Source organism: Eschrichtius robustus, chromosome 13, assembly GCF_028021215.1.
Source record: "Eschrichtius robustus isolate mEscRob2 chromosome 13, mEscRob2.pri, whole genome shotgun sequence".
Lineage (NCBI taxonomy): Eukaryota > Metazoa > Chordata > Mammalia > Artiodactyla > Eschrichtiidae > Eschrichtius > Eschrichtius robustus.
Genome location: NC_090836.1, coordinates 99,590,273 through 99,709,719, shown reverse-complemented (window position 1 = coordinate 99,709,719; position 119,447 = coordinate 99,590,273). Strand labels below are relative to the sequence as shown.

General features: G+C 53.3%; 5 protein-coding genes across 5 annotated transcripts; 3 read left to right on the top strand and 2 right to left on the bottom strand.

The window, feature by feature from the left end:
• Positions 1–10,582: 10,582 nt before the first annotated feature.
• Positions 10,583–10,789, bottom strand: SMIM45 (small integral membrane protein 45). The gene has a single exon (XM_068561259.1). It carries the CDS (start codon positions 10,787–10,789, stop codon positions 10,583–10,585), a length of 207 nt encoding a protein of 68 aa, XP_068417360.1.
• An 8,502-nt stretch (positions 10,790–19,291) lies between these two features.
• On the top strand, positions 19,292–32,502 carry CENPM (centromere protein M). Its single transcript, XM_068560565.1, has 6 exons — positions 19,292–19,403; positions 19,918–19,997; positions 22,851–22,943; positions 25,549–25,628; positions 26,798–26,889; positions 31,718–32,502. Exons 1-6 carry the CDS (start codon positions 19,347–19,349, stop codon positions 31,856–31,858), a joined length of 543 nt encoding a protein of 180 aa, XP_068416666.1. The 5' UTR covers positions 19,292–19,346; the 3' UTR covers positions 31,859–32,502.
• An 8,166-nt stretch (positions 32,503–40,668) lies between these two features.
• Positions 40,669–42,157, top strand: TNFRSF13C (TNF receptor superfamily member 13C). The gene is made up of 3 exons (XM_068559591.1): positions 40,669–40,819; positions 41,093–41,416; positions 41,976–42,157. The coding sequence occupies exons 1-3, from the start codon at positions 40,669–40,671 to the stop codon at positions 42,155–42,157; spliced, it is 657 nt and encodes a 218-aa protein (XP_068415692.1).
• An 8,926-nt stretch (positions 42,158–51,083) lies between these two features.
• Positions 51,084–56,058, top strand: SHISA8 (shisa family member 8). Its single transcript, XM_068561922.1, has 4 exons — positions 51,084–51,607; positions 54,240–54,373; positions 55,150–55,296; positions 55,664–56,058. The coding sequence occupies exons 1-4, from the start codon at positions 51,084–51,086 to the stop codon at positions 56,056–56,058; spliced, it is 1,200 nt and encodes a 399-aa protein (XP_068418023.1).
• Positions 56,059–58,785: 2,727 nt separating this feature from the next.
• Positions 58,786–118,921, bottom strand: SREBF2 (sterol regulatory element binding transcription factor 2). The gene is made up of 19 exons (XM_068561790.1): positions 118,753–118,921; positions 95,714–96,145; positions 94,506–94,687; positions 93,341–93,487; positions 91,675–91,896; positions 90,552–90,666; positions 90,162–90,343; positions 83,533–83,725; positions 82,745–82,926; positions 80,278–80,554; positions 77,524–77,693; positions 71,506–71,674; positions 69,873–69,990; positions 68,921–69,030; positions 67,630–67,762; positions 64,996–65,164; positions 62,679–62,864; positions 61,085–61,196; positions 58,786–60,593 (listed from the first exon to the last, which is right to left on the bottom strand). Exons 1-19 carry the CDS (start codon positions 118,838–118,840, stop codon positions 60,373–60,375), a joined length of 3,408 nt encoding a protein of 1,135 aa, XP_068417891.1. The 5' UTR covers positions 118,841–118,921; the 3' UTR covers positions 58,786–60,372.
• Positions 118,922–119,447: the final 526 nt, after the last annotated feature.

The following is a 119,447-nucleotide window of genomic DNA, read 5'->3' as shown; positions in this document are numbered from 1 at the left end:
GAAGGCTGAATAGCACAGAGGAAGCAGCAGCAGGATTGCCAGGACATGGGGAGTCAGGGAGGGGGTGTCAAGGACTCTGGCTGGTGGTCTGCATGGATGAGCCATTCCCTGAGGGGGGCTCCACAGCCCAGGCAACCAGCTGGTGAACACTCTGGGCTCCATATAGCCCACTCTCTAGAACAAAGTTGTTTCTGTTGCTTTCAGCACAGCAGGTGGGGACATGATACTGCTGAGGGGGGCTGGCAGCAGGTGCTTATGGGGGGAGTGTGATTTTATGGCTAGGGCCCTAAAGTTTGGAACAGGGACGGGGAAGGCAGGACACTGGAGGGGTCTTCATCATCTTTCACGGTGGCGCCCCAGCCCCTTATCCCCATCCAGTCACATATTTGTACCCAAGGCTGTCCCTGCCTTATCACCTCCCCACTTGGCTTATCCCTGCAGCCCTGCTTTGGGGCCCTTAGTCACAACCACACATACCTGGGTGCATGCATGTTTACCCTGCACTTAACCACAAACATCTACCCTCAGTGTGTACACACACACACACACACACACACACACACACACAGAGCTGGCCAGAGGACAGAATTTCTGAGATCTATTTGTTCTAACATCCCCAGATCCCTTCCCCTCACTGAGCATCCACCCCCCATCCATCACTTGGTACTATCCTCCCCCCACCCACAAATACTCACCTACCTTGATCAGAGAACAAGAAAGATCTAGTGTTCTTCAGTCTGGGAAGCTAACTCTAGGGCAGGGCCCTCACCTCCTCCGCGCCCAGATTCGGGCTGTGATGACCAGCTCAGGGATCTCATCCCTCTGGTCCCCTCAGTCTCCAGGCTGTAGTCCCCAGGCCTAGGGCCCAGCCTTCTCCTGACCTGTACCACCAGCTACATCCACAGCTGGGCTGGGCTGTGGGGCAGGGAGGGGCTGGCTTCTCAGCAGTGGGCGTCAGTGAATGGCTGCTCTGAGCCTCTGGAATCCCAAAGGGCCATGGGAGGCTCCTAACGGCCAGGCTGGGCTGCCCTGGACTCAAGGACACGTGGGGTGTGGTGCCCTGCTGCCTGCCCTCCCCAAATCTGCTCTGTCTCCCACAGACTCTGACCCTGGAGAGATGTCTGCGATAAGAATAGGGAGACTCCAAATATGGCCACGCTCCAGTGGTCCCAGAGCCGACCTCACTTCTGCTTTCCCTCTGCATTGCCCCACACCCTGTTTAGTTCTGTGACCCTCAGACCACCTTGGCCACCCATCTGAGGTCTTTCCTGGAGCAAGCTGGAGTTCCTGGAGACTAAAGCAGGGGCTTTCTGCTTCAACATCTATCGCCTGAGCCCGTGCTCCCTCCAGCTGGACCCTGTACTAAGGCCCTGAGCCTGTGAAGATGACCCTCCCCTGGGCCTGAGGAGACCCAGGAGGCCTCCCAGCCTGGCTCTGGCATTGCGGGCTGTCAGCAGACCCTGGCCCTTGGGCTGGGCTGGGTTCCCTCTTCTGCCTCTATCATAGGAATAGTAATAATAATGAAGGTGATAATAATAGCTACCGTTTACTGAACACTTACTATGTGCCAGGCACTATGTCAGGGCTGGGAAGGAGCCCGCTTCTGCTCAGGAAGATGGGAACGTAAATAGATCCTTACAGTAACTATAATACAGCAGTGACGGTGGGCATCCTCCGAGCACTCACCCTGAGCCAGGAACTAGGCTAAGCATTCTCCTGGCATCTCCTTTCATCTTCGCCTCGTCACAGGGACCAAGCAACTGAATTCTTAATTTTATTTAAATTTAATCTGTGGCTATGATATTGGACAGCACAGTTCTGAAGGGCCTGGATTTTATTCATCTCTGGGTCCCAGGGCCTGGTAAGAATTACCCTCATAAGTTTCTGTAGAATGAATGAATAAAAGGAAAAAATGATTGAATGAATGGTGAATATGTGGACCTAGGAACTTCCCCTTTCTTATTCATTCTCTCCCCTTCAAGCTTTAGGTTCTCCAACTTGGCTGTGCTCTGGTTACCAGGACAACCTGCTGGAAGTCCTAGTGGGTGGGGGAGGGGATCTGTCTGGAGTTCTTCCCCTTCTCTCCTTGCTTTGAGGCCTGAGGACCAGCCTGATTCTAGGAAGAAAAGAGGTGGCTGGGGGAGGGGATAGCACAGCTCTCCCTGGACAGATTGAGTTGAGGGAGCCTTTACTGCCCACCCCCACTGGATTGCATTATCTTTGAGATGCAGAAACCCTGAGCTGAAGTCAGGGGTCCTTACTCGCTGGCTTCTCTCCTCTCTTTGGCCAGTGACTCATTGTGCAACTTCTATTAGATCTCTTGCCCCTCTGGGCCTCAGTTGCCTTTTTAAATAGGGACCAGATGCCTTCATGTGGCCTCTTGAAGGTCTAGAATTCCTCCATCTTGCTCCCTGCCAGGCTGTTAGGGCCTTGAGAGCAAGGAATGGGTCTTGTTCATCTCAGTATTCCTGCTGCCCACCTGCCTGTCTCTCTCCTCCAGTGTTGGGGGCCTGGACGAAACTGTCTGCCTGTTAATTACGGGCTTGGGTTCAGCTGCCCTCTAGTGGCCCAAAGTGGCAATGACCTCCTTGTGTCCGTACACAAGTTTTTTTCCCACCAAAGGAAAGATTGACAGGCTTGAAAGTGGCCTCAAAGGACAGACCTCCACCCAAGCAAAAAATCATTGTGGTGGCCTCCCAGACAAGTGGCACAAGCTCTAGAGTCTCAAACCTGGGTTTGTTACAGCTGTGCGATTTTGAATAAGTCACTTAATCTCTGTGAGCTCCAGTTTCTTCATCTGTGAAGTGGGAATTATATCAGTCAAGATGGGTTAAATTATGTTGCAGTAACAGACAATTCCAAAATCCCAGTGACTTATAATAACAACTATTTATTTCTGATTCATGCCTCATGTCCACTGTGGTCTGGGTCCACTGAGGCTCTGTTCCATGTCTCCTTCACTCTGGAACCCCGGCTGATGGAGCAGCCGCCTTCTGGAGCCGTGTTGGTCATTGTGGCAGAGGAAGGAGAGAGTGGTGAATCATATGGTAGCTATTAAATGCTTTGGCCTGGACTTTTCTCATCACAACTCATTGGCAAGAACTAGTTGCAGGAAGGTTAACCCTACCATGTGCAAGAGCTGAAGAGCCAGACATATTTGGCAAGCAGCACTGCCGGCCCACTCCCACGGCTGTAAGGATGCAGTGAGAAGTGCCAGTGCACTATCCCTCAAGCGATGAATTCAATCAACCTTAGCCATTGAAATTACTGCCTTGTAATTCTGATTTCCCCTTTTATTTACCCTCGTGATTTTCTGTGACTTCCACATCAATTCCAACTGTTTACAGCTGCAGATACAGAGAGGGAAATGGACTTGCCAAGTTTCACACAATGAACGCGTAGCTGGACACCCACATCTCCAGGCTCCAAATTCTGAGCTCCCTGCCCCCCCACCTGATGGGGTGGAGGAGAAGGGGCTTTGCCCTCCCAGGGTTCTCTGTAAGGGTGTTGACTGACAGTGTGACGGTCTTTTGAGGGGGCCAGGAGCCGCTGCCCTCCTCCCAGAGCTGGTCTCTCAAGCCTTCCCAAGCCCTGCCCGCTCAGCCAGAGTGGAGAGCCGAGGGGGTAGAACAATGAGAAGCCTGTGCCGCCCTCCGGGGCCAGAGTCTGAACATTGCAGCCATTCCTATGCAGGGACCCTACACATTCCCGCCTCCTGTTTCCCTGTCCTGGGCCCAGCCTGGACATACCCACCATATCCTGACAGCAACCGGATGGTGGGAAAGGAAAGCTCCCCGGACTCTTCAAAACCTCCCAAAGCATTTTAAAAACCTGCACAAAACCTGACACCCAGAAAGCCTCCTAGCCTCTCTAAAATCTTTGTCTCTAAGCAGATGGGTGGCCCCTGGCAAGACAAAGAGACAGGCCCCACTCATCCGACAAGCGTGCTTTCAGGGAGGCCCTGCCCAGTGCCATGGAGGCTGCAGGCTGAGATAAGAAGATGCCGTCACTCCTCTCCACAGACATGTGAAAAAAAATCACAGCACAAGACTAGGGCTGTAATGGGGAAAGCTGCCGGTGGGGTCAGGGAAGCCTTCCTGGAGGACGTGGCAATTAGCAGGTCATCAGGTTCTCTCCCTGGACCTACGCCTTACTTGAAACACAACTTTCTGGTTGTTCATGCTCCTCTCCCACCACTTACTCGCCAGTATTCTGTGCTGCAACCACACGACACCACTCACAATTCTCAGAAAGGTCTGGGTCCTCCCTAGCCTCCACGGCTTTGCACTTGCTGGCTCCTCTTCCCTTTACAGGGAAAACTCTTATTCAGCCTTCAAAATCCAGATCAGTAGTCATATCCTCCTTGACAAACCCCTTCCCTGAGATTCAGTTCTATTTTCAGTTTCTCACACATACTTCTCTCTCTACGACAGTTGTAATTTGTTTACATATCCATCTGCCCCCCCAGTTTGTGAGTTCCTTTGATTCAGGGACTATACTGTCATTGTCTTTGCATTCTTGGTGCCAGACCTAGTGCCTGGGGTAGAGCAGGTATGTGACATGCCTCTGCAGGGTTCCGGAGAATAGCTGTATTATGCATGGGATGTATATAGTGCTTTCCTGCCAACTACCTCCTTTGACATTTACCCTAACCCAGCGAGGCAGGCAGGGCTGGAGTGATATAAAAACAACCAGCTCTCTACAAGGATCTGACATGAGCTGAGTGCAATGCCAGGCACTAACAGAGGACACTTATCTGGGCTTTAAGCATCTGTGATTCGCAGTGCCTGGCACACAGAAATGCTTGGTGAACTCAGTTGTGTGTCAGAGCAAGAAACTCGCCCCCAAAAATGCAAGGTATTGTTATTTTTTTAAATATTTATTTATGTATTTATTTATTTGGCTGCGCCGGGTCTTAGCTGGCATGCAGGATCTTCGTGGCCGTGTGCGAGATCTTCCTTATGGCGCGAGGGATCCTTTTTTTTTTTAGTTGTGGCATGTGGGATCTTTAGTTGCGGCATGCGAACTCTTAGTTGCAGCATGTGGGATCTTTTAGTTGTTGCCTGTGGGATCTAGTTCCCTGACCAGTGATCGAACCCAGGCCCCCTGCACTGGGAGTGTGGAGTCTTAGCCACTGGACCACCAGGGAAGTCCCAAAAAATGCAATTTTTAAAATTATTTATTTATTTATTTATGGCTGCGTTGGGTCTTCGTTGCTGTGCGCGTGCTTTCTCTAGTTGCGGAGAGCCGGGGCTACTCTTCGTTGTGGTGCGCGGGCTTCTCATTGTAGTGGCTCCTCTTGTGGAGCACAGGCTCTAGGTGCACGGGCTTCAGTAGTTGTGGCGTGAGGGCTCAGTAGTTGTGGCTTGTGGGCTCTAGAGCGCAGGCTCAGTAGTTGTGGCACACGGGCTTAGTTGCTCCGTGGCATGTGGGATCTTCCCGGACCAGGGCTCGAACCCGTGTCCCCTGCATTGGCAGGCGGATTCTTAACCACTGTGCCACCAGGGAAATCCCCCAAATATGCAATTTAAATGGACAGTTTTATAGGATTTACTATTGCCAGGCCCTGACCTCAAGTTGCTCCCAGTATAGTCCTCTGGCATGCCCTGGCAGACGAAAAATCTGGTTCCATGGGCACTGGCCTGTTTCTGTAGGCTCTGCCATCTGGGTCAACCCTGCCCCTTATAAAAAATGCTGAGGGCACAGTATACTGTGTTGCTCTTAACCCTGAGACATTTATTTTTAGTATTTGGAACCAGAAAACTTGTCTTTCATTAACAGTCAATTTCTCCTTCTATCACCTAACAGGAATAAAATGACCTCTTTGTGTTTCCCCTTTCCCTCTGGCTGCCAGGAAGCTCAGAGACAAGTAATAGTATTACAGTAGGAGTCAGAGTCAGAATATTTCCTTTCCACCCCCATGTATGTGGCTCCTTCAGCTAAAACCTTCTTGGGTCCTTTATGGGAGGAGCATGTATAAGTAAACATTTATGTAATAAGTCCTGTGGAGAGCACAGGGAAAGGATCCAGGTTTAAGAGCAGAAGACTTGGGCGAATCCCTTACCATCTCTGAGCCTCAGGCTCCTCCTTGGCAGCCCGGGGTAGGAGACCCTGCTGCAGCTTTTGGACAGAGCCAGCTTTCCTGCGATGAAGACTGGCCACTGCCCAGGCCTCAGGTAGGGTCACAGTCAACATTCTCCCTGCTGAGGCTGTGAAGCTTGTAACCTTGAACACCTTCACACTTTAGACCCAATATGGCCAGAATTTTTATTTTTAAAGAGGAGTCAGAAAAAAGATTTTTACATGAAATCTCCTGACTTATAAATGTTGCCAATTAATTTGCATTTTTTCAGGAATCCCCTGGCAGTCCAGTGGTTTGGGCTCAGTGCTTTCACTCCCAGGACCCGGGTTCGATCCCTGGTCAGGGAGCTAAGATCCTGCCAGCTGCATGGTGTGGGAAAAAAAAAAAAATTGCATTTTTTCAAAGCACTGTGTTGGACAAACCAAACTTGGCTGCTGGCCAGATCTAGTCTGAGGCCTTCCCTGGCTCATCCAGTTAAGCTGAATACATCTCCAATAGGGACTGTCTGGTGTGTTCAAGCTAGGGGTGGGGGAGCAGTTTTCATCATTTCTTCTGAACCCTGCCTTCCTTCCATAATATCCCAAGAGACCTGACAGTAGGACTCAGAGTCAGGTTCTGAGATGACCTGTGCTCAGGTCATGTTGACTGGTCCAGATGGGCCCTGACCCAAGCTGGACCACACACAGGACCCTGCCCCAGCCTTGGGTGATGAGTTTAAAATGGGCGCCTGACCTAGGATGAGCCATGAATCCCACCCCTGAGATATTTGTGCTTGCAGGCAGAGAGAGGCACAGGGTAACTCTTTCTCCACTGGCTGGAGCTGTAAGACATAAAATGCCAGCAGTTGGCTGCTACATTTTCCATGATGGGGGGAATCGGGGTTGGCTAGTGAAGTGGGTATACAGAAGCAGGAATAAAAAATGGTTTGAGGGGCCTTCCCTGGCGGTCCAGTGGTTAAGATTCCATGCTTCCACTGCAGGGGGCACGTGTTCGATCCCTGGTCAGGGAACTAGGATCTCACAGGACACTTGGTGTGGCCAAAAAAAAAAAGAAAAAAGGTATGAGAAAGAATTCTAAGGGGGTCTGAGTGGCTGGTTCTAGTTGTCCTGAGTCCCTGCTACTTTCCTGTCCTACAGGACCGGAACACGCCAGAGTCTTTGTGATAACTTCCCCTTCTTACCCAAGCTAGCGGAGGCGGGGCTTCTGTCCTTCACAGTCATCAGTCCTAACTCATGCACATGGTCCTGATTGGGCCCTTTCCAGTTTCCTGATGAACAAGAGCAGCACCAGGCTCCTCGTCCTGGCCTCCCAGCTCCCTCCCCCATGCCTGACACCTCTACTCACCTGGATTAGCACTGAAGGAACTCGTGAAATCCAGAGCCTCAAAATGAAAGAAGTTCACCCCCTCAGGGAATGGAGCTCAGAATACATTGGGGCTGGCACTGCCAGAGAAACTGAGGCAGTGTGGGACTGGCTGCCCAGTGGGTGGTGCTGGTTACCCCCATTCTTGTGTGGGGTGATCTGTAAGGCACTGGAAGGGCCCTACCCTCCAATAGGTCCTTACAGAACCCACTCACCTGCTCACCTACCTCCGCCACGCCCTGCCTGCCCTGGAAGTCCATACTCAGAGCACCGATTCACACGCTCACCAAATTCTGAGGGTTCCTATCCACCCTCCCCATCCCAGACTCCCAGTCCCAAACCCAGGTGCTAGTAACCCCCGGGTCACCCCGGGTGGGTCACTTCTCTCCATGCTTGTTTCCTCTTCCGTAAAGCAGTGTCCTCAGTCCCTCTTGGTATTTGCCCAGCATCCCTTCCCATCCTTTAGGTAACAGCTGTAACCTACCCCCACCCTCTCAGACCATGTGATCAGTAGAGCCAACTCCACCCCTGGCTCCCGGGGTGGGTGCCAGAGCTGCCTGGCAATCAAGGCACCCCCAACCCCTAAGCTCGTAAGCCTTGGGGGCTGACTGGAGCCCACCCCCTGAGGTTTTGCAGGAACAAGATGTGTGCTCTCTCCTGAAATCAAGGCACAAGGGCTGCGTGAGCCTGGGACTGCCAGGGCACCTTTGTACCACGTGGAGAAAATCCACCTGAAGGAAGCCCACAGGGCTTAAGAAGATGGAGAGAGAGAAGGATGGAGAGCTGGAGTGACCCAGGGACATCCTTGAGCCCCAGGGTCCAGCTGAGCCTGAGTCCAGAACCAAACCCTATTATTGCAGCTGTTTTCAGTTTGGTCTCTTGTGCCTGCAAGAGTCCTGGGCGGTAGTGTGGTGGGGAAGCTGCCTGGTGGGGGCGGGGGGAATCTCTGTGAGCTGCAAAATGCTCTGCTGGGTCAGAGGTCAGGGCTGTGAGACTCAGAAACAACAGGGCTGGGCCTAGGGTGAGGCAAGAGAGGTGCCGAGAATTGAATGAGGTGGCCCTCTTGCCTCGCTCTAACCTGGCTCTGCAACACAGCCCCCTGCAATTCCTGGGTTTGCCCCAGGGAGGAAGGGCAGCCTCACCCCTCGAGATGAGAGAAGGCAGCTTTTGCTCTCGCTGACTCCTAAGATGAGGCGTGTGCAAGAGCGAGCCCGGGTCTGGGGTCAGGAGGTCTGGTTCAAATCTCAGCCTGTTGCCCTATTGCCTTGGCAAGTCCTTATGAAAATGGAATGGCAGCTGCCTCCATGTGTTCTCTGCCTTTCAAGGAGGGGGACTTTTTTCTTTTTTTTTTTTTTAATATCTTTATTGGAGTAGAGTTACTTTACAATGTTGTGTTAGTTTCTGCTGTACAACAAAGTGAATCAGCTATATGTAAGGAGTGGGACTTTTTAAATGGACACACAGCCACCCAGCTCTTCCCAGCCTCCCTTGCAGCTAGGAGTAGCCACGTGACTATGTATTGACCGGTGAGGTGTAAAGGGAAGTAAGAGGTCCAGCCAGCAGGAGTGTCCCTCAAAGGGGCAAGTGGCCCCTTCCACCCTCCCTCCACCCTGCTCCTCGGGATCCCGAAGAGCCCCCTCGGATGACACCAACTAGGACAACAGCCCTGCAGCCAGAGAGGAGCAACTCAGGTCCCCGAACACTGCATGGAACTGTCCACCAGATCAGCTCTGGACAACCTCCCTACGAACTGTACCGTGAGAAAGAAAAACGTTCTATTTGGTTTAAGGCCCTGCTGTTTTGCATCTCCGTGCCTGAATTTATATCCTAACTGGTTCTCTACCCCGGGGATTCCAGTTAGTTAGTGGGGAGGGCACAAGTGCTACTGGTTTCTAGTGGGTAGAACCCAGAGATGCTCATCACCCTACCACACACAGGGCAGCCCCCTTACAAAGAATGATCTGGTCCCAAAAGTCAATAGCGCCACTGCTGAGAAACTGCTCTTTCCTCTTGGAGATTCAGTGTTCCCATCCCCCAAACGGGGGGATATTGAACTATCATGTTTTTTATGAGGACCCAGTGAGATCATAGACATGATCCTACTTTTAGGAAAGGAGACAGTCCTGCAAAGATAGTCATGGAGTCTTTATTATTGAGATAAATTAAGACGGACGCCCCAAAGGAGGGGAGCGAGCAGGTTGCCAATCTATGTCCAAAAAGGAGGCAGTGGTGCCCCACAGAGAAGGAGGGCTCCAGGGTGGTCTTGGGGCCCCTGGTGCAGTGCAGGACCAGAAGGGGAGGGCGGGGGCTCCTGCCAGCGGCCTCAGCCTTGGGAAAAGGAAGGGATAGGGAAGTCCAGCCGAGGGAGGGGGGGTGGGAACTTCTGGTGGTCCCCACACTGCCCACAAAGCTCACCCCATCCCCACCACCGCCCATCCTGCCTGGGGGCCCCCCCCTCCCTCTCACACAAACATGCTTCTCCTTCCCTCCGCACTCCTGCCCACTCCCCTCAAATGTTCTCTCTATCACACACACACACACCTCCTTCCTCTATGGTCTTGCCCCTTGCACACCCCACCACACACACTCATCCATGCCAAGCCCAGGTCCAGAGTGGTAGGGCTGGGCTGGACTAAGTTGACATCCCTCCAAAGGGGGCCCTTTCCTTGGGTCAGCTTTGAAGCCTGGCCCATGAAGCTGTAGGGTCGATACCACTGGCTGGAGTGGGGAGCTGAGCATCACCGAGGATCTGGTAGGGAAGTGGGAGATCTGGAGGCTCAGGACAGGCAGGGGCAGCCATGCCTGACGCCGGGTGGAGGGGCAGGAGTGCTGGGCAGCACAAAGGCACTGGGGGGCCGTGGGGCGTCCCCGGAGCTGGGGAGGGCAGGTGTGGGGTGAGCTGGCTTGACCTGGAGAGCAAGCCCTGGGCCATCAGCAGCGACATCTCAAGGCACCCAGGTGCCCCATCTCCCCACAGCCAGGGTCCTCCCAGAGCCCCTCCTCCTGGGAGGAGCCGGGCTGCGAGGGAGAGCCTGGAGGACCAGGGGTTCTCCTCCCTCTGCCCCGGGGTCTCCAGGCCGGGCGGGACGGGAGAGGGCACCCGGTACCCACCCCCCACCTCCAATAGAGCCGGTCAACTCAGACCTCGGGGCCCCCGAAGGCCAGGTTGTCGCGAACCATCAGTGTCTTGCGGAGGTCACGGTCCACCAGGGGGCGCTGCATGCGCCACTTGTGCGCCTCCTGCAAACCGGGCTCGAAGTAGTAGATGCAGGCGCCGAAGCCCACCAGGATGAGCACAGAGATGAACAGGTAAACAGGCACGAACCAGTCCAGGAAGTGCGGCATCGCGGCGGCCTTGGCTGCTGAGACGCGGTCGGTGAGAACCAGCAGAGAGGCTGCTTATCCCACCCACCCTCCCAGAGGGGGACCCGCAGGCTTCACAGAGCCAGGAGGTCAGAGCTTCACCTTAGGGATGGGAAGACGGAGACCCTGGAGAGTGGAGGGCAGTGACTCAGCAGCCCCGGCCCCCTGACCAAGCACACAGCTGCCCCCACCACAGGGGCCCACCCAGCTCCTACTCACCCTTCTACAAGGAAGCTTATAGCTGAGGGCTGGCCCTGGCTCAGTCCCTCAACAGTATGTGTGCCCTCAGGCAAGTTGCTTCACCTCTCTGGGCCTCAGCATTGTCCCCTGCAGAAGGGGACACTAACAGAGCCTTGTGGGGATTCAGTGAGGTGACTGACCCCTCAGGGCACTCAGTAAAGGACAGCTTGGGCCATGCCTCCTCTGAGTTGCCCCTCCCGGCTCTGACTGTGCATTTGCAGAGGCTGCCACTTGCTAGGCCCCTCACAGATGAGTGGGTCCCCAGCCACCCGTGCATGCTGGCTAGGTGTGGCTTGGTGAAAGCATGGTGAACAACCGCCCATCCCTAGGGGACCTGGTTGATATCAACAAGCTCTGCACAGGCTCCCGAATTCAGGCCCATGCCCCATTTTATAATTATAAGAGTATGGACACAGGTGCCAGCCCCAAAAGACTTGGACATTGGTTTCCACATCCGTAAAATGGGAGTGAAAACAGTATCTAGGTCATAGGGCTGTTGTGACTGTTAAAAGAGTTAATTTACGTAAAATGCTCAGAACCAGTGCCTGGCGCTTACCAAGTGCTACATAGTAGTTTGTTCTTATTCTCTGGGCCTCAGTTTCCTTATCTGGAAAATGGGCATAGAAGTAGGACCCACTTCTTAGGGTCTCTGTGAATGTTTAACAAGACAATGCCTAAGGAGCATTTAGCAACATGCTGCTTGGTGCAGAATCGGCACTCAGTGAATATCAGCTATTGTTATTTCCAGTGCACCAGAGGTGGGGAAAGCAGGAAAGTGGAAGCTAGCAGGTTTAAGGTGCTTCACAAGTTTTACATACACCCAGCCTCTTTAGAATGGCCCGAAGATGCCCACATCTGCTCTCTGCCAACCTTGCCAGCCTCATCTCCCACACTACGTGCCATCACAGGGAACCACTTGTCAATCACCTATGTGCATCTGCATGTTATACAGTCTACATCTTTGCATATGCTTTCATTTTCCTTGGAATGTCCTTTGTATTCATGTTCATGTAGCAAACTGCTGTACATACTTCAAAAGCCACACCACAGGTTATCTCCTCCAGAAATGGAATAAATCAGGGCCCATTTAACCCACCCTCAACCCCTTCCTGAGGTGTGAGAAAGGGGTAAGGTGAGGAGCCCCACTTCTGCCTGTCAGGCAGGGAGACCACAGTCAGAATGCAGTCACAGACCTTACAAAAGGCCTATGAGGTAGGTGTTACTGTCCACATTTTACAGATGAAGAAACTGAGGCCCAGAGAGGTTCACTAACTTGCCCTGAGTTACCCAATTGAGAAGTGACAGAGCTGGACTCCAACCCCCCAGCGATGTCCTGAGGTTTGATGGGGAAAATACCTGAACAGAATGAAATGAGCAAAGGCCCACCTTGTCTTCTAGGGAGGGAAGAAAGGGGATGGATGGAATGACCTCCAGGGCAGGCTGAAGAGAAGCTCCAGCTTTTCAGACCTCTGTCTCCAAGCTCCAGCTCCTCTTGTCCCTCTACTGCCAGGTGGGTCTACGAGGTGGGCTGTGACCCCAGGGGAGGGAGAGATGCTGCCTCCCAGTCCTGCGTCCACCCAGAGCCCCTCCCCTGCCCTCCAGGGTCCCCACTGGCTGTTCTGAAACACAGTGTCTCAAGGTGCCCTATTCTCCTCATGGAGAAATAAAATGAAGAGTGTGCTAATGGCCCAAAGTCAGGGTTACAACAGTGTCCTCCTAACCATCTGCCCTTCTGTAGAGCCAAAGAGAGGGTTCAGAATTGCTTGGTGTGGCCTGCGTTTAGGGGGAGGTGGAGAAGGGGACCTACAAGCAGAAAGGCTGCTCCAAACTAGCCTGACTGAGGCCAAGTGATTCGTGCCCCCTCCCCTGGCCCCACCCAGGACCCCAGCCTCCTTTGAGCTTACACATGAGAATGGGGGACTTGGGCAGAGCAGAAGCCATTTCAGCTGCAATGCTGTGGGCCTGTGGAGCAGTGTTCAGGGTCTCCCAACCTCTCCAGCCCTGTGAACAAAATCCCAGGCATTCTGGGGCAACTGAGGACCCCAGACCTTCTCCTGGCTTCTCAGAGGACTGGCTTAGCTGAAGCAAAACATTCACTGGCCTTCTGTGTGACCTTGGGCCCCTCCTCACCCTCTCTGAACTTCCAGGTTTCCCTGCACAGTGACGGGGTGGGGGCGGGGGCTATCAGATGATCTATAAGGAATTTTCTAGCCCCCATTCCAGCTAAAGTCCCATCCAGGACAGTGTGAGGGTTGCAGAGCCCCTCTCCCTGCCTCCCAAGCACCACTCAATCCCCCACCCCGCCCCCCGTGCCCGCAGACCCACCTCAAGCCCTGCAGATGCCTGTTCCGGGGGCTCCGGGCTGAGCGCACAGCCTCGGCCTAAGCAGCTCAGTGTCGGCCCGTGGACTCAGTCGCAGCTGCTGTCCCCAGAGATGCTGCCATCTGCAGCCGCCCCGGGCGCTGGAAGCAGAGAAAGGGCGAGGCCAACGCCCCCTACGGGAGACAGAGTTTCTCAGGCCCAGGGGCTCTGACTGGGCCAGGAGGGGGCAGTCCTGGGCTAGCTCCGGCAGCCTGTACCTCTCCCTGCCCATTGGAGACCCTTCTCTCTGCCCCCCACCCTCAGGATAGCGGGAGGTGGGACCTGCCTTAGCCAATCAGCAGTCTGGCAGAGCAAGGGCTTTATCCTCTGTTGCCCTGGCAACCAGCCTTCTCTTCAGGATCCCTTGCACTGTGCACATGGTACAGAGATGACAGGCAGAGCAGGGTTGGATAAATTCGGGACAGATGGAAGCCACCCAGCAGGCTGCTGGACCCCACGGCTACTAGACCTAGAGAGGAAGTGGCCCCTACCAAGATAACTAGGAGGATTTGGAGACTTGTCATTTGAGGGTAGGGAGAGATTGGGGTCCCTGGCACGTGGGTAGGACACAGAAGCAGTGACCAGTAGAGCCAATGAGGGTCATGTGTTATAGAGGGAAGAACCAAGACTGAGATTCTGGACACACTGGTCCACTGTAGCATTTACCATATGCCAGACACTGCTTTCAGTACTTTACATATTTATGTTAACTCATTTATTGGTCACCCAAGGTCACATGGCAAGAGTCTCAGTGCCAGGGTCGGAGCCCTAGCCTGGGCTGCAGGCCCGCTCGCAGGGGCTGCCCTCCTGGTTCTGCCTCACCAGCCCCAGAGGCCCCCTGGCTGGGATACGGCCTGAGAGAGTCGTGGCTCCCAGCCATGGAGCCCTCCCCTCCAGGCCAGGACTGGGCCCTGCATCACTTCATCTGGTCCTCCAGCTGGTTAGTTGTTGAAGCCCACTTTGGGGTTGAGGCAGCTTCGGCTCAGAGACGTGAAGCTGCTTACCCTCTTCTTCTTCAAGGTCACTCAGCTTCTCAGTGACAAAGCCAAGGCATGTGCAGGGGTGGGCTGGAGGTGAGGGTCCACCTCCCAAGCCTGGGTCCTCCCTCCTATGCTATAGACAGAGTGTTTGCAAAGTTTCAGAGGCCCAGTGAGCATTCCATAAACAGCAGTGGTTATCGTCTCAGGAGGAGAGAGCAGCCCCAGAGGCCCACGGGGTGGGGAAGAGTCTTCGAGGAACCATCTCCCTGGGGAGTCCATTCCCAGAAACTGAGGATGGGCAGGTGGCAAAGGCTATGGGTAAAATGGCTTTGGGTCTCTGGGTCCCCCACCCCACAGACACCCTGCCATCTGTGGGACCATCTGGGAGTCCTGCGAGTGTCCTCTCCAGCATATGTGGGCCAAGGGGAGTGAGTCTGAGTTTCCAGAGAGATTTTTATTAAGATCTAAGGTACATACAGTAAAATACAAACTTTAAGTGATGAACGTTTACCTGTGTATACACCTTTGCAGCTGCCACCCAGACCATGTCTAGAATATTTTCATCATCCCAGACAGTTCCCTCCTGCCCCTTGCCAGTCAATACCGCCTTCCCAAAAGCACCCACTGATCTGATTTCTGTCGCCATAGATTAGTTTTTCCTGTATTTGTATTTCACATAAATGGAATCTTATGGTATGTGCTCCTTTGTGTCTGACTCCTGTTGCTCAGCACAATGCTTTTCTCTGCACTGACGATGTTGCCTTACCAATGTACCACAGCTTATCTGTTCACCACTGAAGGACATCTGGGGCATTTCCAGTATTGAACTATGATGAGCAAAGCTGGCAAAGTGCCGTTGAACGGTTTGGAGTGGGAGGGCAGAGAGGAGGTGGGGGAGGATGAAAGGGGCACAGAGAAACTTTTGGAGGTAATGGATACGTTCATTATAAATTGATTGTGGTGGTGGCTTCCTGGGTGTATATTTATATCAAAACTTACCAAATTGTACACCTTAAATATGTGTAGCTTATTATGTGTCAATTACACCTTAATAAATCTGTTTTTAAAAGTGATAAACAGGGGACTTCCCTGGTGGGGCAGTGGTTAAGAATCTGCCTGTCAGTGCAGGGGACACGGGTTCGATCCCTGGTCCTGGGAGATCCCACATGCCGCGGAGCAACTGAGCCCGTGCTCCACAACTACTGAGCCTACGCTCTAGAGCCCGCGAGCCACAACTACTGGGCCCGCGTGCCACAACTACTGAAGCCCGCGCGCCTAGAGCCCGTGCTCTGCAACAAGAGAAGCCACTGCAGTGAGAAGCCCGCGCAGCGCAATGAAGAACAGCCACCGCTCGCTGCAACTAGAGAAAGCCTGTGCGCAGCAACAAAGACCCAACGCAGCCAAAAATAAATAAATAAATTTATTTTAAAAATTGATCAGCGGCCCGTAGATATTGTTTTAGCCACGTGATTCTTTATTCACACAAAAGTTTATGGGAAGCTCAATATGTAATAGAGATGAAGCCAGAGCTGCTTCTGTTAAATGGTGGGGTGGGGTTTCTGGGCCCTACACACTCAGCTTCTCCCCTGCCCCTCACGGTGCCCCTGAGGCATCTCCCCAGGGTTTCACAGAAGTCAGTTTGAAAAACACTGGCCCAGAGGGTCTCTGATGGCCCTGCAAGTTCTGGGTGTTGATGATACAAGAACCTCCAGGTCTGGGTCTGGGCTTCCTGCCAATCTCTACACTTCACCACAGTATGGGTCTTACACACAACTATTTTCTATTGCACTACCTATGGGACAAGCACCAACTCACCTGACCCCTCAGCCAATAGTCACCTCCCCAGCAAAGTATAGCGGGGGCCCCCCAGGGAGCCTTAATGCACCTTCATCTGGGCTCCAGCTGCTTCCCACACTGGCTCTCACCCACTGTGCTGCCTTTGGTTGTTGTTATCTGCCCGTCCACCACCGAAACCTCTGTGCCTGGGTCACAGTGTCCAGCGCCAGGCCTGGCCCAAGGCAGGCACTCAGCACAGGCTGATTGAATGGGTCTCAGCTCAGCCCCTCCTGGAACGTGCTGAGCAGGGTCCAATGTCTTTCCTTGACTCTCTAAGGGCCTCAGTCACCTGGCCCTCGATCACCTCTCTAGCTTCACCTCCTCCACTCCTCACGCCACCTGCTTCAGCCACTGGCCTCCTTGCTGCTCCTCAGAAGTGTCAGGAATGCTCCCCACTTGGGGTCTTATCACTTGCTGCTCCTTCTGCCTGAATCCTCTTCTTCACTATATTTATTTATTTATTTAGCATTTTAATTTTTTTCCATTTTATTATTTTTTAACATCTTTATTGGAGTATATTTGCTTTACAATGTTGTGTTAGTTTCTGCTGTATAACAAAGTGAACCAGCTATATGTATACATATATCCCCATAACCCCACCCTCTTGCGTCTCCCTCCCACCCTCCCTTCTTCACTATATTTAATTGGCTCCTCTCTCACCGCATGCAGACATCTGCCCAAACATCACCTTCTTTTTTTTTTTTAAAGGAATTCCTTTATTTTTATTATTTATTTATTTATTTATTTATTTATTTTTGGCTGTGTTGGGTCTTCGTTTCTGTGCTAGGGCTTTCTCTAGTTGCGGCAAGCGGGGGCCACTCTTCATCGCGGTGCGCGGGCCTCTCACTATCGCGGCCTCTCTTGTTGCGGAGCACAAGCTCCAGACGCGCAGGCTCAGTAGCTGTGGCTCACGGGCCTAGTTGCTCCGCGGCACGTGGGATCTTCCCAGACCAGGGCTCGAACCCGTGTCCCCTGCATTGGCAGGCAGATTCTCAACCACTGCGCCACCAGGGAAGCCCCAAACATCACCTTCTTAGCGAGGCCTCCCCTGACCTAAAGTAGCTCCTCCTACCCATCACGTTCTATCCCCTAGCCCACCTTACTTTATTTTCCTAGTACTTACTACTACCTGACTGTCAGGGAGTCCCCTCCATGCCCCGTGCCATGGGGAATCAAAGCACCATCTGTGCTGGGGCAGGGGCTCCCTGAAGCCATGTACTTCCCGCTCTTTCTAAGCAAGGTATAACTAGTTTGGTTCACAGTGAGAAGGATTTAGGTCAGACAGGATGCATGCCTCTTTTCTTCCAGATGTCACAGTAATGAACACACTGTGAGATCACGGTCCTACTCCCCCATCACACTGAGTTGGTCAGTAATGTCTGATTCATCTGTGTTCCCAGGGTGGGGCATTGGGTCTGCCCTAGGAAATGAATGAATGAATCACTGCTGAGAGTAAACAAATGGATGTAAATCAATTAATTCATTCAACAAATATTTATCGAGCAACTACTATGTACCAGACACTTTTTAAAGTGCTGGACATACAAACTGACAAAATCTTTGCCCTCATGTATCTTATGCTCTAGTTGGAGAGACAGACAATGAGCAGATAATTATATAACTGATGGGAGAAGCAATCTGCTGTGGGCTCTGAGTCCCTGCAGGTTCTTGCTGGGCATATGCCAAGAAAGCAGGGCTCTGAAAGCTCTTTACCCAGGCCATTTCTAAGGGTTTGTTTTTGCAGCAAGCAACCTTGAGGGTTGGAAAAAGAACAGGAAAAACAAGCAACCGGAAAAAGAACGGGTATGCCTACCACTCACTATAAAAGTGGTGAATTTCTAACCTCTGTGTTCCTCTCCTATAATGCCATCCACGAGGTGTACAGGCAAACATGATGGGTGGGTCCTTTTCAGGGCTTGCGGGACATGGGGAAAATGACACAAACAAAGGTAAAGCCACAGCTACTGCTTTTACCTTGAGTAATAATGTCCTTTGTCCCTTACCCAGGAGTTTCATGTCTTCTGCAGCATCCATGAAAAGGTAACAGACTATTACTAAACAGTAATAAACAGTAACAGTTTATTAGTTTGTAAAATCTCAGGTGCTGCCCAGTTCTAGTCAATATGTGAAGTGCTATTGAGAAAATTGAGCAGAAAAGGGGAGAGAGGGATTATGGGAGGGCTTGCTATTTTAGATAGGGTCGTTAAGAAAGCTCCCTCTGATGAGGTGACATTGCAGCAGAAACATGAATAAAGTGAGGAAACAAGCCATGTGACTATTTGGGAGGAGAGCATTTCAACCAGAGGGAACCACAGGGCCAGGGGTCCTAGAGCCGTTGTTAGAGGGAGAAGGGCAGAAGATGAGGCCAGAGAGACTGTCAGGGGCCAGAACCCACAGAGCCTCAAAGGCCCTGTAAGGCATTTGCAATGTACCTGAGTGAGAGGAGAACTATCGGTGGGTTTTGGCCAGGGAAGTGGCCTGCTCTAATTTCTCTTTTTAAAGGATGACTCCGATTGCTGTGTGGAGAATAGCCAGTAGCCCTGGAGACCAGGGTGGAAGCAGGGAGCCAGTGAGAAGGTTCTTACAGTAGACCTGGTGAGAGATGAGAGTGGCTTCTCCTGGTGGTGGGGTGGAGGTGGTGAGAAATGGTCGGCTTCTTGCATTTTAAGAATAGAACCCACAGGCTTGCTTACGGATTGATTGTGAGGTGCGGGGAAGGGGAGCCAAGAATGACCCAAGATTTTGTTCTGAGCAGCTGCAAGGACGGAGTCAACAGATGGAGAAGATGTGTGAGGGACAGGTTTGGAAGGAATCAAGAGCACCTTGAATGAGCACGAATGAATGAAAATGAATAACTGAATCACTGAATATCTTCTTTCTCCCAGTCGTGAAATAAAAGTCTTGTCCCGCAGGCAGCAGCACCCTATGTGCCTAGAGCCAGCGGTGGAACCTCCCCTCGGAAAAAGCAGTAGTGGTTCCTTTAAGAAGGCCCTGCCCCGCCCCCCACGAAGTCCCGCCCAGGCACTGTCACGTGACCCGCGATTACGCACACGGGGTGGACCACAGGGCGGTTTGAAAGCCCGGCGCGCACCGTACGAGCGGCGGTTCGTCCTGTCCCTGGGATGTCGGTGTTGCGGCCGCTGGACAAACTGCCTGGCCTGAACACGGCCACCATCTTGGTAGGCGTCAGCAGCCCAGATTCTCCCGCCCGCCTTTCCTCCCAGGCTGTGCTTCAGCCGCCAGGTCCCCTGCGCTCTCTGAGGTGCTGGCGTGGGCTATTCTGGCTGGGGTGTGGTGGGCCGGAGAGCCACACTCTGAACCAGTCGGAGTAGCTGCCCTTCTGAGGCTGAGGGACGTCCCCACCAATAAGTGCGCAGTTTCTGATTGGTGGGGCGGCTGGGCGGGGCGACCGCGCGCGGGGCGCGGTGCCGGGTGTCCAAAACTCGGTTTTCCCGCGTAGAGGGGTCGGACCTCCGGGAGAGACAAGGCCTTTCCAGGAAGGGTCCGGGGAGGTAGTGAGTGCTTTCCGGACAGGACCGGAGAGGGTGCAAACCTCGGGCCCTCTGCCGGAGTCCTCTCGGTAAAAGGGTGCCTCGCGCGCTGGAGCCGGAATCTTGGGTTCGCGGCCGTCCGGGCCCTCCAACGGGACTGCTGTGTCCAGGTGTCAGTCTGTCGCCTTCTCTCTCTGGGCAGCTGGTGGGCACGGAGGATGCTCTTCTGCAGCAGCTGGCCGATGCTATGCTCAAGGAGGATTGCACATCGGAGCTGAAGGTGTAAGTAGCCTTATGCTGGGGTGTCCGATCGCTGGCCTGGGCGCAGGGGAGAGCGGGGTTGGCGGTAGGGGGGCCGCCAGAGAGGCGGGCACAGGTGGAGCCGCTTGACCAACCCCTCGGAGTCTCCGTCTTAACGCGTGATCTGTCCCCGTCCAAAGGCATCCTCCATCACTGTCACACAGTTTTTCTATTTTCCTCTAGCACTTGTCACTATAAGAAGTTTCCATGTTTCTTTACTTGTTTGCAGTCTGCCACCCCTAGGGACACCAAGGTCAGCCCCTTGAGGGCAGGGACTTTGACTTTTGCTCACTGGTGAATCCCCAGTGCCTTGAGCAGTACTTGGCACAGAGTACATGCTCAGATACCCCCCAAACTTGGAGAAAAAGTAACTAAAGTATATTTTGTTTTCCTTTTTCTAACTGAGAGGGAGTAGAAACAGCTGCTGGCAGGAGTCAAGTGACTGAATACATGTGGGTGTCATTCTCCCTGGTAGAAAGATTATGTTGTCTTATTCTACCTAGTATGGGGCATTTCCAATTCCCACAGAGGAAATACCCTCTAGATTTGGATCATTCTCCTTCAACATAATCTTTCCCTCAAAATAAAGATTGTTCATATGTCCATCTGTGCTCTACCTATCTTGCCAGGCTCTTTGGCTATAGAACACCAAACACAATAACCAATAATCTCAAACCCATAGCTCAGAAATAGGAAAGGATAAAAAAAAAAAATTAATTTGGGACTTCCCTGATGGTCCAGTGGTTGGGACTTTGCGCTTCCGCTGCAGGGGGCACGGGTTTGATCCCTGGTCCAGGAACTAAGATCCCTAATGCCATGGGGCAAGGCCAAAAAAAAAAAGTCAAAAAAATTAATTAGCATCAGAGTAAATGGAAAATGTGGACAAAATTGCCTGCATTAAACGAGATGGAAACCACTGGCAAAAAAGAGAGAGTCACATGACTTGCAAAAAATCTGATGAAGAACCCACTCTGGGAAAAGGGGAAGAAAGCTCCTTTTTGAGTGCTTTGTGCCATTGAGAAATTTAATAGGAACATGAATTTTTAAAAGAAGCGTTCAAAGACCAAATAATAACAGAATGAGAGGAAAAGGGAGGTTGCAGAGCTAAGGACAAAAAAGGTGAAAAATAATACCATATGAGATCTAATAAATACATAGAAACAGCAAGGATCAGAGTAGATGTGGTTAAAGACTTAATTATTTACAAAGAAGAAAGATTTGAAAAATTACAGCAAAAGTGTTTGAAGTGTAATAGAAGAAGACTTCCCTGGAATGAGTGAAGAGTTGAATTTGTCCGTTAAAAAGGGTACATATATCTTGTTCCAGGAAAAATGGACAATTATTTACTTCTGAAGTAAATAATTCTTCAGACTTTTAGGCAGGAGAAGCAAATCACCCATATGGTCATCTGTTCATTTGTTGTCAGGTATTTTCGGCTCTCTGCATTTGGAGTATTTGGCAGGAACCAGCTTTGACCCTTTGTGGTTATGTGGAGCCATGTGACTAGTTCTGGCCAATGAGTTGTGAGCAAAAATGATTGTCTATTGCTGAAGCATTTAATTGCCAGTGAGAGGCCTTCCTCAGTACCCTTTGTCTCTCTCATGTTCTAGAGTGGCAACTTCATTAGCTGAGGTCCGAAGTTATGGTTAGAGCAAAATATAAACGTATATAATAATACCATTAATAATAGCAATATAAATGTACATTTGTAAGTTTTGTCCAAATGGTAAGGTAGATTTTAAGAATGCTAATTTTCTCACTTTTCTTAATAATAGAGAATCAATCCCATATAGGTAAAATTAAAACTGTTAAAAATGATACCAACTTACTCATTTTTTCCATAATCTTTTTTTAATTGGGTTCTTTGAGGAAATAATTTCTTGTGATTAAAAAATAATTTATCCAAAGTTCATCTTTTTTTTCAGTTCTACTTTAGTTATTTTGCTTCCACTAAATTCAGGTAAAATTAATACTATTATCCTATTTTTATTTATTTTTATTTTTTATTTTTTGGCCGCACCATGCCCCTTGCGGGTTCTCAGTTCCCAGACCAGGGATTGAACCTGGGCCACGGCAGTGAAAGCGCTACATCCTAACCACTGGACTGCCAGGGAACTATTTTTCGATTACATCTACTGTATTCTAGTGTCTGAATGTGTATACATTGTGTACATGGAGAGATGTTTAGAAAAATGTTTTAATGTTAATAGTTATTTCTAGGTAACTGAACTTTTAGGAGTATGTGCTTCTTTTTTAACTTTTGTGTTTTGTATACTTTTTGGTATTCTTAAATTATAAGCTGAGGGGTGGGGGGCAGATGAGTAATAGTCATATGTGGAAATGGGCAGAAGTAGAGGATTCAAAAAAACCCTTCAGGTGGGTATTTGACATTCTGAGACTAAGTCCAGGCAAGAATGATGAGGGTGACTTGCCCAAGGTCACATAGCTGATAATTGGCAGACTTGGGATTTGGGGCCACTTCTGTCTTACTCCAAAGAGCTTCAATCTTAACCCCTAAACTTCACAGTCCAACACCCTCCCCCCCTTCTGAGCCTGGTCTCCCTCCTAGCATGCAGTGTAGATGGCTAGCCTCATGCCATCTTGTATCCAGAACTCCCTGTTGCCAAGGCAGTTACTAAACTTTCTGGCAGGGAGAGTAGAGCAGGAGTCATCTGGATAGGACCAGCTCTGCCCTGCGCCTGTGCTCACCTGAAAAGTCTTGCTGCAGGTGAACAGGAGAGGAGCTCTTGACAGCCTCTTCCCTGTGACGGGTGGCATGTGAACAGTCATTGTGATGTGGGTACGTATTTAGTCCTGCAATTTCTTGTTTTTCAGCCACTTGGCAAAGTCCCTCCCTCTGCCCTCCAATGTGAATCGGCCCCGAATTGACTTGATTGTGTTCGTGGTCAACCTTCACAGCAAACACAGGTGAGAGCCGGAGGATGGGGGCTGCTGGGCTCAGGTAGACCTGGCTCAGGGATGTGCTGGGACAGTGGCCTCACTTGTGATGGGAAGGAGAGGAGACAGGGAGAGGCTGCCTGGGGTTAACTTAGACCGTGAGGAGGGGGGAGCCAGTGGCCAATGCACGATGTTTAAAAGACACTGATAAATGCCAGCAGTGTCATCTGTCATTTGGCTCTCTGAAGCCTACTGTGTATCCCTGACAGCAGGCACAGACATGAATGAAACAGATCCCTGTCCTCAAGGTCCATTAGGGGAGGAGGCTAGACTTTTGAACAGACAGTTAACAGTACCTGCAATGGGTACTGTAAAAAGAAGGAAGCATGGGGCTGTGAGAGCCCAAACAAGACCTCTGACTCTCAGGACTTAGGTCAGGCTAGACTTCCTGGTGGAGGTGACATTTAAATAGACACCTGAGAGATGACGAGAAATTAGCCAGGGAAAGATGAAAGTAAGCAGAATGTTCCAGGTGAAGGGTTAATGTAAAGGGCAGGAGGAGCATAGTGTGTTCGGAGGACTGTCAAGGCCTGTGCGGCGTCAGAGCCCAGTCTAGCGTGGGGCCGTGGCAGTGGCAGCACGGGTGGTGTTGATGCTGGTGGCCTGATCCGGTCTCCCTGTGGTGCTGGCAACCCTGGGGACAGGACTGCAGCCAGCCTATAGGGAGTACCGAAGAAAGGTCTGCCCTCTCCCTCCTGGGGGACAGCTGGCTAAGAGCAGAACACAGGGTCCAGCACAGAAACCAAGGCAGACACCTGGGCCTGTGGTAGGGATCAAGGGAAGGCTGTGGTGGAAACACCTGGGAATCCAGTGGCATAGAGACACCAGATACACGTAGCATCAGGACCAAGTCCAGACCGCACTTCCTGACCAGTTGGAACCAGTCAGCGGTGACTTAGGCCCAGGTGGGGCTGAGAAAGGGCTGAGATCTGCCATGGTTGCCAGAGGGCCCTGGCTCAGCAGATCAGTTGCTCTTTGGGTGAGGTCTCTCTGTTCACCAGAAGGGACACTGGCCCAAGTCTTTGGAGAGATCCTGCTTCACAGCCACACTTAGGGGCAGGGCCACTGTTGCTGTTGGCCTCAGGCTGTGTTCATTCAGGCTGAAGCCTGACCTTTGAGATGGCTTTTTGGCCAGGAAACAGCAGGTTCCTTCATCACTCCCTGGACACAAGTGAATGAAAGCCTCAACCCAGAAGGTCAGGGTGCCCTTGCTTAGAGGAAAAGAGTGTTTTCATATGATTGATATGACTTAAAATCGCTGTAATCTTATTGGAAAGCAATTCAGCAATACTTATCTACACTTAAAAAAGACACATACTGTGACCCAGCCATTCCACTTCTAGCATCTGTCCTACAGAAATGTTTGCTTGGGTGTGTAAGGACCTGTGGGAAAGAAAATTCACGCAGCATCTTTCGTAACAGTGAACAACTGGAGACCGTTTAAATGTCCATCACAGGGAGAGTAGTTTGTGGTACTGTGTGGTCATTCCAAAGAATGTAACAGAGCTGTTGAACCCAGTTAGACCCAACTGGATGCTTGTACGTATCACTGTCTGTATTTGCATATGAAAAATATTCCAGAAGAATTACACCCCCAGCTGTCAGCAACAGTTATCTCTGGGGAGTTGAAACTGAAGGTGGTGCTGGAGACGGGAACTTTTACTTTTTACTTATACACCCGTGTTTACTGTTTGATTGTATTACGAACTTGAGTCACTTTGTAATTAAAAGTAGTTTGGGAAATTCCCTGGCAGTCCAGTGGTTAGGACTCCTCGCTCTCACTGCCGAGGGCCCAGGTTCATCCCTGGTCGGGGAGCTAAGATCCCACAAGCCACGTGGAGTAGCCAAAAAAAATAAAGAAAGAAGGAACTATACCATATGACCCAGCAATCCCACTACTGGGCATATACCCTGAGAAAACCATAACTCAAAAAGAGACATGCACCCCAATGTTCATTGCAGCACTACTTACAATAGCCAGGTCATGGAAGCAACCTAAATGCCCATCGACAGATGAATGGATAAAGAAGATGTGGTACACATATACAATGGAATATTACTCAGCCATAAAAGGGGACGAAACTGGGTCATTTGTGGAGACGTGGATGAATCTAGAGACTGTCATACAGAGTGAAGTAAGTCAGAAAGAGAAAAACAAACATTGTATATTAACGCATATATGTGGAATCTAGAAAAATGGTACAGATGAACCGGTTTGCAGGGCAGAAATAGAGACACAGATGTAGAGAACAGACGTATGGACACCAAGGGGAGAAAGTGGCGGGGGTGGGGGAGCGGTGGTGGTGGGATGAACTGGGAGATTGGGATTGACATACATACACTAATATGTATAAAATGGATGACTAATAAGAACCTGCTGTATAAAAAAATAAAATAAAATTCAAAAAAAAGAAAAAGTAGTTTAAAGATATGAAAGGACAGAGTATTCCTCTAGGGCTGTTTCCTGTCACCCTCCTCTCGTTCTCTGGCCTCTGGGATCAGAGGCCAGGCAGCTTCTGCTTTCTCTGTTGTGAGGTTTGTCCTCTGCTTTGTTCTCTCGCACTGGCCACTGCAGCCTCCGGAATGTTGAGGAGTCCCTGCACCATGTGGACGCCACCTTCTTCCTGGGGAAGGTGAGCTTCCTCGCCACAGGCGGTAAGTGCATCCCTCCCCCGCCGCTCACGCCCTCCCCCGCCAACCCAGGGCAGGCTGCGGCTGGGCCTGTGGTGGACTCCTTGCAAAGGCAGCCTGGGTGATGGAAAAAACACGCGTTTTGGAATCTGATGTTGTCAGTCTTTATAAAGCAAATCTGAGCTGATCAGTCTGCCAAGTTAATTCCGCTGAGATAATGGCTTAGAGGTGCCTAGTGGCTCTCTGTGGCTTTCAGAGTAAAATCCAAACTCCTGTAAAGGCACAAAGTATTTTGCAGTTTGGCCCCTGCCTTCCTGTCTTATCTCCTATTACTCTTCCCTTCTTTGGCTCGGCTTATACTTCTCTGAGACTTGGTAATATTAACAGTGGAAATACTAATAGCTACCCTATATCGAGCACTCACAATAGACCAGACACTGCCCTAAGTGCTTTGTTTCTATATTACTTAATCTTCACGACAGGTACTACTGAAGTAGGTACTATTTTCTCTGTTTTGCAGCGGAGGAAACTGTGGTCACGAGGTTAGGTAACTTGCCCAAGGCCCCGCAGCTGAACGGTTGTAGAGCAGAGATTCACACCTAGAGAGTCATATTCCAGAGCCCATGCCTTTAATGATTATACCATGTGGCTTCTCTCAAATACTTTTTCCTCTTCTTTATCTCGCTAACCCCTATTTTCTGCCTCCTGGGGGACCTGACCAGCCCTGCAGTCTGGGCCCTCAGGGTATCCATCCCACACATGCCTCTGTCAGAGACTCCTAACCCTTCTACCTACACTGGTGGTGTGTCTGCCCCGCCAGCTGCACTGCGAGCTCCTCGCAGGAAGGGCCTGGCACGGATTATTCTCAGCAAGCATTGGTGGATAAGTGAACACCAGGTCACTTCTGTGTATTCATTCATTGAATCTCTGCGGTAACTCAGCAGGGTAGGGGTTGTTACTATCATTTCACAGATGAGGAAATTCATGTTTTTGTTGAGCACTCTATCCAAGCCCCTTCAGCCTATTTTCTGATTTGATGATCTTGACTGCCCTGAAAAGAAGGTAGAACAGGACTGTCACCCCACTGACTAGTAAGAAACTGAGGCCCAGAGAGGGGAAATGAACTACTTGGCCCAGTGCTTCCTAGATGACAGCCGTGAAGGTAGAGATTACAGGCCGTGGCTTCTTTGCAGCTGGGCGGGAGAGCCACTGCAGCATTCACCGGAACACCGTCGTGAGGCTGGCCCGCACCTACCGGAGCCCCCTGCTCTTCTGTGACCTGGAGGTGAGGACCCCGAGCACGCGGGTTGAGGGACGGAGCAGTCAGCACACAGTGGGCGTGGCAGGGATGCTTCTTGGAGGCGCGTTGCGTCCCCTAGTGAAGGGGATCCTGATGTGGAGACGAGATCCTCGTTTGAACCCTGGCTCTCCTGCTCGCTGCCCTGGCGTGGGTCACCGTAAGCCTTGGGTTCACACATATAGAATAGGCTGCCACTCCACGTACGCCTTGAGTTCTGCTCGTGCACCAGGCGCCATCACCTCTTGCTTTTGCGTCGTTCTCTCTGCTCGTAACCAAGTCTCGTGCGTGTACCTGTGGGTCCCTGTTAATCTATCACTTCCCTGCTGGGGTTAAGTGCTCTGAGGCCAGGCATCTTGTCTGCCTCATGAACCAGCAGTAAAGGTGCCCAATGTCCCCCTTACATCCCTGGATTGCAGACCTTGTCTGGTCCCAGCCTGGGGCAGGGGGTCTAGCAGGCAGCAGAAGGGGAGGCTGGGTAGGTGGGTAGGTGGTTGGATGGATACATATGATATTGGTTCTGCCCCGACTTGCTTCTGTTGGTGTTTCTCACGAGGTGACTGCTCATTGTGGGGTTAGCACAGCAGATTTCTATTTTGCTGTTGAATTTTGCTCTTCAGCCTCTCTTCGTGCAGTACGGAACCTGATGACTTTTTGCTAAAGGGTCCTCAGCAGGAGTCGACGCTGCTGCCTCTGGGCTCCCAGGGCCTGGGCTGCCCCACCCGCACACCAGACCTGCTCAGCTGGTTTTGAGATGCGTTTTAAAGATTTGTGTTTCTGCTCTGTTCTGGGTCTTGCACCTGTTCCCAAAAGCAACGTGATGTCGTAAGAGGGAACTGAGTCAGTATGTGGTCCCTCATCACCAAGGGTTCTTACTCTGGGGTCTGTGGGCCCGTCTAGTCAGAAGGGAGGAGAATTCAGGGGATTTGCGGACCTGGACGAGAAAAAAAATTACTTCTTGTTTTCACTAACCTCTAAGAGAAATTTATCTTTGTGAATGTAGGCAAGAGATGTCAGTAGCATTAGCAGAACCTGTGACTGTTAGCAGTGGAAGCGGCGGACATTGCCATGTCCCATGGGCACTGGGGCAGATCTCATTACTACTCCGACACTGCAGAAGTCATTAGACCTGCCCTAGATCTCATTCAGTGCATCGGTTAAGATGTACAGATTTGTGTTTCACATTTGATGAGTATTTTAAGAACCCCGACTCGACCGACGCTCTGATCTCACAGGTAGGACCTGAGGCCCAGGGCACCCCTGAGGGGCCTGTCCCTGCAGGCTTTCCTCACAACAGGAGAGGCGAGACGTGCTCACAGTCACACAGCTAGTAAGTCAGCGGAAGAGCCAGGTTGGTGTGCAGCTGTCTCTTTCCTGTCTTAGCGGGCTGACTGTGTGGCTTTGAACAAGTCGACCCACCCCCAACACACACACACACACACACACACACACACACACACACACACGGGCTGACTGTGTGGCTTTGAACAAGTCGACCCACCCCCCAACACACACACACACACACACACACACACCCCACCCCCCCCACCCCCCCACCCCCCCCCACCCCCCCCCCCACCCCCCCCACCCCCCCCCCCACCCCCCCCCCCCGCCTTCTCTTGGCTCTGAAGGGGAATCGCCATCTTTGCTCCACAGTTGAGGTGCGCGTGGTGGTGCAGTTCTGTGTGTGGTCAGGAGGTGGCAGGCTGTACCAGGTCCTGGGTGGTCCTCTAGCCTGAGAACTTCTCTCAGAAAAGGTCTGTGGCCGACTTTCTATTTCCAGCAGCAGCCCTGCTGAGAACCTAGACCTGGCATTCTCTCCCACAAAGCACCCAGTGTTTGCACGGTCAGCACTCCTCGTACCGCTGTTGTCCTGTTCGGGGCACACTCCTCCGCTTAATCGACTTGGAGCCTCACCATATTCTGAGGGCTTTGCGTGGCAGGAATTATGAGCCCCGTTTTACGTATGAGGAAACACCCAGGGAGGTGTGGGATTCGCCCAGTGAAATTATTTCCCAGCTCCGCTGATCGGGTCCTGTGCTGGTCCCTGAGAACACAAATGCCTCAGACGTTGGCCCTGCCTCTCAGAATCAAGCAAAATAGACCGACATGTAACATACGCAGCAGCAGAAGGATTTGCAGAGCTTTGGAAGCCTGGCAGTGGAATTCAGTCATTCCTTCCTGTAGGTGACGGGGCAGTCATGATAGGGTCAGAACTGGGATTTGGGGGCCACGTCTCTGGAGTATGATGTGTGGATGGGAGGAGGCCTGGCCAGAGGCAGGAGGGCTCGGGACGAGGCCGCTGCGGGAAGCAGACTGTGGAGTCCGAGTGAGAGCTGCAGCAGTTTGGAGGGATAGTTCAGAGGCAGAGGCCGCAGACCTCAGAGGATTTATTCAACAAGTATTTCTGGACTTCCCTGGTGGTGCAGTGGTTAAGACTCCACCTGCCAATGCAGGGGACACGGGTTCGAGACCTGGTCCAGGAAGATCCCACATGCCGCGGAGCAACTAAGCCCGTGTGCCACAACTACTGAGCCTGCGCTCTAGAGCCCGCGAGCCACAAGTACTGAAGCCCTCATGCCACAACTACTGAAGCCCGCGAGCCACAACTACTGAAGCCCACGTGCCTAGAGCCCATGCTTTGCAACAAGAGAAGCCACCGCAATGAGAAGCCTGCACACCGCAACGAAGCGTAGCCCCCGCTCGCCACAACTAGAGAAAGCCCACGCGCATCAACGAAGACCCAATGCAGCCAAAATAAATTAATTAATTAAAAAAAAATAAAACAAGTATTTCTTACATAATCTACAGTGCGCCGAGCACTGTTCTAGGCACTAGGGAAGCAGCATAGAGCAGAACAGTTTTAAAACTCCCAGTTCTGTTCTAGTGGAGGAAACAAAGTGAGGAAGTAGAATGTATGGCATGTTAGAGAATGGAGGTGTGACCTGTCAGGTGGTGGTAAAGTGGCAAGATTTACATAGGGGTTGAAGGGGCTCACTAAAAAAAATGACCTTTAGGTAAAGACTTGAAGGAAGGTGCTGTGGAGCCTCCTGGTGGAAAGGCCCACTAGGTTGGAGAAACAGCAAGTGCAAAGGCCCTGAGTTTGGAACTTGCCTGCTGTGTTCAAGGTCCACAGGGAGGCATGGGTGGCTGGAGCAGAGCTGTGGGAGATGAGTCAGAGTGACCGTGGGGCTTTGTGGGTCGTAGGACAGGTGGTGGCTTTCACTCTGAGTTAGACTGGAGCAATGGAAAGTGTGGGGGACACAGCCTGACTCGGGTTTTAAGTGGGTCCCTGCAGCGGTTGGGAGGAGAGTGGACTGAAGGGAGACAGGGGCAGAAAGAAGGAGATGGGCCTGGGGACTGTGTCTGGAAGAGTTAAGCGTGGCCTGGGCGCAGTGGTGTCTGGGGAAGAGGGAGATGAGATGGTCTGTGATGCTGGGTGTTTCCAGGGCCGGGCCGACAGATGTGCTGATGGCCTGGATGTGAGACAGGAGAGGAAGAAGAGTCAAGGTCGACTCTGGAGTTTTCAGTCTGAGCAACTGGAAGGACGGGGTTGCCTGTGGCTGAGATGGGGGCGACTGCCGTTTGGGGGGGCTCCCAGGAACTCCGTCTCGGACACACTAAGACAGGAGTCTGTTAGAGGAGTCTACCCAGAAGCCAAGCGGGCAGCGGCACACGTGTGTCTAACACTCAGGGGAAAGGTCTGGAGATGCAGTTTGGGCATACTCAGCAATTAGATGGTTTGAAGGTCATGGAGCTGGATGAGGTCACCTGGGGACCGAGTGTGGGGGAAAGAGATGCAAAGGCCAAGCCCTGGGACCCCCAGCAGTTAGATGTCACACAGAGGAGGGAGCGGCCTGCGAGGTGAGAGGAGAAGCTGCGGAGGGTGGGGTCCCGGGAGCCAGGTGGAAAAGGCCTGTCAAGGAGAGGGAGCAGCTGCGTGAGATTCTGCTGAGAGGAGACTCAGTGCGAGTGAGGCCAGTGTGATGAGGACTGAGACGTCGCCTCTGGACTTAAAACCCAGGATGTCATGGGTGGCAAATGGTGGAGAAAGAGCAGGAGGGCGTGGGGCTGCCTGGTCACCAGCTTGGGTGACTGGGTGGATGGTGGCGCCCTTTCCCCAGTTAGAGAGGGGACAGGGGAAGGGGGAGGTGCTTCTGAGGGCACCTGTTGGTCAGGGGAGAACATCTGAGCATCACTGTTGATTCTTCAGCATTTATAATGAGCACCTCATCTGCCCGCACCATCTGGTGCCAGGCCCTAGGACAGTCTTGTCGCCCCGCCTAATCCCACAGCTCCTCTGGGCCCACCAGCCCTTCAGAGGCCCTGATACAGGAACCGTCTGTTGATGGTGCCTCCCTGTCCTCGGAAAGGGCCGCTCTCTACCCACCCCTCCCTTCTCTCCCTGTGAGCGTCTCTCTCAGACAGATCCCAGGGAAGGAAGCCTTTGGGGCCTACTCTACCCCAGCGTTGGTTGGGACTAGCCCTGGTTCAGATCCCAGCTCTGCAGTCACTGACTGTGTGCCTCTGGACAGTTGACCTAACCTCGCCCACCCAGCTTGCTGAGCCTTCATTTCTTCTGGAGCAGGGGTCATCGTCTCTGGTATCCCTGGAGGGTGTTTAAAGGATTCGGTAAGCTGAGGTGGTTGGAAACGGCTCGGCGAGGTGTGGCGCGGACAAGGGCGTGGCCATGCTGGGCAGCGGTGCCCTGAGCTGTCCCCACATCCCAGCGCCCCGCTCCCCTGGGCAGCCCGCGGAGCTGCTCCACGTGGGGGCAGCAGGCCCCTCACCGCTGTTCTCTGCTCTTCCTCTGCAGATAGGAGACTTTCGAGCCACCATGGCGCAGCGCCTGGTCCGCATGCTGCAGATCTGCGCCGGCCACGTGCCCAGCGTCTCGGCCCTGAACCTGCTGTCCCTGCTGCAGAGCTCTGAGAACCCCTCCCTGGAGGACCTGTGAGGGCCACCAGCCCCCGGGCTGCCCCTCCCCATGGCTTGGTGCCCGGCTCAGTAAACAGTCACTGTTGCTGGCGCTTGACAGGCCGGGGTCAGCGGGCAGTTCCCTCAGGGCCCAAAGTCCTCGAGCTCCAGCGGGGCGTGCCGGGGGCAGAGGGTGGGGAGGGAGCCCAGCTGGTGGGACTCCAGCCCCCCTCCCCCTCCCACGCTCACTCCAGCAGAGCCCCAGGTCTTCATCCATCTGACGTGTTCTCTCTCCACTTAAGACTTCAACTGAACAAAGGGTCCGTGGCTAAAAAAAGTTTGAAAATCACTGGTCTCGTCCACCACTCTGATTCTGCAGATGAGCAAACTGACTCAGAACAATTAGGAGTCGGGTAGGGGGAGCTTGGACTCTATGAGCCCAGTCTGACTCCGCATCCTGGCCTTGCCATGCTTATAGGACCTGGTTGTTGCCTCTTGGGGCCTCAGTTTTCCGAGGTGTGAAATGGAGATTGTTCTACTTACCCTGTTGCATTGTGAGGATTGTATGAAATGGTGGAGGTGAAGTGCCTGAGGTTGTATTACTCTTGCGCTTGTTTGAGTGCTTGATGTATTTCATAATAAACGTGTTAATGCTTACACAGTGCCAGGTAAGCACTCAATGAACAGTCATTTGAACTATTATTTGAAATCACACAGAGCTAAGTTCAAAAACTGGTGCACATCCAGGAATTACACTGTGAAGTCTTAAGGTTGTGAGAATTCAGTGAGAGAATCTGACCGAGGGCTGGTTTCTGGGTTGGCAGCAAGAGATTGTGCAATGACCATTGCTTTCCTTCTCCTTTGGGTCTCATTAGAATTTGTGGAAGTGCTGGGATTAGAATCCAGAAACCCTGCCAGCAAGGTCTGGGCTCCTGCTGCTCCGCTATGGCCGGCTGGGCACGCATGTGAGAGCTTGGGGGTGAAGAGGAGGTCTGGTGGGAGAGGCCTCAGGAAGAGAGCCAGGTCCCGGCTACCCTGGAGCGTGACAGCGCCCTCCCAACCCCACCCAGCTTGTGCCCCGGCCTGTCCTCCGTCCTCAGGCCTCGGGACCGACCGGCCCTGCTTGATGCCTTGGACGGTGCCAGCACTGCAGGGCCTCTGCTTTGACGTCACCATGGCAGCCGCAGCTCATGCTCTCCACTGAAGGATGGGCCAACCTGAAACTCGGCACAGGCGTCATAAGGGTAGGGCCCGCCTTTCTCCCCTCCTTGGGTTCCTTCCAGACCTGGCCCAGCGCCCCACCCCTCGTGTGTGCTGTGCTCGGTAAGGTTTGCAGATGCCTGGCTGGCTTCCACGGAGCCCCCTCAGCCCGCCGAGAGCCTCAGCTGCCAGCTGTGGAGATTCCGGTTCAGGCCCCAGACGTCACCCACCCGACCTTCTCAGAGCTTCACACTTTACAGAGCCCTTCTCACACAGTCGCTCCTGCCACCCTCCCCACAGACCTGTGAGGTTGACAGTGTTTCCCCATTTCAGTTAATGAAACTGAGATTTGTCATCAGAGGCTTATCCACAGTCGCACAGCTAATCGGGGGCAGAGACAACCTCTGGCCCCAATTCTCTGCTTTTTCTCTCTGGTTGTTCTCTTAGGCACCTAATCGTTGAACAAAGGTTTGGGTATCTCTGCTGGGCAGGCCCTGAGCTGAGAACACAGAAATGGTGGACACACAGGCCTTGAGCCAGAGAAAGCAGCCGTTTGGAAGGGCAGTCTCCCATTAGCACAGGGGGAGGCTTCACGGAGGGGAGGGCGGAGAGCAGGCTAGGGGCCCCGGCCCACCGCAGGAGGAGGGTGGTGCAAGCCTCGGGCTCCAGCAGGCCTGGGGCACAAGGATCGCCCAAGGACTCCCAGCATTTGGGAAGGGAAGCCAGCTTCTGTGCTGAAGTTGGGGTGGGTCTGGCTTGAAGGAAGAGGCTGGCAGTCAAGGTGGGCGGTGAATCTGCGGGGAAGGGCAGGATCAGCAGAGGTCCAGGAGGCCGGCCTTCCGAGAGGGCCCCCCCCCCCCCCCCCCCCCCCCCGCCCCGGGGCTCCTAGGAAACCGCATTGTCTTCAGCCCCTCAGGAGCCTGGGCCACAAAGGGCGGGGCTTTGCAGGGCTCCGTGGAGGGGTGGGGGAAGGGGAGGCCTTTGGGGGATGGAGCATGGTGTCTAAGCAGGAGAGTGCAGCGGTGTGGGCACAGCCTGCCTGCCTCTTCTGGGCTTGTCATTTTGCCTGGAGACAGGTGGGGTCCTCCCCATACACCCGCCCCCACCCCCAGCCAGCATGAGGCACTCTCTCTCTCTCTCTGGTCCCTGTGCCACGTTTTCTTCGCCACCTGGTGCCATTTAACAAGAGAAATGGCGTCACGTTCTCCAGCCGAGGATCTGGGAGCCTTCCAAGTGCTGGGGGAGCTCGATGCTGTCACTGCTGTCAGCTCCAGCGAGCTTGGCGGGGGCCCTGGGACCCAGAGGCCGCCTCTGCCTCACAGCAGAGCTGACCAACCCCCAAACGGCGGCCACCCTCGGGCCCACTGCCCCCAGCCGGGCAGTAGGGGCCAGCAACATTGTCCAGGAGACAGTTTGACGGAGGGAAGTGACGGAAGACCAGTCTTTACGCCCCCGTGGTGCCCGGAATTGGCGCTTGGCGCTGTGGAGGGAGACAGGAGAGGCTGCACTTGGCTTCTTACTGATCTCCCCATCTCAGGCAGGTCACTTATCCGCGATGTGCCTCAGTTTCCTCATCTGTAGAATGGGGTCTGGCTAATTGATGCCTTTCTTCCAGCCGGTTGTGAGGACTGAGACTGAGAAGCTGTTATTTTAAACATAAAACTCCAAGCAAATGGAAGACTTCTGGGGCTGGCCATGGTCACAGGGTGGTCACGTTTGAGGCAGTTATTGAGGGTGGGCACGGACCCCTGGGCAGCAGGTCCGAGTGGGTGGGCAGCCCAAGGCTCCCGGAAGGGACGCCCTTCTGCTGGGGCTGGGAGCTGCCCGGTCCAGGCTCTCTGAGAGCACAGAGGAGGGGGTGGGGCGTTCGGGCCCCCGCCGTGTGGATGAGGCGTCCAGGCTGTCAGAGGGGCTGGGCTAGTTCAGGGTCACAGGTTCTTTTGTGTCCTCAGGCCACCTGGTTGTGGGCAGCCCTGGAGCCCAGGCCCAAGGAGCTCACATTCTCCGTAGGAGGCGTCCCAGACCCAAGCATTCAGGCCCAGGTCTGCCCAGGAGGCAGGACCTCCCTGCGGGGAGGGGGCTCCGCACTATGGCACCTGTGTCTCCACCCCTCAGCGAGCAGAGGCAGGGGCAGCCTGGCCACAGAGGGGAAGTGATGCAGTGGGAAAGGACCTGGCCTTTGAGTCCCATTGACTTGGGGTCTGCGGCCAACCTGCAGTGTGACCTGGGGTGGCTTACTTCCCATCCCTGAGCCCCACGGCCTGCTGAGGTTCTCGTGAGCTCAGAGAAGCTGAAGTGCCTGACACCGCAGCTGCCGCGTGCACACCCTACACGCGCCCCGAGGGTTGGGTGGTTGGGTGGTCTGGTGCAGGGGTTCTTGAGGTCAAGGCCCCCTCACACCCGGTGCCAGGCCAGCACAAAGGGACCCTTTCCAGAAGGTGCCTGCTGACTTAAACCGCGCCGCCTCCCCCCCCCACCGCCTGCCATCTGTCAGTCTCCCCTGGGGCTGAGCAGAGAATCATTGTGAAAGGACTTCTCACAGACACTTGGAGAGGCTGAGGGAGACAGTGTGGTGGGCTCTGCACATCCCAAATCTGTGAGTCCTGCTCGAGTGTGACCCTATGGACGGGGGGTCCCTGAGGACCAGCTCTGGGAGGGAGAGGGGGTGAGCAATGCCCAGGGCCCCTGACCTGGGCAGGAGGCAGCCTTCCCTGGGGGGTTCTGGGAGCTAGCATTTGGTGGAGGCTTGGTCTGACTGCATAACAGCCCTGCCAGGCCAGGCTCAGCGGGGGTGCCCAGTACTTGGTCCTCTTCTGTGCCGGACCTGACCCCACCCCCCCCAGTGTCATCGACCCCCAGATGTTGTATCATGGGAGCAGTGGTGGGAGAGCTCAGGGGCCGAGGGGCTGCCGGACTCATCCCTTTTCCTTCTGAGCTTGCTCTGTTCTTTGCAAAGTAAGAATCACGATTCCACCTACCCCCACAGGATTGAGGCAAGGGATTCAGGTGACACGTGGGGCACAGGGCCAAGCAGGCGGTAAGCGTGCACGCCGCCACCTTCCTGGTGCTGTGCCAGCCCCTGGGCCTTGCCTGCTCCTCCCCAGACATCTTCCGGGGTCACTCGCACCTCTGTCCCCCCGTTCCGAGGTCTCACGGGGCCTTTCCCAAGTCTCTGGCCCTCCCTGTCACCCTTCGGTCCTGAAGCTTTCTCCCCAGCGCTTCTCACCTCCTCACCTACTATATGGTTTTACTGTTGGCGTTTTGTCTCTGTGGTTCCCTGCTGTCTCCCCAGAACCTAGAACAGTGCCTGACTCGTCGCAGTTCTCAGTAAGTACCTGGTGTCTGCACCGGAGTCGGCCTGTGTGTTCACACAGGGCCAAAAGCCCCCAGGAGGCCCCGAACCAGCGGCCAACTTGTCCCTCCTGTGTGGTGCCCTGAATGACGCCTGGGGAGGGATGACCGCTGGGGAAGTTCCCTGCTCCTCCCCCTCCCCACCCTAGCCTCACCGCCTCTGTCCACCTTACACACCTGCAGGCCTGGCCCCAGGAGGTGGGGACTCTTCCCTGTGGCCGTGAGGCTAAAGGGCCGGGTCTCCTTTCTGACCTCACATGGAGGGCCCACGTCCCCCAGCCTAGGGCCAGGCTGAGAGAACTGCTGGGGCTGCTCTGGCCAGGAACCCCTGGGCTGCACGTGTGTGTGTGTGACTGTGCAGGAGGAGTGGGGGCTTGAGGCTAGGCAGAGAGGGCCTGGAAGAGCCTGGGCAAGGATTTTCTAACTGCCTCATGGACAGGCATGACCTGCCCTTGTATAACTTGGGTTCAGGGGAGAGGGGCTCCGGGGGCTCTCTGGCCTCACCAGGACTTTGTACTGATCTCCCTGCCTCTCCCACCCTCTCCCAGGGTCCAGAGGCCCAACATCGCATCCTTCTCACTCCCCGGTGAGGGACACTTTCTAGCAGTGTGCTGTATGTCAGAGCTAATACATGAGAAAGGCAAAGAGAATCACTACTCTGGGGGCTCCAGCCGCTGTGACAAAATAAGATGGAGCGAGAGGGACTTCCCTGACGGTCCAGTGGTTAGGGCTCTGCGTTCTCACCGCCAAGGGCCCTGGTTCATCCAAAAACAAAAAACAAAAGATGGAGCAAGAGAGCCAGCACAGCCCTCAGGACGGGCCCAGGGATGGGAAAGGCCAACGGAACAATCCATACCTCGTGGCCCCTCTATGAAACACAAAGCCTGTTTTTCCTCTATGCACGTACACGAGAATTTAAAGGCATAAAAATAAGACTGGGATGAAAGACTCCAAAGAGAAAACAGACTCCCTCTGGGGGCGGCAGGGAAATGCCCCTTCTTACTCATAGACTTCTGTATTGTTTGAGGGTTTTTTCATGAGACTGTGTTCAGATATTACTCACAAAATGACAAATAAAACTAATTTTTAAGTACAGAATACATGCATCCCGGGTCTCAGAGCACTTTCACATCCAGATCTGGGGGGCTGGGTCTCTCAGCCCCTGGGGACTGCCCCCACCATGACACTGAGCTTGTCCAACAGGCAGAGTTTCCTCACTTCCCCAGTCCTGTCCTTGAGGCACGAAAGGCATAGGCCACACTTCGTAGTCGGCTGGACACAGACCCCGTCCAGGCCACCTCGAACGTGCTGGGTCATCCCTTTGCCCCTCAGATCCCCTATTTCCCCACCTGAAAAACGTACATGATGATAGCACCTGTGTCAGAACCATGGGGACGGTGTTTTGGGGGGCATTTTAGGGATACAGATCAAGGGAGACTCCCTTTTCCCTGACAGACTCAAATTAATCGTCTTTTTAAAAAAACTCATCAATGAATGAAAATTTGAGAACACTGATAGATTCAGTTTGAAGGGTTTTTCAGCAACAAAGTCCCTCATTTTCTGCTTCAACATGCATTGAGGTGATGATACCAAATTATTTAAAGTAAAAACTATCGAAAGAACAAGGGAACTTTGCTTGAACCACATTGATTTTAGAAACTTTAATTCTTCTCTCTTGCTCACATCTCATAGTTAAAAAGTGACGTAGAAGACGAATTTTAAAAATTAATTGACTTAAGAGCTATGTGAGAAAAAAAAAAAAGAATACATTGAGGAATAACTTTTTACCACGTTGGTCTGATGGTGAAATTTCTCTTCTTAACTCCTAAATCGTCCAAGCAGAGATTCAAGGCCTCCCGCTTCCCTGTTTAGGAGGCGCAAGTGAAAAGGTTTTTTCCGGGGTCAGGTGCCCGCAGACTCCATTGACATGTGTCCTGTTGCCTGCTCTGTCCTCAGCGCCTGGCTGTTCAGGCACATGGGAGGAACCCAGGAAACCTTTGTGTCAAAACTTTGTCTCCGCTTCTCCCTCAAGGTGGCCTGCGCCAGGGTCCACGACCAGCAGCGCCACAACTCTCCCCCAGAGTCAGAGCAGCCACGGTGAGATGAGACAGAGGCCGGGGCAGCCCCTGCAGTGATGGCTCAAGTAAATGACCCCAGACCTGGCTCCACCCTCACCCAGGGATAGGTTCCCCCTCCAGGCTCCCGAGACCCATCCCCCTCCACCGGGGCTAAAAGAGATGCCTGATGCGAGTAAGGGCCCTGCAGTCCCTAGGGTAACAGGTAATAACAGCATCCGTAGCAATGGCGATGGGGCGGGGATTGGGGCACAGTCTTCCAGCCTCGCCGCCGCCCCTCTGCCCCATAGGAGGGCCTTCCCTGCCCTGACTCCTCTCCAGCTCCGGGCTCCCCACCCCCTCACCACACACCCACTCTCACACCCACACCCACCGCCCCAGACCCACTTCTCCTTTGCAGTTGCCCCACCGCCTACACCTTCCTGCCACGGAGTTGCTGGCCCGTGGGTAGGGGACGGAGAGGCAGTGGGCCAGGGCTTCTCAAGGCCGTCCAACTCAGGGTTCTGTGTGAGTCCTAGGGTCCCCGGAGCCAGAAACCTGGGGGCCAGCCTTGCTCCCCTCACTCCATGGCATCCCTCTTTCCTCCTAAACAGCTGCTGGCTCGTTCCCTGGCCCTGGGCTATGGTGCCAGCCTCCATGGTGCCAGCTCTGCTCACTTTGTCCAGTCTCCAACTCCACAGCAGCCGGGGAGAGGGTCCCTTCTAAGGCACAGCTCGGAGAATCTCTCCCCCACTCAGACACCTCCTGGGGCTCCTCACTGCCCCAGGCCTGTGGCTTGAGGCCTGGCCCTGCCCATCTGCAGCCTCCCCCGAGGCAGTGGCCATGCCTGTTCCCAGAGCAAGCTTCCCCTTGCCCCTCTCTGTGCTTCTGCCCTCGCCCATCCCCTCTCTCTGCCTGGAAGGTTTCCCTCCCCCTTGAACCGCTAAAGATCTACTCCCACCACTAAGCCCCCTCCCTGCCCCCGGGACAGTTACTCTTTCCTCTGTGCACCTCCAGCCCTGAGTGCTTAGGGGTCTGGTATGGCCCACCATGAGGCTCTAAGTCTGTGCTCCGTTCTGAGGCTCTCTGCCAGCCCCTGCCCCCAGGGAGGGGGCAGCATATATCCAGGAAGGTCGAGGGGGCTTGTGTGTCTGAGACTCAGTCTGAGAGACACAGGTGAGAGACAGGTGGGTCTGCCCCGAACACCAGGGAGTAGAGACAGACAGGAGGGGCCTCGGTGAGACACAGAGGCGAGCAAGCCTGGACACACACAGCCCTGAGAAAAAGGAGTCGGGTGGGTGAGCTGCCTCCTGCCTGCTGGGCGTTGGTCTGTTCGTCGGTCTGTTCGTCTGTCTCTTCATTTGTTGATCTGAGTGTCCCGCCTGCTTAGGATCTGGAGACCGAGCTGTCCCTGGACCTACCCCGTCTGTGCCCTCTATTCCAGCCAGTGGTTCCTCGCTAACCATAGTCAGGCAAATCTGACTATGACACGCCTTGCTTAAAGCCCTTCATGGCTCCCCAGTGCCTTTCCAGCCGGAGTCCCAGCTTCTCTCAGTCAAGGGCCTCTGGTCCCAGTACTCCCTGGCCTTCATATTTAGGCCCTTGCTCACACTGGGCACTCCCCTAGACCTCACTCCACCTAGCAAACACCTTCTCCTCATCTCCTCCACAAAGCTTTCCTGTCCCCTCCGTGGTGATCATCTTCGTTGATGCCGCTGCCGCGAGGCATTGTCTCCCCCATCACCACCTCCAGTGTGGGAGTCGTCTGGGGCCTGGTAGAGTGTGGCCACTCAGGATGGGTTTGATGAACTGAGCAGCTCTGCCTGAGAAGGACAGGAGGGCTCCCCGGAGAAGGCAGGTGGGGGGGAGATGATGGCTGGTGAGCATGGTCTAGGACTCTGGGCTGGCCTTGGGGAGCAGGACAGAGGAGGCCACCCAGAGGTCTGTGTCCCGATTAAGGGGCCCATCCTCTGCTCCCCAAGAGCAGGCCCTGGTTTGAGCCCCAGCCTCATCTCAGTGCCCAGCAGAGGGCCCGCCCAGTGGTTGTCTGGGGGTGATGGTTGAATGGAGAAACCACAGATAGAAGGTCTGGGGTGCCGGGGCCCTGGCTAAGAGTGGTCCCACCTGGTCTCACCCCAGCAGGCAGGAGGGCGGGTTGGGGCGGGGTGGGTGGTGGCCCCGCCCGGTTTCCTCCCCACAGGGCAGCAGAGGCCAGACTCAGTCCCAGCGAGGTAGGCAGACAGGCATGGGCTTTGGCAGCATGAGGCGAGGGGCGAGGGACCTGAGGGGCAGAGGCAGGCCGGCCGCCCCGCAGTGCCTGCAGACCCAGTGCTTCGACCCGCTGGTTCGCAAATGTGTGGCCTGCAGTCTCCTCCGGACGACAGAGCCTAGACCGGGTAAGAGTTGAGCCGCGCTGATGGATGGCACGCAGGGCGGCCCTGAAAGGGGAGGGAGGGTTCTGCCAGGAGGCCCCCCGCCCTACCAGAGTCGCAGGCATGACGCCCACCTGTCCCAGGACGTCGGGGGCCATCGCGATAACGGGCGAGGAGGGGGGCCTGTGGGCTGGGGCCTGGATGGGGACCAGCCATCGCCGCGTGGCCCTCACGGCCCCCTCTCTCCCCCTCCCCCTGCCCTGCCCCGCCCGGCTGTCCCTCCCCTCCGCGGCCCAGCCTCGCCTCCCTCCGACCCTCCCCCTCCCCGCTCCTCTCTCCCCTCTGCCCCGTGCTCTGCCTGCCCGTCCCCTCCAGCAGGCGGCCCGAGCAGCCTGGCGCCCGGGACGGCGCTGCAGCCGCAGGAGTCGGTGGGCCCGGGGTCCACCGCCGAGGCCGAGGCCGCGCTGCCGCTCCCGGCGCTGCTCTTCGGCGCCCCCGCGCTGCTGGGCCTGGGGCTGGCCCTGGTCCTGCTGGGCCTGGTGAGCGGGAGGCGCCGACGGCGACGGCCCGGCGCGGCGGCTGCCCCAGAGGCCCTGGAGGCCCCGGACGGAGACCAGGATGGTAAGTTCCGCGTCTAGGGGAGCCGAGAGGGCTGGGGGCCGTCGGAGGGGACACATGGCCCTTGAGGGGCAGGGGCAGGGGCAGGGGCAGAGTAAAGGCGTGGGGGAGGTCTGAAGCGGAGGCAGGGCTCTAGGGGGTGATGCAGACAGAGGGGGCGAAGAGTGCGCTCTGAGGGTCTCAGGCTGAGCAGGGAGAAATAGTCCTGCCCCAGACCCCGGTCCAGGCAAGGGACACAGCTCTGGCATCCCAGACTTGTTTGAGGAAGAGACACAAGCCTGGGGAGCCCGGTGGAGGGAGGGGGGTCTGTCCTGCCCTCTCTCTGGACAGCCAGACTGGTTCCCACCCCTCCTCTCCCTCTCCCATTTTGCCAGCGCTCTCAGCATTTCCTGTCCTGAGGGCCGATCATGTGCCACCCCTCGCCAATCCCGCCAGTGGGGCTCCATCAACTGACTTCTCTCTCATAAGTCAGAGGGCTGTTCCTCCAGGGAGGCTTCTGGAACAGGGATGGGGGAAGGCTGTGACCCAATCCTGACCCTGCATTTCCCTCCCACCTCCCCAGAGCCCCTGGACAGTGACAGCATCCTCTCCCCGGGAACCCTGGATGCCACAGCTCCCATCTGGCTTCCGCCCAGTGAAGACCCAGCTACCACCCCACCTGCCCACAGCGTCCCTGTGCCAGCCACAGAGCTGGGTTCCACTGAGCTGGTGACCACTAAGACGGCCGGCCCGGAGCAACCGTAGCGACAGAGGGGGCAGGAGGTGGTCCCTGCCCTCCCTGTGGGCCATCAGCCAGGGGCTTGGAGATTGAATTCGGTTCTTCCCACCCGTCCCTCTTGTGGGAGCCATGCTGCTCCCCGGCTAACCCTGCAGAACCACAGGCACCGCAGACCACAGGGTTCAGACTGCATGGCATCGTATGGCATGTTAGCATTTGGCTTAAAATCATACCATCTATGGCAGCCCTCAAAGGTCGTGGCTGAGCTCTGTGCTTTCGAGTGGTTGGGGTACTCTGAGTAGGAGGGTTTTTTTAGCATGGGGAAGCCACCATAAACCCGAATGAATCTAGGAAAATGATCGAGTGGGAGGATGCTTAATTTGTAGCTGGGTGTTGTATTTCTTTAATACTTGCTCTCAGAGCTGTCCTGCTTTTAAACTGATACAAATGGCAGCAATGGGTAACCAACTGACCTGTTTTCTTTGGGATTTAGTACAAGATGATTTTAAGAAATAGCCTGAATTGTGCTGATTCTCTGGTATCTGTATCCTAGGGTCACCCCTGAGCTTGGCCCAATCTGCTAGGACCTATGATGCCATTTTCACCCTGGTGGCAGCTTCCAGAGCCCCAGGCTGTAGCCCTCCCTTCCCTTGGGAGGAAGCCCTCTCTTCCCTTGGGAGGAAGTCTACAGCCTCTGGAGCTGGACTGCAGATTCACACTGAAGGCACACTGACAGGCATCTCCATCAGAGACCACCTGGAATCCCAGCTGCCTCCAGGGCACACTGGGCTATACACAGGGCAGGGCCCAGGACCTGCAAGAGGCTCCTTTGTTAGGAGGCCAGGGCAGGCCTCTGGCCTTGAACCAGCTGGACCTGATGTCCCTTGAGCGTCCTTCTCTTTGTGGCCTGTCCTCCCCAAGTGCTTGGGTCACTTGGCCACTCTGTGCCAGCCCCCTGTGGTCACCCACCATCCCAGTGGAGCTGTTCCTCTGACAGTGGTGCCCCTTGCTCTGGGGCCTGGAGCTGAGACCATCTCTTCCAGTTCTGGATCATCCTGTGCATTCAGTCAGCCGCTGACTCTCCTGCCGACCCTCCTACACAGCGACACAGGCTTAGAACCTCCTGACCGGGACTCCGCCCTGGACAGTGTCCTTGGAATTTGTCACAGCTCAGCACCCTGGGAAGGGGCAATGGACTGGGAGTCAGCAGATGGGATTCTGAGTACCATTTTGTCCCACTTGTAGGTTCTTGACCATGTTCTTTTTTTTTTTTTTTTTTCTTTGCCATGCTGCCCAGCTTATGAGATCTTAGTTCCCTGACCAGGGATTGAACCCAGGCCTTCGGCAGTGAGAGCTAGGAGTCCTAACCACTGGACTGCCAGGGAATTCCCATCTTGAGCATGTTCTGTTCCATGCATCAGTTGCTTTCTGCCCATCTCTCCCTGACCTGCCCATCAGAGCTGCCCAGCAGGCACCTGCCTTTCCTGCCCACCCCTTTCCCAGCTCAGAAGATAGTCAGCGGCCAGCAGTATTTGGAGCCCCAGAACCTGGACTACCACATCTAAGTCTCTTCCTCTCCCTCCCAAACCCATCTAAGATGCCCCCTCCCTGCCCCCCGGGCACCAGGTGGCTGAGGTGAGGTCAGTGTGCGGGCATAGGCAGGAGGGTGGGGAGCAGGCCCAGAATGGGCCCAGCTTTCCACTTCCCTCCATCTCAGGGCTGGGGGAGTCTGAGCTGTTCTCGGCCATCCCTATCTCTCACCCTACCTTTTCTACCACAGCCAGGGCGTGGGCCCTGGAGGCGAAACAGTGGGTGAACACCCCTGGGTTCCAGACACACAAACCTCTGGCAACACCGTGTCCCCGCTGAACCCCGAGTCCAGTCTCAGTTTCCTTTTCTGAAAAATGGTGGTGGGGGGTTGGACGCAAAGTTGTCCTCGTGGCCTGTGGCCCTCCGAGGAGGACTGGGAAGGCCACGTAGAGGGTCCTCACTCCCCCACCTCCATTTTACAGGTAAGGAAACTGAGTCTCTTTCCCAGAAGGAGAGTTATTGCTTTAAAAAGGCCTTGACCTTTTTTAAGACCCCTGTTGGTCAAATTGCTTTCCTGAAAATCTGGACCAGTTCACATCCATGAGCAGGGGTGATACGGTGCATTTTGCAGATAGGGAAGAAGAGGCCCAGAGAGGTGAAGGGATCTAGCCCGAGATACGATAAGCAGCGGTGGAGCTGGGCTACACCCGGGCACCTGCCTGTCCAGAAAGTCCCTGGCCCAGGTGCTCTCCTGGAGAGCAGCAGACTCCAGGCGTTGATTCCAGGCTTTACTCCTTGTTTTTATCACTACTCAAAGATTTCCCTCCCCAACTGGTCTCTTTCTGCAGTAAGAGGGATCCACGATAGACTGGGAGAGCTGCTTGTTGGGATGGGAACTGAGGGAAGTAGCCCCCCTCCCCCTAGCCTGTTTCTGGACAGTTTTTCCTGATGGAGGGTCAGGTGTCCCCGAGGTCCCCAGGGCCCCACGGGGGTGGGGGCGGGGTTGGCTGAAGTCTCAGTTCCTCCTGGGGCTTCCTGCAGGCACTTCTCACTTCCTGCCCTGGCAGCCCTAGCTCCCGGCTCAGGTTGGGGGTGGGGAGGCCCAGCTGGTGAGGCCAGGGAGGAAGGACCTGACCCCTAACCTCCCTCTGTCTCGGCAAGGATGGCCCCACATCGCCCTTGCCTTTAGAAGCTGTGGCATCTCTTTGGGCCTGTCTCCCATATTCAGAACGGAGCCTGAGGACCAACCAGTTGTCCAAGATTAAAGAGGTCATGTGGAAAGTCTGGTCTCCACCTCAGAAGTGCCTCTACTTCCTTCCTTCCCTGGAATGCAGATACCTTTCTGCCCAGGGCCCCCAACCCTTAGAAATTCCCTCTGGGAAGTGAGTTTCCCAGAGCTGGCCTGAGGCTCTGGTCTCAGGAGTTACTACTCCCATCGCTCATCTATTTACTGCACCGTTGATCACACCAGATCCCAGCACGCCTGCTTTGTGCCAGGACCATTCTGGTCAGTGCCAGGAGGTCAGCCTCTGACCCTGCCATTAGGTCCTATTCCAGTGGGAGAGACAGAGCGGGACACAGTGACAGGGCAGGGCAGAGCCAGGGAATGCCCCAAGCAGGGGGATGACTAATTTTTTTTTTTTTCTAAATTTATTTATTTATTTATTTATTTTTGGCTGCATTGGGTCCTCGTTGCTGCGCACAGGCTTTCTCTAGTTGTGGCGAGCGGGGACTACTCTTCCTTGCGGTGTGCAGGCTTCTCATTGCGGTGGCTTCTCTTGTTGTGGAGCACAGGCCCTAGGCATGCGAGCTTCAGCAGTTGTGGCTCACGGGCTCTAGAGCGCAGGCTCAGTAGTTGTGGCGCAGGGGCTTAGTTGCTCTGCGGCATGTGGGATTTTCCTGGACCAGGGCTCGAACCCGTGTCCCCTGCAGGGAGATTCTTAACCACTGCACCACCAGGGAAGTCCCGGGGAGGGGGCGTGACTAATTTAGCATTTAGAGTGCTTTTGAGAGTAGGAGGTATGCCCTGAGTTCTGTGGAGTTTTCCTGCTGGAACAGAGCAGAGAAAGGGCATTCTTGGCCCAAGGAACTGTGTGCAAAGGTGCAGAGAAGAGAGGGCAGGAGGAGGGGCTGGAGACTTGGGCACTGTGGCCCCTGAGTGCCAGGTGAGGCTGTCAGAAACTTCCCTGTGGCCATTCCTGCCCCATGGCACACAGGGGCACCCACCTCAGGGAACCCGGTGCTCCTCCAGCCCCATCATTTGGTCTCACCCTTTCTGTCACCTGTGAGAGGCCACCAGACCCCTCTGGCCCTTCTCTGGGCACAGGGTGGGAGCTCATTCCCATTTGCTCTATTGTTGGTGGCTCAGGCCAAATTCTCCCTCACCCAGAACGGAAATCTGACCTCTCTCCAATCTGAGCCAGCTCCCCAGCTGCCTGATCCTGACCTGGGGGTGGGGAAGGGGGGTTGGGGGGTAGGAACCACTGCCCAAGGTCACATGGAGAGTCGAGGAGAAGCCAGGAGGACACCCACGCCTGTGTTCCAGCCCATGCTCTTTCCGGGGACTCTGCAGGGGTCCTGGGGCCCAGCGGGCCTCTGAGCATCTCCTCACTCCCCTGAGCTGCAGAGAATCTGAGGACCAGCCCCGGGCGTCCTGCATGGATCTAGGGCAGTGCCAGCAACTCCAGGGCAGGTGAAAGTCTATCTCGACGGCTCCTGCGGTCAGCGAGACCGGTGGCACTTTGACCGCCAGCCTTCAGGCACCGGAAGGCGGGGCTGTGGGACGGAGAGGGTGGGGCCTGGGCTAGAGGCGCGGCGAGGGCGGGGTCAAGAGAGAGGTGGGGCTGAGGAACCCCGAGCCTCCAGGTAGCAGGAAAGGGGCGGGGTCAGGAGCATGTAGAAGGGGTGGGTTCAAGACCCACCCGCAGGGAAAAAGGGAGGCCACGGATGAGCGGAGCCTCTCTAAACTCCGGACCACCGCGCTCACGCGGGGTCCCCATCCTCAAGCGAGGCCCAAGGACCGCGGTCCGAGCCAGGAGGGGTCCAAATGCAGGGCATGGCCCCGACTCTGGGGAGAGGTGGCGTCCCCCACTCCGTCCCCCGCCCTCCGGCTCCGGGCTCGGATCTGACCTCGGAGGTGTGTCCCAGGAATGGGCAGGCTGGTGGGTCAGGGCGCACCTGTCCCGGGTGGAGGCGCTCTATGGCCTCCGCCGAGCACCGTCCGCTCTGGGCCTGTTCCCGCGCTATGGTCTGGGTGGGCAGCTCCGGATTTGCACCTTCATTGGGTGATGCGGAATTAAGAAGGGAAGCTGAGATCCAGTTCCCAGCACCACCCCCCCCCCCCAACCCGCGCTCCCTCGCGACCTCAGGAGCCCGGGGGTCCCCTCCCTCCCACAGGCAGCTAGAGCCTGAGTCACGAGCTGCCTCTCATGGAGACAAAGGAGCCTCGGGCCCTCCCCTCCAGACCCCCCTCCCGGTACTGGCTTCGCATCTGCACTAGCAGGGAGTACATAGTCCCCTAGAATCTCTGCTTCTTGCGTAACCCTCCACCATGGACAAAACAGAAGCAAGATGGGCTTGGGAATGAGGCCTTTGAGGCTTGTGGATGGCACCCACAGTGGCAATCACAATCTTCTCAGCACCGCTGTGGCGGGGGCTCCCAAAAGGCTGCTTGTTCCTGGATGTTTTTCATCCAGAGACCCATTGGCTTCTCCCAGCAGCCCTTCCAAAGAGGAGCTAGCAGCCCATCTTGCAGATGAGAAAACTGTGGCCTAGAAAGGTCGACTGGTCTTACTAGAGCAGGAATTCCAACCCACATTAGTCTGGTTCCAAAATTAAGAATAAATAGGAGCTCTCAGTGTGAGGGGCTGGAAAGGCCTTCCAGGAAGAAACAACCTATTGGAAGGCCCGGGGGCTTATGGAGGAGTTGTCATGTCAGGCGTTAGTCAGGCACTGGGTGTGCTGCCAGGGGATAGGAACACTTGCCTGGCCTCTGGGCTGGGGTCCTCCAGCTGCTCTCTCTGTACTAAACTGGCCAGAAGGTAGGTTTGGGGCTCACAGTGCAGGTTCCAGGCCATACCCCAGCCCTTCCAGGCTGTGTGCCAGTCACAGCAAGTCATTTCTTCTCCCTGGGTCTTGGGTTTCTCTCTAGGAGGGCTGGGCAGACTGGTGACCTACCACCTAAAATCAGGACACTGAGGCCCAGGACAGTTTTCCTTAATGTCCACAACCTCTCCTCTCAGGACCCTGAGCCCTGCCCAGCCAGAGCTGGACACCAGGCGAGGACTCAACAGTGAGGGAAGAACACATATGCAGAGGCATATTCACACTGACACACACATGTACACACGTGTCCACGTGCGGGGAAGGCTCTCATAGCCATGCCAGCACCAGACATGCACACTGTCACTCACATTCGTGAGCACACTCAGACACCCGCACACTCCAGCTGCCAGCTTTTGGAGCTGGGGGGGGTGGGGCGGGTTCCCTTCATGAACAGAGACACGGCTCCTCTGCCCGCCACATGGGGCTCGCTGCAGATGCCAGGGGTTATTTTAAGCCTGGATCAATGGATGATTTTTGGTGACACAGGCTTGGGGATGGCAGGCAGTGGAGATGAGGGGCTGGTGCTCTGGTGCCTTGCTTTGGAGAGAGACCCCAGGGTCCAGGGAGGGCAGCCTGGGCAAAGGGATCCCCCCTTAGCTGGGCTGCTCCCTCTCTAGATCCCCTTGCCCAGCACATGGCTGGGCACCTGGGGGACAGTGTCAGCTGAATGAATGGCCAGACCCCAGGGCTCAGCCAGTTAGCTGTGATCTGTCTTTGCATTTGCCCTCTCCTGCTTCCCCCACTGCAAGGCTATGTGTTCACATGGAGAGGGCATGGAGTGCCTGGCAGAGACCTGGTAGATGTGGGCATCTGTTGTTCCTGGCTGACCACTGAACAAGGCTGAGATGGGGAGGATGGATGTGGGGAGGAGTTGGGAGGTTGGACATCAATCCCTTGGGGGCACAGTGGAGGGGGCAGCTGAAAGCCAGCTCCTTCATTGGATAAATGGATATATACATATATATATATATATATCCTGACTGCAGTCAACTTGGGGTGGAAGCTGAGCAGAGCACCCAATGATGCCAGGACAGTGGGGGCAAGAGAGGGGCCCAGGGAGGAAAGCATTGGAAGACTTGTTCTGGGCCCACTAGGGTGATCCTACATGGGAAGAAGCCACAGTCCCAGGGGGCAGCAACGAGCCTCTTTAAACCTAGTGCCCAGCAATAGGGTGGGAAAGCGGGGGAGAAGCAGTCACCTTCCAAGACCCAGTAACACAGAGGACTGCTTGGCAGCGTGTGACGGGGGCACTGATACAAACTGGATAGTTTGTGCCATGGTTTCCATGTCTAGGAATACCAGCTAAGGAAGCAGAAAAGGATGCCCCAGAAAATATAGTTTATAATATATAAATAAACAGAATAATAATCTGAAAGTTTGACAGCAAAAAGTAAACTAAAAACCAGTTACAAAACAGTATGTAAAGCATCAGTTGTCCCTGGTGATGGGATTAAGGCAATTTCATTTTATCCCTTTGCTCATCTAGTTTCTTTTTTCTCTAAAATTGTAATAAAGTCTTTTAATGGGGTAGGGTCTTCTGGGCTGCGCGTGTCTGTGGGTGAAGGAGGGAGGAGCAGGCTGTCTTTGGCCAGGGCACAAGGAATCACCCTGATGGGGGAGGGCATTATAGGGAGGTCACCCGCCTTCCCGTTTTAGCCCTGAAATTAGCCTGTCAGGCCCTCATCTCATCAACAAGAAAACTTGATCCTCCTTTAAATGTAAATCCTTCTCCCTCTTCCTCCCTCCACCTCCTCCATTTTTATAAGCTGATCCCAGTTGCTGAGTGAAGAGAGGATGCAAGGGGGAGCAGGAAGGACCCTAGGAGCCCAAATTCTTTATCTGAAACTGGAGACTAGAGGCACTTCACTTCATTCATTCAGCAAATATGGCAGAGGCCTGCGCTGTGTGGGAACACCGGGGAACCGGTCCATGCAGCCCTTGCCCTCCTGATGCTCCCATCTAGACAGAGGGAGGCCCCGTATTGATCCCTGCCCCCCAGAACGGGCAGTTTTTGATGTTAAAATGAGAAACAGGCAGAGAAAAGCAAAGCAGCCGGGCTCGGGTCATATTCTCCAATTAAAACCAACTTCAAAAACTCAACCGAGTAGTGTGCTCCGAGTAGGTTCCATACCTGCCCTTCACCCTCTGCCCCCGGGCTTGAGAAAGGACCTGAGCATCCTGTGGGGACCAGGGCAAAGGGTCTGCCCATGGCTCTGCCCCCAGGCGACGCCCTGCTGTCCTCATCCAAGGCACGGGGCTAAACCAATCTCCTCCCTTTCACACCTGGGGTGGCGGAGAGATCCCAGGAGGGCGCCGACCAGGCCAGGTCCATCGCCCACAGGCGTGGGGTCACCCCAGGACCCCAGCCCGGCGTCAGAGAAGTTCTGGGACCAGGGTGTGCATCCCGGGGTTAAAGCTCCTCCCTAGGTGGTGCGGAGGGGACCCATAGTTGGCCCTCTGCTGAGGCTCTGCTGGGAGTTTCCTTCCCATTTAACATTCCCTGCCTCAAGTCACACCTCTGTCTCGATCGGAACTGATGGAGGGGACGGGAAGGAAGGTGGGTGGGCAGCAACGACTCCCTGGGGCTGCTGGGTCCCTTCAGTCCCCGCACCTGTGAACCGAAGCGCTCCCGCGGCGGGCGTAATGTCCGAAGTAACAATTCTGAGAGCCTTGAGCTGAACCCTCTGGAGCGCCAGTTCCGAGGAATGTTCGGGGGAGGCCTTCGGGGAGGGTCCCTGGTGGGGCGCCCAGGCTGTGCGGGCCCTGCCGCGCCCCCTCCCTCCCGTCGCCTCGGCCGCGCTCCTCCCCCGGCTCTGCCTCCCTCCCGCCTGCCCCCCTTCCCCCCGCTCTCTCCCTCCCCCGCCCGCCCGAGGCCGCGCGGAGCCGGAGCCGGAGCCGCAGCCAGAGCGCGGGCAGCGCGTAGCGGGCGGCGGGAAGGCAGCCGTGTCCGGCGGCCCGCCGCCCCCACTAGGCCCCAGACCCGCACACCCGCCGGGCCGGGGAGAGGCCGGGACCGAGCGCAGGCGAGGACCCGCCGCCCTGCCCGGGAGGAGTCCCAGGGCGCGGACTAGCTGGCTCGGGTCCGAGGTGAGCCTCGGCGCAGGACGCGCCCACCGGAGGCGCGGCCCCGCGAGCCCACCCGGGTCTGGGGTCCTCTCAGGAGGCTGACGACCGAGGAGGTGTCCGCCGGGAGCCAGCGCCAGGGCGGCGGGGCGGGCTTGATCCCTGCGGGCGCGGACGAGCGGGCCCGAGGCGCGGCGGGAGGGAGCCGCGGCGCGCCGCCATGCGCCGGGTGCTGTAGCCGAAGGCGCGGGCCCGATGGAGCGGGCCTGGGCGCGGGGGCTGCGCGGAGGCCGCGGCCCGCCGGCGCTCGGGCTCGCGCTCGGGCTGGCTCTGCTGCTGGCGCGGCCGCCGTCGGGCGGCGCGGGGGGCCCCGAGGCGCAGGAGCCGGCGGCGCCCGGCACGGCGGCCCCGGCCGGGGGCGACCGCTGCCGCGGCTACTACGACGTGATGGGGCAGTGGGACCCGCCCTTCAACTGCAGCTCGGGCGCCTACAACTTCTGCTGCGGCACGTGCGGCTACCGCTTCTGCTGCCACGACGGGCCGCGGCGCCTTGACCAGAGCCGCTGCTCCAACTACGACACGCCAGCCTGGGTTCAGACTGGCCGGCCTCCCGCGCGTGCCCGCGACGCCACGGTGCCCCGGGACCCGGGCCGCGAACGCAGCCACACGGCCGTCTACGCGGTGTGCGGCGTCGCCGCCCTGTTCGTGCTGGCCGGCATCGGGGCGCGCCTGGGCCTGGAGAGGGCGCACAGCCCGCGCGCGCGGCGCACCGTGACCAGGTGAGCGCGCGCCGGCCGGGGCCGGGCCCCGGGATCCCCTCCCAGCCCAGGGACAGGTGGCCTGCCAGGTGGGCGCCCCCTCGCGATCCTTCATCCTTCCCGCCCCTCTCCGAAACTCTGGTCCTCTCAGCAGCCCCCTCCTCCAGGTTTTCCCTCCCTGCTCTGTCTCCAGGTCTCTTTCTCCCCTCAGCCCCCCTTCACGGAGGGAGACAGCTGATACCGCTCTGTCTCCCCTTGACCTTCCGGCGGGGGCTGGGTGCTGGGCCGCCTTCCCCCGCGGCTCCCGCCTTCTCCGGAGTGGGCGGGGAAGGCAGGTCGCTCGACCGAGGGCACAAGATCCGCGCCTAGGGGAGGGGACCCGAGCCCCACTAGCGCAGGGTGGAGGCGTGGGTCCCCAGGCAAGGGACATTTTCTATAGCTCTCTTGGCTCTCTCCCCTCCTGCTTCTCTCCCCACTTTTCCCTCCCTCCTCCCCTCCCACCCCCCATAGTTGTGACTCAGGCCTGACCTGATTTCCCTAGGGTTTTTAGAAGGCCTCCCCACTCACCCCACTCAGCGCCCCCAGGCAGGGTCAGGGTATCCCCCTGTGTAGAAGCGGACCTGAAGTGTGTATGTGGCGGGGAACAGATTCGTTTTTGGTGAGGCCTGGACAGGTGTTGGCTGAGTTCTGAGTTTCATGTGAAGTGGGGGCCACAGGACCCAGGTTCTCTTCCTCAGCTGGGATAGGAGCTCTGGGATTCTGTGTCCTGACCCTGGAAGCCTCACCCACGCCCCCCCTGCCCCCGACACACTCACATGCCCCCAGCCACCCCCCTGTCCTGGGCCCTGCACCCTCCTCACTTCCTCACCCAGGTCCCTACTCCCTTGGATGTGTGGGCCGCTGACATGGTGTACAACAGGCTGGTATTTAGAAGTGACAGTGGAGAGAGGCCCCCATGCCTGGGTGGGCTAGGTGTGGATGCTTCTCCACTCCTAGACCTCAAGGGCAAGAGGGCTCTTCCTTGGCACTCCATGGCATCCCTCTTCCCCCGACCACTTAGTCCACCAGCTCCAAGACAGCTGTAGGGCAGAGCTGGGCCTGGAACCCTGGCCTCAGCTACTGTGCTGCATCCGTGATGTGCAATGTGGTGGCTCTCAGCCTGGGTCCTGGATGCTTCAGAAGCAGGGCCTGGGCTTCCTGAGCTTGGAGCCTCATGCTGGGTGAGGGGGAGAGGACAGGGCCTGTCCTTGACCAGAGTGGGGCAGCAGGAACTGAGGGCCATGATGGTATAGAGGGGGTGGCTGGGGCAGCCTAGTGACACATTCACTGGAACCCACTTCATCCTCAGGGGACCCGGAAACAGGTCTAGTAATGCTTCAGGAAGAGCTGGACCACCCCTGATGTGCTGTGTGGCCTGGGCCAGTGCCTTCCTCTCTCTGGGCTTTAGGGTCCTGTGTGCCCTGACTCCTGCTTCTTATCTGGGGAGACCTGGATCCTAACTTGAGTTCGTGTGTGGATATGCTCTGAAGCCCTGCCCTCCCCTCAAGTCTCACCCTTAATTCTGCCGTGTTGAGGTTGATGGTCAGGGAAGGCTTCTCAGAGGACTTGGTGAGGAGTCGGAGTCTGTCTTTGGAGAAAGTTTTTACAAAGGTTCAGAGGCATGAAAACTGCTCAGGTGTCTGGGAGGGCTGGTTGGTGACTGCTTGCTCAGAGATGAGACCACAGGGGTGGGCAGCTGAGGAGTGGGCAGGGCATGAAGGTCAACTCAGGCAGGCACTAGGAGACTTTCAGACCCCGCCACATTGCAGCCAAACTGTGCCCACCCCAGGTGTCCCACCTCCAGTGTGCTTCTTCATGAATCAGTCATTTGAGGCCCCAGCTCCAGGAGGGAGAGACCAAGCTAGGAGAAAATCATGGGTTCCGGGCTCTGAAGGCAGCTGGGCTGAAGGCTGGGTCTGGCTGTCTGTGGGGAAGGCTCAGTCGGATTCCGTCACAGCTGGGTGGGGGCTGGGTGTCCTGGTAGCCAGGGAGGCGGCTGCCCAAGGTCACACAGCCTTTGGTGCGGGGCTGCCACTGCAGGATCTCCTGGCTCCTCCTTCCCCTCATTTGTCTGTTCTCCGTGCTTGTGTTGGCAGCTCTGTCCCAGAACGCAGCAGAAGCCCCTGCTGCAGGAGGGGCGTTAGGTAAGCAGGTAGAAAAGGCTTCCTGGTAGAGGAAGGTTTCTGGTGGGGTTTGAAGAATGAGTAGGAGTTTTCCCGGAGGAGATGGAGGATAGTAAAGTCCAAGGGCCTGATACACTCACAGAGCTTGCGTTGGGAGAGGAGGCTCAACATGGAGGGTCTTGGGGAGTGGACTCCAGAAAGGGAGGAGGGGAGCCTTTGGAAAATAAGGTGGCCCTGGTTACACGTGACCCCATTGGTTTCCTGACCTACTCTGAGAATTGGCCACGTGGAGGCTACAGGTCGTGCCTGGGAGGGGAAACTGGATGTATGAGGTCAATCACAAGAGAGAAGGGAGGCCAGAGGGGTTGAAAGAGCTGCCCAGGGCCACACAGTGAGAAGCGATGGCTGGGGCTGGCCTTTGATAGACCAGACCTGGCTGATGGGGAAGCAGGAGGCGTGGAGGGCTGGTTGTCACCACTCTTTCCCCACAGGACACTGACAGAACTTCTGAAGCAGGCTGACCCCCAGGAGCCACTGCCTCCACCTCTGGACCCACCTCTGGGTAGCTGTGTCCAGGTGCAGATGGGCGATGGCCTCCCCCAGGGCTCCCTCCACAACAGCACAGGCGAGTAGACTAGCGGGAGGGCGTTTGTTGATCTGCAGCACAGAGCCGCCCTTGTCTGAGCAGGGCCTGGGAGCAGGGGAAGGGGTGTGCTGAGGCTGTGAGCTGTTTCCCAAATGGAAGTGAGCCGCCTGCCTCTGCAGGTGTGTGAGTGGGTGGTGGGCAAGCTAGTCAGCTCCTCTTGGTGGCCAGGGTCCCTCGACGGGTCCTGCAATGTCCAGCCTCAGGGACTCTGTGAGGAAGGTTCTAGATTCGGGGATCCCCAGCTCAGGCTCTGGGGTCTGCCTGGTTCTAGGCTCTGGCTCAGTGCCCTGGGGTCTGACTGGCCCGCGTCTGTGGCCTTCTGTGGGCCTCTTCCTTCAGGCTGGTGCCTCCCTCTTGGACTCCTGCTGGCGAGGCAGGCTTGACAGCACCTCCCCTCCCCCCAGTATGGGTTCCAATCCTCAAACATTCTCTTCATCTCTGGGAGAAGCAGGTCCTGGGCCTCAGTGCCAGGCTCAAATGGAACGTGCTGGCAAGTCTTTTGTTAGATGAGCACCCGCTCAGGGCTGGCTGCTGTTATTCACGTTATTCTGAGCCAGGCCCTGTCCCAGGCACTGGAGAGTCTGTCTTCAAGAGTCAGGTTCTGCTCTCAGTCTCGAAGGCGTTAAGTTCATAAGTCACCTCACAAGCTCTCATTGAATCGTAGCTGGGGAGTGGGCTGCGAAGAGGTGGTAGCGCAGGGGCAGGGTGTCCTCTGGTCAGCGGGCCGAGTCTCATCTCCTCCCTCCCCCATCCAGACAAGAAACGCCCCATCAACGTGCCCCTGGCTTCGGCGACAGCGGGCCCCCCGCGCGCCCCGCGGCTACAGGGCGGCGGCAGCCTGACGAGGCAGCCGGACTACGCCAAGTACGCCACACTCAAGGCAGCCGCGCTCAAGGCCGCAGGTGAGTGGCCAGGTTTGTGCCCGGAGCGCCGGGCCCACCGCACCCGGGGTGTCCAAGCTCCTAGATTGTAGGGCTCGGGGTCCCAGTTCGAGTTCTAAAGTTCCCAGCTTCCGCATCGCGCCTACGCCAATCAGCTGCCACGCCTCGGCCGTACCCCACCCCGGATCAGGCCGCCTGTCTGGGACCCCGTCGCCGAATCCGGAGACCCGGGCGTAGGAAGCCCGCGTCTCCAGCGGCCTGTCCCCGCCCTATCCCTCCCTGGTTGGGCTGGGACCCAGGCCCCAGCGGACTGTCCCAGCCTGGAGGCGCTGAGGCCCCGCCCCCGGGCCTGACCACGCCCCCGACCCACGCCCATCTGTCCCCGCAGAGGCCTCCCCGCGGGACTTCTACCAGCGTTTTCCCGCGACTGAAGCTGCCCCGCCGACCCTCCCGGCGCGAGCCCGGAGGCCCCCCGAGGACTTGCCTGCACTGCTCGACGCCTGCCCCTGGGCCCCGCCGGGCTACGCGCCCCCCGCCGGCCCCACCCCATCGGGCCACTACAAGGCCTGGACGGCCGGCCGCCCGGCCCAGCCCGCCCCCCGCGGCCACCTGGCGTCTCATGCCTCCTCAGCGCCCCGGAGGCCCGGCGACGCACCCCGGCGCCAGTTCAGCGTGGAGAAGCTGCCCGAGGCCTTCAGCCCGCAGCCCCCTGGCCTTTATGGCCGCGCCAGCCGCGGACCCCGGCACCTGAGCACCAACAGCAAAGCCGAGGTCACCGTGTGAAAAAGGGGCCGCTGGTTCTGAGGCATTACATCGCCAGGAGCCCTCTTCTGCCTGGGGGACTCGCCATGGGCTTGATCGGGGGCCCAGGCTACCGGAAGGAGGGGTGCTGGCCGTGAAGGCCAGCCCTTCTGCCTGCCCACTGGAGTGGGAGCCTCGGAGCCTGCAGGGCCAAGAGGCCCACTTGGGTAAAGCCAGTGGTTCTGTCCTGGGGGTCTTAGGGCCCGGGTTCCTTGTGTAAATAAACCCTTTTCTGTGACTCCCATCCCTGAGAATAAAGGAGCCCCAGCTCGGCTCTGATGGCGGAGGCACTGGTCATTGACTGGACAGACGGCAGTGCCGGCAGAGGGCACAGCATGTGCAAGAGCAGAGGACTGCTCCTGAAAGCTGGTGGGCAAGGGTTCTGGGAGCCAGGGAGAAGTAGCTGGAGAGGGTGGTCAGGGCTGAATGCCAGGCTTAATGTCCACACCAGTAGGAGCCACGGGAGAGGGCGCAGTTAGGCCCCAGCCATCTTGAGGCTGGGCACAGGGGAGAGGGCTGGTGGGCTCCTGAGGGTCCATGCCCCTTAATGGAGGTGGGCCCCCTCCAGCCGGTCACCTGCTCTACGGCTTGAGTTGCCTGAGCCTGGCTGATCCTCATTGACATTTTCTGGCCCTGGGCCGGCCCCTGGGCTGTTGGCCACTTGGTCAGCCTGGCCCAGGGCCACCCCCCCTGATGGCTGTGGGCTATGGGCTGGGTAGACAGCTGGTACTCAGGATGGGGGAGCCTCCTCCCGGTGGCTGCTCTGGGGGAAAACGGGGATGGGGATGCTGGACCCAGAGCCTTGGCAGTGCCCCCACCAGGGTGCTCGCCCCACTCATGCTTGGCACTGCCAGCTCTCCCCCTTCCTGCCAGGCAGGCTCCCAGCACCTGGCCATGGCCCAGGGCATTGCCAACAGCCTGCGTGCATCAAGTTCGTCTGTGCCAGGCACTGGGGGGAGATTGAGGGCTGGGTTGTGTGTGTGACCCCGTTGTGTGACCTCAACAGTTTCCCTCGTGTGTATCCTAGGCACGGTATACTGTTTTAATAACAATGGCCACCATTTGCTGCTATTTCTTCCATTTAATCCTCACAAAAGCCCCACGGTGTGTGGCTTTACAGAAGAGGAAACTGAGGTCCTGAGACCTAAGTAACTTGCCAAGGTCACCCAACTGACTCCAGTTTAGGACTCTTCCGTATTCTGCAACCACTGTGAATCTGGTGGTGGGATGGCAGCAGCAGGCGGTGTGGGGGAGGAGGGAAGGTTGTGTGTTGGCAGAGGGGCCCTTGCTCCCAGGGTACAGGCAGTCTCAGGCTTTCCTCCTGCTGGCTGGGCTGCCCTGAGGCCCCCAAACCCACCAGCTCTTCACCTGTAGGAGGGTCCACCTTGCTGTTTCTTTACGTCCGTTGAGGAAAACAAGGCCCAGAAGCCCGAGGGCAGAACAGAGCCCAAAGCCCATGGTCATGCCTGCAGTGAGGACCCCCATGGCTTACAGGGAAGACAGCCCTTACACCCTCAACCCAGGATGGGGGGGGGGGGTTGCCCCCGGGACTATCCTGCAGCCGTACAGATACGGCTGGGGGAGGGGGGTGGGTGCTGAGTCATGGATCCTGCAGAGACTCACAAAAGGACTGGGTTCCTGGGCACGTATCAGCCACCCGTGGCCACCCACCCTGGTGACATAGGCCCTGGCTAGGCTATGCTGGGAGGTGGGCACGACCTCTTGGCTCATTCTCAGTCCCAAGGGCCCTGCATCTACATCCCAGGGGGCCAGGCCTCCACTGAAAACGCTGCTGTAATAACTGTAGACAAGGACCAGCTACAGCTGCCAGCCCCACCCCGGGCTGCTCTGGCCCGTGGAACGGTGTGGCCTGCTGTGACCGCCCTTCAGAGAACGGAGTGGCTTCCAGAGCTGAAGGGACTTGGCCCATTTCTCAGCCGGGCCAGGTCATGGACCACGCACTTCAGCCCCCAGGCTTATCCCGATGTGGCACTGCTGACCCCGCCTCCCCACAGGGCCCAGCACTCCCCCATCCCAGCGCTCCTTGTGGTCTGGCCCCTCACCAGCCTCACTATGCCCTCACCATAAACTGGCACTTCACGTGTGCTGTGTCGCTCAAACTGGCCAACAGCCTAGGGGGACCTGGTCAAACGCAGGGACTGTCATCCCCATTCTGCACACACTGAAGTGGAAGCTGAGGTGATGCGCGCCCTCCCCCCCACACCCCGCGCAAGGGGACCCAGCTGACAAGTACAGGAGCTGGACTTGGATGTGACTTCCAGGCCACATCCTCAGAAGCTCACTGCCTCCCGGGAGAGGGGGAAACCAAGGTGCGGCCCACCCAATAGGGGAGAGGTTCCTCTCTGAGGAGTGAACACAGAAGGGCTTAGCAACCCAAATCCCAAAGCACTCTGCTGTCCCCTAAACAGCCAGCTCTGTGTCCTGCATACAGTGACCTCTGACCCCAGCAATACCACCAATACCCCTTTTATCCCAGGTCTGTCCCAGCCCTGGAGTGTGAGCCAGGCAGCCGGCATTGGGAGGAAGGGGCCAGGTGCCTGGGCAGGCAAGGAAGGTCCGTCAGATTGAAGCCCCCCGGGCCTCTCGGCGGAGAGGGAGTGGCTATCCTCAGTCTCTGACCCACTGGAGGCCAAGCCATGCAGTCACCACAGCGGTCATGCCACAGACCCTCACACGCCTCACGCTGGGTGGTACCAATCTGTGTTTATTCAATAACCTACATCCAGGACACAGTGAATGATTCCACATCAAGGAAGCCATAGGTGTATCCCCCTGTTCAGTGAAAAACCACCCCCTCCCACCCCTAAACAAGAATGAGAAAAGGCACAGTATATACACATGACACAAAGGCTAGCTCACCCAGTGGGCAGGGGCCATAAATTACAGTGTGGGGGGAGGCAGGTGGGCAGGAGAGAAAAAGTGGGTGAGGTCCAAGCTGACTGTTCCAGCCTGCACTTGGCATCAGAGGAGCCCCTCCCTGCTGTGTGTACCCCCATCGGTGCTGGGGTCCCGGCGCAATTTCTGCCCCAACCAGCCTGAGCGGGTGAGAAGCACAGGGAGGGAGGGAGGGCAGCCCCTCTCAGCCTCCCAGCAGGCCCCGGGGTACCAGGCAGCCCTCGGGTCCCAGGAGAAATGGCGTCCGGGTAGGCACCAAGCCAAGGGATCCAGAAAAGTGGGATCACTTTTCCTTCCAGGGCCCCCCCCTCAAGGAAAGGGGCTTCATTCCTAGTGCCCACCCTGAAAAGGGGCTTGTCACTGGGGAGGGGTTGGGGTCTGGTCCCTGCCACCCTGGCTTATTTTCAGGTCAAGAATTAGGGATACAAACAGACTATGGAGGTAGGAGTTGGGATGAGAGGGAGGGAGCTGAGAACCCACACTGAAGGCCCCTGGTCCCCAGTCCTTAATGGGTGGCTTCATCTTTCCCAACCCCCTGGGACGAACCCAAGGTTGGGCTGGCATCCCAGGGGGCGGGGGAGTGGGAAGGAACAGGACACTTAAATAAGATACCGTTTATTTTTTAAAAAAATTAAAAAATTATGCCGACATTATTTCACCCATCCCCAGGTCTGCCCCCTACCTCCCGCCCACCTCCCAAGGGCTGGGCTCCCTCCTTCCCTGGCTGTCCTGTGTAGTGAAGAGAAAACAATGCACTGGCTTTGTCAGGCACAGGGGAGAGGACGCAGACCCAGGGAGAGAAAGAAAAATGCCACAGCAACTTAGCCCTGCATCACGGCAACCCCAAGCACACCGATATAAAAACATTCGTATAAAAAGGGGGGGGGGGGCGTGCTGGGCACAGTGCCAAGGGTGAAGCGCTCTGGTGCCCAGAGACCTAAGTCCCCCAGAGGGAAAGCCTGATAAAAAACAAGGAAGCAGGAAATGGCGGGGAGAGATGTTCACAGGAGAGAGTGTCTTGGGAGGGCGGGAGGTGGGGCCGGGCAGCTTCGGAGCTCCCCCTGCCGCTTCCAAGTCAGGGTGCCCCCAATTCCTGCCCGCCCTGACTTTCCTCTCTCAGGCCCACTGGGGCCTGGACTGTGGGCATCTATCCACAGTAGCTTAAAGGGGCTCTGCCCAAGGGGCCCACTAGTCTGAGGTGGTCCAAAAGCCTTGGCAGGTGACAGCTCAGAAGCCACGGCTCATCCCACAGCTCCCAGAGGGAGGAGGGAGAGACTGGGAGGCAGAGGAGGAGGGGGAGGAACACAGACAAGAGGGAGGAGGGAGAGAGAGACTGAGAGACAGAGGGAAGTGGTGGCCGAGGTGGGCAGAGCCCGGGGGTCAGGAGGCGGCGATGGCAGTGCCGCCCCCCAGCTTGACAATCATCTGCTGGCAGTCGCTGCATGAGCGCCGGTCACCCACCTTCTCCAGGGTGCGGGCGGCCTCGGCCAGCAGCACCGCCCGCTGGCCCGGGGAGGAGAGGAAGGAGAGGGGCAGGTGGCGGCAGGCCAGCAGGATGGCGGTGGCCCGCTCTCGCTGGCCGGGCCAGGCGTCCGCCTCTCCTGTGGGAACGATGAGACACGCACTCGCTGAGATGAGAGCCCGCCAGGACGCAGGCGCTGTTCCCAGGGCTCGTGTGAGCTGGTTTATTTAATCCTCACGCCCCCCCAAGTGAGGGAGGTTCCAGTGCTCTGCTTAGTTCACAGAGAAGATGAGCTGAACCCGGCCGGTGCCACAGGCTATTACTCCGAGGCGGGGCTGAGGTGTGGCCCATCAGCGGGCTCCCGCAGTGGGGCGACCCCGCAGCCGTCCCCTCCTCACTCGGGGCTGGACCCGTGACAACGCGACCAAGGCCGTCCCAGCCCCACAGCACCTCATGGACCCTCCCCCGGCACCCACCAAATCAAGCCTTGGGTTTCCTTGGTTCTCCCGCGGCCTCTGAGAACCCTGCAGATGCCGAGGGCAGGGCAGGGCTGGGCTCCTCCCCCCGTTTCCCCGCCCCTCCCCAGGCAGGGCCGGCCCAGGCCTTGGCGCCGGGTGCTGGTGGGCTCACCGTGCTTGGCGTTCTGAGTGTTGCGCCGTCGCAGGCTGTGCTCCAGCAGCTGGTGGGTACGGGTGGGGCTGGCCCCCGCCATCAGACGCACGGTGGCTTCATGCAGGAACACCTGGGAGGTGCAGGGGGACACAAGCCGGGGGTCCTCACCTGTCTGTGCCCCAGTAGGTCTCTCTCCCTGCAGCATCTCGTCTGCCACCCGACGACACCCCTTCTCCTCTCCACAACACCCTGCCCAGCTCACCCCTTGAAAGCAACCTCTCTCGTCCTCACTCAGACCCCCGACACAAGCCAGGCAGAAAAGGGGAACACAGCACAGGCCACCTGGTGGGGCAGGAGCAAGACAGCGGCGAGCTAAGAGGCCAAGGGCTGCCTCCTCTACGGCTGACCCGGAGCGCCAACGTGCCCTCTGGGGTTGGAGGACAAGTAGCCTGGGGGGACCCTCACTTCGCGAAAACAGGACAGAGGTGAGGCAGGGACAGGAGGGGGCAGGGGGTGGCTGCGCTGGCACCAAGGAGGTTCAGGGTCCTGCTGCCTCCTGTTTCTTCAGAAAGGAACAGAGTCCAGAGGTTTCCAGGTGAAAGTCTGCAGCTCTTCTGTAAATACGAGTCACTGGGGATGGGGGGGCCAGGCCTAGGTCTCTAATTTCTTAACATCTCAAGGTTCTTTTACACCTTAACATCTCAGTGTGTGAGGAGCGCTGCCCTGGAAGGCACCGGGGGAGGTGGTGAAGGGCTTCGGCAGGTGGCAGTCTTTTCTAAGGAGGCCTTTGATGGGGGCCACAGTGCCTGGGGCACACTTCCTCTTCTCCACGGCGAGGGGAGTGGCTCTCACATGACTGTACTCCATCTGCCGTGTCTGTCCTGGCTCGCTGCACACAGGGGCCACAGCGTAACCCTGCGAGGGCCCCATAGCACCCTAGGGTGGGGGCAGCCTCACCCTGAGCCCTTCTTTTTCGCACCCTTCCCTCCCCACACTTCTGGCCTTCTCGCTTGAATTTCTGGAAAATAATTCAGGCGGCGAGAACATGCTGAGTGTATTACCCTAATTAGCAATAAAAATAAACCACACAGTGAAATGATTTGCATCCAGTAAGCCCAGTTACACACCTGCCCTCAGAGCTTATCTCAGACCGTGTAGCCATCGCCAAGGGGATGTTACGTGGGGCATTAGGCAGCAGAACCAAAGCCCCCAGTGGCTCAGAAAAAGAATGAAAGGCATGTCTAGGGGCATTCTGCTGCTCTGACACCAATTATGAAAGCCAGAGTAGAGCTTCCTCGTGGCCTTCCCGCCCCTCTCCGCTCAGGCTGGGAGCCCCTTCTTGCTCCCACTGCCCCCAGAGCCCCCCATTCCCGAGTTTAACTGGTGAGGCGCAATCTGTGTTGTCCTCTGTCTGCAGCCGTGTGGCCTGCTCACCACCACGCTCCAGGGCTGGGCACACAGCAAGTACTCCACCAACATGAGCCGAACAAGGGGATACATGGCACCCAGCCCAGTGCCTGACAGCTCAGCTGACCTCAGGAGGCTGACTCCACGACCCCAGGCCAGTGCTGTGCTGGGTTCTGCCCTCCCCCGGCAGCAGGCCGGGCCTCACCTTGCGGTAGGCCGGGCGGAAGCTATGTGCCAGCCTGCGCAGGCTGCCCAGGTCCCGCTGGAAGCCAGCCAGCTCAGCGCCCGACGCGTGGTAGGTCTCACCCAGGGCCTGGCTGGCTCCTGCTTGTTTCTGCCAGAGTGCCGTCCGCAGCGACAGGAGCAGGTCACAGGTCAGCAACTGGACCACCTGCAGGGTGGGCCACGAGGGAGGAGACAGGTGACTGGCCGATTCCCGGGGCAAGGATCCCAGCACCCACCAGGCCCTCCCCAGCCTGATAACCCGGCAGCTCCGGGACGAAGGGCGGAACCCCAGACGGGGGAGCCTGGAAAACACCCCACAGGGAGCAAGAGAACAGCTGGAGAGTGAACTTAAGCTCACGGCATCTAGTCCTTTCCATGGCCCCAGGTGGTAGATCTGTTCTCCCATCTTGTGGGTGAGGAAGCCAAGGCTCAGAGAGAGGCTGCAGGCTCGTGTAGGGGACACAAGTGGCGAGGACAGGAATAAAACCGTCACGGGTCTGACAGGAAGTCACAGGTCCCTCCCACCTCACAGGAGCCCTCCCATGGCTGGCCGGAAGGCTGAGATACTCAAAAGGTGCCTCGGCCCCATTCCTTCCAGTGGAATCCAAAAGCCTGAAGTGGCAGCAGAGCCTGGAGATGGAGGACCAGGGAGAAGAGGCTCGCTTCAACAGAGGGCAACCAAGGCCCGGCCCAAGTGGCCTCTGGGGTCGGGGAGACAGGAGCCCAAGAAGGCAGAGCCGCAGAGCAGCTGAATGCTTGGGTTTGGACCCACTGACCCAGATCTACCCTGACATATGACCAAACCTCTCTGAGCCTCAGTTTCCTCACCCACAAAACGGGCACCTCAGGGCTGCACTGAGCGTCACATGAGAGCACTGCGTGTAGGCACCATGCCCGGCCTCAGAAGCACTGGCCTCAGCCCACACTGGTGCCATTAAGCACAGATGCCGCCAGGCACCAACAAGGCCAGGCCACCTGCCTCGCTCCAGAGGGCCCTCAGCACCAGGGAGCAGCGCTTCTCGAGATGGGTCACATGCAGCCCTCAGGCTCTGATGGACTCCCCCAGGCCATTCCTCGTCTTGTCCCGCCTGGCTTTCCCCTTCTCCAGGGTGCTGGACCTGGGGAGGTCGCAGTGCTGCCCCAGACCCTGCACCCTGCCTTGAACCTGCACGTTGCCTAACCCTTGGCCACAGTGTTCTTTGGCTGCTGACAGCTTTCGGGGGGACACGGATGAGGTCTCTCTCCTCAGACAAACGTGGCACTTCTAAGAGGTGGGGTAGCAGCCTGGGGCTGAATTCTGCCCCCTGAGGGAGGCCGGCCTCTGTGGAGTTCCCTCCTTCTAGGCTCATTCTCCGACACAGGAACCCCAATCCCAAGGGTGCCTGCAGCCTCTCTCTCCTTCCCCAGACTAAGCTGAGACAGTCTAGTTCTCTCATGAAGACAAACAGTACTGGACACCAGCAGAGGAATCGCACAAAGCGAGCTGTGGCTCCCCCTCGAGCCTTCGGTCCTGGGCCCTGTCGGCACACTGCCTGTCCTGTAGGGCTGGCTGCTGTCCTGGGTTCACCCCAGGGTCTGGGGCCACTGATGACCTCTAGCCAGACGTGCCAGACCAAACCCTAGTGAGGGGCTCAGGGCCTGACCCTCCAGGACATACCTCCTGTCTCCCTTTCTGGAGTGAAACCGCGCTCCTCCCTGTGAACAGGTGATGCTTCACCTTCAGCTGCGTGCACGCCTCCCCTCCCCTCTCCCGGATGGCCCTGCCTTGTGACCCAGCAGCGAGAGCAGAGCCCTCTGACAAGGCCTGGCTGGAAGTCTCTCGAGGGCTGGGCAGGCCTCTGTGATGCACTGTGGAAACATTGCACGGGTGCCGCCAGAACATGCAATGCAACTACAATGCACCACAGCTGCCCGCTCGAGGGTGTGCAGCCAGCCACGGGGGTGCCCAGGACGCTCAGCTGGCTCAGGATGTGCATGCGAGGGGGCGGGGGCCCACGGGGGCCTGGGGAGTCGGGCAAGCTGCCTGGACCAAATGCAGAGCCCTGGCCAGCTGAGGTTCGCCTGGGGCTGACCGAGCTGAGGGCCCGCAGGACCCAGGACTCAGGTGGGAACGTGCTCGTCCGAGTACTGAACGGAAAGCCACCTGGACCCACAGGCTACGCTCTGGGGATGGGGGCTGCTTGCCTGGTCTGTCTTTCGCACAGCCCCACGGGCTGGGTGGGCTCAAGGCGGGTAGGCGAGCTCTCACCCAGCAGAGCTGAGCACCTCCCCGAGGGGCCCGAGCAGCCCCCACTCACATGGCTGAGGGCTGGGTCGCAGGCGGCCCCACTGACGTTGAGGCTGTTCCACAGGTGGCCACTGGCCCTCTCACAGTGGCAGAAGGAACTCTGCTGCCCGTCCGCCTTCCCGGAGAGTGAGGCGTGCATGGCTCTGCAGGTGTGGAAGACGGCCTTCACCAGGGGGCTCCTGGGCGGCGAGAGAGGCGAGAGGCAGGAGGTCAGTGCACGTCGCCTGCGGAGAACGCAGGGGGAGCCCAAGCCGGAGACGACTGCCCCCTCGCTGCTGTGACACGTGGGTCTGTCTGTTAAACCAAATGCTGCCACAATGGTTCCAGATCCCCAGCTCCAGGTCGGAAATGACAGCCCTGAGTGAGGGAGGCTTCCCACCCCTAAGCACCTTCCTCATTCAAGGAAGGCTGACGGCATTCATCTCCTAGGGAAGGAGCCGGACAATAAACGCATTAGATGCTGACTGCGTAATGCCAGGTGGTGCACGTGCCATGAAGGAAAGTCACGCAGAGGAAGGGGGTGGCGCTTTACAGAGGATAGTCAAGGACGTCCTCTCTGGAAAGGTGACACTCACGCAGAAGGAACCTGAGGGAACTCCTGAAGGAACCGGGGAAGCAGGAGTGTGGATTTCTAGGAAGGAGGGCTCCAGGCAGAGGAGCAGCATATGCAAAGGCCCTGAGTGTCTGACACATGTGAGAATATCCAGGAACGAGCATGGCTGGAGGAGGAAGTGAGGGGAGCAGAGGGAGAGCAAGCTCTAAACGAGGCCCTTCTCAGCCTGGCCGCGGCCCTGCCTCCCGTCTGCCTCTGACCCTGCTCCAGGCTCCAGGCTCCCGAAGCTCATCTCCTCTCCCTTCCTCACGCCTTGCCTCTGCTGACGTGGGTGCCTTTGCCTGGAATACCCTTTCTCACCGTTTCCCACTTGTCTCCTGAGACTTGTTCCACCTGCCCGGCCCGGCCCTCTCGTGCGCCTTCTCCTGTCCTGCCCCCTACAAGCCTCCTCTGGCTGCCCCCCGGGTCAGGCCCCCTGGCTCCCCCAGTTATGCGCCTCCTTCCCTCACCAGGCGCTGTGCGAACTCCCGGAGGCTGACCGGCCTCTGGCCCGGAACCCCTCCCAGCGATGCGCCGGCTGCTTCACGGGAGCCGAGACCGGCCTGGCACAGGCCAAGGCGACAGCTCCCACAGGAGAAGGCGCTGAGCAGGACGGCCACTGTCTATTCGCTTACGGCTGTAACTTGCTGTGCTGTTTGCTGCCGCCTCCCAGAGCCTAGAACGCAGCCGACACCGAGTACGCTCTCAGCTAAGTATTCGCGGAAGGAATGACGAAATCATGGAAGGGGTACAGGAGACCCCAGAATGTCGGCGCGTGGCCGACAGGAAGGGATCAGAGACGCAGGCTCAACCACCAGGACTGCCACTAAGAAGCCGCCTAAGATGGCCATTCAAACAATCTGTGCCTCAGTTTCCTCATCTGTAAAGTAGCCACAATACCACTCGCTGCTACCTGTGGTGACGTACAGTACTGGTCCCATTATCTGCACCTGTTCTCTAATGGCCATTGCCCCAGAAGCCGGGTGTTCAACTCTTTGGAGAAACTTAGCCTCGTTTCATAGAGCAGGTCAGGGAGACAATGGGGAGGCTGGGATTGGGGGAGGGGTCCCACAGCATCATTACCCCTAAAGAGCAAAGGGACCCCGGAGTGACTGAGTTCGGGGGAAGGAACGCCTGCCGGGGGTCTTAGCTGCACACCGGGGCTCTGTTCTTAGAAGTGAGGCGACTTTAGATGATTTACCCGTCGAGCCTCAGTTTCCTCAGGTGCATTGACTGGGAGAAAACACACACAGGATGGGTGCTCACTGGTCAGGGTGCTTAAAAATGGGTTACTTAAATGAAATCGGAGTGTCAGACCGACTTTAGGGAACCTGCCTCAACCTGCTTTTCTCAGCTCCCTCCCGCTCTCCTGGTTAAGCATCTGCTCAGCCTTGGGTCTGAGGAAAGACCCAGTGAGGCCTTTCTGTCTTGGAGCATTTTACAATTCCTCTCGAATGGCAGAAGACGTCAGGGACACTCAGATCCAGTCAGAAGCAGCCAGGATATCAGCAGGCTGCTCGTCACTATGGGCCAAATGCCCCCAAGATGCAGGCATGAGTCCCCCAACAGGACTGTCAAAAGCTCTCCAGTGATGCCTTTTTAGTGATAGCGCCGGTGGGGGTGTGGAGGGCGGCGGAGAGGATACTGGATGCAGTGCTGGCACCGTGAGAGAAGGACCCTCGGGCCCTCACAAGCCGGTGCTGGCTGTGAGCCATCCGCACCCTGCCCGGCTCCACCGGGAGCTTCTGAAGATGCTGGGGGCTGCCGGCTCTCCCTGCCCGTCAGCCTGTGCAAGGAGGCCCGGAAGCAGCGCTGACCGCTGCTGGGGTGACACAACACGGACAGACGTGCTCGCCACGTTTGGTCCCTCCGTGGTGCCCCCACCCCCTCACTTCATCTCTCCATCTGTCATGCAGTCCCCAGGCTGCCTGACCCTTCACCCAGATGGCCACCCAGACCTGCTCCCTCCCACTAACCCAGTGAGCCTGGCACAGCTGGCGCTGGGGATTCCCCTGGAGAGCAGCAAGCAAGCGGTCAAGGGGGGCTACGCACTCTGTCACTTCCAGGGCCTTGGGAACACGCTCCACTTCGGTACAGTGAGCGCGCACAGCTGCGTCGTCTCCCTGGAGCCAGCTGATGGCCATGGTGATCGCGGACGTCCACCACCGACAGACAACGTCTGGGCCTAGGGGTGAACAGAACGCTGCTCCAGCACCCACAGCAATCAGAGCCTGCTGGCTGCACCTGGTTCCCCTCGTTCGTGCCCCCTCTCCCTCCTGGCGACGGGCTGGGGCCTGTGGGCTGCCCTCTCACACGATTCTGGTGGGAGGACCAACCAGCACCATCTCAGAACACATTTGGCAATCTGTATTAACAGCCTTAAAAATGTCCGCTCCTATTAACCTAGTAATCCCATTTTTTTGGCAATCCATCACAAAGAAATTGGCCTAAACAGAGAAAAAAAGCTCAACGAAGATGTTCACTGTGGTGTTATTTTTAAGTATAAAGCTGGAAACAACCTAAACTTCCAACAGTTGTGAAAAGTGGTGTTTCCAAAGTATTCGTAGTAACGGGCTCAGGTTAGAATCTCTTTAGTGTTTTCCTCTCTGAGGCTAAGTTTTCTCAGTGGACCTGTACGATGAAAGGCCTAAGAACGTGTTCTTTTCTAAATTCTGAAATAAAGACAGGCCACGAGGTCAGTGGTCACAACGGGGCAGCTGCTTCTCTGGGATCCTTCTCTCTCTAGGGAGAGCGGCCAGAAGGGAGCTCCACATCGCTGCCCCCCAGCAGCCTCAGAAGCGCAAGAGGTGACAGCTCGTGTGCCATCACCCAGATGGCAGTTTAGAGACAGAAGCAAAGAATGTCCTGGTGCCAATTCAGTCGGTGGTTGTGCTGTGCCACCCAAGGCGACGGGTACCGTAGCAATATAGATGCCCGGATGAAAGGCCTCTTTGGCGGAGTGTCAGGCCCAAGAGCAGCCCCGGGGACCACTGTGTATTGAAAGGTGAGCCCCTCACCAGCTCCCAGTGCCGGGACCACTTGCTGCCCGTTCTGAGCGTTTGGGAGAACTCCTGACCTGCCCCTCCCATCCAGGGCCCAGGGAGGGCACTAACTCCCTCATGGTCACACTTCTAGGAAGATCATGATCTCCTGCCCCCAAAACATTGTCCAGCACGGGGGAACTGTGCATGGGGGCTACATGGGGCCGCAGATACACACCTCAGATCCAGAGAAGATTCTCGAGTGCAGACTCATAACTAACCCTGGACCCTGGGACACAAGGGCTGTGAAGGGCTGAATCAAGCAACCTGAGGCCTGCAGAGCTGCCCCACAAGATGCTTACCAAGGGCTGACTTGAGCACGCAGCTGCTGGAGAAGGGGGCGGTCACAATCCCCACAGAGTCCACAAAAGAATTAAGTAATTTCAGGTACTCCAGAGCACTGGAGAATTCACTAGAAGGAAAAGAAAGGGTCCCACACACATCAGAATGTACACAAGGACCACGCTCATGGCCTGGCTGGCCAGCCCCCAGCTCTGAGACCCACAACGCCAGGCACCCCGAGCTCTGCCTCTCACACCACTCACACTCTCCCCAGGCCACCCTGACACCGGTCCTGACACTCTCCCCTCTGCCGGGAGAGCCAGCTTTCTCTTGCATCCCTCGCCCTTCAAGACCCAATTCAACTGTCGTCTCTGCCCAGAAGTTTTCTGACCTCCCAGGCGGGACCGCCCTCCCCTCTCCGCTCAGGTGCACTCCAGTCAGGACTGGGCCGTGAACCAGATGACCCTGGCCCGTCTGCCTCTCAGGTCTGACTCTGTGAAGGAAAGACTGCGCTCAATGACTCTGTAAGAATAAGACACTCACTGCCTGACACACTCAATACAGGTCGGGGTCCCACAAGATGTCTGGGCCAGAGCGCCTGCCTTCTGCCAAGCTCCCCACATTCCATTCCACACCCTCCACAGGCCACCTTTCCCCTGGCAAAGAGCAAAGCAAAAGAATCAAATCCCTGACTGCTCCAAGAACTGACTCCACTTGGTGAAGGGATGGAGAAAAAGGAGAAAAAGGGGGAAAGTGATACACTTGGTCTGGCAGTAAAAGGCAAAGAGGCCAGGTCAGAGCCCACAGAGGGCTCTCGTGGGGTACTGCCAGGTTCAAGAAATAAACATGAAGGAATCACTGGATTTCCCTCTTGACCCTACACTAGGGCTTGTTTCCTTCTAGGCCTCACAGCCGCCTCTGCGCTTCCTGGGCAGACGGCCCGAGGCAGGGGGCCCCTCCTGGGGTCAGTACCTGCTCTCCTCTTCCTGGTCTGCAGTTTTCTTCTTGGCCTGAGGTTTCACCAAGGACTCCACAGCTCGCTCCAGCAGGTTCCTGCAGAAGGCCTGGTGCACCTGGGCGATGGGGTCAGCTGAAGAAGAGGAGGAAGGCCAGGAGAAGGGGTAAGTGGGTCTCACTTATGGGCTTATTTTGCCTTACAGAGAAAATAGAGGGTGGGGAGAGGAACCCAAGGAGCAGCTATCCCCTCCGAATGGGGGCAAAAGTCCTCAACAGACCCCAGACTGCTTGTTAAACAGTCAGAAGGTGGGGATGGGGGCGGGGAGGGTTGGCAAGCCCAAGACTACGCGGGTCCTGGACTGGCTCTGGGGGGGGCGTGTGAGGAGTGCTGTGCCTCCTGGCACAACGGCCAGCACTTCCGTTCAAGGTTGGGAGCTGTGTGGCAGCCACAAGCCTCGTCAGAAGACAGGAGATGGGAAGGTGGACAGTACACCTGTGCACGTCTCAGGGACTGCCTCTTCTCCTGTGGCTCAGGAGGACAGCCAGCAGAGGGGAACGTGGCGCCGGCTGCTGCCTGGCGGGATTAGGGAAACCCCGCTCCCGCTTACCAGAGCCTTTGCGTGGGGCCTGTGGCCAGCAATTGTCTGGCTGAGCCTATTAAACAAGAAGCCTTGCAATGCTTGTGACAGCTGACTGTCACCGACAGGCCCCCCCAGCTGGCAGGCCCAAAGCAGGGCGTCACCAGCCTTTCCCCTCACTCACACGCCACAGCCGTGTGGGTTTCAATTTGACAAGAAGGGGGAGGCAGGACACTTATGAACACATTCTGGGTGAGAAGGCCTAGAGCCAGAGCCACCAGAGGTGAGAGAGCCAGGGGCAGTCCACGGCGCAGACAAAGCAGCCTGGCGACGCAGCTGAGATTTACGATGGCTTTTGCTTTCATCATTACTTTCTGGTGTTGCACATCACTCTTCCTTTGAGCAATCAAGTTATTAAAAAGAAATGACGGTGGAACCTCCCTCCCCCACAAAATGTTTGACACACACCCCTGTACCTGCAGGACATGTCTGACTCGCCCCAGACTCCCAGTTCAGAGAGAGGAAAAGCGCAGAAAGCAGAAAGCCACGGCTGCTCAAGTCTGAGCCAACCCGACCAGCCTCTCCTGCTCCGAGGCCAGGCGAGTCAACTCCAATCACTGTCAAACACTGGGGACAGCAAGCCAGCATCTCCTCCCAACGCCTGGAGCCCTGTCCCTGCCACCACTCTGAGCACTTGATGACCGTCTGTCGCCTGTTGTTCCCTAACTGCTCCGTCTATGTCTGTCTGCTTTCCAGGGGGAGCGGGAGATTGGGGCCAGCAAACAGCAACTCCACACATCCTCTGAGTCTCCAAAGCGCCCAGAACAAGGGCAAGATTCCAGCTGGTGCTCAATCACCATTAGTAACGTGTGGCGGTGTGACTGACGTCAGGACCACAGGCTCTGCACGTCAGAGAAAGGCAAGCTGCAAACTCAGCTTAGCTGCTGACCAGGCTCATGACCTCCCTGAGTTTAAGGGAAACACGGCTGAGGCATCCTGTGTCCCCACGTGTCTGGAGTGTAGCCACCCTGCGGTACCAGTGGCTCTCATAGCTGCACAGGTGCTCTCACCTGGGTTCCTCTGGGCGCAGTACAGACTCTCCTTGGCAGCCGACTTCACGGACCAGCTCCGCTCCATGAAAAACTTCTGGCCCAGCGGGTGGCAGAGCCAGCGCAGCGAGTCGGGAACAGCGCTGCGCTCGGGGCCACACAGGCTCTGGGCGCGACTGAGGAAGTAGCTCTGTGGAAGGACAAGGACCGTGGTGACAGCAGGGTGGCAGAACGCTGGCTGCGCCACCATGGTGGAGGCAGGCTGGGGAAGGGAGGCAGGAGGGCTGGGACACTCACATACCTGGAAGGAAATGCCCTCACTGAAACCAGGGCCATGGCCCCGGTGGAGCCTGCCGGGCTTGATGACCGCGTACAAGCCCCAGCTGGATGGGGGTGGGGCCTCAAGGCACCCACGGGGGCCCGGCTGCACCCTGTCCTGCTGGGTCTGCCTAACCCGACTCGAATCTTGTTCTGGGCTGTGCTGGCATTCAACTGCAGAGCTGAGGAGGGCTCTCCCAGGCCCCTCGCGGCACTTCAGCCCTCAGCGCCGTCAATGGCGCTGCACCCTAGCCAGGCGGCCCCCTGGATCCTGGGACTTTTTCTCATCTGTCATTTTAATTACATATCTTTCAGAGTATTTTTAGGCAAAACTGTATTCTGCTTTGACTAATTTTCATCTCTTTTACCCCTGAGTGTGAAGAGTTGAGAAGAGGCACCCGGCAAGCGGTCAGTGACTGTTACTTACCATCACCGTCACTCTAGAAAGCACTGGAGTGAAAGGGCAGCCCGGAGGCTCGTCCAGCCCCCTAAAGAGAACCCCCTGCCATCTCCGGATGAGCCCTTGACGTGAACACTGGTCTAGTGAAGAAAAGACCTGAAAGCCTCTTTGCTGGACAATTCAAAGAGCCAGTGCCCCAGTTTCCCAGGCCCCTCTTCTGCCCACAGGGTAACATCACTCCAGGGCCCCAGGAATAAGAATTGTAGGGACAATGTTGTCTATCCATGTTTTCAGAAATTGTGTCATTTTTTGAGTAAGGATATCTTTATTCTAAAACCCATGTTTTCCAACCCATAAAAGCCACTCGATACCACTAGAATTCACTCAAGCTGGGGCTGAAGAGCAACCCCACCACCATAACTCATCTGCTAATTGCTGAATTGAGCAGCCGTGGCAGGAGACTCAGAACTGTTTGGATCCTGAGGGCCACCCTGTACCCCTGGGCCAGTTCCAACTCCAGGTTACGTCCTCCCACGCCAGTCCGACTCGGTGGTTCTCAAACTGTGTGCCAAGGCACCCCAAAGCACCACAGCAAACTCACAGGGGTGCCGCTGGATATTTCACACTTTGGGGGGGAACACAGCAATGCTCAACATGAATCAGACACCATGTAAACTGCTAGATGGAGGCAGTTTGGTCTCAATGTGAGACTGCATGACCGTCCTCTGGGTGGCGTCATCTTTGGGAAGCTGAGTTTTTGGAGGCTGTTGTAACAAAAAGCAAGTGCGGCGTGAAAGCTGGTGTGGGACAGGAAGTGAAGGTGGTGGCGTCCAGCCTGATTTCAAAGTCTGAGAAGGCACATGCAGCAGGCACACACATCCCATTAGTAAGTAGCTATGGTCATTAAGAATAGAAATCAAACATTATTTCTTCCTTCAGTTTTGTGTATTATTTTTCCAAGTGGCCACTAAGTTGTTAAGACAAATATATCTATTAAGATGTTTGCACCTAATTAACAAACAGAACTGTTAGGTATTTCCTTTAGCCCAAGGAAACCATGAAAAAATTACTGAGGTACAAAGGGTGCCGCGAACCAAGAAAGCTTGGCAACCTCTGGTCTACACCATTTTCACGGAGGCCAGCCCTCTGCGTGACCCCCAATGCCTGACTCATTTGCTGGCTAAATACATTCCACCAAATTCAAAGCTTCTTCCTATTTAAGAAAGTACTATCTGGGTCTCTCATTCCCCTTCCAAGAGAAGCAAACAGATGAGAGGGGCAGCTACTTTCCTAGAGACTGGTTCCTCTCCTTTTCCCACCTTAATGAAAATGCACACTTGGCAATACCACTGATTTTCCAAATACTGATACTCTTTGACCCAGCATCACTACCTCTAGACTTAACCTGAAGAGGTATTTGTACAAGCGGGTGAGGGCACTCCCTGCAGCACTGTTTCTAACTGCAAATGCTGGAAACCCAAACATCTAGCAGCGGCACACTGGCTCCATCAAGGACGGTATTTACACATGCTGGAGCGGCAAGTACCTCTGTGGAATAGGAGGCAACAAAGAAAGAGGCCCAAGACTTATAATCTGGTTGAAAAAAGCAAGTGGCAAAACAGGGTTTCTGGTATGATCACATTAAATAAATTATAATGCATATATGTTCTGACGTGCAGGAAGAAAACTGAGCACATGCACATTAAACTGCTCACTGATTGTTAGGCATACCCAATATTTTTGGGGTGGGGGGACACTTATTAGGGAACCATTTTCCTGATCCTCAGCTGTTACACACACGCCTTCCTCAAATGGGCTGAGTAGCCCATTAAAAACAGCTGCGTCTTAGCAACAAAGACAATCAAAACCCCAGCGGGATTTCTGGGATGATGGGATGATCCTAAAATTTATATGGCAAGGTAAAGAGCAAACACTAGTCACTAGAGCCGGAGGACTGACACTTCCAGATATCAAGGCGTATTCGAGGGCTTGGCCGTTAGGGGTGTGCGGTGTTGGCGCAATGGGACCGACCAGAGCGTCCAGAAGGAGACTCATCACACGTGGACGTTTAATTTACGCAAAAGGTGCCACTTGGTGCAGTGTGGAAAGGGCAGTCATTTTAACAACAGATTCTGGGGTTGGGAGATACTACATATGAAAAAAAAGTCGATCTTGCAACCCTACCTCCAACTCATACAAAAATCAGTTCCAAGTGGATTACAGACCTATGTGTGAACATTTGAAAATAAAGTGACTAGCAGATACCATAGGAGAGTATCTTCATGACACTGGGGTAGGATAAAGATATATTAAACAGGACATAAAATGTCTAATTGCTAAGGAAAAGACGAATAATCTGGATTTCACGAACATTAAGAACTTGTGCTCGGACTTCCCTGGTGGTGCAGTGGTTAAGAATCTGCCTGCCAATGCAGGGGACAGGCGTTTGAGCCCTGGTCTGGGAAGATCCCACATGCCGCGGAGCGACTAAGCCTGTGCGCCACAACTACTAAGCCTGAGCGCTAGAGCCCGCGAGCCACAGCTACTGAGCCCTCATGCCACAACTACTGAAGCCCACACACCTAGAGCCCATGCTCCGCAACGAGAAGCCACCGCAATGAGAAGCCTGCTCACCGCCAACGAAGAGAGTAGCCCCTGCTCGCCGCAACTAGAGAAAGCCCGCGCACAGCAACAAAGACCCAACACAGCCAAAATAAAAAAAAAAAAGAACTTGTGCTCATCAATCAACACCACTGAGAGAGAGAACAGGCAAGTCACCGAGGGAAACGATATATGCAAAGCACATATCCAACAAAGGATCATAGCCAGAATAAAGAACTCCTCAAACCAACAAAAAGAAAGACGTCACAAATAAAAAACAGGTAAAAGACTTGAACAGGGTTTTCACAAAAGAGACTATCCAAATGGCCATCAAACTATCCAAATGGCCAATGAAAAGGTGCTCAACATCTTTCATCACCTGGGAATTACAAATGAAAACTATGAGATACCACCAGCAGGGCTAAAAAAACAACACTGTCATGTGGTTGGTGAGGGTGCAGAACTGGAACTCTTTCCACTGTTGGTGAGGTGAAAATTGGTACATCCACTTTGGAAAACTGTCAGGCAGTGTCTACTGAAGCTGAACATATGCATAACCTCTGACCTAGCAGTGCCATCCCAGAAACGCAGCCACATGTTCACTGAAAGATGAACAGGGATGTTCACAGCAGCACTATTCACAATAACCAAAAACAGGAAACAACCCAGAAGTCCACTTATAAGCGTCTAGTCATACAATGGACTACTATAACGTAATGAGAATGGGCAATCCGTAAGTACACGCAACATAAATGAACCTTACACATGACGCTGAGCCAAGACAGCCAGACATATACAGGACATATGTGTGACTCTCCTTTCATGGGGATAGTGGTCACCTGGCTGGAGGGCTTGGGGGGAGGGGCAGTTTGCTGACTGCAAGGGGCCCAAGGTAGGCTTCCGGGATCTTGGTCGTGTTCTGTTTCTTGATCTGTCTGCTGGTTATAAGAGTGTGTTCATTTTGTGAAGTCACTGACCTGTGTATTTATTTATTTACTTATTTATTAATATTATTTTTAAATATTTTCTTATTTATTTATCAGTTATTTGGCTGTGCCAAATAAGTACTTAGTTGCGGCACACGGGATCTTCATTGCGGCACACGGGATCTTTAGTTGCGGCACGCGGGATCTTTAGTTGCAGCACGTGGGATCCTTTTTAGTTGCGGCATGTGGGATCTAGTTCCCTGACCAGGAATCAAACCCGGGCCCCCCTGCATTGGGAGCGCAGAGTCCTAGCCACTGGACCACCAGGGAAGTCCCTGACCTGTGTATTTATAATTTGCGTACTTTTCTACATGTATATTGTACTTCAATAAAAGATTTACAGGAACAACAAACAACAGGTGGGTTAAATTTACGGTGACAGAAATCAGAATGATGGTCACCTCTGCGGGGGGCAGCGCGAGTGAAGGCCTGCAGGAGGCTTTTGCGGGTGATGGGAACGTACCACTTCTTGATCTGGGTGGTTGTTTACATGCGTAAGTTCACTTCGTGAAAATAGCTGTTAAGTTAAAATGTGCACATTTTTCTGTATGTATGTTGTATTTCCATAAAATTAATGCCTTCAAAATACTTCTGGGAGGCAGAGAAGTTACAAATGTAACGACATTGGCCCAGAACACTAGGACTGCGCCCAGCCTAGATTCACTTTGCCCAGAAAGCCCACCTTGACTTCCTCTAAGATGGGGTCGGGAGCCCAGTGTGCTCTCTGGGCAGCCAGGTGAGCCCCACCCTCACACTCCTCTACTGCCCCGAAGGCCTGGTCCTGGTCTGGTTTCCCTGACAGACTTTGTGCTCCCCCAGGCAGGGCGAATGTCCTGCTGGCCACTGCACGTCCTCCCTGGGACGTGCCTGGCCTAGAGCAGGGACTCAGTCACGTTTGCTGAATGAACGTCTTATTTGGGTCTTGGAAACAGGGTTGAGACACAGAAAGTACACTGGGCTCTCCCATGCCCTTCGTCACCCAGATTACGGTGACACACTTCAAGAAACGTATCAGTGTCACCACAGGGCACGTTCCTGCTCATTCTCAGCTCATCAGCGCTATTAATGAGATACGGAAACGGATGGGGGGGATGTGATCATTCTTTTCTGAACACAGCTGATGTGTTGGTCAGCCTACCCAAAGTAGACATTGAATGGAACGTGCCTATGTCTGCTGCAGTAAGAGGAAGCCTGAGGTCAGCAGAGGCTGGGAACTAGCTGGTAACAAGGACTGTGAATTACCCAGTTGTGAATTCCCGAGGCTGGCCCTGTGTCAGGCTCACTGGAGGCGCCTGAAACCCCAGTTCCCACCCAGAATCTGACCTGAGCTCCTCACAAGACATACATTGTTTTCCACTTCTGGACCCACAGTGCCGTGATCAACACAAGGTACCAAATAGAATACTTCTGAGTGAATAAAAGAACCAGGAGACACAACCAGAAGATTCCAAGCAGAAGAGTCATATATTAACCCCTGAATACAGGTCGCTCTTATCACTGAATCAATCTTCTCACCTCAGGGCACTAAAATGCCTTGTTATGCTTTTAAGGGAGGAATTTCATCTGTTGTGTTCACTGCCCTAAGTATTTGTGGAATGACCCACTGAATGAATGTCTACCCCTCTAAGTGGTCGGCCCCCAAGGGTGGGGGCCCACACCTATGTTCACATCTTGGCTCCTGGCTGGGAAGGGCACTCAGCGACGGTCCACAGAAGGGAACTGAAGGACACTCACCGCCAGGAAGCCCAGCTTGCCTCCATACCGGGTCTTGAGCCCCATGGCGGCCGTGAGATGGATCTCAACCAGCGTGCTCGGGGGGATTTTCTCCTCTGCACATTCAGCCAGGTTCACAGCGCACAAAGCCATGTGTACATCTGAACAGGCGGATCCCACAGGAAGCTTGCCTATGGCGGCAGAAACGGACAACGATTGTTGACAGATTCCCTCAACCCAAGCTTTTTCCTGCTTTCTCAAGCACAATCGCAGCAACAGCAGAACCAGAGGAGAAAGTCTGTGAGCTTGGTGATCAGACAGTCCTGGATGGGGTGCCAGGCTCTGTGACTTAGTAGCGGTGTGCTCCTTTCTGCCTCACAGGTTGCTGGGGACAAGAGAAAACACAGGTCACGGGCCTGGCCCACGGCCCCAGCCCTGTGTCATGGGAGTGGTTGTGACTGCAGGCGGGTGAACGGGACTCAGAGGCGCGAACTGCAATGCTTTCCAAAACGGCGTCAACAGCATGGCCACGTCCTGCTAACACAATCCTGTGTCTCCAAATGTTGCGAGAAAGGTTATAAAAATTAAAGACAAAAACCCAAGAACAAACCGATGTGAATTTATTTTCATTCAACAAGACCCCACAGTATATAAGCGCACACCCTTCTGAGGGGGGGACGTGACACACAACTGAGCCGTGACAGCGGACACATCATGGGGCGGAGGTGGAAGGCCAGGAAAGGCTTACTAACCCTCCTGTGAGGGCTGGCTGTACAGCTAGTCTGCGGTGGCCCTGAACTCAGGGACCAGAGTGCCCTTGCTCAGGCCCCGGGGCCCGTCGAGGCTCTGAGGCTTTCACGCTGCCGCCTGCTTCGGCCCTCACCACAGCGCAGGGAGGTGCCCGAGGCAAGCAGGCGCCTCGCTGTGCTGAGCCTCAGGGGTGGCCCAGCTGGGCCTCCCGACCCCACCCAGCCTCTCTGGTCTTTTATCAGCCCCCAGACTTCATTCTGCACAGGCGTTAGGTGTTGGTCTCCCCCGGGAGGCACCACCGACTGGGCTTTCTCCTTTGCAGGGAAGGAAGGCGGAGGGCAGTGTGGGGACCGTGTCACCTCTTAGTCACCTCTGTCCTCTTGGTGCCTTGCGCAGGGCCAGGCCCACAGAGTGCTCAGTGAATGCGGGCAGAATGAGTGATGTGAACCATCCCAGCTGGAATTCTCCTGAACAGATGCAGCCTCCAGATCAGAGACCTGGGATGGAGCTGGTTCCTTCCCCCGGGGCCCAGGCACACTGATGGGACAGAGAAGCAGGGTAGGTCTGCAAATGGCTCTCTGCTAGAACTCTACGAAGGCCCCAGCTGTTCACACCCCACAGCTGGCCCCAGTGTCTCACCTCCATTCCCCCTGGGGCCTGGGCTGAAGCTCCCTCTAGGAGCCTTCTATTGCCTTCCTGTTACCACATCCCACTGCTGCTCTCTGCCTTCATCTTTATTGGTGGCCCAGCAGCAACTTCCCTTCTTGAACCCTCTGACTTTGCTCCCCCTACACCAAGCATCTCGGCCTCTCCTGCCTGACCACCTCTCAGGCAGCCTCCGCCCGACTCCTTGTCCCGGGCCTGCCCCTTCCATGCGGGTCTCCTTCCACATGCCCTCGAGGGGCCCCCCTTCACCACAAGCCCTCTCGTCAGCGCCCACGGTTTTCATTCTCACCTGCAGGCCAAAGACCCGGCTCCTCTCCTTGGGCTACAGATCCAGCGTGGCCCCCACCACTGCATCATTTCCCCTCGGTGTCTCACAGGCAAGTGTCCCGAGCGGAACTTCTCACCTCCTCCCTAGAAAACTGCTTTTCCTCTTGTTTTCCTCACCTTTGCTGGTGGCAACAGCGTTCACCCAAACTCTCAAGCAAGGAACTAGGGAATCATCTCAGCCAGCCCCTTTCCTTACCCTTCCCGTCCAATGAGTCCCTAAGGCCTGTCAACCCCACTTTCTCCTTTCTCTCTGTCTTGTCCTCTTGGCACCTGCATTAGCTTCCACTGGTCCTTCCTGAAGGCAGCCTCAATCCTCTCTTCAGAGCGAATCTTCTCGACCTCAGAAGCACAGACCTGATGACGTCATTTCCTCCACTGCGCTGGCTCCCATCCCCCTCCCCTTGCACAGCCACCTTGGGGACCACTGAAATGTTCTCCTCCAGAGCCACCCACGTGGGGTTCCTCCTTGGGAACATGCATCCCTCTGCCGGGAATGCACCTCCCCTTCTGTAGAGCTGGTGAACTCCACGCATCCTTTCATGCAAAGCCGAGACTTTCCAGAAAGCCTTTCCCGAAACCCTCCCCAACAAGTACCCCTTCCCCTGAACTGAAATCCAATTCTTCTGCTACCTCTACCACACAGAACTGTAATTCATTTGCTGACCTGTCTGCTTCTCTATTAGAGCAGGAGTGCGTTGAATGAAATAAATGATCATATTTCTCTGAAACTAAGATGCCATCAATTTTAAGTTTCACTGTTAAGTACCACCAAGGAAAAAACACTGCCAACTCAACCATGACACTCATTGTGTAGAGGACAAAGCCAAGTGTAGAGATGTTAATGTGAAAAATGTGTGTCTTAAATTGATGAACTGCAATCTTTACCGCCGTGGCTGTTTGTCTAACCATCCTAAATGGGTAGTGTGAAGGGGACGTCATTCGGCTGGGGCAGAAAACTGGCAAACTGCGCCAGCGTGGAGCAATGGCATGGGGGCACTTCGAGGCAAGACGGGCCGTGGTGGCAGCCCTCACCTGTGATGTGCAGCTGGTGCAGCCTGTGATAGGCCAGGGCTGCATCCCGGGCGCTGGTCTTAGCTTCCTCCTCAAAGCCTGCAGCGGTGGCCAGGGTGGCCCGCCGGTGCTGGAAGACCTTCTTGAGCAGCCAGCGCACCAGGCGCAGCTTCTGCAGGCTGTAGCGGATCACGTTCCAGGAGAGGCTGCAGGCCAGGTCCAGGCGGGAGGTGGGCAGTGCCCGGCCCAACACCGACAGGCAGGTTTGCAGGTTGGCAGCGGCAGCTGCAAAATCCCCCTAGCAAGAAGCAAGAAGGTGTAATGTTCGCTGGCCTTGATGTGGCCTTTTTGTTTTGCTTTAACAAAAACTCTTACTTTCTCTTCACCCCTCCAGATTATCAGAGTAATACATGCTCACTGAAGAAAATCTGGGAAAATTTAGAAAGCTACAAAAAAAGTAAAAAGAAATCACCTGTAATCTTATCCCCCAGAAAGAATGACTGCTGACATTTTGATATATTTCCTCCCAGCCGTTTTACTAAATTGGGATGGTATCGTGTTATATCTTCAAGCAAATACTATTCAGAATTTCCCACCGTAGCTTTCATACATAAGGTGATGACATGGATTTAGATGATGAACGATGTGATCTTTTAGGCTTTTAGGTTCTCAAAGTGTGGTTCCCAGAGACCAACAGTATCTTGTTAGATGCTACTGGTTTCTGGGAATCTTGTGGGAAATGTGAATTCTTGGTGCCTCACTCTAACCCTCCCCCCGGACCTACTGAATCAGAGCCTCTGGGGTTGGGGCCTCCGGGTGATCCTAATGTCTGACGTTTGAGAACCACGGTTTTAGGCAAATACACAGCTGAACTACTCTAACCAAGGATCTGAACAACTCTCTGCCAACCTGAGAGGGTCTAGCGGGGAGTCTCCTGCCCCGTATTGAAGGCCTTTTTCTCATGACTGGAGGTGACACAGTCTTGAGAAACTGGAGTAAACGCTCTTCTCCCTTCCCATCATGCAGTGGGTATGATACCTGTACTTTCCTTCCTGCACCATTACAGAAAAGAGGATCCTTACAAGGGGAAAGTGGATGCCAATGCTCTGAGGATGACAATCTCTGAGGTGGTGCTGCCATCCTTCCAGCCAGGAGAAGCACCTGTGTTTACAGATTCCAAAGGAGGTGGGCCTTTCTCTGTGTCTCCTGGCTCCTCTTCCCCGTCTTTCCCAGGAAGGTTGGCTGTTTCCAAGGCTCGGGCTTTGGCTCTTGTCTCTTCCAACTCACCAATGCAACTCGCCCTTGAGCGCCCTCCCCTGGCAGACGCACAGCTTCCAACACACCCTGGTCCCGACCCATCTTGGCCCCCACGGCATGCCTCCTGGTCTGGAAGCTTCTCACCCTCAGGGCCCTCTCACAGCACTTCCAAGCAACACGGTTAGACGGAGCCCACCAGAGCTTCCAGCCTCCCCCATCTCTGAGTCACTGTCACTGCCACTTTCCTTCCATTACACATCTCAAGTATTTCTTGAATTCATGACTTTCCTTTCAGTTTCCAGGTCCTTGTCACCTCTCACCCAGCCTCTTCTAAGAGCACCCTCACTTGCTTCCATGCATCGTGTCTCCCTCCTCCAACCCACCCTTCATACTGCCACCAGAATGACGTTCGTAAAACACAGCCCTGAACCCGTCTCTAGGATAAACATCTAGGGGTGCGTGTCATCCTGCGTTAGGGGTAGCGCCAACAACCACACCTACATTCCAGTAGCCGCAGCCCTGGACATGGCTGACAGGTCCACTGACGGACTGGCTGGCCAAATCCTCTCTTGTGGGCTCTGCAGCTTGCAGGCAGGGAGAGCAGGCCCACGGCTACCTGCTGCCGAGGCCTGTCCTGGTCCTTGTTCCTCCCGAGACACGGGTGTTTAACTCTTCCTTCCGTGCCGTGAGTTTGCCCCAGAATCCTTCCCATAAACTCCTTTGTTGATTTCAAAAGAGGACTTCCAGCGAATTTTCCTGCTCAAAAACCTTCCTGGTTCTCCAGAGAACTGGGACAAAAACCTCAAATCAGTCACTAGTCAAATACGTCTCCAACTTGGGCCCTAGCTACACTACCAGCCATAGCCCTCGTCTCCCCCGACATATCCTACACTCCAGACATACCATCTACTTGCCAGTCCCCCAGAAGCCCACCTATTCCTGCCGTCCTCTCCCCTTGGAAGGGCCTTCCTGGTCTTGACTGCTCTGCTCACACCCCAGGCTCCCAGAGCACTTTACTCTCCCGTCATATTACAGACTAGAGATCAGCTCGTGTCCGTGGAATCACTTCTGCCTAGGTGCCCTCTCCTCCGCTGCCCTGGAACTGTTGGGGGTAGGGTCCCCTCCTCCTCTTGCCCCCGGGGTATTTTTATATGCTGGGGTGCTGGAACAAGTTGCCGAGTTATGGGCCGAGCCTGGGGGAGGAAGGGGAAAGGCAGGTGGCAGGACTCACCCGGGCCAGGTCCAGGTCTGCCTGCTTCCGGTGCCTCCAGAAGGTGACCGAGGAGCGCGAATGCGGCCGGACCACTGGCTCCCCGTGGACCAGCAGCTTCACGAAGACGCTCAGGACAATCACACCGTTCACCAGCCACAGGAGCAGCGTTGGCATCATCCAGCCCAGCCAGCCCCCAGAGCCTAAGGAGGAGCGGCACAGCTGAGCCCGTGGGGAAGCGCCTCCCGAAGCAGCCCTGGGACACTGCAGGGCACCTGACTGACCCCTCACTGTGACAGGAAAGAGCCTCCTACCTCATTTTCGGAACGAATGCGATTGCTTCATTTAGTAACCATGTCGAAGTGCAGAGGGGAGGAATAATACATGCACCTTAATCCACGCTGTAGCAAATCTGGGACAATTCTACAGCCTAACTAGGACACCTGTAGCCCTTGTCACTATGGGGCAGGATGCCACAAAAATCTTTGTTAGCCGAGGCAGGGTTAGGCCACTGGTTTAATGACTCAGGCAGTAAGAAGACCACAGCCTCCTTCAAACAGCCACACCCTCAAACCCCCAGTTACGGCAGCGCAGGGTCCTGATTTGTTTTGCTTTTTCTGACTGAACTTGGGTTTGCCTCTTACTTCCGAAATGCGACTTATGCCTGTCCCTATCAGAAGCAAGCAGGTGGGGGTCCCCTAAGAAAGCCCTTCGGGACCTGGCGGACAAGCCGAGTGGCTGCATGCAGGGCCTTCTGCTGCCGCAGCAGCCCACCCAGGCCCGGGTGGCACGAGGGGTCTTCCACCTACCTGACTCGAGTGACAGCATGCTGCGGCCAGAGCCTGAGTGTGGATGCTGGTCCGAGTCGTGGGCCCCTCCCCATTGCAGCAGGGCGGTCAGGGGGTTAAAGGAGAGGCACAGGAAGGTGAGGACACACAGCAGGATTCGAGAGCGGTCCACCATGCCAAGGGCTACAGGAGGAGAGTCTGGCTCATCTTTGACCTTCAAAACAGGGGGCCGCAAGATTAGAACGAATACTGCGTGGGTTTTTATAGCATTTTACTTTTATATATATCGGAATCAGATTGTGAGATTTAAATTCAAGGCCATTAAGTCAGATGGGAAGAAAGCACTTGCCCTCTTGCCACCTGGGAGAAGAACATGTTCTAAAGACCAGAGGGACATGAGCTCTGCTTTTACAACAGAGCTCCATCACAAACGAGAACACTCTGCAGGATTCTGTTTCTGTGTAATTCCACAACAGGCAAGCTAATCTAAAGCGACAGAAGGCAGATCAGAAGTTGTCTGAGGCTGGAGAGGCATGTGTGCACTTCCTGCAAAGGTGTAAGTTCATGGGAGATAAAAATGTTCTATATCATTTTGTTTTAAACTAGACGAGATTTATCGTTTTGTTTTTTTATAAATTTATTTATTTTTATTTTATTTATTTTTGGCTGCCTTGGGTCTTTGTTGCTGTGCGCGGGCTTTTCCTAGTTGTGGCGAGCAGTGGCTACTCTTTGTTGCAGTGCACGGGCTTCTCATTGCGGTGGCTTCTCTTGTTGCAGAGCATGGGCTCTAGGCACGCAAGCTTCAGTAGTTGCGGCACGTGGGCTCAGTGGCTGTGGTTCTCGGGCTCTAGAGCACAGGCTCAGTAGTTGTGATGCACGGGCTTAGTTGCTCCGTGGCATGTGGGATCATCCCGGACCAGGGCTCGAACCTGTGTCCACTGCACTGGCAGGTGGACTCTTAACCACTGTGCCACCAGGGAAGCCCCATTTATTGTTTTTTGTTTTGTTTTTGGCTGTACCACGCAGCTGATAAGATCTTAGTTCCCTGACCAGGGATCGAACCCAGGCCCTCAGCAGTGAAAGAGCGGAGTCCCAACCACTGGACCTCCAGGGAATTCCCTATTGTTATTTTTTAATTGAAGTATAATTGACCTACAACACTATGTTGGTTCCAGGTACACAACAGAGTGACTCGATATTTTCATACATTACATCAGCTCCATGATAAGTCTAGTTACCATCTGTCACCATACAAAAGCACTACGATATTACTGACTATATTCCCCATGTTGTATATTTCACCCCTGTGACATTTATTTTGTAACTGGAAGTTTGTAGTATCTTTGTTTTAAAATTTTTTTTTAGTTTGTAGTTATCTCTTAACCTCCCCTCACCTATTTCACTCACCCTCCCAACTCCCTCCCCTCTGGCAATCACCCATTTGTTCTCTGTATCTACCAGTCTGTTTCGTTTCGTTGTGTTCGTCCATTTGTTTTGTTTTTTAGATTCCATATATAAGTGAAATCCTATGTATTTGTCTTTGTCTGACTCATTTCACTTAGCATAATACCCTCTAGGATCATACATGGTGTGACAAGATCTCATTCTTTTTTACAGCTGAGTAACATTACACTGTATATCTATACCACATCTTCTTTATCTACTCATCTATCCGTGGGCACTTAGGTTGCTTCCATATCTTGGGCTATTGCAAATAATGCTGCAATAAACATAAGGGTGAACATTACTTTTTGAATTAGTGTTTTTGTTTTCTTCAGAAAAATACCCAGAAGTGGAACTGCTGGATTGGATGGTAGTTCTATTTCAAATTTTTTGAGGAACCTCCCTACTGTTTTCCATAGTGGCTGCATCAATTTTCATTTCCACCAATAGTGCATGAGGGTCCCCTTTTCTCCACATCCTCACCAACACCTATCATTCTGTCTCTTTTATTTCACTTAGCATAATACCCTCTAGGTCCATCCATGTTGTCACAAATGGCAAGATTTCACTCTTTTTTTATGGCTAGTATTTCATTGCACATGTACCACATCTTCTTTATCCATTCATCTATTTCTGGGCACTCAGGTTGCTTCCTTATCTTGGCTATTGTAAATAATGCTGCAACAAACACAGGGGTACATATATCTTTTTTTTTTTTTTTTTTTAATATTTCTTTCTTTGGCTGTGCCGGGTCTTAGTTGTGGCATGCGGGATCTTCGTTGCTGCGTGTGGGATCTTTTTAGTTGCGGCATGCGAAATCTTAGTTGTGGCATGCAGGATCTAGTCCCCTGACAAGGGATCGAACCCATGCTCCCTACAATGGAAGCTCGGAGTCCTGACCACTGGACCACCAGGGAATTCCTGACGTTGAGCATCTTTTCACGTGCCTGTTGGCCATTTGTATGTCTTGCAAAAATGTCTATTCATGTTTTCTGCCCATTTTAAAATTGTTGTTTGGGGATTTTTCTGATGTTGAGTTGTACGAGTTCTTTGAAAATTTTGGATACTAACCCCTTATTAGATATATTGTTTGCAAACACCTTCTTCCATTCAGTAGGTAGCCTTTTAGTTTGGTTAGTAGTTTCCTTTGCCGTGCAAAAGGTTTTACTTTTGTTTTTTTTTTAGGGTTACATCCGTCTACTCTTTTTTTTTTTTCTTAATTTATTTTTATTTTTAGCTGCGTCGGGTCTTAGTTGTGGCACGCAGAATCTTTTTGTTGTGGTGCGCGGGCTCTCCGTTGTGGCGTGTGGGCTTCTCTCTAGTTGTAGCCTGTGGGCTCCTCTCTAGCTGTGGCCTGTGGGCTCCCCTCTAGTTGTGGCGTGCAGGTTTTTCTCTCTCTAGTTGTGGGGCGCAGCTTCCAGAGCGCTTGGGCTCTGTAGTTGTGGCGTGTGGGCTCCAGAGCACACGGGTTTTGTAGTTTGTGGCATGCAGGCTCTCTAGTTAAGCTGCGTGGACTCAGTAGTTGTGGCACACAGTCTTAGTTGCCCAGCGGCATGTGGGATCTTAGTTGTCCGACCAGGGATAGAACCCATGTCTCCTGCATTGGAAGGCAGATTCTTTACCACTGGACCACCAGGGAAGTCCCTATGCAAAAGCTTTTTAATTTGATGTAGTCCCATTTGTTTATTTTTGCTTTTGTTCCCCTTGCCTGAGGAGACACAGCCCCCCCAAATTTGCTAAGACCAGATTTCCCTGGTGGCACAGTGGTTAAGAATCCGCCTGCCAATGCAGGGGACACGGGTTCGAGCCCCAGTCCGGGAAGATTCCCACATGCTGCACAGCAAAGAAGCCCGTGCACCGCAACTACCGAGCCTGTACTCTAGAGCCGGCAAGCCACAACTGCTGAGCCCATGTGCCACAATTACTGAAGCCCACGCGCCTAGAGCCTGTGCTCCGCAACAAGAGAAGCCACCACGATAAGAAGCCTGCGCGCTGCAATGAAGAGTAACCCCCTCGCCGCAACTAGAGAAAGCCCGCGTGCAGCAATGAAGCCAAAAATAAATAAATTAAATTAAATTAAAAAAAAAAAAAAAGGACTTTGTTCTTCTGATTGCTCATTCCGATTGTGATGAGAAGCCCACGCACCGCAACGAAGAGTAGCCCCCGCTCGCCACAACTAGAGAAAGCCCGCGCACGCAACAACGATGACCCAATGCAGCCAAAAATAAATAAATAAAAATAAAGAAATTAATTAATTTTTGAAAACTGCTAAGACTGATAACAAAGAGCATACTGCCTATGTTTTCTTCTGGGAGTCTTATGGCTTCAGGTCTTACATTTAAGTCTTTGATCCATTTTGAGTTTATTTTTGTAGATGGTGTGAGAAAGTAGTCCAGTTGATTCTTCTGCGTGTAGCTGTCCCGTTTTCCCAGCACCATTTATTGAAGAAGCTGTCATTTCCCCTTTGTATATTCTTGCCTCCTTTGTCATAGATTAACTGACCATATAAGTATGGGTTTGTTTCTAGGCTCTCTATTCTGTTCCATTGATCTATGTGTGTGTTTTTGTGCCAGTACCACATTGTTTTGATTACTGTAGTTTGAAATCAGGGAATGTGCTATCTCCAGCTCTGTTGTTCTTTCTCAAGATTGTTTTCGCTATTTGGGGTCCTCTGTGTTTCCACATAAATTTTAGAATTATTTGTTCTAGTTCTGTGAAAAATTTCTTTGGTATTTTGATAGGGATTGCACTGAATCTGTAGGTTGCCTTGAGGAATATGGTCATTTTAACAGTATTAATTCTTCCAACCCATGAGCATGATATACCTTTCCATCTGTTTGTGTTGTCATCAATTTCTTTCCTCAATGTCTTATAGTTTCTCCAGTACAGGTCTTTTACCTACTTGGTTAGATTTATTCCTAGGTATTTTATTCTTTTCGATGCAATTGTAAATGGGATTGTTTTCTTCATTTCTCTTTCTGATACTTTGTTGTTAGTGTACAGAAATGTAACAGATTTCTGTATATTAATTTCGTATCCTGCAAACTTACTGTATTTATTTATTAGTTCTAATAGTTTTTTGAAGGTGTCTTTAGAATTTCCTATATATAGTATCATGTCATCTGCAAACAGTGACAGTTTTTTCTTTGTTTGTTTATTTATTTATTTTTGGCTGCACTGGGTCCTTGTTGCTGTGTGTGGGCTTTCTTTAGTTGCAGCAAGTGGGGGCTACTCTTTGTTGCGGTGCGCGGGCTTCTCATCGCGGTGGCTTCTCTTGCTGCGGAGCACGGGCTCTAGGTGCGCGGACTTCAGTAGTTGTGGCACACGGGCTCAGCAGTTGTGGCTTGCAGGCTCTAGAGGGCAGGCTCAGTAGTTGTGGCACACGGGCTTAGTTGCTCCGCGGCACGTGGGATCTTCCCGGACCAGGGATCAAACCCATGTCCCCTGCATTGGCAGGCGGACTCCCAACCAGTACGCCAGCAGAGAAGCCCAACGGTGACAGTTTTACTTCTTTCTTTCCAATTTGGATTCCTTTTATTTCTTTTTCTTCTCTGATCACTGTGGCTAGGACTTCCAATTCCATGTAGAATAAAAGTGGTGAGAGTGGGTATCCTTGCCTTGTTCCTGATCTTGGAAGAAACGCTTTCAGCTTTTTACTCTATATCTCGATTACTGTGAGTTACATAAGCGTATATGTTCGTTAAAACTCATTATACTGCACGATACAGTAAAATAGGTGTATTGTATCACATATAAATTACACCTCAAAGTTGATTAAAGACCATACTTTAGTATGAACCTATTTACAGAAGCTTGCTTATTCTTAGCCGCACCACACAGCTAATAGGATCTTAGTTCCCCAAGCAGGGATTGAACCCGGGCCCTCGGCAGTGAAAGTGCGGAGTCCTAACCACTGGCCTGCCAGGGAATTCCCAGACGCTTGCCTATTCTAAAACCACAACATTGTTTTGTTTTCTCCCCAGTTTTACAGAGGGAGAACTGGAGGCAGAGGCCCTGCCTGCCCAGGGAGCCTAAGGAGGGAGGGAGACTGGAACCAGATCTCCGCTGACTCCCAAAGTGTACATCCCACACAACTCCTTTTCAGTATTTTTAAACCATTTGAAAATTTCTTCTGACGATTCAGACGCCTATCTAATTTAACGTATATGTCATGTGGCCTTTTGTTACCAAGCAGAATCACATTTATAAAATATTTCAAAAATAGAGCTTCCTTAATAAAATTAAGTACATGATACAATAAACGGCCTGAACAAAAACTTATGCTAGGGGCTTCCCTGGTGGCACAGTGGTTGGGAATCTGCCTGCCAGTGCAGGGGACCCAGGTTCGAGCCCTGGTCCGGGAAGATCCCACATGCCGAGGAGCAACTGGGCCCGTGCGCCACAACTACTGAGCCTGCACTCTAGAGCCTGTGCTCCGCAACAAGAGAAGCCACCGCGGTGGGGGGCCTGTGCACCGCGACGAGGAGTGGCCCCCGCTCGCCGCAACTAGAGAAGGCCCTCGCGTAGCAATGAAGACCCAACGCAGCCAAAAATAAACAAATAAAATAAATAAATTTTAAAAAAACAACTTACGCTAGAAGGAAACTCTGTGCTTTTGAAGCCAGAAACTGCCAATGTCAAAATACAGCACAAACCCCAGTGGTCTCCACAGGTTCCCGGGAAGATCATTAGGCTTCAGCCTCTTTTAACGAATTCCATTAAACAAGAATTGCCAGGGGCTTTCTTCCACAATTAAAGGCCCTTGGTAGGAATGTTATCTGTTAGACTGCAAACTGTAATCATTTCCCAAAGAGGACCCAGCGGCAGCCTCATCCTAACCCAACTGATGAACCTCACAAAGCGGTCTTGCCAGGCTCATCGTGGGCAAGGGAAGCAATGAGGCGCCTCCAGCAACTCCTAGCTCCGCACGACAGCCGCTGTGTGTTCCCATGCTGGATTTGGCCATTATTCCCCTCTGATGGGCCCTTTCAGCAAGGACCAGTAAAACCGGAGGTTGTATCCCCATACAGAGTCAGCTTTCTTTTTCTTTATTCTCCAGTACGTGGCTAATTTCACAGAATTCTCGTTCCTCTCCAGCCCAGGGCCTCTGAACACCTGACCTGGACCACTGTCTGCAGCCTCGCCACTATTAACTTCGGGGAGATGGGAGAGATTCCAGGGGTCAGGGGATTTCAAAAGCTCATTACCTTTGCATCATCCAATAGAGGGCTTCCTGGCTCAGAGTCGATGGAGTAGGGGGAGAAGCCTGCCTGGGACCCTGAGTCGGAGGCCGGAGGCGACATCAGAAGGACATTCTGATTAAAGTCATCGATCTTCAGGTCCACATCACTGTCCACCAGGCTGCCTAGGTCAATGCCCTTCAAGAGCTCTGTAAAGAAAACCCTACCTGGCAAACGGTCCGTTTTATAGCACCCCACCTGGGCTGGAGCTGGGCTAGGTGAGGGATGCACAGCCCTTGCTCCTGCTTCACCCCTGAAGGCACCTTGTACACATCAGTGGACCCTCCCCGGTGCCCAGCACAGGACTTCTACTATAACCGGAAAGTCTGAAACCCTTTTCTCAACGAGCACACTTACTGTTCTTCTGATTTGCCAGTTTCAGCACCATGTTCTCCTGGCGCAGTTTATGATTGACCTGCTGCAAGTATTTGATGTAGTCAATGGCCTTCCTCAGAACACCAGACTTGTGCATCTGGGAAGGAAGACGGGTGAAAAACACGGTGGCATCAGACCAGCTTGCACAGTGAAGAAAGCAGAGGCCCAGAGCTCAGGCTCTGGAGTGGGAGGTGCTGGGCTCAGATGCTGACTCTCCCACTACTTAGCTGTGCAACCCAGGACAAGTTACTCAACATCTCTGAACCTCACTTTCCTCCTCCGTGAAATAGGGATAATGATCGTATATGAGTCATAGGCTTGCCATGAGGGTTAAATGAGCTAATATGTGTAAAGAGTTTAGCCTCTGGCCTGGCACACAGTAACATTATATATTAGCTGTTACTCCTACTTCCTATGATAATCCTAGCATCAAAACAAGCTTTAAGGAAAACAAATGACAAACAAAAAACCAGAGCACTGTTGGCTGGTTATCTTAAGTAAAGGTATATTAGTACCTTTCAGATTTGTAGGCTACAAGGAAAATTATATTTTCTTTCAAAATAGAGGTAAAGATAAAACAGATAACAGGTAAAAAAAATCTCTTATGTGCCAAAGCCATAAGATACATTCATTGAAACACCAGAAAGTTATGAAAAACCAATTTCCCCTATTTGTTCTTTGTCAAAGACCCAATCTCCATTTTTCCTCCTCCCTAAAAGGTTAAAATATTGTTAGCCATCCCTGAATACAATTAAACATATGCCAAAAATGCCACCAGCTGCCTCAGACGTACACACGGTTGTGTACCTAGCCATCAGAGAGCAGCAGGTGTCTGAGACACGGTGGTGGTTGTGAGGGGCGGGCTGGCCACCACCACTGCAGAGCAGACTCAAAGGTCCAGGCAGGCCACTGCCTTACCAACACCCAACAGTTAATATCTTATAATCCTGGAATTTCAAAACACCAAGATGCTTTACTAAGAAAGCACCTTTAACCATTCTTGCATTCACTCAGCCTGGGCCTGGGTCTTCCCTAAATTCCTGCACCAAAGACAGATAGAGGGGAGATTGATGGGGCATGAAACACCATTTTGCTTGGCACCTACCTTGGCATCTGTCCCCATGACCAGGTCCTTCAACTCAATGATTTTGTCATTGATGGAGGAGCGATACCGCTTCTCAATGATGTTGTGTGTCGTCCGCCTTTCTCCTTCCTTGGGGGGCTCGAGCTGCTTGACTCCCCCAGGTACCTGCTTAATGGGCACTTTCTCTTGTCCCATCATCACAGGCATTGTGGTCAGAATGGTCCCATTGCTGCCCACCAGGGTCTAGAACAGACACAAGGGCAGAACGACCACTTGGTTAGTCTGAGTAAAGCAACCTCACAACACAAACCCACTGGCCCTGGCCACATGGCATCACCTGAAAATGCTTTGTGTTAGTCTGACACCCTTCCTGGGTTAATTAAGTCCAGAAGCCTTAGGAGCCATGGTACCTCAGGTACTATGCCCCTTTCAGAATCACTGTTGATCAGTCATGTGCCACAACAGCATTAATGTGGATAAACACCAACCTTTGATGTAGGGATGCCAGAAACATGTCATGTAATTTCTGCTTTGCTGTCAACCCATTAGCCACCTCTGAGCTCGCATACAATGCACCAACCACAAAACTTTCTCCTGGTGTATGACATGTACTTTCCTCTCACATGACGGTGAAGTTAACCTACTGCATTTCCTTATACGATTGATTTGACCATCAAAAAGCTCAAGGGCAGAAGTGACAATCAGAGCCATTTTATTAAACAGACCAACTAGAGAGGCTTCTCCTCGTTTTCCCCTCAAGTCTGCTTTTCCTGCTCTTTGTTTCTGTTTTCACTAATTTTAGTTTTATTTTCTTCAACAAATGGCCTCAATATCCAAATGGCCAATGAACACACAAAAAGCTTCTTAACTTCATTAGTCATCAAGAAATAATTCACACATAGTAAAAGGCACACATTTTAAGTGTACAGCTTAATGGAATTGTGATGTATGTATACAATGTGTGTAACCAAGGTAACCCTGATCAAGACACAGACCATTTCTATCCCCTTAGAAAGTTCCCTCATGCCCCTTCCCCCAGAGCAGTAATCACTGCTCTGACTTCTAGCACCATCTTCTTGACCTTTGTATAAATGGAATCATCAGCGTGAACTCTTTTGTGACAAGCATCTTTTGCTCAGTGTACTGTTTTTGAGGTTTAGCCACGTAGTTGTATGTATCAATCGTTCTTTTTGGATGGATAGTTGGGTTGTTTTCAGTTCTTGGCTTTTATGAATAAGGCTTGCTTTTGAATTTTGATCACTTTTTTCTCTCAGACTCTCTTGCCACAAGATGAGACAGTGGCCAAGACCCTGCAACTGAAGTATGGGTGCCTTTCATGTCCCCCACCTTGGAGCCCCTCCCTGCCTGGGCGGCCTAGGGTCCTTCAGAAGCTAAACCTCCATCAGTAGGACCTAAGAGGCGGATGGTCCTGTGTGGAGCTGTCGCCCAGGAACTGGGACTCCTCTGCTGTTCCTCTCTTGCCCCTCATAAACCCTAGTACTCCCACATAACACTCGGTGCTGGTACTTCTTAAGGGGAAAAAAAACTAAAATGGGGTAATTTTGCAATCTGACTGACACACTGCACAGAGCTGCTGCATCTATTCAGTATCTGGAGGCTTTGTTACCATCTCTGAGGCCTAAAACCCCCAAGAAGCGGGGGTGGGGGGTGGGGGGGCAGCTCTTACCGGAACTTGAAGGGCAGCTGTCTGGATGGGGGTGGTGAGGGCAGTGAGGGCTGGGTTCTGGACTGCGGCCATCACAGGGCTGCCATCTGTCTTCAGTGTGGTCAAAACAAGGGAATCTGTCTTGATGATCTGAGGCTGTACCAGGACCTGGATGGAAAAGGAAGAAAAGGAAAAGGAAGGTAGCATTATTTTTCTATTTTGCATTACTTCTTCCTGCATAGACCCTCCAGAAAAGAATGATAAAATAAAATTTTCATAAAACTGAGAATGTAGCTTGATTATTGGGTTGCCGGAGAGAAGGCGTACATCTAAAGAGGGTTCTGGGTTGGAAGGCTGAAAGGCTTTGAGGAGAGCAGTGCCAGCGGCCTAGCGGGGGCAGAGCAAGCATGGCTCGGGTGGACCATGGAAGGGAGAGAGACCTGATTGTGGACAAACTTAGGAATGTGAGGAAAAAGGCTGGGAAGCAAAAATGGTAAACCTGGATTGTTTTTTAAAGCTAACTTACTTCATTACTTAGAAATACAGGGCTTCCCTGGTGGTGCAGTGGTTGAGAATCTGCCTGCCAATGCAGGGGACACGGGTTCGAGCCCTGGTCTGGGAAGATCCCACATGCCACGGAGCAACTAGGCCCGTGAGCCACAACTACTGAGCCTGCGCGTCTGGAGCCTGTGCTCCGCAACAAGAGAGGCCGCGACAGTGAGAGGCCCGCGCACCGCGATGAAGAGTGGCCCCCGCTTGCCGCAACTAGAGAAAGCCCTCGCACAGAAACGAAGACCCAACACAGCCATAAATAAATAAATAGATAGATAGATACATAGATAGATAGAAGGTGGAGCTCTTTAAAAAAAAAAAAGAAATACAGTCCACTATGATACACGGCTTAAGAACATTCTGGCACATTTCTTTTCAGTTTTATACCCATTATATGTGTAAATGAATTAATACAGCAGCATTTACTGAGTTTAGGTGGGTGCCAGTGTGCATCTACAGACGTCTTCTCTGCCAGGTCTCACGGGGGCCTCGTAAGGTCCAGGTGCCCCTACCTGCCCTGCAAGCCGTGCCCTCACACTCTGCTGGTCCTGCCTAGCATGTAGACCACACCTTCAACCACAGGCCGGCCAAGAGCCCCAACCAGGGCCTCCCTGAATTCCTGTCAGCCACCTACCGGGACCTGCTGCACCTGGGGCGCAGCAACCGTCTGCACCGTGGCCGGGGCGAGGGTCTGCAGCGTGCCATTGGCTGTCTGCGTCAGCACCCGCTGGGCCTGCACCGTCTGCACCTGCTGCTGGATGGTGACCGGCTGCACCTGGGAGGATGTCACTAGGCTTTGGACTTGAGGCTGAAGGACTTGGGAAAAGAGGAGAAAAAAAGTCACGTGGACTTTTGTGGACGAGGAATGCATTCTGTCACCGTAGCTGTGGCAATAACCCAGGCTGGAGTGCCTCTTAATGATCCCAACACCCCACCTGTTGCTGAAGAAGATGTGCACAGCCATTTACAAGCTGGTCTAGATGACAAGAATATCCCATAAGGGCTGCATCAATTTCTGAGGGAACGAGTACGAATTATTTCATTACTCCGGATGCTGGGGTGGAGGTGAGGGAAGCTAATCAGCAAGTGACTGCACCCAGCAAGGGAGTTAACAGGTGTTGAGAACCAACTCCCTGGGGCTTCATTTCCTCCCGTGAAATGAATGGAAAGTGCACTTTGGGATGACGGTCTCAGCTTTTCGCTTTGTGGCCTCCCCCCAGCCCCTAAACCCTTGAAGCCCACTGAAGAACTGTCAGATCCTTTGAAATTAGTAGAGCAATACTAATCCCACCCAGGGGTCCCCACAGGGTCAGAGAGCAATCTGATGAAAAGGTGCCGGGACACAGCACAACACAGAAAGTCACTCAGCACACACCGAGGGCCTACTGTGAGGCCTGCCACTCGGAGACACGGCACCTATGTTAAAAGGCGTACTCTCCTCTGCAGTGGATGCTCAGGAGATGTCTCCTGGATGAATGGTTCTCAACCTACAGGTGCTGAGATCTTCCTGGTGCCTGGGTGAGTTCTAAGACTAATTTTATTCAAGCCCCCACCTCTAGTTACCAGGACAGCCCTGTGGCTACTGTGCCCGTTGGAGTCTTTGACCACGCATCCTTGAAACAGGCACAAGAGACATCAAGGTATTTGAAGAGACCGAACGTGTTCCTGCACCACTATGCTTATGGCCAGCTACCGAAACCTCATTGAGACAGGGCCAAGTTGATCGGCTGTGTCATCCCCAGAGAGGACAGAACTATTTACAGTCCACCTCGGAAGTGTCTGCAAACTGGCACAAAAACTTTTGAACCAACCAATCGCTATCACATCTGAGTTCTGAGTCACCTTGAAAGCTGGTAGCTGCATTCTGGTATATCAAAGGCTGCTGGATGATCCTCGTCTGGGGAGCGGTGCTGAATGTCGGGGTGATCATTACTGTCTGCTGCTGCAGCTGAGCTGGAGGCTGGGGCTGGGGCTGGGGGCGGGGCTGAAGAACGGGAGTTGCCCTTGGCGGAGGGGGAACCGCGGTGGGGGGAGCCTTGACTTGTAGGGCTGGAGCCTGGGGGGAGGTAGCCGAGGGCGAGAAGGAAGGTAACGGGACCTGGCTGAAGGACCGCTGCACTGAGGGGTCCCCGGCTCCGGCTCCGCCACCGCTGCTGCCGCCATTGCTGCTGCCGCTGTTGCCACTTCCACCGCCGCCAGGGAAGGAGCTGCACAGCTGCTCTGAGAACAAGTCAGGGAACTCTCCCACTTGATTGCTGACAAACTGCAGCATCTCTGTGAGCAAATGGAGAAGAGTAATTTTACTGCCAACCAAAGTATCTATTAACTTTCAAATTTGCTTAAGAAACCGAGGCATGAAAATCCAATAGCTTTCCCAAGACACTGCAGAGATGGGTCGCCTCTCTCTCATATGGGGAATCAACTGGGCCAAGATGGCCCACCAAGGAAGAGTGGGACAGGACTTCACTTGGTTGATGTTCTTCTCCCTCCTCACCACCTCCAGGCTTGTTCTACCCACTTTCCTCATTGTCTGTACCAGGCCTAATAGGAGCTACCTCTGTGCTGGGTGAATGTTCCTCCTGGAGGGTATGGCTTGTCGCGTTTTACGGTTGGGGCAGTCGCTGTCCTGAGTCTTTGGAGCTCAGTAGCCTTGCACTCTGAGGCCACCTCCAGTCTCAGCACTGCTCCCCATGGCAGGGGAGTCCCCAGACCCCAACTCTCCTCACCACAGGCAGGCTCTGGGCCTTCTCTCCAAGATGGGCATATCCTTGGGCACTGTTGGTACCCTCAGGAACACTAGGGGATGATGAAGTTGATGGGCCCCAAGTCATGGAACTTTAGAGGTGGAATGGATGGGAAGATCACACACGAAGTCCAGGACAGGGAAATAACTCGGCCAAGGTCACACAGCTCATCAGGGCACAGCAAGGATTAGAACCAGTTCTCTGCCTCCCAGCCTCGCCTTCTTTGACTGCACCCCAGTGCCTTCACTGTCAGAAGGTCAGGGCAGAACAGCCCGGGCCCTGGACCCCTCTGGCTGTGCCCCTTTCCTCTGGGCAAGGAGCCTGTGGAGCCAAGGGGATGTGTCTGCTGGAGACCATGCCGCCTTCTATTGATAGATCATGCTCCAAGTACCCGGGACCCCTAAATTCCCAGCCCAGAGGGCCTCTTCCCCTGCTTCATCCTCCCAACGGTTTACCCAAATCGAACTTAATCCACGACTAACAACTCGTCTCTCGTGACTCCTTCCTCCCCATAGGGCTGCTCCCCATTAGGAGTCTGGGGCCTCAACTTTGACCCAGGTATGTTCAGATCTACAATTCTCTACCCTGTCCACATCCTATCCCCTTTCCTCTCCAACACATTCCCAAAAAGCTACTGCTTGTTCCTCAACTCTGGCACCCTCCCCTCAAAACCCTCAAGGCTGCAGGATGCTCCGATTTGGTCACCAAAAAGAAAAAACAAAGAAGAACGAAAAACAAACAAACAAAAGCCCCCAAACGCTGTCTCCATTCATTCGTCAAACCTCCACCAGCAAGTCCCTCCCAGGTTTCTAGCAGTGTGTGTGTGTGTGTCTGTGTGTGTGTGTGTGTGTGTGTGTCTGTGTGTGTGAGGGGGAGGAATCTGGGCTATAAAGAGTCCTATGTTAGGCAAGCAGAAAGCTACCAGGGGTTTCTAGCGTGACCTCCACACAGGATAACTGGAGCTTAGCAGTTCAGCATGTTCAGTGTTCAGTCAGTTCAACCTGCTGGCAAAACAGCATCTCACAAGATTAAGTGACTACACAGTGGTGTTATTTACCAACATCTCGACACTCTGCTCTGTCCCCACTCAGCCTGTCATCTGTGGGAGGGAGAAATGGGCAGAATGCCACAGATATTGTAACCTGTACCAACAAATTCCAATTCCTTGTACATGATTAAACTAAGAAATACCCTCAAACTCAGCACAAAATTTAAACAAAACACAACTTGGTGCTGACACGTTCCAAGCACAACACAATATTATAAAATGCTTTAAGAAATTAAGAGAAACCTAATAATTCGTCGAGCTTTCCAGAACTCTCATAAAATCCTGCCTCTGGGGAATCGACACAGAGGACTACTTCGTGAGCCACGAGAACATCACTCCCTGGCTGACTGTTCTAATCTGTGGAAAGCTAAGGAGGCAAAAGAGGCCAGAGAGTAGATGGGCACAGGCTTTGGCACCAGGTGGGTCTCAAAGGGCCCATCTAATCAGCTGTGTGAACGTGGGCAAGTCACTTCTTTCTACACCCCCGTTTCCTTACAGGAGGCTGCCACAAGAAGACTCACTTGGCTTCTTTGTGGTGAGGATTAATAAGAAAATTGATGCAAAGTGCTTGGTGGGGGCAGACCCTTACAAAGGTCCCTATCAGTGGTGCTTCTGAAGCCCCACTAAACAGGCACTTGGCTCCACTTATCCTGTCGAGTGCTCTCTAGAACCTTTTGTTGGGGAGACATGGGCTGGCTGGTGAAGTAATGTACAGAGGTCACAAAGCTTAGTTCACAAAGCAGGTTAAGTGTGTGTAGGCAGATGGAATGTGACTGCTTAAATTAAAAAAAAAAATCCTTTTCGACCCACACATGAGGAGCTCCAGGGAGCTATCTCCAGCCAGGCAGATGGGCACGGGGCTGAGGGGCACAGGGGAGCCGTTAAGACTGAGCATTTGAAGGAAGAAGTAACGAAGAGGTTCTTTGAGCCACTGCTGCAGCAGGCACGCTGGGCCTCCCGGGGACCCATCTGGTCTGCAGTGACAGAGAAGGGGAGGCCCCGGTAAGTGGAACGAGGCCCACCCAGGCGCAGATCTGCTCTGTACCTGGGGGATACACCTCGGGAGCTCCCCACGTCTCCTGGCTCTTCCCTGCTCCCATCATTCAATCATTCGTGTGCTGCGGACACACAGGCTCTCGTGTCCGCAGAGAGCCATGAAACCTAGAGAAGGGAGGCCTGGGAAAGGCAGTTTTTATGGAGGTTTGAAAGTGAAGTTTGGCTAGACATGGAAGGCCAGACACGGCCCTCCTTGGAGCTGGGTCGGCCGCCCGGGCCTGCAAACCCCAGCCCACCTCGAGCGGGGGCTCCTGTCAGTCACCCTCCCCCACCAAGCCACATTCCTGTGTTTAGCTGCTTCATAAACTAAGATTTAAGTTGCTTGATAAAGTAGGCTGGGCCCCAAGAAACTATATCTGGGTTTTGATCACGTAACCAAAATTAGAGGCTCCGGCTGTCACCTGTGCTTGACAGTCTCAGGCTTCATCCAAGGAGACCCCAAGTTCACTTGTACTTTACAGAGCTCGTGACCTAGAGGTAACATAAGCCACTGTGTCTGGCTCAGTCTAGCGGCATCTACCTCAGAATGAGGTAACTCGAAATCTGGTCAGATTAATTCTGGTCAAGAATAAAGAATCGGAAGCCCCAAATGGGGTAACGTTGTCTCCAAACTGCAGTCAGTCAAAAATTCTTTCAATGGGTATGTGTTACCTAGCCCTGTTAGGTGCTAGAAGAACTACTTTTACAGAAGTCATTTATTCTTATATTTTGAATTTATTATGGATCTTGTGTTAGACAGTGTTTTAAAATAATTTTCTTTTTTAAATCATAAAAGTAACATTCGCTACCAAAAAATTTAGAAAAAAGTTAAATGAAAAAATAAAAAATAAAAATCATCCAGCAGGGCTTCCCTGGTGGTGCAGTGGTTGAGAATCTGCCTGCCAACGCAGGGAACATGGGTTCGAGCCCTGGTCTGGGAAGATCCCACCTGCCGCGGAGCAACTGAGCCCATGCGCCACAACTACTGAGCCTGCGCTCTAGAGCCCGTGAGCCACAACTACTGAAGCCCGTGCACCTAGAGTCCGTGCTCCACAACAAGAGAAGCCACCGCAGTGAGAAGCCCGCGCACTGCAACGAAGAGTAGCTCCTGCTCGCTGCAACTAGAGAAAGACCGTGCACAGCAACGAAAACCCAACGCAGCCAAAAAAAAAAAAAAAAAAAAAAAAAAAAAATCATCCAGCAATTCCACCACCCTGAGACATCTACCGCCAATGTTTTGATGTGTATCCTTCCAGACTTCTTCCTATACAAGGCTTGCCTGCGAACACAAGTGTGCACACGTGTGGGATGGTTTTACAAAAATGGGATCACGCTGAAGATGCTATTTTGTCCCTGCTCCCTTTGGGAGCAATACATTGTATTGTATTATATTAATGCACCAGACTTTAACCACTTAGTGATGATGGATGAGTGCTTTCATCTTCTCAGCATTATTAACAACTCTGACAAAAATCTTTGAACAAGCATCTTTTCCCATTTATCTGATTATTTTCTTAGGATAAATTTCTAGAAATTAGATGGCTGGGTCAAATGACAGGTATATATACTTTGGAAAGGTTACAACAATCTATACATTTGCCAGTGTTTCCCCGCATTTAATGGGTTGGCCAAAAATTTCGAGTTTTTCTGTAACGTCTTACGGAAAAACTCGAACGAACTTCTTGGCCAGCCCAATATTTCTGTCCATTTGATAGTGGGAAAAAACGACATCTAATTGTTCTAATTTACATGAATGCGTATTAAATGAGGTCAAACGTCACCCCCCCCCCATTTTATTGGCCATTTGTATTCCTTCTTTGTAAATTGCCTGCTCTTGACCTCTGTTCATTTTTCTACTGGGCTATTTGTCTCTTTTTAGTGATTTAAAAAACTTTCATATATTATGGATATTTGCTCGTTCTTATATATTTGCAAATATTTGCCCCACTTTGTTGGGTTTTTGTTGTTGTTGTTGTTCTGTTTTTTCGCTCAGGAAAGAGAATGGCATAGTCACTGAGAGCTACCCTGTCCTAGCGCTGTAACCTGGGGCAAGTTTTACCTCTCTGAGCCACAGTTTTCTCACCTATAAAATGTGGCTAACAATTATATCTAACTCGTCATGTCGTTGAGAGATAATTCACATAGAATCTACAACGCAGTGCCTGGCACTTAGTATTAGCTAGTACATGTTATACACAGTGGTTTCTGACAGTTAGTTTTGCTTTGACTTTTTTTTTGGAAAATTCAGATTTATTCCAATGCATTGGATATATTAGGGAATAATTTGGGCATAATATAAATTTTGTGTTTACTTATGCATGAAAGAAACACTAAAACATGCAAAAAACCATACCCAGCTGAAATGAGCCACACAGGAAAACAAAAAATGCACACACCTCAAACATCCACCAGCTGTCAGATCACCTGCATGCGTTACGAGCTATAACCCTCCACATCTGGGGTCAGAAATTTCCATCCGACTTCAGAAAGCCTTCCTTCCATCACTTCACAATAACTTGCGAGCTATAACCTTCCAACGCCCACTTCCACAAGCAAACCTCAGGTCTTTTTCAAGGTAGAGTGCTACGTTTATTGTGGTAGTTATACATTTCTTAGCCGCTTAACATCTGTAAAACTGTGCTGTTTAGGGGGTCCTATCTTACTTTTTATTTATTTTTACCATTTAATTTTAATTTTTTTATTGGGCTATAGTTGACTTACAATGTTAGTTTCAGATGTACAACACAGTGATTCAAAATCTTTATAGGTTATATACTCTATTTAAAGTTATTATAAAATACTGGCTATAGTCCCTGTGCTGTACAATAAATATATCCTTGTAGTTTATTTATTTTATACATGGTAGTTTGTACCTCCCTATCTTTTTTTTAGAATGCCTACTTATTTTTTCTCTATCTTTTCTGGTCACCTATGAAGTTTTTGAGTGTTATGACAGTTATTATAAAATATTGGCCATAGTCCCTGTGCTGTACAATAAATATATCCTTGTAGTTTATTTATTTTATACATGGTAGTTTGTACCTCCCTATCTTTTTTTTAGGATGCCTACTTATTTTTTCTCTATCTTTTCTGGTCACCTATGAAGTTTTTGAGTGTTATGACCCTAACCCCACTTTCCCCATAAGCCCTGTGGTTTTTACTGTGTAATTTTGCATAGTGCAGTAATTTTTAGGAATGTGTATGTTGCATTACAGCAGAACAATTTCAATCCTGTGTAGTAAAATTACATGGTTTCTGTTCCTCCTCCCAAAGATCATAAGGATATTGACCTAAACTTTCTTCAGTTACTTTTGTTCATTTCATCTTTCACATTAGGTCTGCCCAACAAACCTAAGAACACAGAAGCATGGTGTGTGATGTGTGTAAGGCTGTTGGGAGTGAGATGGACCACAACCAGTGGGGGAGAGGGAGGTAAACACAAAATCTAATCCCCAGCAAGAACCCTTCTTGAGCAGCAAGTATCCTGCTTTCAAGCTGACGATCCTGTCTCCCCTCCTAGGATGTTTTTTTCCTAATAATTAAAGAATCTTAAAATTAAAAAAAATAAAATAAAATGTAGACCCATATCAAGCCTGAGGGTCAATGGTAAGATAACTCTTCATTTTTCCACCATTTTGCTGTTTGTGATCACCACTGCTTTCTCAGGACCTAAAAACATCAGTTATCCCCATTCAAGTCACCCAGAGGGGCAGTTAAGGAGCTGGGCTGTCAACCACACCCTTCAACCCAGAAGCCCTGAAATGCAAGCAATAACAGAAGGAACAGAGGGACAGTTACAGCAGGCAAACTGCTGCCTTCAAATTGCTCCACTCAAACACCAGGAGGCACATCCATTTGGTAAGAAGCTCAGAGCACAGGGACAGAGTTGTGTACTTCAAGGGAATTCTGGGTCACCATCCTGGGGAAAGAGAGTCTGGAGGAGGCGCCGAATGACACAGGATGACAAACTAGTGACTCGGGCATCCTATATTTTAAGCAAGGGACGAGTGAACTCTTTTTACTGGCAGAGAAACCACAAAGGGAAACTGGGTGGGGAGGTGGGGTTCTTAAATGCTTGTGTTCCACAACACACACAAAGGTGTCATATATTCCTTTGCACATATCAAGTATTACATAATAAAATAAAACATTTGAAAATTAAGAGAAAAAGAAAACACAAAGAGAAGCCAAGTCATTCTCAAATGGCCTCTGGTCTGCTCTGTCTGGCTCTCTCGCCACCTGCCCAGGCTGGGTATCAGGGGCAGCCCCAGAGGGCCCCAGCTCAGCTGGCTGGTCCTGGCTTCTCTGGTCCAACACAGCAGGAGACCCGAGCCAGCTCTTGAGTTTCAATCAAAAGAGAGTGATCTTCGGCACTACCTTCAATTGCTCTTTCTTCTTCTTTCCTCTGCCATGAGTTCGCTATGAATTCCTGGCAGGTCTCCTTCCGTAGTTATCACAGAGTTATCTCTTTGCTCCACTTCCATACCCTGCCTTGATTTCAACCGCAGCCTTCAACCCAGTGACAATCGTCTTCTTTGAGTATCTTGTTGGTCCAACAGTCTTTCAAAGCAAATCAAACTTCTTGAACATGAGCTTCATAGCTTCCTACCAATTGCTCCCTCCTACTCCAGGGGATTTCACTTCCCACTCACCTTAGCTCATCATCCAGCCTGGAAAAATACCCACTCCCTTCCTTTTTGGCACATGCCTTTGGGGGGTGGGGGAGGGGTGCCTTACCCTTTCTGCTTGTTACAGCCCTCTTCCTTTAACTGCACAATTCCATTTCAAAATGACTTACAATTTCTTTCACCAAGGACTCTTTTCTACCTCAGATCCAGCCATCTTTTAGCTCTTGAACCCAACTGTGATTTGTTAAAAAAAAAAAAAAGTCTAAAACTTGAAAATACGGGAAATTTTAAGAAGTACAGTTCTGGGCTTCCCTGGTGGCGCAGTGGTTAAGAAACCGCCTGCCAATGGAGGGGACACGGGTTCGAGCCCTGGTCCGGGAAGATCCCACATGCTGCGGAGCAACTAAGCCCGTGCACCACAACTACTGAAGCCCACGCGCCTAGAGCCCGTGCTCCGCAACAAGAGAAGCCACCGCAATGAGAAGCCCGCGCACCGCAACCAAGAGTAGCCCCCGCTCGCCACAACTAGAGGAAGCCCCAGCACAGCAATTAAGACCCAACACAGCCAAAAAAAAGAAAGTACAGTTCTCTTTAAAGTCATACCAGAGCATTGTCTAAACTCTGGTTTAGACAATGCTCTAAAGGTCATCTGATGCTCTACAGAAACATAAAGTTGTCTGACTTCCTATTTACTACTGATTAGTCGCACATTCTGTAAAATTAAGATGTTCTCATGTAGAACATAAACAAGTTGCAAATGATTTCTCTCTGGTAAAAAAGATAACCTTGAAAGCTTTGTTTGTATTGCCCTGTAGGACATTAACCAGTTATGCATCTAAATTTGCAATCTTATTTCTTTCCAACTATGTAAATATCAGTTTCTTGCATTCCCCTTGAATCCAGCCTGGTCATCCTGCTGGTTTTCTCAATAATGCTAATAAATCTTTGGTATGTGCTGATGATATATTAGTATAAGAGTATGTTTTTAACCTTAAAAAATTTTATTTTGCCATATTACATACAGTAAGATATATTTTTTTAATGCTTTTCTTTTTTAAAAATTAATTAATTAATTAATTTTGGGCTGCATTGGGTCTTCATTGCTGCACGCAGGCTTCCTCTAGTTGCGAGAGCGGGGGCTACTCTTCGTTGCGGTGCGCGGGCTTCTAATTGCGGTGGCTTCTCTTGTTGCAGAGCACGGGCTCTATCTAGGCAAGCGGGTTTCAGTAGTTGTGGCACGTGGGCTCAGTAGTTGTGGCTCGCGGGCTCAGTAGTTGTGGCTCGTGGGCTCTAGAGCGCAGGCTCAGTAGTTGTGGCGCATGGGCTTAGCTGCTCCGTGGCATGTGGGATCTTCCCGGAGCAGGGCTCGAACCCACGTCCCCTGCCTTGGCAGGCAGATTCTCAACCAGTGCGCCACCAGGGAAGCCTTTTAATGCTTTTCTTGTATCTTGTGTTCTACAAGCACCTAGACAAAATCTTCCACTCCCCTGTACCTCTCCAGGCACTAAGCACTCTGGCAGTTAAAAAAACTGGCATCGATTCACTGAGATGCCCTCAAATGCAACCTTCATGCAGTCTATAAAAATGGCAAACATGCTTTCTGAACCAAAACTGGAAGGGACACCACCTCACAATGGGACAAGAAATTTTTGAAATTTGGATTACCCTGGAAAATCTGGACAAATTTATGCAATTTCTGCAAAGCTTCCACTTTTGGTGAAGTAGGTATGTAAATGCAAGAGGTTTTAAATGTGTTGAACACCTACTGTGTGCTGGCCCACAGAGATGATAAAACACCCCTTGGCCACAAGGAGTTTGTGAAAGTGACAAATCTGGTCTGTGGTGACTGTCACAGCAGACAAGGAGGACAGAGGGGATACGAGAAAATCACTGACTCCAGCAGGTCGAGCAGCTTCCTGAAGAAGCGGGACTGAAGGCGGATCAGGATGCAAGGTGAATTCCAGGCCCGGGGACTCCCATAAGCCAAGGCCTGCAGGCCTGAGCTGCATGACGGGCAGCTGGAGTGCACCAGGCCGGGCAGGTAGTCAGGACCAGATCATGAAGGGATCTGCAGCTCATGGTAATGAACTTGGTCTTTCTCCTTATTAAAGAAGGAAAGGCCACAGCGAGTTGTCCAACAATGCTCTAGGAAGGGAAGCCCTGCAGCTCAGCAGCTGCTCACTCTGGTTTGTACAGGGGCTGCTGACCTGCCCAAAGTCCCCAGACATCATGAGCTCATTAAGACTCATTCTGAGCCAAAACTTAGGGCTAAATTCTGACTTGAGAGGAGAATATCAAAGTAGCTAAAACAAAAACTAGGATAACTTCATCAACTGAGGGAGAGACTCTTGTGAAAATCAATTAAAAGTTCTGGTTATGTATGAAAGCTGGGAAACAGGCCACCTATCTCTTAGGGACTGTGTGAAGGAAGTGTGGCAAAGAATCATATTAAAGAAGAAAAGCAGGAGGTCAAAAAGGTAAACCAAGACTTAACTGGAAGGCCAAACAGCATGGGGATTCCCAAGTTTAAATTCAAAGAGAACTGGCTGTGGAATCAGCAGGACTGGGTTGTGAATCTAGTAATGTAATTGTTGTGCTGCCTTTGGAAAATTCATTACTCTCCCTGAGACTGCTTGTTTACTTATAAATATGGGAATAATCCAAACTCCAATGGGTGCATATTAATATACAGAAATATGTCCAGCACGTAATAAAATGTATTTGACTTTTTCATAGTTTCTTTTTTATCGTAACATTTGAAAAAGGGACATCTCCAGGTTAGATTCCAATTTAACCTCTGAATAAAAGCCAATGGTCACATTACTGATGTTTAAAAGCAAAAACAACTCAGGGACAAAGCTAATAAAACTTATTTTCTAATTAGAAATCAAATTTATAGTTCATATTTTATTTAAATGCACAGAAGGTGGTTATGACTAAAATTAATTTCATATTGATTCTATGTGAACAACATGATAATAGCTATCACTGATACCTACTTAGTACTTTACACAAACCCAGATGCTAGTATTATTATTCTACTTTACAAGTGAGGAAAATAAGGTTCAGAGAAGTTAAACTACTTTCCCAAGCCTCTCATGTAAGCTACAAAGTGGCTGAGCTGAGACCTGAATTTATATCTGTATTTAGGTTTGTCTGAGTCTCCCCTCTATGCACTCTATCTTCCCCTACAAAACAAACATTTCTTGGATTTTACAACTTGGGAGAAAGATGCAAGACAGACCTGGAGTGACAGTAAAGTACGGGGAATCTGGGTGTGTGTGGAGTGGGGGGGCACTTAATGTAATCCATCTCGTTACTCTCAATATTAAGTTCAATGTTAATGGAAGAAGATTCATCTCAGGACAACACCCATGTAACTGATTCATGGGGGAGTAGAGGAGAGAGATTTTTGCCTGACTGCATTTTGCAAGTATACCTTCCTCCCAAATTATTAAATTATTCTCCAAATGAGACCGTCTGCCTTGACAAGATGCTCCTTTCTAGAACACCTCTCTTTCTTCAAATAAATAACAAATCAATAAAGACACATCCCTTAAGACGTGCATTCAACAAACATTAACTTAGCCAACCATGTGCGAGACACAAAACTGAACACCTTCAAGAGGCACATGTTCTGGCAAAGAAACCCTGTGTAAACATTTGCCAGGGCCAGCTGCTGAGTGATGGGATGAAAAACGGCGCATGATGCAAGAGGAACCTGTTGGGAGTATGTTGCTTAAAAAGCTTCTGTTGTTGATTTTTACTGAGATTTATCTCATGTTTGTGTGTGAGTATGGGTGTATTTATAGACAAAGTTTAAATGTGATTTCTTTTTCTTTACTAGAAAAGAACTTCATTAGCAGTGTCACTCAGTTGTAAGTCGTGCCACGTGGCATGCGGGATCTTAGTTCCCTGACTAGGGATTGAACCTGAGCCCCATGTATTAGAAGGACAGAGTCTTAACCACTGGACCGCCGGGGAAGTCCCCAGTTGTTTCTGCTTTTAACACCTTGCTAGCAGTTCCACACATCCCGGTATACAATTCAAATCACCCCGTGAGGTAGCTTCGAGCACTCTTTTAAATGAGTTACTCTATGCAGAGCACTTAGAACAGTGCCTGGCACAGAAGCGCCTGGAAGTGGTGATGGTGGTGGGGCTTGTTACACAGGAAGAAACAAGTCCAAGTCCAAGTCCAAAGAGGGGGTGCGAGGCAGGTGAGTCAGCGAGCGGCAGGCTAGGGCAGGAGCCTCCTCCACCCTCGCCCAGGCCCGGTGCTCTTTCCGCAGTCACCCTGCTCCAGAAGTCGCCCCAACAAGCACATTGGGGGGCTTCCTCTCAGGAGTCCCTCCACCCCTGGGGCTGCCCCACCTCACAGCTACTGGGCTCTAGAATGTCCCCACCCATGCGACAGCCCCACCCTGTGTCCTGGCCGGGAACCCAGGCCTCCAGCCCTTACCCAACACCAAATTAAAGGCATCAGATTTGTTGACACTCCCTGTTTGAAAGGCTGTCCATCTTATTCCATTTATTACTTTGAAATGCTTGCTTTTAGAAAGAGATCGAGAACAGACTTTGAGAACAACAATTAAGAAGAAAAAACTCAAGCCAATTACTAGCAGTAATAATAAAAATAGTAACAGTAATTGTTCATGTTTCCTGAGCTCTTACCACGTGTCAGCAATTACATTAAGCACTTCACACAGATTTCATCACTTAATCTCCACAACACTTTGAGATGGATGCCATTATCACCTCCACTTGACACACAAGGAAGATGAGGCACAGAGAGCTTAAGTAACTTGTCTAATGTCACACAGTCAGCAGGTGGCAGAGCTGGGATTCAGGGTCAAGCTCTTAGCCACCACACTGGACAGATGCTTCGTTTCTATTGCTGCATAGATGTCACCAGACAGAGCCTGGCATCAGACAGATGCTCAGTAGGAGCCTCGTTCTCGAATGAGAACGAATACCCCCAGCTGGGGAAGGGAAGGAGTGTCTTCCCAGGTGTCCTGTAGCTCCCAACTCTTCGTCTGCTCCCACCCGCATCGCACTGTTCTCCCTTTCACTCTGCTGGAACAAGAGACTAAAAGTTGAGCAACAGACAGAGAGTAAGACTCCAAGGAACGCTCCCGCACAGTCCTGTTCGAGGGCCTGGCGTTGCACAATGCCAGGTGACCGAGTGTCCACAAAGTCTGGCAAAAGCCACTTCTTCACCTGAACTGTCCTCCTGCGGGTAGAGTCTCCAGAGCTGGGGATCTCAACCTTTTTCAGTCCTTAAAGCATTCAGGCAAAAGTGAAAGACCCCCAACGACTCACCAACGTACCCTTCCATTCATTACCACACCCCCAAATCTCCCTCAGACTAAGGACAAAAATAATACTTGCAAAGCAGGTTATTAAATCACGCTACAAACAGCCACCCAGCACGCGCATACACCGTGCACTGCAGTGCCGGGAGTGGGACCCAGCATAGAGGAAGGACTCCGAAGTGTTGTTTCCCTTCCCACCCCTCAACCTCACAGGGAAGACGGAGAAGTCCAACCAACTCCACACACTATGACAAGGGCGAGAACAGACAGGTGCCTCACGAAGAAAGGGCTGTCAGAGGGCAGAGAGAGGACCGACCCATCCTGGCAGGCAGTGAAAGCGGAGCCTAGAAGAGTGAAGAGACTTTCATGAGTTAGAGAGGGAGGCGTACTGCAGGCAAAGGAAACAGTCTGAGCAAAACCACAGCACCAGGAAATGTCCTGGAAGGAGACGCAGCGGACAGCACATGGAACAGAGTGGAGAGGTGGAGCTGCTTACACTTAAGTCGTGAGAGGCCTTAACGGCGCCATACAGCATAGCACAGAAAACATAGTGGACATCTGCAACTTTTCTTTTGTCTGTCATCCTCCAACCCGACCCTCCCATCAGCACCCTGATCTTCCTTTTGGAGAACGCCCACTGGGTGGTCTTGGTGGTAAGGCTTCCTGCCAGTCGGCTCTGATGAATGCATGATCCCACCAGGAACAAGACTCTTGCAGGAATGACCCCAGGAAGCAGAGACAAGGCAGAGATCACTGAGGCAGCACGGCCCTAAACAGGTTGCTCCAGGCTATCCTCAGCTGGACTCTGCTGCTGAGCCGCCCTTGGCTCCAGCCCATTTTCCAAGTCTGACTCTCCAGGTTTTCTGATCAGTCCGTGATTCTGATCCTTCCAATAAACTCCTTTTCTGTTTCAGCTAGCCAGAGGCAGCTTCTGCTGCTTATCACCAAGCCTCCTGACTGACACAGGACACACTGAAGCAGGAGAGGGACCTGATCAAAGCTGTGTTTGAGGAAGACAACAAACAACAGTCATCAAGAGTATAGCCTGCAAATCACCCGAGCACGGTGGCCAAGCCTTTCAAAGTGGCTGTACCCTGGTGGGGCTCTTAGGCACGTTAAAGTTTGAGACCCTCTGTTCTACACTGTACTATGGCCACACTGAATCACATATGCCCAGAACATGCCAAATTATTCCCAACTTTGGTCCAGCTCTGTCAAGATGAACATCTTGCCTTTCCAAATTCTCCTTTCTAAAATGCTGTTCACTCACCCTTCACAACTCAGCTCAAATGCCAAAGTCTCTGTGAAGATTTTCCTACTTCCCTTCCTTAGTGCTCCAAAAACTTGGAGTTTATTTCTCTGTTCTGGCCTCTTCTGCATTTTGCTTTGTATTCTGACTGGCTGCTTAGATGTCAGCTCCGTGAAAGTTGGGACTGTTTCATTCATCTCTAACACCCCAGAGTCTAGTGATGTGCTGCGAATGTAGTGGATAGTCCCGCTGAACTGGAATGAACAAAATTTTTTTAATTAAGTTAAAAAATTTTAAAGCAAACTTCTGACCAGAACAGGGGCTCCTAGACAGGCTTCCTGAGTCAGGGCATCTCCCACCTCATTCCCACAGGGCAGGGAAGAGTACAGGAGCCCATGTCAGAAGGCCCAAGTTCAACTCCTGACTCCACTTCATGAGCCCAGTAAACCTTGGGCAAATCATTTTCTCTGTCTCTATGTCTTCATCTGCAAAATGGATATAAATGGATATAAAAATCAAGCGCCTCATAGCACTGTTAGGAAGACAAATGTATCAGAAGGACTTCTATAAAGTGTAAGGCCTCGTAGGAATGTTCACACTTAGGAAGAAGCATTATTTCCACTTGTTGCTGTGGGATGGTGAGGGCCTGAGCCAAGACGACACCAGTTTAACAAGGCAGTTCCACATCTGGTTCAGCGGCCGGAGGAATTTCATCACTGTTCCAAACTAGACCCTGAACCCAACAGACCAGATGCAGAAGCCAGATTATAAGGGACATTTAGACACGTATTCATTAGCAATTCCAAAGGCCTGAGAGATGCAGAAAGAGTTCTGTTTTCCAGTTTCCAAGCCCTTCAATGGTTTAGGATTAGTTTCTAAACAGAGGTTCCCCAGAGAGCCTTACTTTGAGGCCCAGGCTCTGGGATCTGCTACTCTTTAAAATATTCCATCATGTCAACAAAGTTTAACCCTTGAGGCTTGTGGTCCGGAAGTGGAACACTTTACCCTGTTCTGTGACTGCTCCTTTGTGTCCCATCCACCACCCCACGAAAGCCCTTTCAAAAGGAAAAGAACAAACATTCCAAAACTGTATTCTAAAAAACGGCCCTTGGTCCTAAGAGTCAACTTGCAAATTGTAGTTCCTCATTCATTCTCAGATAGAGTCAAAGAGAATGTTATTTTCTGCCCTCTTCCTTTTATGTGCTGTAGCTCACTCAAGTCTTACAACACCTGTGATGCAGACATCCCCACTCCCCACCCCACAGCAAAAACTAAGGCTTAGAGAAGTGCTGCAGGACCCAGGGGAAGTCACTTGAAGTGCCCAGCTCCGGGCAGACCCTTCCTGATAAACACACGTGGTCTGAATGTGTACCTGAGCAGAGGATCCTGGGACTCTCCAGCCTCAGCCCCACCACTCCACCTTGTGTTCACAACTCTGAAGCCCGCTACTACACCAGACGGGGATTTGGCATGGAGCAGAGGAAAAGTACATGGGTTTTGGAGTTGGACTCATGTGGACCGAGGTCACCATTTTACAACTTACTAGTTGTGATCTGGGTCTCAGTTTCTTCATCTGTAACACACCGTGTAATTGGAGAAAAAATTAAGAGCAAAAGACAATGTAGGTAAAGGGCCATACACACTGTGCGAGGAGAGGGACCTTGCTTACCCTGCTAGTGCTGTACCCAGAGCCCAGCACAAAACAGGCCCTCTGTAAGGGCCTTAACTGCAGGTCTAACCAGACATGGTGCTGGGCACGTCGCGGGTGCTGCCTGCAAGTGTGATTTCAAAACCTGATGAAGGATGGAAAAGTAGCAGTGACTGCAGAGACAGTCAGTAATTAATAAAGAACAAGACAGCCACCTTCACCTAGAGAAATGATGCACCTCAGGATAAGTGATAGTACACCTGTAGGATCAAGGTGAAACGGTCCCATTTTCGTCATCAAATACAGCGTATGTCTGTAAGAAGAATCACACGATGGGAAACAGCAATCACAAGTCAATTTCAGTCCGGCCCAACAAATAATCACAGAAAGCCCAGCCAACTAGCTCAGAAAAACTACCACGATTGACTTTTAAAAGTTCAAAGGAACGCATTGCGAGAAGTGAGGCTATTCCTAACAAAAGGGCATTTCCTAAGATGTCTGCAGATGTTGGTGAAAGGTGGTCTGAAGGGGATCAGAACGAAAAGAATCAACTTCCAGAACACTATTTATAGGAATGGAGAGCCGCCAAGAGTTTTTATGCGAGGACGAAGGATGCACTGGAATTCTGGGGCAGCGAGGGCTGCCACCAAGACACCAAGGAAAGGAACCCAGACAGAAGAGTCCCACTGAAACAATGTAGAGCAAGAAGTCATTTTTCGAGTCCCCCAAGGCAGAGGGCTGAAAATAAGGAACTGCTGTACCTTCAGGAGCCATTTTTGAAGTACAGAGAGCAAGCAAAGCAGACAAAGGATCACTCCAAGAAACCAAAGGCAGCAGAGGAGTAAAAGAGTCGCAACCACTAGGGTCCTGGGCAAGCAAAGGCAACATCAGAGGCACAGGAAGGGACTGCTCAGAAAGCTGGTGGCTGCCCACCGACTGTCCAGCGGTCTCAAGTATAGAAGAGAAATATGAGGCACCGGGAGGCCAGGACAGAGGGGTCTACACGTGTGCGCTGCTGGGGGGCTGGGGCGGCATCAGCCCTAAACCGGCACATACAGGCGGCAAAGAGACAGGCAGGATGAGGGACTAGCGCTCCAGACTCTAGCCGGAAGCTGAGAAGGACAGGCCCTCTCCTCCACACCGGTGGGGGGGTAAACTGGTACCTCCAGTGCGGAGAGCAGTTTGACAGGATCTATCAAAACCACAAATGAGCCAGAAGAGAATGTTGGTTCCTGCCCCTTCCTTTCATATGTTTTTATCTCATTTGACTCTTACGGCACCTATGGTGTAGATATCACCACCCCACCCTGACACAGCAAACCCACTTCTCGTCCTCTATCCTACTCCAACACCGGCATATGTGTGAAATGATGAATTTACACAGCTATTCGCCACAGCACGTTTTTCACAGTGAGACTGGAAACACCCTCAAATGTCCATCAAAAAGGGGCTGGATGAATGAATTACAGTGCATCCATACAATGGAAAACCATGCAGCAGTGAAAACGACTGGAAAGATCTCTAAGATACATTGTTAAGTGAAAACAAAAAAAAGGGTAAGCTGCAGAAGAACACAGCTTATAGCATATTATTTGCGAAAAATAAAAAGGGGGGCAAAAATGAAAATCCATACTTGTTATTTGCTTCTATTTGCATTAAGTTTTGAAGGATGTAAAAGAAACTAAAAAATTAATAACTTGGGGTTGTGGGCCCTAAGCAGATGGTGACAGGGCTGGGGGCAAGACTTTTCACAGTACCCTTTCATACTTTTTATTTTGCCATATGAATGTATCACCTTTTTGAAAAAATTAAAGTAGTTTCCAAGTGGTAAGCTCCAATCACCACAGTAATTTATAACACTGGAAAAGTTTTAAAAAATGAAAGGGCTACAGCTGGCAGTGTGTAAGAGCTGTCACCCAGCTCTTGACTTGAAGAGTCCCTGATGAGAAACACGCACCAACGAACTAACTCCAAAGTGATCTGCTCATCTGTGTTCAGGGCAACAGTACTTATGTTAATGAAAAACTGCAAATGATGCAAATGTTCCACAGGGACAGGGATAGGTATTCACCCCCTCAGATGAATTACACTGGATCACAGGCAGCTATACCTCAACTGTTTCAACATACAGCAACCTGTAAGTGAAAATGCTCTAACATTTCATGTGCACGCTAATAAAGTTCAGACAAGAATCCAGCAGGATAGACAAGTTGATATTCAGGGAGCGCTATTTGAATAAAGTTGCTTAAGAACTTCTTTTTTAAATTACGAAATTGAGAAAAGAAAAGATCTATTCGATATAGGGGCAAAAATACACTTTTTAAAAAATGCCAAGACCTGAGCTGACTATGAGAATGACAGAAAAGACTGACATGAGAGGCAGGCTGACTATGAGAATGACAGAAAAGACTGACACGAGAGGCAGGCAGCGCTCAAGAACATTGGGCCAAAGGCCCAGGTGTGAATGCAACAACGTTTGTCAAGGGCGAACCCAAACACAGCCAGGAAGAAGGGGAAACCCTGGGAGCCTGGCTCAGCGGTCTGAGCAACCCTAGAAGATGTATCCCACGACATGGAACCGGATGAGGCCAGGCGCTAAAAACTGGCAGAAAATAAATAAGCTAAGAGCAGCAGCAGCTCTTTCCAGCCTAACACTAGCAATAGGGATATATATCCTAGTGTCAAGAGAAAGCTCACATCTTCAAAAAGGGGTAAAAAGTAGATCTATGCTTCACCTCACTGAGCAGTTTTTCCGAAGTACGACTCACTGGAGAAACATGCAGCCAGTTTCTACCCGTCTCCTCACCTCCCCGCCAGCGGTGTGCTGGCCACACCCTCCCCGACACCAGGCTGGCCACTCCGATCTTCCCAGTGATGTGCACACCTCGACTAGGGGCCCACCCAACACCTCAACCTGAAGTGCCTTCCTTTCCTCGTTAGACACGCCTTTAGAGAGCGCCTCTTCAGTGCCAGACGGAACTGACTGCTGGGAGAAGCCAACAGAGGCCCAAGCCAGTGCCACGCAAAGGCTCAGGAACAGCAAGTTACTCTGCAGCCTAGGGTACAGGGTGGGCTACCAGCAGGAGGGCTGCATGAATGCAGGTATCTGACTTTGTAAGCCCTTCAGAGCCCACCAAGCAGGGGCAGTGACAGACAGCTCAGCCCATCAGTGGACACCATCGTGGAGTTCAGAGCACCGAGGACAAAGACAAGAGCCCACAAGTTTTCAGGGAAAACATGTCACACACAGAGGGTCAGGAATCAAAATGGTATCAGATTTCTCAACTACTGGAAGCTAGAAAACAATGAGGCTATGCCTTCAACCTAAAATTCTAAACCCACCCAAACTATCAAATTGGAGACGTCAGAATAAAGATATTTTTAGAGAGGTAAAGCCCCCCAAATTTACCTCTAAAGTACACTTCCTTAGGAAGCTACTGGAAGATGTGCTCCATCAAAACAAGGGAGTAAAAAAAAAACAAGAACTAGGGAACAAGGGCTTCAACATCGCCCCCGACCCCGGGTGATGGTTAAGGGTAGACCCAGGATAAGTGCGAAACAGCAGACCTAGACAACCATCAGATGGGGCAAAAAGAGGGAAGGCTCCAGGAGAGACATCAACAAGGGCGATAAAAGGAACTGACCACCAAATTGAGTTTCTGTCACAAGATTTAAGGCTGCATTAGTTACGGGAACATGGAAAGTAAGCAAGTGAATAAATGGGGCTACTATGAGCGCTAGGAAAAAACAAACAGCAACAAAAACCGTAGAGGATCTACCCAAGAGAAAAGAAAACATATGTCCACAGAAAAACCTGTACCCGAATGCTCACAGCAGCTTCATTTATAACAGCCAAAAAGCGGAAACAACCTAAATGTCCAACAGCTGATGAATGGATAAACAAAACATGGTGTATCCATATAAGGGAACACCGTGCTGCAACACGGATGAACCTCAACGTTATGCTAAGTGAAGAAGGCCACATATTGTATGACTGCATTTATATGAAATGTCCAGAACAGGCAAATCCATGAGGACATAAAGTAAATTAGCTCACTGCAAAGTTTCTTCAAACTTCTCCACAGAGAACAGCTGCCTCTACTGGTCCACCACCCGCTCACTCCTGGCTTCGTTCTGGTCTACCTAGCCTCGGACCACTTCATCTGACTGCTGTGTCAAAGCTGGACCTCCTAATTGCCAAATCCCATGAGTCCTTTCATGGCCTTGTCTTCCTTGTTGTCTTCTGCAGCACCATCTCCATCATCCACTAACTGCTCCTCAAAAAGCTCACTTCCGCTTAGGTTATTATGTTTCCCTCACCTGATTTGACGTCCGGTTCCATCGTCTCCTCTCACCTCTATCCTCAACTCATCAATATGGGTGGGTGACTAGTCCTCAATCTCCATCCCCAGTTTTAACCTTCTCCTATCTGCCTCCCATTTCCTACTAGCACCTCAATTTCAGTCCATTTAAGACAAATTTTCATCACCTCCCCAAACCAGCTCTTCCTGCTGGCTTCTGAGCCCTCCCAATGCCCAGGATCAAAGCCTTAATGGGATCTTAGAATTCCACCTCTGCTCTGCCTTCAGGGCCAAGTTTCACTGAGGCCATGTCCTGTCACATCCAGCACCTTGCACAATGGCCACTTATAATCCCCATCCCATCACCCTCTTAGGATCACCACCTCACACCCACATGGCTGCCTCCTAGAGGCTGGCATGCGCTCTTGAGGTGGCACATACCCGCTCTCCCCCACTACCCACAGCGTCTCTTCTTCCTCACCCAACCAGCTCCTAGAAGCATCTGGGCTGGCCAGCTCTGACCTAACCCAACACCAAGGGCTGAGTCTAGTATAACTTAGAATCCTGCCTAGCTCAAGGTCCCTGGATTCATTCAGGCATTCCACAAATATTTAATTCTAGGTGAAAGAAACAAAATGAAGGCCCTGGCCCTCATGGGGCTGATGTTCTGGAGGGAGATGGATGGGTAAGTTTTCAGGGATATTTGTGCCTGCAGACCACTGGCCTTCAGCCCACCCAACCCGTCTTTCCTCTAAGACCCAGGTCCAGGGCCATCTCCTTGGTGTGGTCTTCCCGGTAAGTCAGCCTTTACCAAGCTCCCTCCACGCTTACTTTCACTAACTGCTCTGCGTAACAGTGAGCTGTTCTATACTCAGCACTACAGTTTTATTATTATTCATCTCAAGCTCCACAAAGCCATAAAATTCTATCTTTCCTATCTTTTCATGTTCCCTACAGCTCAGAAACTACAAGCTGGCACTTGAATACTTGTTGACCAGTGAAGACAGGGAGCCATTTTCCCCCAAATCTAATATGGAGCCCTGTGAAGTCACGGAACCACTGTGGTAGTTTCCACAACATACATATTACTCAGAAATCTATAGGGATAAGTTTAATACTTAACCACCAGGTACTTTAACACATTACAAATTAAGACAAATAAGAATCAGTTTTGGAATGGGAATGCAAAATGCACATGAATTTCTTTGTGTGAGGTTGCTAGTAGGCAGCTTTGGACATGCTCCTTACTGGCTGTGTAACCTTGGGTAAGTTAATGAACTGCCTTGAGCCTCAGTTTCAGGATCTATGAAGAAGGGATGAACGTAGTATAACAAGCAGTCTCTACCTGATGGAAATTGTTAAGGATTGAGAACATTAATGTTCAATGACTGCTTAACACGGTGCCTGGCACATAAGTACTCAAAACATGTTAGCTGCCCTTAAGTTCCAAGAACCTCCCTCCCCCGTTTGTCAACACATTTCTGTATTTCTGAGCACTCAGTGGAAAAGTCTGTAGTTAGACTTGGGGCGTCATTTAAGCGTCTTACCACACTGCCTGGATGACCAAAATCAGAAAGTAAAGTCAGGCCAAGGGGTGAAATGTTACAGAAGCAAAACGGAAAACGGATTCTTTTCAATTAGCTGTTGCCACTATCTCTTCCCCTGGAAGAGAATCTTCTGCTGCCTCGGTTTCCTCATCTGTATAATGAGATTGTAGTCATCATACCTGCCTGCAAGGCTGTAGTGAGATCTTGGACATGAAAGCACTTTGTAAACTCAAGAGCACAATGCACCTGAGTTACTGATTAAGAGTATGGGTTCTGGACAATCTAAAATGAGTGACCTTAAACAAGTTAACATCTTCTGGCCTCAGTCTCCTGTAGAATGGGAGCAGAAAGAGTATCTATCTCAAGGGACTGTAGTAAGGAATAAGTGAAACAATTTAAGCGTTTGGGGCCTAGAATATCAGAAGAGCCCACCTATTCAGAGTTATTATTATGATGACTAACCTATTCACTGGACTCCTCGCCCCCAAGGAGCAGGTGAAAGCCTGATGGAGCAGCGACACCAACACTGGCCCAGGAACTGTGCTCCGTAACCAGCTGGGTGACCTTGGGCAAGTCGCTGACCCTCTCCAAACTTTGGGTTCCGTGATCACAAAATGATCCCTGTGCTCCTACCAGCTCTTCCTCTCCGCTGTTAAGGTCGCCGGAACAAAGGCCACCCGCTCCCCAGCCTGTCCCCGAGGGGCCACAACTCAAAATTCCTGCTGCTCAACTCCCTTTGCAGCGCGACAGCAGAAGCGCCCGGGTCTCTATCCCGGAGAGATGCGTCCGCACTCCGCCGCCACCGCTCGCTTCATCAGCAACTTGCTTCTGCAGCCGCTCGCTGCCCAAAGTTTTCCCAAGCGCCAGGAGACTCGGCCGTGTTTCAACCCCGGGAAGACCAGGGGTGAGGGCGCAGAGCTTGGGGTCCCGGCCCGGGGAATCCCAAAGCCGCCCACGCTGCCGGGAGTGGAGTGACAGGTGCGACGCGGAGCCACTGGGCGGGCAAGCGTGACCTCGCACCGCGCGTGTAGGAGCGCGAAGGAGCCAGCGGCCGCGCGCTCTCCTCTGGCTGCTCCCGCCAGGCCCCCGCGACGCCCACGGCTCCGCGTTCCCGGCCCCACGACCCTCGCTGCGCTTCCGGACACGAGGCGCCCCGGAGCAGATCCCGCGGCCTGCCCGAGCGGAACGGCCGGGCGGGGCTCAAACCCGCAGCGCCCGGAAGGGTTGGGGACAGCCGGGTCGACCGCGCCTGCCGGGTCTTCCCGCGCGAGACGGGGCTGCCGGGGGGTGGGCGCACGCGCACCCGCGCGCGCCGCCGTAACCCCTTCCTCCCCGCGCGCCCCCGCACTCCCACCCACCCACCACTCACCGTCGATGTCCCCCAGGGTCAGCTCGTCGCCCAGCTCCGTGAGCGTCTCCATGGTCTCCAGACCGCCCAGCTCTCCGCTCCCGTCCATCGCCCGGCTCGGTGCAGAGGAACCCCTGCCGTCCCGCTCAGGGAGACGCGGGGGCGGTGCCGCCGTCACCGCCCATGACACCCAACAGCCCCCGCCGGGTACCGCCTCACCGGCCGGTGCCAGCCGCCGCCATGTTTGCGCCGCGCGGGCGGGGCGGGGCGGGATTGCCCCGCCCCAACCCGCGCCCTCTGTGGCCCCGCCCCCAGGCCGCGCGCGCTCCCTTGTTTGTTGTCAATAGGACCAGGCTTGTCCTGGCCAATCGGCGCGCGAAGCGGCGCGTGGGGTGATGGCGCGTCAACGATCAGCAGCTCAGATTTGCATATCGAGGCCCCTCCCCTGGCGGCCTCTTAGCGAATGCGGAGAGAAGCCTCCAGGTCCTCAGCCCAACCTCCTTCCCGTAGTTTAAAGGAGCCGCTCCCTTTTCTGTTGGTTCGGCTCCACAAGCTACTCCATCCACCCGCTGGGGAATGAAGGGTTAACACCTCCCACCCCCCGCCCGCTGGGCGCCCCCAGAGTAAGTCTTGAGCACATTACGTCATCGTCCCAGCTGTCTCTCCCCCACCCTAGCCCCCGCCCCCCCTCCCGCCCCCCAGCTCGCTTGGGAGGC

Coding starts and splice junctions, on each gene's coding strand:
- SHISA8 (XM_068561922.1), top strand. CDS start 51,084: ATGGAGCGGGCCTGGGCGCGGGGGCTGCGCGGAGGCCGCGGCCCGCCG. Junction 51,608..54,239: donor GCGCGGCGCACCGTGACCAG/GTGAGCGCGCGC, acceptor CTTTCCCCACAG/GACACTGACAGAACTTCTGA. Junction 54,374..55,149: donor CTCCCTCCACAACAGCACAG/GCGAGTAGACTA, acceptor TCCCCCATCCAG/ACAAGAAACGCCCCATCAAC.
- SREBF2 (XM_068561790.1), bottom strand. CDS start 118,840: ATGGACGGGAGCGGAGAGCTGGGCGGTCTGGAGACCATGGAGACGCTC. Junction 83,726..90,161: donor CTCTATTGGATGATGCAAAG/GTAATGAGCTTT, acceptor CCTGTTTTGAAG/GTCAAAGATGAGCCAGACTC. Junction 67,763..68,920: donor CGTGCTCAAGTCAGCCCTTG/GTAAGCATCTTG, acceptor GTTCACCCCTAG/GCCCAGACGTTGTCTGTCGG.
- CENPM (XM_068560565.1), top strand. CDS start 19,347: ATGTCGGTGTTGCGGCCGCTGGACAAACTGCCTGGCCTGAACACGGCC. Junction 19,404..19,917: donor TGAACACGGCCACCATCTTG/GTAGGCGTCAGC, acceptor CTCTCTGGGCAG/CTGGTGGGCACGGAGGATGC. Junction 26,890..31,717: donor TGCTCTTCTGTGACCTGGAG/GTGAGGACCCCG, acceptor CTTCCTCTGCAG/ATAGGAGACTTTCGAGCCAC.
- SMIM45 (XM_068561259.1), bottom strand. CDS start 10,789: ATGCCGCACTTCCTGGACTGGTTCGTGCCTGTTTACCTGTTCATCTCT.
- TNFRSF13C (XM_068559591.1), top strand. CDS start 40,669: ATGGGCTTTGGCAGCATGAGGCGAGGGGCGAGGGACCTGAGGGGCAGA. Junction 40,820..41,092: donor GACGACAGAGCCTAGACCGG/GTAAGAGTTGAG, acceptor TCCGCGGCCCAG/CCTCGCCTCCCTCCGACCCT. Junction 41,417..41,975: donor CCCGGACGGAGACCAGGATG/GTAAGTTCCGCG, acceptor CCACCTCCCCAG/AGCCCCTGGACAGTGACAGC.